Source organism: Corvus cornix, chromosome 2, assembly GCF_000738735.6.
Source record: "Corvus cornix cornix isolate S_Up_H32 chromosome 2, ASM73873v5, whole genome shotgun sequence".
NCBI lineage: Eukaryota > Metazoa > Chordata > Aves > Passeriformes > Corvidae > Corvus > Corvus cornix.
In genome coordinates, this window is record NC_046333.1 from 1811301 (window position 1) to 1950004 (window position 138704).

At 48.7% G+C, this 138704-nt stretch overlaps 1 protein-coding gene across 1 annotated transcript; it reads right to left on the reverse strand.

Annotated features, from left to right (window-relative positions):
• Window positions 1-51129: 51129 nt before the first annotated feature.
• Window positions 51130-105971, reverse strand: WNT9A (Wnt family member 9A). The gene is made up of 4 exons (XM_039550102.1): window positions 105790-105971; window positions 68889-69148; window positions 64315-64577; window positions 51130-54304 (listed from the first exon to the last, which is right to left on the reverse strand). The coding sequence occupies exons 1-4, from the start codon at window positions 105882-105884 to the stop codon at window positions 53831-53833; spliced, it is 1092 nt and encodes a 363-aa protein (XP_039406036.1). The 5' UTR covers window positions 105885-105971; the 3' UTR covers window positions 51130-53830.
• Between the last annotated feature and the right edge of the window lie 32733 nt (window positions 105972-138704).

Below are 138704 nucleotides of genomic sequence, written 5' to 3' on the forward strand. Positions count from 1 at the left end.
TGCACCAGAATATTTCATCTGAACCTTGGGATTTGATGGCAGCAGGGATTTGAGTGCAGGTAGCAGAGCTGATGGAACCTGGAGCATGATTTTGGAGCAGAAAAAGTCTTTTCTATTATTAAATTTATATTATTATTTTGTAATGATGACCTGTGGTGGCACCCACCCTTCGTTTCTCCATTGGGGGTCCTTCTTCCTCTATCCCAAACAGGATTTAAACTCCTCAGAAAAGCAAATTGATTTCTCCTTCTGGTTCACATGCACAAAAAAGATCCAAGTTAGCAGAGCTCAATTTTCTGCTGAAGGCAAGTCCCAGCCTCGGCAATTTTCTGTGTGTCCATCTGTGCAGAAAGGTTGAGACGTTGCTGTTGTGAAATATGAGTGTGGCAGAGAAGCCAGAAAGGAAAGGGGATCTTCTGTTCTCCAGCAGCTTTCAGAAAATTACCCAGCGGCGAAAGCCCAAAGCGTGTCAGTAATATATAATTTTAATTGCCACTTCCTAAGAGGAGCCCATTGAGCTGTGGACAGTGAATGGGCCAGGGGTGCTTCCAGCTCTACCTTACAGTGAGAGTTTCGACATCTGCTGTGTTTTAGGAAATAGGGAATGTTGTGGCAGGCCCAACAAAGAACAAAGTCCTCACTCAGCCAGAGGCTCCCAAAAGTGATGGAGCTGGAAATCTCCCTGGATCAAAGAGCTCAGGGACAAAGCAGGAATTCTCATGGTCATTACAGATCAAGGCACCAAGAGATGAAAGGCTGGATTCTTATAGATACAGAAATAGAAATGTATGCACTATTCTGCCTTCATAAAGGGACCCTTAAGTGACACTTAATTGCCCACAGTTATTATAAAACCTGTACGGATCAGTGCAGGATGGCCAGCGCAGAGCAATGAGACAAAGGCAGCGTTTTTCATATTTTCCACCAATTCATAAGTAAGGTAAAGAGGCAACATCACATTCCCAAGTTACAGAGGGAACTTGTGGCAAAGCTGTTAATGAAGCCCAAGGAACCAAATTTTGATTGAGGTCCTGCTGTTTTCGGGGGGTGTCTTTGTTATTTCTTTTTCTGTAGAAGTCATTTAAACAAATTTGTATTTTAGCAAAGCCTGGAGCTGTTTCAGCTGGAAGTGGCCTTTCCACAGAAAAATAATGTCCCAACTCTCAGCAGAAGTGGGGAAAAGAAAACAAATATCCTCAGGAAACTGTTCCAGCAAATTTGTCACCTTACTGATAAAGTAGTCAGGAGTTGAAATTAGACTCACCTCATTTGTAGATCTGAGTTGAATTCACCTGTGAGGGCAAAATACAAAAGAAATCACATGGAAATCTGAGTTTTCAGCAAACTTTGCAATATTTTACTTTGCCAAGCAAAACCCACCTCAGTTCTGTGTCAGCCTAAAAGCAAATTTAAACAGAGTGAACCAAGATAATGTTTTTATTTAACAAAGGAGCAACAGGTGGGGGGACAAAATGCAGGAGAACAGTTAAGAAGTAGAGTTAATTAATGTGAATTTGACTGGATCCATCCACATGTTGGTTTCAAGCCGCTGAGCTCCGGCTTTCTGCACCTGGATCTTTCGGGTTGCCTAAAACTCTAACAAAACAGCAAAACTGGTTCAACATGAACAATTATTCATAGCAAAGACAAATGACATCGATTTAGGGTTTATTTATACAAAACAAGGTGAGATTAGAAGGAGCAGATGAGAAAAGGGATGAGAAATGATGAGGGGGAAGCAGAAAAATAATTGATACCAAAGCTTTGGTTGGGCAAAGAATCTGAGGATGAGCTGCAGGTTAAGCCCACGCTTAAGGGCTCACATGGAAGTTAAGGGAGGTCCTCAATTACAGAAGAAAATGTCCCATTTATGCCAAAAGAACTGAAATATTTGTTGGTTTTGATTAACTAAATAATTAATTTAATTTTTTTGCAGCCATGTTGTTGAGACAATCATCGAATCATGGAATCTCCTGAGTTGGAAGGGACACACAAGGATCATAGAGGTTGGATTTTTACCCAGGTGAGTTATTAAACCCTGATAAATTCAACAATAAAATCAAATGGTTTTTTTAAAGCACTTCATCCCATGCATCCAACGAGCTCAGATTCCAAAAAAGCCAACAATCTCTCACAGGCTGAGCAGGACAACCTCCATGGTCTGAATTCCCTCCTTCCTCAGTGGGTGGAAAGGGATTTGATGGGATGGGAGTTCCAAATGGGTCATGACTGCAGAAATCCAGAACCAAATGCTGCCTTTAAAGACCACTTTTCACAGAATCCCAGAATGGTTTGGGTTGGAAGGGTCCTCAAAGATCATCTCATTCCACTTTCCACTATCCCAGCTTGCTCCAAGCCCCATCCAGCCTGGCCTTGGACACCTCCAGGGATGGGGATGCTGATGGCTGGGTGATGTTTCTTTTCTAAAGAAAACAATAAAATATTATTTTTTATTTTAGGTCAATGCAAAGATGATGGATAATGGTGGCCTTGCTTCTTGAAAAATTGGGTCAAACATAAAACTGTAATGCGAGGGATTTTTTATTTAATATTTTCTTTATTTCATAAAATATTTATTTTCTTATTTTTTGCCTAGTAACTTTTTTTATTTAATGAAATGTCCGTTTACTCTCTGTTTAAAGCCTGAGGTTCACACCAAACAATCTCCTGGGTCCATCTGGGACAGAATTTGCTGTTTCCTGTGATTTCTGTCTTCAGGAAACCATTGACTCCAGCACTGCTGGACGCTGGCTTCCCACACTGCTGTGCCATTCCATCCATGGGACAACCAGCTTGTGGTTCATCCACGATTCCAACTTCTCTCCTCCAAATTACTCCTCTATGTTTTGCCATCAGTCACACAGTTCTACTCAAACCAGACCATGCTGGACATCCCCAGGCAATACAGGGAGGGAATGGATGGATGATTACCCGGATAGGTGAGGGTTGGCTTGTCAGGTCATGTGGATCCAAGTACGTTCTGATTTCATCCCAAGTAAAGATGTGTCCTGTAATTCAATCCAGTGCCTTCAAGCAGCAGAATTCCCCTAAAGGAAAAAATTCCATTGCTGAATGCTGGATGTGGAGGCTGTGTCTTCCTCTGGTGCAGGCATCTGCTCTGGACCTATGGAATAGGTGACAGCAAGGGGGACAAGGATTTCTTCATCTTTTTGCCTTCATGACCCCATTGTGGAGACTGAAATTAAAAATGAAATTAGCTGACTGTTAGCAGGGTGCTCCCATTGCCAGATAAGTTGCCTCCCAAGTTCTCCACTCCTTCTGCAAGAAGAAATACCCTTGATGTGAAGATTGTTTTCACACGTGAAAACTGGTTAAGGGACAGTGGTTTTAATCTTGATTTTTTACTTGGGTGTGAAGGGGGAGAAGGGGTTGGTTGAGAGGGCAGAGCAGCAAAAGAGAGATGAGATGGAAAGGCAAAGAGAGCAAAGCAGAGGAATTTGTGGGATTTGCTCAAGTTCATCCACCTATTAATAAAGGGCAAATGAGAAGTGACAGGGAGGTAACACTGAGCAGGCCTCAAACCATCGCCCATAATTTCAGGGAGTAGGAACTGCAGCTGACAGATTTTTGGAGCCAGCCACGGCATTGTCATGGGACTGGGGAGAGGAAGAGGAGGGGGGAGCATGGCTGGGAGGGGGCAGAGCTCGTGGAGAGGAGCGGGAGCAAGGCTGAGGTCAAGGGTGAGGTGTTGGGGGCAGCTCACGTTCTGCGATCTCCCGTCCCAGGCAGAGTAAAATCCGCTGCTCGGTTGGGATGCACTGGGACAAGGAGCACGTCATAAACTCCAGGCTGGAGTGTGGCAGAGCTGGGAAAAGCTGAGTCCCCTCCAGGGTGGCTGCTGAGGCCGCATTACCTGACATTTCCCCCGCCCCAGCTCGACATGACTCAAGTGCCGGGGGTTGCATTAAGGAGGTGTGAACATCATGAGCCTGGAAAGCAGCCAAAGCTTGGGAAGGTCAAGAGAGGAATTTTTCCACCAAGTTCAACTGGACTTTCAATCAATTCCAGCTTCACCCTGCGACTTTCCCTACGTGTACCCAAAAAAATGAGGTGATGTGCCACGTAACGAGTGAGACCACACAGAGCTGACTCACTCGAGGTTCCTCTCTCATGGAAAGTTTGCTGAGGACATCTGGGAACATTCCTGTTTGGGCTGCATGAAAAAGGGGTGTCCAAAAAGGTTTTTTTGTTATTTTTTCAAAGGAAGAAGTGGCCAAACATGGGCAGAAAGTTGTTCAAAATATGAAAACGGCACGGAAAATTAGGGCTGGAAAGATAAAATGGTGAGTAGCAAATCCTGGGATGAGTTTCTTGCTTTGGGGACACCAAAGGGAGATTGTCCAGACAACCAAACCTCAGCTGCTGCTCCCTCACTCAGAAATAAAAATTTCTAATGGCACAAAAGATGCTGGCAGGGTGACAACACCGAGGTCAGGGAGGGAATTCCACGCTGTGATGGAGAAGGAGTTGCTCCATTACCTTGGTAGGTCCTCGTCTGGTTCAGCTGCCTTTGCAGATCTCACCCCAAGTGCTGAAATTCATCTTCAGCTTTGCCATCAGCCCTCCAATAAATTACCCTGGAGAGGTGTTTAGAGACCCCATAGTTCGCAACGTGTTTGGGGGAAAGCGCTAAAGAATGATGAAGAGCTGCTGAAATTTTATGTTACAAATATTTTTACAGCTTTAGCCCCTATTTTTAGTTAACAAATCATCTATGGACCAATTATAATTTCCTTCACACATATTAAGTACACAGAAGAATTCGCCAAACACACTGGTGCTAACCCCAAACATTCAAAAAACATGAGTCAGCCCCTCTCGCTGCCTTCCCCCCTCCCACCCCGGGCTTATTATGGACTTAAACTTCATCAGACTTCTGCAAAAATAAATGTAGGCTCTTTATTTGCCTTCTCATACTGGAATTTTCTGCCATTTTGCCTCTTTCAGGTTTCTTCTGCACCTCTGAGGATTGAGGCTTGATTTTCTTTTTAAAAGAAGCCTGATGTTTCCTCCTATTTACTTGTCTTCCACAGCAAGGGATGCCTAAAATTCCCTCCAGATAAAGACTGGGACAACAACTCCTGCAGTCCCTGGATTTCCCCATTCTGGCTGTATCCATGTGCTCTTACCTTGTTTTTCCTTCATTATGTGGAATATGCAAGTGAAAAAATCCTGTGATTCCTGCTCCATCTTCCCAGTGGGATTGAGGGCATGGTCAGGCCCTCAAAATGTTGGAACAGTTTTCAACCTTCCAGCTTTTTTAAAGGGAGGCTTATTTCCCCTTTCTCCAAGCTGATCATGGTGATTAAAGGCCTTTATTCCCTTGCCCAAACAAAGGTGTTCAACACCATCTGAGATGCTCCTGAAAACCAAAGCACCCATGAAGTTTTATTTTTGTGCAGAGCTATCTTTAAACTTCAGCATTTGCTGATTTACCCACATCATACTTATTTCTCAATATCAAATATCCAGAAATTAATTCTCCGTGAGTTTCCATTTTGCTGATGGGGTCATGATGGAAAAAATGCTCAAGGAATCCTTGTCCCCCTGGATTTCACCTATTCCAGAGGATCACAGTCAATGCCTGTATGAGAGGAAAAGTCCCAACCCCTTCATGCAGCACTCAGGGATGTGAAGCAAAATCCCACAAGGATCCCAACCCTCTTTATCAGTGCGCACCAAATTCTTTGGAGAAGCAGGAGCGGAGACCTGGATGAGTGCTCCTGGATAACCAGGCCCATGGACACCTGGAGAAGGTCCAGATGCTTCGCAGGAAGAGAAGAGCTTGAGAGAAAAGTGGAATGGGATGGGTTTCGCACCTCCCAAACCGATCCTTGTCTTTCCAAGGGATCTGGAGAGACTTGACTCTCATTTTAAGGTCATAACTTAAATATTTTTTTAACTGCCAGTATAGATAAAGACATCCACGGGCTGTGTCTGGCTTCCCACGTGGCTGGAACTTCTAAGAGGATTTTGGTGCTCTTTGCACTTGGGGACTTTCTTTTTATCTCTTCAACCAGGGCCACAGAAACGCTCAGCACACAGAGCATCATCTGCACAAAGCTTCTTTCTGGACCGGTGCGCTGCGGCAGACACTGCAGTCAATCCCTCCTGACCTGTGCGGTTTTGTGAGAATCCAGGAAAGAAAAAAAAATGAAAAAAAAGTAAAAAGCAAAATTCACCAGATCAGCTTTCTAAGCAGTGACTCTCCCTGAGCTTTCCTAGAAACCCTGCTCTGCTTTTCCCATCTCCTGCCAAGCTGTATAGAATTGGATGAGCATAATTTTTCTTTTGCTCCTTCTCCACGAGCTTGTGCCAGGGCGAGGAAGTTTATTTTTGTAACTTAACCCCCTCTTGCAAAGTGCACTTAAAGCACCTGGCTTTCCATTTTGAATTAAACCAGAACTGCCCCTACTTTGCTGGAAGTGTAGCTGCTCTTTATTTGACTTGCAGGGCTTGAAGTCAGCTGGAATGGGCTGGGGTTAAGAGAGTCTCTGGTGAGGAAAACTTAGGAGAGGAGAGAGCAGCTGGAAGTAAAATTGATTTTAAAAATCCCTGAGATGCCCAGAGACAGCCCTGTCTGACAGCCTTCAAAGTCTACCTGCTGCAAAGCAAAACCCATTTGGGGTGGTTTTGGTTGGTTTGCTTCTCTTTTATTTTTCTTTTAAACCAGTTTATAGAGGCCTTGAATGAAATCAAATCTGGAGGCTGGGGAGGGAAGGGGTGTCTGGAGGCTGTAAAGGCAGAACTGAGTGACTTGCACAGACCTCAATAATTTGCAGACATCTGATATTAAAATGAGAGAAATCCCACCCCCACGTCCATGGCCTGGGAACTGTGCCCTGCAGACACTTTTAATGGCTCGTGTGGCTCCATGCACCCCAACCTTCCAGGAATGCCTTTTGCTGGGATATTTACTGATTCTTCTGGATCTAAACAAAAGCCCAGGAAAGCAGGGGTGGGGGAATATTAATAATAAAAAAATTGAAATGAGATGAAAACCAGCTGATAACTCAGCCTCAGAGAAATCTTAGGGCTCTGCGCAAAGACAGACATCCAAGGAGACGTGGCAGCTTCGTGGATCTGGGAGAAGCAGGTCAGGACGTCAAGTGGAGTTAACAGAGCTGGAAAAATCACTGAGCAGGAGTCATTAAGAGCACCCATCACACTAAGCCTGGTAACCAGTTCTGAAGCCTCATCTGCTCCCAGCAAGAAGCCTGTGATCAAGAGCAGAGAATAAAAATTACAGGCTTCAAAGGGGAAAATGAGTTTATATCAGAACCTGGAGTGTCCAAGGCCTAATAATTAACTAATTTGGAGGTTTCTGCCACTGTTATCGCTGAGTAAATTATTGCTTTAATGTAGGAAAAAGAATTCTCAGCAAAACACGTTTGCAAATCAGAGGTAATATTCTGAAATGTTCAGCTCACTTTGATTCACCCCTCTTCCATTCCTAATCCTCAGAAGGATGCTCTGATAAAGATTAATTTATGACAAGTTCCTGTGGAATCAGCTAATTTGCCCTCTAAAGGGAAAAATGAAACAATAGAATAGACTAATTTATATAAGAGATCTCATTTAGATGGATATTATTGACTGAAATGAACATTACACCTCCTCTTTCCTTTATACCAGCCCCAGTTCCCACTTGGAGAATGAGGATGGTGCCATTGCACACTTCAGAGAGTGCAACAAGCCACAAAAACCCCATAATTTTGTAGCAGTGGAGACCTTGAAAACACTTCCTAGAGCACCCAGACTTACCCAGTGTTGTCTTCAGCACCAGCCCTGTCCTTTAACTCTAATTTAGGTCTGGATCTGTCATTCTGCTCCCAGAATTCTGCCTTTTGATTTCATCCCTGTCAATGATGAGCGATGCTGAATTCAGAATCCCTGGAACAAGAGAAACAAGGGCTCTTCTTCACAGCTTTGGGTCATTTTGAAACCAGTGGCTTTTCCAGTGGTTCCAAGGAATTCTGCCAGCCTGACATCATTGCTTGTCCCAGGGCTGGCGGTCACAAGTGGGATGCCACCCGACTTGACTCATGAAAGGCTCTCCTTCATGTCAGATGATAAGATGATAAGAAATCTTTGTCCCTTTTCATCGTCCTTTCACTGAGCATAAAGTTGGAGCTCATCCCACCCAACCTCTCACTGGCCATGAGTTCTCCTCATCTCTGACCCTGCTTTGAGCAAGAGGCTGGACGAGGTGAGCTGAAGCCTCCTCTGATGTGAATTTCCCTCCGCTATGTTCTGGCTTCCAGGGAAAGTGTTGTCTTGGCAGTGGGAAGAAAGGAAGACCACCAATACAGGTGACTGAGGATCCCACATGCAGGGATTTGGAGGGAGCCTGGCAAACCAAGCCAGCTCCCACCAGGAACCCAGGAAAACTCAGCTTGGAGGGGCTGAACCATGAGGGGACAACCACGAAATCATGAAGGGTGGACAGGACCTCTCAGATCCAACCATTGCCTCAGCACTGCCACGTCCACCAATAAACCATGTCTTGTCTACAGGTTTCTTGAACATTTCCAGAGACAGGAGTGATTCCACCACTTCCCTGGGCAGCCTGGTCCAATGCTTGACCACCCTTTCCATGGATACATTTTTCCTATATCCAATCTAAACCCAAACTCCATCCCGTGTCCTGCCGGGAAGAGTGCATGGATTAGTCACTCCAGACGTTGCGTTCGAGTCTTGCTCCTGAGGCTGTCTGATCCCTTTGCTACTTCCTAACCTTTGTCCTGCCTCCCAACGTTCCATTTGTGTCTGCGCCGCCGTTCCCGACCTTTGGCTGCTGTGCCAAATTTTTCTGCGACTGGATCACTCCATATCTGAGCTGCAAACCTCAACCACAGCGTGGTCCCCTGCTTCAAATCTATCACGAGAACATATGGAGAGCTGCTTTTTATATTTGGCCCCCAGCAATAACCTCAAAAGTTTCCCACATGCTGAGATGAGACAAGGTTCATTTTTAGAATCCGTCTTTTCTCTCCTTATTTAGAGATGTTTCACCATTGGCTCATTGGGTTTTTCGGTCAGCTCTGGAGTGGTTGGGTCACTTGGTGCCATCATGGGGCAAACAGAGCCATGAACATTTATTTCCACGTTATTAGTCAGATCTTTTTACAACCCCAAAGGTGCTGTGAACTGTGCTGCAAAGTTTGAATTGTTCACTGACCCTCAAAAACACAGCAGGGAAAGCTAAGATTGTCCTCTTTTTGTCTGTTTATTCATCAAGATTTAGGGTGAAGAAAAAGGAAGAAGGGGGAAGGAGTGAAAAGCATCTGTGACAATTTTGCTACGAATAGCACAGCGGAGGCAAAGGCCACGTTCAAAATTTGTAATTTATTTTCCTTTCTAAAAGATCAAAAGTGCAAGGCAGCTTCTCTCCAGAAGTTATCCATGGAGCAGGTTGAAGGGGACTCATGACAAAGATGATCCCAGTTTACTAAAATAAACGGGAAAATCAGGAAAACCAGGGCAGGTGCTCCTGAGTGAGGGGATGCACCTCTGGATGTGGATCCCTGAGAAGCAAAGGCAGATTTCCCACCCTGGGCACAGCTGAGCTTGTTTAAAATAGAGATAGAATTGACAGACAGACAGACAGACTGTTCCTAGAGGGATCAGAGCTCTCCAGCCTCCTGCCAGAAATCCACGAGGCCAACATGTTCCAAGTTCTGCTGAGCAAGGCCATATGAAATAAGGAGAAATGACCACAAATATGCCTGTGTTTGAAATTCCTGAGGAGCTGGCACTGCCTGGCAGGGCTGGTTGGAAAGGGAGCAGCCAAATCCATGAGGAGAATCCTCATCAAGGGGTGAATTTGCCCAGCATTGCCCGGCATCCAAACCAATCCTGCCCGGAGACATTTGGAAAAGGGATTTTCTTTTTTAAAAAACAGATTTCCAAAGCTGTGAATGGCCCTTCAAAGGAAGAACCCACTGCTGCGGGACTCGGGCACCTGAGGGGTCTCATGAACCTCTGCTCACTCTCAACGGATCCAAACTCAAAGTTGGAGCCTTAATTCAGGGAAATCACAACCCTGGGAGACAGAAAGTGAGGAAAGGCAGACAGTATTAACCAGAGTTTTCCAAGATCTAACAGCTTTCCTTTTCTTTAAAAATAAAGAATTTGGGGAAAAAGGGGCCACTTCTTTTGTGCTTTTTATTCTGAAGCTGACAACGAGGACACCAAGGAGGAAAATTCCACAGAGTACTGGGGGTTGAACAAACATATTCCAGAGAACAAACATATTCCAGAGAACAAACATTTTCCAGAGAATGAACATTTTCCAGAGAACAAACATTTTCCAGCCTCCAGCTGCAGCACGTAAGATAAACATAGGTGCCATAACCTCAGGGGAGCAATTTCCTGCTCCTTCAGTTGTCCTGGCCTTCCTCAGAACCTGGATTTAGAGTTGAGTCCCAAAAGGAGCCTCAAAGCCCTCGATAAGGTGTCTGTTCAAACACCAAACTGAACATAAAGTCTTCCTCCATCCTATTTTTACAAACACTCATGGATGCTTCCTGCTTCCACACCATAAAGCCCATAGTTAACATCTCCAGTGGGTTGGCCAAATTCAGGGAAATTCTCCTTGTTCCTGGGCCACCATGGAGAGATGACGTGGGAGAAGTCACCAGGCTGAACTTTGGGGTTTCATTTTCACCAGCACTGAAAGACTTGAAGAAACTGCAGGTCTTTGATGGACACCTTGAACATGGAACACCACTCCGTGCTCTTGTATTTCCATGAGGATTCAGGAAGAAATTCCAGTTTTCCACATGGGGGAAGGGTCGCATGGCCTTTCTCAATTTGGGAAATGGGCATTTTAGTCCTGACTAATATTTTTTCTTCTCTCTGCTTCCTGTCTCCTAAACTCCAGAGCATCAACCTTTTTCCTCGCTATGGAAAGATCCAAACCCCCACTTGTCCCAGATAACATATTTTGGATGGTTTGATACCACACTGCTGTGTTTCCAATTAGGTTTCCTTGCTTTTATCTTTTTCTGTGTAATCTATTCAGTCCCTCCCCCTAATTAGAACCTTATTTGCCTTTTTCCCCCTTTCAACAGTGTTTATCCTCCACATTGTTCCCTCCATCTCTGCTCAGCGAGACTGACTTCTGTTATCTTTGTTTTTTAAATGTATGTTTAGGTTTTATTGGCACAGACATTTGTTCGAGCGATCCAACTATTCATTACAGACCTCATGATTTTCCACAGTAAATTTTCAAGACAATCAACACAGATCAACATTATTTCGTGTCTCATTCCACATTCTTTCGGAGAGTTATGTGTTATGAACAGCCCAATGCTTCAGATTATTACCTTCCATACACAAGATACCCTCGGAATCAGAGGATATCTGATGATATTCCGATGGCTAGACATCCAGATGTTTTATTTTATTTATCCTGCTTGGCTTGTTTTCTAGGCCTGAGTCCAAACCAGCCTCGAATCTCAGGGGTTGCTCAACAAATTCTGTGAGGGGCTGTGAAAAATTATTGGGGGTGGGGGGGGAAGGGGAGGGGGGAAGTTTTGCACAACAAATAATTGTGCAAACTCCAGAACTGTCCTTCTGTATTTAAAGTAAATGTTGATTAATAACATTGTAAGAAGAGGAATGAGGAATTTTAACATGGACTTTTGGAAATTCCCAAAATAAACTGATTTCTTGCTGACACAAGTCAGCAAGAAACTTTCCAAGGGCAGCTTTCCTTAAGTGTTATTAGGAATTTTTTCCCTGTAGAAGATGGCACTTGTCTCTGGAAGTCAGGAGGGGTTCTGGATGTGTACTTGGGTATCAGGATATCAGGCCTCCATTCCCAGAAAATAAATGGACCAAAGATGAGAGGAACAAATGTGCCACGTGCTGTGGTGGCCTCCTGCCCACATGGAGCCTCATGGAGCTCGGAGCCAGGAGCACCTTCCTGGAAGGAATTACCACATGTGCCTGAGCAAAGAGGCACATCCAGAGGTACACAAAGAGGTAGAAGAGGCCCAAGGGAATCAAAATTCAGCAGAGTAAATGAGCATGCGAGTTCACAATTAAGAATTTCACCTCGGTGTGCAAAGACGTTGGCAGATTTCACTTATTGATAGGCAAGAGGGGTATTTCCATAAAATGATCTCTGGGAAGAAACCATTTCAGCTCACTCTACTTTCCCTGCAGTTCCTCCCTGGTTTTGGTTGCAAATGAGGAAATTCAGGGGCTTGGAATTAAGCATTTGCATTTAGGTGGGGAGCTCTCACTTCCAGAAAAGCCTAATTCCACCAGAAAAATCACCAAATTAATGATGGACACCACCATGGTTTGCTTATCCCAAGAAAACCCACATTGCTTGTCAGCTATGGAGGCACCATCCCATTCCCTGGAGCTCATGGGCTGGGAACGTCCCCAGGTAGGAGAATCCTCTGATTCTCTGATCCTGGATCTGGGTTGGGAGGGGAGTTTGTGGTGGTGCTGGGTTACCAGTTGTTCAGACCCAGTAAATCCTGGTTTCATCTCTCACCATGGTGAGATAAAAGCCATCCCTGGAAGTGTCCAAAGGTCTGTGCATGTGGCACTTGGGGACATGGGTTAGTGGTGGGTTTGGCACTGCTGGGTGACGACCTTAGAGGGCTTTGCCAACCTTAATGATTCCGTGATTCCACTCTTGTTTCCTCCAGTGGAAATCACAAGTTCAGTCACAGGTGAATCCCTGGTCACCTGCATTGTCTCTCCATGATTCCCATGGGTTTTCAGCTGCCAAGTCATGGATACAAGCTGAACTAACCACATAACCAAGCACACAGTCCAATATTGTCAAGTTTCTCTGGAATTCCTCTCATCGGGTTTTGTGGCCTTGGTTCCTTGCAGCAGGGCCCTCCAGCACCAGCAGGGCTCTTGGGAAAGGCAGCAAAATGAGACAAAAGCGACAAAAATAAACCAATTTTTGTGAGTGTTCAAGGAAATTTAGGAACCTTTTTGCAATTTTTAGCCTTCCCCCCAGTTTCATGTAAATCTCTTTCTTTTCTTTCAAAGCAAGTTCAAAACTCGCAGGCTGAAATTCACAATACCAAAAAAAAAAAAAAAAAAGAAGAAGAAAAGGTAGGAAATTTGAGGATTTTCCCACCCCACCCCACCTTCAAGAACTTCCAAAGCTTTTTACTACGATGGCCTGAGAGGGCTCTTTATTTTTACAGCTGCTGCATACCTACTTCTCCTCGCTGGAAGACGCACACGCAGCTCCAGCGATCCTAATCTTTTCATTCCAGGAAAGGAACCAGCTGTAAATCCACTGAAGCAAGATCAGGATACAGCACCAGGGCTGTTGTTCTGCCCTCCCGCTGGTTAAGACTTCCCCTGAACCACTCTCACACTCAGCCCCGTCGTGGCTCCAGGAGCCTGTTTCAAGAATTCCTTCCCATCTCCCAGCCCAGCCCTTAAGGACACTGGAATTAGGATTTTCCAGATTTGGTGAGACACCCCTGGAAAGCAACATTGGAGTCAGGTTTGGACGGGAGGGGGGTGTTGGTTTCTTCCACCCTGGGAGCACCCGAGAGAGAGGCTTGGTTTGCATCCACTCCCCATTTCCAAACAAATGGCAGGGATAAATTCACTCCATGCCCCCTCCCTGTCCCTGGGTGATGCAAATGAATTTAGTTAATGATGTGCAGCACTTGAAAGCACAGCTTCTTCCCACTTTTACTCCAGGCAGGATTTTCCCTATCCCTGCTGGCATCTTTTCATAGAGCAGGCTGTAGGAACAACAAAAATATTGGCATTATCTGAAAAAAAATCCTATCAACGTTTGCAAAGAGCGAGAATTTCCCTGCACCCCTGGAAAACTGCTCAGGGAGTCACCTTGTATCCATGAAAATGTCACCTCCAGGGTGACTCCCAAATTTTCGTGGTAACCTGGTGCTGAGTGTGTACAAACACTCACAATGAGCGCTTAGCAACCCCTCCTGCCAACCCAGGCAGGGGCAGAGGGAACAAAAATGTTCGTGGAGCTCTCCAGCTCTTTCTGCAAGGAAAATAAAGAGGCAAGGAACAGTAAAACCTGGGCTGGGCTGACGGGGGGGAGGTGGAGCAGAACCTTTTTCCCTCTTTCCCTCTTTCCCTCTTTCCCTCTTTCCCTCTTTCCCTCTTTCCCTCTTTCCCTCTTTCCCTCTTTCCCTCTTTCCCTCTTTCCCTCTTTCCCTCTTTCCCTCTTTCTTTCCCTCTTTCCCTCTTTCTCTCTTTCCCTCTTTCCACGCTGTCAACATAAGCCTGGCTTTGTCTTCTTGGATTTGGCAAGTCTGATTTGGGGTCCAGAGAACCTGGCGTCCTCAGTAAAAGTGGCACAAATGAAATATAAATATAAATATAAATACAAATACAAATACAGATATATATATAAACATAAATATAAATATATAAATATAAATATAGATATAAATATATAAATATAAAAATAGATATATAAATAGATAATAAAAATAAAAATAAAAAATAAAATAAATTAAAAATATAAATATAAATATAAATATAAATATAAATATAAATATAGGGGGTGGAGAGGTGCCTGTTGTGTGAAGGGATGGAGAAGGAGAAGGCAGCCCAAAGCTCAGGAGACCTGCAGGACTTTTCCACACGTCTGCTGTCCATTCTTATCCTGTCTGCATCCAGAGTGTCCCAGCAAGGGGGAATGCGGCCCTTTGGCATGGAGAGGGATCATCCCTCTCAGGGCCAGGGAATGAAGAGATCCTGAGCCCAAAGGCCACCGCACACCCCCCATGGAATCTGCTGGGTGTCCTCCAGTGCTGTCCGGCTGGGACAAGACCCCGCTGAAGGCTGGCCGTGCCATGGCCCAGGTTCCCCACCTTTGGGACACCCATTATAATGTCTGGTGGCAGGTTTGGAGATGGGGATTCCTATATTGACTCAGGAAGAATATCCTAACTTGGAGATGATCCAGTGCATCCACAGGATAAAATCCCATGTTACTTGAAGATATTCAAAGACACAGACTCCGGTCTAAGAGCTACTGGCCATCTGTGGGCAGCAGGGACACTCCTAACCCACCACACTGAAAGGAAATAGAGTCTTTTCCCAACCCCTGTTGGCAATGTCACCTCATTGCTGGCTTGGGGACAACAGTGCATTGCTGAATCCTTCACCCTCACATGGCAGAATAAAACCTGGTGGTTTGGTTTTCTGAGAGGCTGAGAAAATGGATTTCCTCACTGAGGGACAGTTATGGGAGATGGGCATGTGTGTCACTAGGATGATGTTCATTTGTCACCGGCTTCTCTTCTTTCCCGGAGTCTCCTCAGTACATTAAAACACCTTAAAATCCAGAGCCTGGAATGTGAGATGTTACGGAGTGGGTGTTAATGACTCCCAGTCAAAACTCAGGGACGAGGCACGGTGCAGTTCCTTAACGAGCGTTTAATAAGCACAGAAAACCTTGTGAGTTATGTTTGGAAAAATCCTTCAGATATTTGCGAGCTGGAATATATTTTAAATTACTACTCTTGGGTAGCTCCTCCTACAGACATCCTCCTTTCTATTGCTGGAATTCTGCTGGTTTTCCTTCCCAGGTAATTTATCCAAATGGAGGGTGGGACTGCAGGAAACCCTCAGAGCTGGAGAACAGCAGAATCTCAGATATTCACCTGTTGGAAGGTGGACACCCTTAGCAGAGCCTCTCCGGTGTCCCTTGAAGGCTGATTTAGCTGAAGACATTTAAATATACTCCCATCCCAGCATCATTTCAGCCTTGGGATTAATACCTGCTTTAACTTCATGCAGATAACATGACATAAACCCATAAAAAGGCAACCTGGACCACACAACACTGATTTCCTGCTCCTGCAGGAATTCCGTCCATGATCTGTCTTCCCAGCTCATGCCTGTGCTGTGTTCCAGCCGTACAAATGTCAGCTGAAAGGGACACCAGCTGCTCTGCAATCCTCAGAGGCAATTTCTAGGCACAGCTCATAAATACCAGTTCTTAAATTTGGCTACGTCTGAGCCTTTCTAGCCCTGCTCCGCTGCCCTGCTCTCCACGTCTGCAAGGATTAAAGCTCCCCCCAGCCCTGCCCCTCCCTGGCTTTGATCCTTTTGTCTGGCCTAAAGAAATCCAAGCTGAGATAGAAAGCATGTGGGATACATCAGCCTGGTAGAAAGCTCCTCCGTGTATTAGCCCTCTTCTGGAGGAGTGAGATTTTTGTGGTATGATGCACAGAGCCAAACCTGCCAGCATTCCCTGGAAAGCAAGGAGAAGGGGGGGGGAGAGAAAAATCTGAGCTCATTATTTGAGACCTGAACATGTCATTATACAAATATATCCTCATCATTAAACAAAACATCCACCCTGCTAATTTCCCCATTGCCACCCTGGTCAAGGGGCCCTGACGAACGGGGCTTGGAAGCAGGGAATATTGATCCGTTTGGAGGGTGAGGGCTGGGTTTGTCCGTGCCGGTGAGGAGGAACAGCTGGAGGGAGCATTCCCGAGCACAGCAACAGCTGGATGCCCCTGCATCCATCCCAGCCACATCTGGCAGAGGCACGGCAGCGCTGCCACAGCTCCTCAGCCTCTCCTTTCCAGCGCTGCTTCCATGGGCTCTCTCCCTCCCAAAAAATCCTCAGCCTCCCTTCTCCAGCGCTGCTTCCATGGGCTCTCTCCCTCCCAAAAAATCCTCAGCCTCCCCTCTCCAGCGCTGCTTCCATGGGTATTTCCCTCCCAAAAAATCCTCAGCCTCCCCTCTCCAGCCCTGCTTCCATGGATATTTCCCTCCCAAAAAATCCTCAGCCTCCCCTCTCCAGCGCTGCTTCCATAGTGTCTTTCCCTGCCATCAATCCTCAGCCTTTGGCTCCGTGTGCTGCTTGTCCCCAGATTGTCCCCCCACGGCAGTGACACAGCACAGCCCCGCCCTCTGTCCCTCTGCAGGGATGACCGGGATCCAGGGATTATATCCCTTGCATCCCGCGGGAATGAGCTGCAGTCAGGGGCAGCAGGGCCATTCCCAGGAGCAGCAGATGACTCGTGGATTCTGTCACAGGACATTCCTAAAGCCGCTGGGTTCCCTCCCAAGTGGAATAACCTCCCGGCTGGAATACCAGCCCGGCTGGCATTTAACCACACAAAGGATCCCTCTCAACTCTCCCTTGTCCCAAGGCTCTGACAAATCACTTTGCCCTCCCCATTCATGTCACAAAGGGCTTGTCAACCTCCCTTGGTGACACCATCCCACCTCCCTTCATGACACCATCCCAGAAATCCTTCTCCCCCTCCCAGTCAGCCTCTGGTGATCAGAGCCAGACCACAAACCCCAGCGCCCTCGGGATGTGTGCATGATTTCTCCCTGAAAGCATCCCCATCCCACCACAGTGCCACAGAAGAGGGGTCGGGTCTCCAACCCCTGAACCAAGAACCTCCTGTACTTGCTGCAAAGCCACAGGGCTCTTTGACCATGTGAAGATGTCCTTAATTAAAACTAGAAATCAAATTCTCAAAATAGATACGACTCTATTTTGGGCTGAGTCCTGGGTTTGATTTTGTCCTGGTCAAACTGTCTCCTTTCTTCCACTGGAAATCTCTGGCTGGGAGCCTTTGGCACCCAGTGGGATGGGATTATTACAAAAGTGCTAAACAGCAGAGCAATGACTCCTGAAATCTGAAATAATGGGACAGGACACAGGAGTCAGCTAAATTGCTGGAATTTCAGTGCTCTTGCCCACCATGTGTTTGTCACCATGAAGTGTGGAGTGCTGAGGGCCTGAAATGCTTCTGGCACACCAGGCGAGCTGCTACGGACGATAAAGCAAAGGTCCTTAAAATCATGGATGTTAGAAAACCAGGAATTACAGACTTTTTATTCATACGGGGGAAACTGAGGCAAGACACCTGACTTGTCAGAAGGATGTGGTGCCAGCTTGAGAAGCGTAAAGCCTCTCCAGTGCACTAAATCCTTTATCTTCCTTATAAATAAAATTTTAAGTGGAAGAATGGGAATATTACTAACACTGACTTCAATTGTTTGGAAAAGCTCCTGGGAAAATCTGGGCCAAAGGAAAGATGTTCCCAACCTCTGTCTTTACAAGGCTGCAGGCTGAGGGGTGCAAAGCCTTCCAAGATGAATGCAATGCAAACATCATCTGCACCCGGAACAGAGCTTGTGGATGCCCCATCCTTGGAAGTGCCCAAGGCCAGGTTGGACAGGGCGTGGAGTAAAGGAGTCAGGAGTTCTGGCAAAAAGCAACAAATCCCTCAACTCAGATCAGCGCTAAAGAAGAAATTCCTGCCTCCTTTCTACCTTTTTTTTTTCCCTCTTTCTACTCTCCAGATCCTCCACATCCCAATCCACCTTTTACTTCCAGCTCCGCCATCCTGACGATTGAAACGCTGCTGCCAGTGAGGTGTTGTCACTGACCATGGCAGGAAATGGAACAAGATGACCTCTAAGGTCCCTTCCAACCCAAACCATTGATTCTATCATCTAAATCCTATGGTTTCCCTAAAACCCAATCACAATCCATAAGTGGCCTGGGGATACCAGCCATTAACTACACCCATCCAAAGAACCAGGGGATAAAATCCAACCTCAGCTGTCCTGGGGGGTAAATCTAGGGCAAATCTGGATGAGGATAAAACACTTACCCCAGACTGGGGTGATACCCAAAATCAGGCTTGAACAGCTACGTTCCACCTCTTCCCAGCCATGGGGTGGGAGAAGGGGAAAAGGAAGTTATTTAGCATATTGAGGGGCTGGAGCATGTACCGGGAAGGGAACGGAGCTGGGAAGGCGCTGGAGCACCAGGAGGGGCTGAGGGAGCTGGGAAAGGGGCTCAGCCTGGAGCAAAGGAGGCTCAGGGGGGACCTTGTGGCTCTGCACAAGTCCCTGACAGGAGGGGGCAGCCGGGGCGGTCGGGCTCTGCTCGCAGGGAACAGGGACAGGAGCAGAGGGAACGGCCTCAGGCTGGGCCAGGGGAGGTGTAGATTGGATATCAGGGAAAATGCTTTCCCTGAAGGGGTTGTCAGGCACTGGAACAGGCTGCCCAGGCAAGTGGTTGAGCAGCCATTCCTGGAGGTATTTAAAATATGTGTGGATGCGGCACTTGGGGACTGGGTTTAGTCATGGCCTTGGCAGTGCTGGGGGAACGGTTGGACTTGATGATCTTGGAGCTCTTTTCCAGCTGAAAATGGTTCTGTGATTCTCTTTGCTTTCCTTTATTTGGTTTGCTTTGGTTTTCCTCGAGGCTCGGAAATGGGGATGGCCTTCTCCACAAATCCACACTTAATCAAGGTCAGAGCGCCGTGCCTCTTCCCACTTCCCAACCGCTGCGTCTGCCCGGCAGAACACCATTAATTAACCCCCTGCACTAGAGCAGGGTTTGGCTTCTCTGCTGAATCCCTGGACAATTAAGGATGTTAAGGATGACACAGCCCCTGAGTGCCCTGGGAAATGGGCTGAGACCACAAATTCGTTTCACATCAGTCACCACCAACACTCTGGAGCCTTTTGCTACTGCAGCCAAAACAGGCTGCTCCAAACTAGAACAAAACAGGAGAAGGGTATTTTCTATTTTCCACAATAAAAGTGGATCCAGCTTCTTAGGTGGCACTGCTTGGTTGTCAATAGTGGGACCCTTTCTCAGAATCTCCACAGATGGAATAACAACAAACACTGACGTTTCCTTTCTTTCTAGCCAGGTGTAATCCAGACAAGTAACCCCTGGAAGACTCCATGCATTGCCTCCACAGCCATCTGTCCAAGGCAATTGCAAGTTAGAGGGAATTCTCTTAGTGGCCAGCTCCAACCCTGGAATTCCCAGCTGGATCCCAGCTCAGTGACACTGGGTGTGATCAGAAACACAAAAGAAAAACCAAAGCAGCAAAACAAGGAACCCAAAAGAAAGGCTGGAACTAGACTTAGAGCTGGTTCTTGAGAGTAATTTCTTAAATTCCACGTTTTATGGGGAGTGTGGGATCAATTGGGATTAAAGCAAAGGTTACACCGCCCTCTTCCCATCATCCACGATGACACTGCTGAGCCTGTGCTGAGCTGCACGTAAAGTGATCAGAGAAGGATGCTAATTACTTCATTAAATTGCTTTGGGCTGTCTCTGGGTGATGATGCACCTGGGAATTGCTGTAGGATCAAAGACATGCAGAGTTTGGAGCCAACCTGGACGATGGAGAAGCAGAAGAGGCCCTTGATGGAAGCTGTGCCCCATGAGCCATTCCTGCTCATATTCTTGGACTTCTTCAAGGATCTTTCCCTTCAAACACAAACCTTCAAAAGTACAAATACAACACTGGATGATTTTTAAGATCCCTTCCAACTTGAACCATTCTACAATTCCATTCCTAAAATCACCCCAGCCAAAGCGCGTCCACCATCACCAGGATGTGCTGCACAAAGCCACCCTTTCTCAAGATCTCCTGGTGCTGGTAACACCATGACACACTCACTGTGCCCTCTGATCCTCTTTACACTCCCATAAAATTCCTGTATGCTGCAGTTTTAGGAGGATCAAGTCCAGATTCAAAAACGTCTCCTTAGAATCCATGAGCCATTCAGAAAAAAAACCACTGCAAAATTTGCTGTGAAGACCAAATATGGTGTATTCTGTTTCCTTCCTCTTCACCTTGGTCCATCACAGCTGGAATTATTTGTGCATCTTCAGTTGTCCCTTGGAAATTCCCAAGGAGAAAAACAGCGAATAACCCACATCAGGTCTTGCATAAAATCCAGGATTTGGAAGAGATGGAAGATCTGGGAGGAAGTTCTGCTGTCTGTAGATGAGCAGTAATTTTTTAGTTATTGCTCTCCCAATTAGTACCCCTGACAGGATTTGACTTATGCCCTTGCCAGGGGATCCAAGAAAATAGAGGCAATAGAGAATAAACTAAGAAAAACAACGTCGGGGTTTTTTTCTTCCGTTCAGCACTGGATCAACCCGAGCAGGGGAGGATGGAGGAGATTCCTTCTTGCTGTGGTCTATTAGTGCTGGACTTAATCAGAGGCTTTAAGGTCTCCAAGCCACCAGTGCAGGACTTTCATCTCACATTCCCAACAGCATCCAGCTCACAGACGTGCTCTGTACGCAACGCTCGTGGAAACGAGTCATTCTCCCAGACTAATCACCATTCCGCCATTCCTCCGGGTCCTGCCACGCCACGGCCTCAGGCTCAGGTTATTCCGTGTTCCTTTGGCTTCTCGGTGGCCCCGTGTGAGGTCTTGATGGAGTTGGAGCTGGAGGACAGCCAAAGTGTCAAAGGGACACCTTTCCTCGGAGCTGTTGAGTGGAATGTCCTCAGTTTATGAACACTGGAGCAATTCTGGCTCTACAGCCCTCGTGAGCACCATCAATCACGGATTTTCATTTCAAACTCTCCCTACTTTTTATGGCACTTCCCATGGCTGGGTAGGAGAAATGCTGTTACTCCCACCAGATCTCTGCAGTTCACTGGAGTTGCTGAGCTGGGTGCTAAACTTATTTTTAATAGAGTGGAGCCTCCAACAGATTGCTGAGGAGGATTTTGGAAATCTGAGCAAGAAAAAAGCCCTCTCGAATATTCCAACTCAATCCAAACTTAGTGTAAAGCAGGACTCCTGAAACTCAGTGTTACTGTGGACTGTTTCTCATGGATAAAGTTACACAGATAGTCCCAAAAAAGCCAGGACAGTGATAGATGGGAGTCTGTGGGACATGTTCTTAATATCTCAGGTATTTCTAATATATTCATTTATTGATTTATTCAATATAAATCAAGATATTGATTTATTTATCTACTGCTTTATCGATCACTTGCACAGCTCTAGAAATCAGTGCTGAGATTATTAATTACAACCTCAGGGCATATTCTGCATTGTAAAATACTATAACCAAGAAAAGAAGCAAGCAAAAAAACCTGAAATATCAGCATAATTCCTTACAATTGCTCATTCTCACACTTTATGGGACATCTTTGGATATTAGAACTTCGAATTTTATAGGAATTCAAATAACGAGCACAAGGCTACCTAGTCCAGAGCAGGAGTGTTCCGGTTTTATGAAATTATTCATGAAATAACCTGAACAGACCAAAGCATTATAATGCTCTGGAGATTTGGGGTTCTTTTAAATTTTCCCTTCAAAAAATTTCTGACCCAGCAGAATCAAAACTTCTTATTACAGCATGAAAATCCTGCTCGATTCACCTGTAAATGCCACTCAGATAAGACTGCTTGGGAATTTGCTTGGTTCCAAAGGGCTCCTGGATTATTGTTTTTGATGGAAAATATTTCCAATGGAAAAATGTCATTTCACCACAGAAAAACTCTTTGATTTTCAGGAAGATACTATCTTAGACCCTGTCAGGTTCAGGGTAAAAATTTCCCACCAGAGCTTAAAAAATATTCCCAAGCTGTAGGTTGGTGCTTGGGAAAACAGACTGGATGAGCAAACCAGAGTCAGTGACCAATTTCTGGGATTTATGATGAAGCAGAAATTTTATTCTGAAGCCACCCCTCCCTCCTATCTCTTTGCCTTTGGAGCTCCTTGGCTTCCTGAAAAGTTCAGCTGACTTTAGACAAAGAAATACCAAATTTCTCAATTATCCAGGTAGAAAACAAAAAGTACTGACAGCATCTATTTATAGCTACGGATTTTAAGGGAAAATCTGAACTTGGCCCTGTATTCCATTTCCTATTGTTCAGACCCTCATGGTAATTCCAAATTCAACCTGTTTTGTTTTCCCGTGTGGCTCAGGCACAGGTATGAAGGACCTTGTTTTCCAAAGGGCGGTGGAAGTCCTCCTTCCTAGAAGAGGGCTCCTTTAGCAGAGTGAGGAGGAATAAGCAGAGGATGGCTAAGGAGCCATTCCAACCTTGGATGCAATCAGGACAAGACCACACATCCTTCCTGGGTGCTCAGGAGCCTCAGTCTTCCCAAAACCCCCAGGGAGCAGGAGAATGGCCCTCAGCATGGACTCACCTCCCCATGCCAACACCTGTCCTTGCCAGAGCTTCCAGAGCCAAAGCCCTGAGTTACAGTGCAAGGTTCTTTCATGGCTGTGGCACCTCCGCCTTCCCCACCCTCCTCTTTCCCAACAGGACTCATTCTCAAGCCTGCCTTGAACCGTGGCCAGTGGCAGATGAAACTGCAGAGGATTCATTCCCCTGTCAGAGAGGGGGCCAAGGTGCACCCAGGAATTTCCCCCAAAAGCACCGTGACTCCGCCAGCCTTCCCAGCCATCCCAAGGCTCCGCGGCCTCCACCTCCCAAAGCTGCAGCCCAAAGAGCCCGAGGCTTTGTGCAGCCACTCCACTGCCCTGAGGGAAACAAGAAGGGTATTTTCTCTGCTCCTTCCCTAATTCAGTCGGCAAACATTCCCCACACAAAACAGCGGGGCCGGGAAGAATGGCTGGAGGCACCATCTTGCATTTGCCCAGTGGATTAGTTGGTAATTGCTGGGTGTCTCAAATGCAAAAGGGCTCCTCACTCCCGTGTGTGGCAGGACAAGGCTTGGTCTTTATTTAATTTATTGATCATTATTATTTTCCTCCCCCTTTCTCACCCTGACCTGTTTCCTAAATCCTTTTATTCAGGAGGGAGAGGGAAGCAGGGCAGGGAGGGTTATGGGGTTTTCATTAACAAAGCCTTGTGAGCCTAAGAGTGACTTTGGAAAGCAGGATATTGACCTTTATGGCTCCTAACACCACATTACAACACCTAATCCCACATTCCAGGCTGAAAAATGGGGAAAGGATGGGTAGAAGAGAAAATACCACTCATTGTGCAAAATGCCTTTGCTCCAAAGGAAACAGAGGTCACTGCAAGGGAGGTGCAGAGACGTGGCAAGAAAAAGGAACAAAATTAGATTTGGGTGGATTTTTTCTGGGGATGTACAGAAATTTCCAACAAACAGAGGAGAACTGGAGTGATTTATCATGATGAGAATTTCACCTCCTCTCCTTGGCTTCACATCACTCCCCACACCCTCCCAAAATTCATCTGCTTATGACTCTTATCGAGCATTTATCACCCAGGAGGTGGGGGCAGGGCAAAGGCTGCCCCAGCCAGAGCCAGGGAGGAGCTGGACATGAGGTGGGCAGTGATAAAAGACAGGCTGGGAAAGCTGGAGCTGCTCATCCTGGAGAAGGGAAGGCTCCCAGGACACCTTAGAGCCCCTTCCAGTGCCTAAAGGGAGCTTACAAGAGAGATGGAGAGGGACTTTGGACAAGAGCCTGGAGTGACAGGAAAAGGGGGAATGATTTGAAGCCGGAGGTGGATAGGTTTAGATTAAATATGAAGAAGTTCTTCACTATAAAGACAAAGAAACCTGGCACAGGTTCCCAGAGAAGCTGTGGCTGCCCCTGGATCCCTGGAATTGTTCAAGGCCAGGCTGGATGGGGCTTGGAGCACCCTGGGTTGGTGGGAGGTATCCCTGCCCCACAGCAGGGGGTGGAATGGGATGATGTTTAAGGTCCCTTCCAACCCAAACCACTCTAACGTTGAATGAACAGCCCTTCCCTCTGGATGAAGAGTGGGAAAACCAAATTTATCCTTCTCTGTGGCACAACCAGTAATGCTGGAAGACAAGCAAACCTCTCCCTGTGTCCAGGGAGCAAACAGGCTCATCCCACCAATCCATCCCAAAGGGTGACAGTGTTCAGGACAAGCCAGTTCTGTCCCCATTATCTCCCTAAAATATTTCCCTCTGTGTACATTACACGGACGTTAGATTCTGATGAGTCCATGCATGTCTGAGCATTGGAAATCTTGCTTCATGGTACTGTTGCACACATAAACAAGGAAATGGGAAAAAGAGGGATTTGGGCACAGCAAGGAGAAACAGGCAACCCTAAATAAGCAATAAAACCTCAGACAAAAAAAAAAAAACAACCCAAAAAAAAAAGAAGAAGAAAGGAGGGACTTTATCACATTTGGGAGTCAACACTGATACCTGTGACCTGAAGAACATCTCAAGGTTTTGGTGCGTATAAAAAAAACTTTTTATAAAGTTTATAAAAAAAGCTTTTATAAAATAAAATATGCATGTTATAAAATAAAAAATATATCTTATTTAAAAAAGTATTATAAAATAAATATATATTCTAAAATTAATATAATAATAATATAATAATATAATAATATAGAATAAAATACAAATAATTAATTATATTATTAATCATTATGATAATATAAAATATATATACTATAATTGTATAATAAAATTTATTATATATATATTATAAAATAAAATGAAACTAGTGATGTTTCCACCACAGCCTTTCCCAGTGGTGCAGACTGGGACATCACAACACTGACCATGGGTTGGTTGTTTTTTTACAGCTTTTATACCAGCAGCAGTGACAAAGCAAGGAACAGTGACACAATTTGTTAGAATCTTGGTGGCTGTTGAGCTCCTGAAAGGTTTTAATCTGGACGCTTGTTTTTCATGTAAAAAGATGGAAATATCATGTGGAAACAACTTGAGTTTGATAGCACTTTGTTCTAGGAAAAAAAAAAACCAGTAGAAAATTAATGCTTTAAGATGAAAATTTCCTCATCTGCCATGTGCAGGGTGAAATGATTCATGTTATTCAAGCAATGTGGGGGAGAGAGAGGGTAAGGAAGGGGATTAACTTCTTGGGAAAGTTTACGGTGTTTTTGAAGTTACAGAATTCTCTTCAAAGCCAGCGGCAGATCCCACACGTTTTGTGTGCCTTCCAGTCTGCCTCTCCGCAGATGACTGCACCGATACATCCCCATGCAGAAACCCAGACATCCAACTCATAATTAGAGTTCATTATTGCAGCCTCAAGAAGGCTCCTCGTGTCTTTCTTAGAGCCCTGACTCCCCATCATGTCTGGGGGCAAGTGAGAAAGCAGAGGTTGTGGCTGGAGATCCGAGAGCTGGGGATGAACACGCACCGAGAGATCGCCACCAGCTGCTGGAAAATCACTCCTTAGTCCCTTTCCTTGATCACATTCCGGCTCCTCTGCTCAGACACCCCACTTTTAAACCATTTTTGGTTTACGTTCATGCGAATGAAACAAAATAAACTGAAGCAAATCAGCCCTGACTAGATTTGGGTTTGCTCCCTTTCCGCAAGACGCACACCAGGGCTTTGCTCACAGCACAGCCAAAACCAAAGGACAATTAAACTCCAGATTCCCTTTTAAATTAAACATTCCCTTCCAGGTCGTGGATTCTGCTCCAAACCAGACAGTGAATCCACCAATGGGTCGGTAAAAGAGTTCAGTGTTGTGGCACAGCTCCCTGAAAATCCCCCTCACGCCACGGATTGCAGGGATGCCGACCTGATGAACTCCTGCTTCGGGATGGGAACATCCTGATTTTTCACCAGGTCTGCAGAGGGGGAAGGTTGTTTGTTATTCTTGAGGAATTTTATTATTTTTTCCTGGATTCACAACAGCACAGAGGCTTGGAGGAGCTCGCTGCTTTGCTAATGTGTGGTTTGCAACAAGAGCTGCGGAAAGGCTCCTTGAAGGAAAACCAAACTGGCTTCGGGAATGAGCCAAGCCCAAGTGTTTGGGAGGGATCCGGGGAAGAGGATGAAGAGTGGGGAGGGGGAGAGGTAACGGAGGGTAAGGAGAGCTGTGTGTGGTACTTCCACACAGAAAAAAACTCTTGAGGAACGGATTTGGGATGACTCCCTTTGGAAACAGTTGAAAAAAGGGAGCAGAAGGCTGCATTTATGAAGAGGTTAGAAATGTTTAAAGAGCAAATAGACCCAAAAAACCCCAAACCATGTCCTTGAGGGCTCCTCTCCCATCAGCATTCCCATTCCAGGAGAGCACACTGGGTAAGGCTACGTGACCAGTGAATGCGTCCTGACCCCAGCTGCACCACAAGAATAATAGAACTCATATTGTGCTTTCCTCTGGTAGAGTTCAGAACACTTTATGGGAAAAGTTGTGTTTTCCACAAAAAAATGTTCTCCAACAGGAACTGGAACCCGGAAAACAAAACAAAACAAGCCCCACCTTTTAGAAATTTTCCATCTGAAATATAAAAACGGGAGGGAGAAACATTTTAAAGAGGGGAAAACAGTTTTGCTTAAAACCAAAACATTTCATTTCTGAGAAAAAAAAAAAACAACCAACCAGCCAAGGCACAGGGAGGTTCAAGTGGCTTGTCCAGAATCCCACTTGGGACTTGCACCTACATCTCCTAAGCCACAAGTGAGTCTGTCTTCAGTTAAACTGTAACGTCAACAGTGATTTCGGGCAAATATTGAAAAAATGAGTCCAGTTTTACCGCTAAAGGCGCCGAGCTCTAAACCAGCCTCTGGAAGAGCTCTCCATGCCCACACACGTTATCCAGCACTGGGGTGGAACAGCAGAGAAGGCAAGAAGGGCCCAGAGAGAACATTTACCCCTCTGAACACCCTGAACACACCCGCGCCTTTCCCAAGGCTCCACTCAGGCAACTCCTGGGAATGAATTCCCCTGAATGACACCGAGTTTCGGCCTCTCCAAGACCTCCAGGTTTTCTCCTGAGCAAACATGGAGTTTTCTCCTGCGTGGAGCTTTCCCAGAGCACACGGATCATGTGGCACACGGAGACTCTCAAGATGTCCTCTGCCACTTCAGAGGGACTATGAGAGCCAAGAACAGCAGAAAGCCAGAGCAGCACATACCCCTGGGTGCTCCACAGCTGTGCTCCAGTCTCAGACCTGTAATTTTCACACCATTTCTCACCACCCTACATTCAGACAACTCCATTTTCCCAGCTCTGTGGTCTGAACACCCAGATCTCCACTTTTTACATTGCCTTCTCGTTCCAAAGAGTTGGCAGAGCCTGGAGGCAAAAAGCTTTCAGTGCACTGTGTTTCTTCTCGCGCTGATTTATAATGGCTTCTGGAACTAGTTCCTCTGATTAACAATTATTGGTCAAAAATAACCAAACAATGACATGGATGGGTTGATGGATGTTCCATGATGCTTTTACTGCACAACAGCTGGGAGTGAGGTGGGACACAGAACTGGAGATGAAACCACAGCAGGGTGAGGTAGAAAAAGTCCATTCTACCTCCTTCCCACCTCCTCCTTTTGGGGCATGAAGAAATCTTTGAAACATTCAGTCCTTACCCATCTTTTCAAGCTAAATATGCACACTCCTCCAGCTGACAGAGGTAGAGAGGTCCTTTGTGTAATAAAAAAAAAAAAAAAATTAAAAAAGGAGGACTTGTTTATTTGAAAGGTAAATTTGTAGCTTGGCTGCTGGACCATCTGTGCAGTGATCAACGTAACTCATCTCTCAGCTGGAACCAGTCACATTCCAGCAATACCCTCACCCCAAATGAAGCAAATCTGTTCCAGATGGAGAGATTTTGAAAGAATTTTACACCTCAAACCAGCATGAGGTGTAACCAATCTAATCTTTCATCCAGTGGGACAGCAGAGGATACAGAAAAACACCTTGTAAGGTGGATTTCTTTTCCTGACTTGGTGGGAATTGGAGCAGAAGTGTTGGATCTGCCATGAGACCTTGACACAAACCCAAAGCTTGGTCTCTGCAGGAGGATATTGTTGCTTTGGATTGAGGATGTATTGTTCAGACATAACAGGGTGTGATCTCACCAGTAAATCCAATCTCCAAGGTTTTCAAACCAAACTGGGCTTGGATATTTAGATATTACTTTTTTTCTTAGTATCTAAGTGAGTTTAGGTGCTGGAGGCTCAGTGAATGCTCCTTCTAAACCTCCTGTGGACCTCTGGAAGTCCTGCTGAAACACAGCCTGGAGACAGAAGGTTACCACAGCACCTAAGGCACGTCTCCAAAATGCAAACAGATTAAAAGTCAGACTTGTGTGTGATATACTGGCACATGCAGGCTCGGAGAAACATCATCCTTTACCAGTGCCAGTGGCCAATAACTCATTGCACTCAAATCCTCTCAGGTTCAGGAATTCCGTAGAGTAGATTCTTGGTGTGATAATCTGCAATTTTTTGCAGGATGGGTCTTTCATAGAAGCGTTTAAACAAGTTCCACATGAGGAAAAAAACCTGTCAGCAACTGAGAGCAAAGAGAAACTGCACATTGGTCAGGTCTGTCAGGGATGTCTTCAAACTCCAGGTGATCAGGGTCAAGGGAATCTGTCTCCCTGGATTACAATGAGGGGCCCATCCCAATCCTCCTCTGGGTGACAGCCTCCATGAGATGAGGGATGAAGGTCAACTCCAAGGATTCCTCTATCAGAGGAGGAAGATGTTGTTGGTGGCACTCTGGCCGACAAAGTTCTTCTTGTGCTGGAGCCCTCTGTGCAGATCCAGGGCAGGGATCTGCTGGGGATCATCTCCTGCCTTTTTTCTCCTCCTTTTGGAGTGGGAATGCTGGCTGAGAGGGACTGCACATCCAACACTCATCCATCTCAGCAAGGCTCTTCCCAAAGGGCTCTCTTATCACCCTGAAGATGCCCATGGATATCCGTGCAAGAGCATCTGTTGAGCCAATAGATTTTGGGTCAAGATCTCAGAAATTCACTCTTCCAGGTGCTGTATCTATCCCTAAAGCACCATGATGAGCGTCCCGGAATATTTGGGGTAGAAGTGAAGAAAAATGTTTTTTGAGAGAGGGTCCCAGTGATTGGAATAAAAAGAAAACTGCGCTAATTTAAATTAGGATCAGACGTGCTCAGAAAATCAAATAAACACCAAAATCTGTCTATCCACATATGAACTTTTCTCTGACTCTTAAAAAAAAAAAAATTAAAGGAAAAAAATCCCCGTTTGGCTTGGATTGAACCAAGTTGAGTACGAAGACCAAAACGAGTCACTAATTAATGGTGTCTCGTTTTCTGGTATTTATGTGCCATAAAAATTAATAAGGGACTTCTCTGGGAAAATAAATGGTTAGCTGGAAAGCCAGCTTTGGCCTTTGATTTTTTCCTGTTACTCATAACTTCTCAGTGAGATTCCTTGAAACTTCGAGCTGGTTCCTTCCCAGGAACTTTTAGCAACTTCCCAGAGCCAACGTTTCAAACGAGGAATTGATGCAGCCTTCCTGATATCAGTGGGAATAAAATTTAACTGTTCATGCTGATTTCCAGACTGCATATCCTCAAAAAAAATCAGGAAGAACATGCATAAAATTTTCAGAAGCTGTGGATTTGGGTACATCTATATCTATAATTTTCTGCATTTTAAGATTTAGGCACCAAAGCTTCTATTTTTAACAGCGGTAATCACCTGTAGTGGTCATATGGAAGGCAGCAGGTGTTTTCTTTCCTAAAAAAGAAGGTCCAAAACTTGGGAACATCTCCAGTGAGTACTGGAATCTTACACTGATACTTAGTTTTGTCCAATTTCCTCATATAATCCATTTTGGCACAATATAAAGATGTCAGCTTAGTCCTTTAAACAACACAGTTGGGATTAAATGTTGTATCTGAGCTGAAAACTTCTGCTTTCCAGGAGGTTTAGCTGTGGAAGCAAGAGGAGAAAGCCACTGACACAGCAAACAGAAGATTTAGAGCGCAAGCTAAGATCAAAAACTGGGATATCAGGGATTACCCGCCTTGCTGGTGGAGTTCCCACACTCCTTATCAGCCTCTCAGTCCGTCAAGAAGCAAATCCATTCCACCACCACTGTTCCCACCCACGGAAGTGACCAACAGCAGCCTGGGTGGGCTGGAGAGGGGAGAGAGCACAGCAGACCTTGGGGTGGATCAGCAGAGCTCAGGGGATGTGGAGAAAATGAACGCAGGAGCTCATTTTTAGGGCTTCATGGGGAAAACCACCACTGACTCCACATCCTTGCATTGCAAACGGGAGCCTCAGATGGAATATCCCAGGTGAAATCTCCATCTGGATCAAACAGAGATAGCTTTGGACATTGTTAGAGCTTTGCTGGTTGACATCAGCCCAGAGGTGGCCCAGAATCTTCTTTGATTTTTGTTATGGTGTTGTTGTCATTGTTTTTTTTCCCTCTGTACAATTCTCCTGGAATCTTTAATTCCAGCTTTTCCCCTTAACGAATCCTCTTCCTGCAGCAGCCCAGCACTGGAGAAGGAATCCTGCTTGGGCATTTCTAGGCAGCCAGGTCTTCTTTAAGGCCTGTGGAGAGCTGCGGGTGTTTGGCTGGGGATGAAAGCAGGAACGAACAATGCTGGTTTATTCCTGATATTTTGCTGCAATATTTCAGTGATGTCAGAGCCAAACCTTTGGAAAAAAATATATATGTAGTACACAGGGTTGGGTCCAGTGGCTGGATTAAAAGAACAGGATTATTTTGATTACCTTGATTTAGAGCACCAGCGGTGCTGAATCATGTTCAGCCAAAGAAATATCACGGAGGCAAAATTTACTCCTTTATACGGAGAAAAGCAGGAGAGGAGGAAGGCAGGGGGGAAAGAAAAATGACTCTGAATCAAAAGATGAAAATATACACCAGTTCAACGTTTTCTTCTTGTAATGATTTTCTTTCTTAAGCAGGCAACCACAAAAGACAGAGATGTTTAATCCATTAAAAGTGCAGATTTCTGGACAGAATAATCTGAGTTTTGTCAAGCCACCAGCCTGCTTCTCCCTGGGTGGGCCCAGGCTGGGGAGGGAATAGGCTTTCATTTGATTCCCTCGGAACAGGTCAGTGTGCACAGGCTTTAGGGATGGTATCTAATAACCTTTCCTGGCAGGTTGTCAACAGGAGCATGGGGGGAAAGTGGATTTTCATCAGGGAGTAGCACAAATCCAAATTTCACCCAGTACCACAGTGGCAAGAGGGAGGATGACTTTGGGGAGAGGGATGAAGTTCTGCTTCTCTTTCGTTGGTTTCCTTCACCAGTCATTCCCGTTCTCTTCAAAGGCTGGAAAGGCAGAAGATCCCCCACTTCTTGTAACACATGGATTCATGGAGAGAGGTTTTGACAGCCTGGCTTGATTCAGAGCGGTGTAACTCACCTCTGGTGAAAGAGGGGTTTTCCTTGAGTATTAGCACAGGCAAGGGCAATGAATGGATGGAAATCTCTCCTGTCCCTTGATCCTCTTCTCTGGAATAGGGAGGACAACACCAGGACCACTGCACGGCACAGTTTACGTACAGACACGGAGGGCCTGATTGGAAAACATCAGTTATTGGAAGATAAGAGTTATTGGAAGATAAGAAAAGAGTTATTGGGAGATAAGATAAGAGTTATTGGGAGGTAAGATAACCCAGGTTTTGTTGTCATGGCATGAGTACCACCAACCATCACTGTGCCTCCAGCACCTGCCCTGTGTGAGGCTGCATCTCATCTTGGACATGAGAGGTCTAAATTTCAATCTCAATTTCAATTTCAGCATATCCTTGGACACTCTTCTTGGTACCAGTTCTTGGGCTGCTCTCCCATGGGCCTCCACGTCTCTGCTATTTTTTAACAAGTGCTCAGGGAGCTCAGTTTTGTCTTGAGGTAAGAAAAATGCATGAAGGCTCTTAAGAAAGTAGCATATTTACGTCACTTGAAAAGAAAATGTGTTTTCCTACTTGTATTCTTTATACCTTCTGCTTTCATTTGCACACAGGCTCACACAAATGTAGAATCACAAGACCACAGGATCATTTGGCTTGCAAAAGACCTTTGAGATCATAAAGTCCAACTGTTAACCTTGACAAAAGCAAAGAGGTTTCGCCCCTCTCTCCTTTAGGAGAAAAAAAAACCCCAACAAAACAAAACCTCAAACAAACAAATAAAAAGAAAACCAAATTAAAAAAAAAAACCAAAACAAAACCCCAAGAAATACAAGTTTCATCTCTTCAGTTAAAACTTCAGTTAAAGAAGATTTCCATCGTAAAAATTAATTTTGTTCTCATCAAAATGATCATTTCTATTGCAACAAGCAGCAAAAGCAACACTGATATCCCCCAAACCCCCAGTACAGCAGAGGGCTGAGGAAATGTGGGCCAAAATAGAAATGTTCCATCTACAGAGCTGGACTCCAATGATCCTTGCAGATCCCTTCCAACTCAGGATATTCCATGATTCCCTGGTTCCCAAGAGGTCTCCACACTGAGTTCAGTGCTGCCATTTATCCCCATCTCTGGAGAGAGTAAACAGCAAAGCCCCTGTGCTGCTGCATCCCACTCTGGCAAGGGATAAGGGATCAGGGGGGAAAGTAGGAAGGATTGACTGACAAAGGTTGAAGGTTGGGATTCCCTGGAAGGAAACTCAAGGAAAATCCCTTCATGAAGCCCATCCTGGTTGCAGAAATCTGGCTGTGGGTCCTTCCTCACCAAAGTCATCCTACCCCTCTCCCCACATTTTCAGTCAATGTTGGGAGGAACCAGGTTTATCCTACCATGGAAATCACACAGAAAAACAACCAGCTCCCTATTTCCAAGGATTTGAGGATCAGCATTGCCCCTCACCTTGGCTGCACTGATGCTCTGAATGAATGGACACATTCCTGGGCATTCCTGAGGGATAAAATACCCAGAAGGTTACGATTGCCATGTACAGGGACCAACCTTGCGATGTGGTCCCAAACCCACACCTGAACATGGGGCTTTGAGGGATGGAGCAGATCTTGCAATGTCCGGCCAGTCCCATGGGAAAGGGATCTTCATCGCTGAGGATTTTCCCAGAAAGGCTCCAACTGCCCCCAAAACCTCGTGCACTACCCAGGCACTAAACCACACACAAACTGAGCCCCTGAGGGCATGGAATTAATTGCTCATTTCCCAGAAACCTCAGGCAGTTTGTCACAGGCTAATAAAGAGAATAATGGATCATGGGGGAAAATCATAATTAGGTTCACCAAACATAGCCTAGGCTTCTGTTTTTGTTTCAAATATCAGTTCCACCAAAGTAGGAGTATTTTGTGTTTCTATGATTTCCTGAGTCAAATTGGGAGGAAATCGTAAAATGCTAAAAAACGCCCACAAATTAAAAGTTCTTATCTTGACATGAAAAATATTATTCAGAATCTCTGTGGATTGTTTTACTAATTTCCAAAATGGATGATCAAATACTGAGTGATCCCTCCATGGCTGCCAATATTTTTAATAGGCATCTTAGTCAATGTTAGTACAGCTGTCCTTTCAAATCAACTCTTCTGGTGACTCACACTTGGATTCGGAGATTTCCCGAGGTTTTATCTGCTCTTGGTGGGCCCGTCCTTGGATCCCATCACACGAGAGAGCAGGAGGTTCCTTCTCATCCAAAACACACAACCCACGGCACACTGAAAAGGACACACACAATTAAAAGAGGCAGGAAAAGAAGGGAAAAAGGGAAAAAAAAAGACCGGCAGGGTCATTTCATGCTCCAGCAGATCGGCATTTTTATGTAAAACTCTTGGAATGTCATATTCCTGCAGCCACCCTCCAGCCTTACTCATGGCGAGTTCACATCACCTGTTTCCCCTTGGAGTTGACATTTCCAAGGACTTTGGCTCCCTGACGTGCAGTTGGAAAACTGAAAGGCAAGAAAGTCTCCACATTCTGGAGAAAACACGGCTCCTTGCAAAGCCTCACGGAAACGTCAACAGCCAACGGAAACGGAGACGAGGAGGACATGAGACACTCACCCTACTGCAGAAAACAACTATTAATGTTCATTTGAGGAATTAATATTCATTTCAGGAATTTTATTTCTCACAGATTGAACTTTTCCCAAGTCAATTTGACTGAAGGTTCCAGGAAATTTAATAGTGCAGTGACAGAAGGAGAAAATTTTGCCCTCTAAAACCTCATTCTTCAGGTAGAAAAGTGCTTTTTGACCCCAGCTGTGACACGAGAGAGGTTTTGTGTTGAGAGCTGGAGTTTTGTAACTGCCCAGATTGCTCTTAGTCCTGAAAAAAAAATAAAAACCTATGGAGAAGTCTCTGGGCTGAATAATTTTGAAGCCTCCAGTAGCTTGAAATATCTCCAAACCTATTAAACCCTGAAACCAAAATAAACATTTTGTCCTCCCTTCATGGAAGCATAAAGAATGTCTTAAGGCAACCCGTCCACTTGCCTGCCAATCCCAAATTGCCCTCAAGAACATATTCCCCAGGGCTTTGTCAAATCAGCTTTAACATTCCTCAAGCAACAGGGGGTTCTACCACGTTCCTGGAAAGGCTTTTCCACAATCTGGTCCCGTATCCTTTTTAAAAGGCACCGTAACGCGCCCGTTACCTGCGAGCGCCGGAGCTGGAGCGGAATCCAGCTTTCCATTCTGTGGTAAATCCCATGCTTTCAAATATCTTTCCAGTCTGGATGCAAAGGAAAGCACAATGTTTTCAAGATTTCCTACTAAACAGGGCTCTGAGGGAAAAGGACACTTGCAGTTGATATAAATGTCCATAAAGACAAAATCTGGGACTGAGTTGGGGTTCATTGTTTTTATATAAACAATACGCTGCAGCATCTAAAGAAAAAATAGGAATAAAACCACTTCCTGAAACTGAAAACCCAAACTTTTCTTTTTCAAGAAAGCTTGTCAGAATTGCTGTTTACAAACCATATCAGCTTTATCAAATTGGCTTTTTCCAACAGGAAAACATTCCTGCAGAAAATTTCCCATTGGCTCGCAGGCAGGGCTTTCAAATATCAAGGTCGCAAAGAGTGGGTTTTGTTTCTGCTCTCCACGAATTTCAACTGCATAAATATTTCTTTCCCAGAAGATGCATTTCACAGAAAATTCTTATACTGGAATTGAATCCTTTTAAATGACAGAATTTAAATATTTTCATCAGTGTATTCATAAGCAGTGCAGGACATATGACTAAATTCAAGCAGTGTTTACGTAGAGCCAATTCTTTATTTTCTCAGAATTTAAATTCTTATACTCTTTGTTTTCAAAATATATTGATTCAGTTAAGAACCTAAATATTGCTTAAATTAAAGAAATGTCAATATACAGCTTGAGCTACTCCGGAATTTCAAATTAAGTCTGGGCTTGAGGTGGATTCTTGAATCAGAGAATGGTTTGGATTGGAAGGGACCTTTAAAGGTCATTTACTCCAACCTCCCTGACATGAGCAGGGACATCTTTAACTAAATTGAGCTCTGTTCAACTTGTCCTTAAATGTTTCCAGCGATAGGGCATCCACCACCTCTCTGTGCCAGTGTTTTACCACCCTCATTGTAAAAAATGTCCTTTTTCCTACCTAATCTAAACACCAATACCTGACATAACCACCCATCCCCTTGGCCAAAACCCAATTCAGGCACCCTCCCATCCTAAAGGCTTCTTGAACTCCCTTCCCCACCAAAGCCCCACACCATTGATTAATAATTATTTGCAGAGGGAAGCTGCCTGCACTGTCAGCCCTTTAATATTGATTAAGAAGCACTCGGCAAGGAAAGGCTGGGTGGCTCCAGCTCCGGGAAGTGCCAAGGAAAATAAAGTTGGTATTAGTGATCCTCAGCGTCTTTGCTGAGAAAAAGGCAGCATTGTGGGCTGGGAGACTGCTCACCAAAGGCAGATCTTTTCCAGTTATCCAACAACAATAACAGCATTGGATAAATAGGTGGGATACTCACAAGGGGAACCGACGGAGGGAATTGAAAATGAGCAAAAGAAGCAAAAAAAAGAGAGGAAAAAAAGGAAGGTGTTAAGACTTTCCAGCATTCTGAGAGAACACGGTTTTATCCTCAGTCAGGGGAAAAACAGATTTACTAAACAGGGTGACCTCACTTGTTTGCACAGCATTCAGTAACATGAATTTTATGACCTAGGGTACCTCCATGGGAGCTTGCAAAGCCTTTCCAGCAGCCCTGTGAAAGATGCCGAGTGTATGGAAAAGACATAAACCAGCTTGAGGAAGGAATGGCACAGCTGGGGGAAGCAAAAAAAAGAGAGGCTAGGAACACCCTGGTTGGGTGTAAGTAAAATTGAGAGAGAGAAATCATTTACTGTGAGGGTTGTGGCTGCTCAGGGAAGTTGTGGATGCCCCTGGAAGTGTTCAAGGCCAGGCTGGACAGGCTTGGAGCAAGGGAAGGTGTCCCTGCCCATGGCAGGGGTGGAATGAGATGAGCTTTAAGGTCCCTTCAACCCAAACCATTCTGGGTTTCTATGGTCTTGTGAACACTCTGGGAAAATATTTCTCTTCTCTGCCCAGTGAGGGACATTTGAGCTGGTGGTGGGGAGGTTTCTCCTTGCTACCTGGGAGAAAAGATCAACCCCACCTGTCTACAGAAGTGGCTCCTATGAGCTGTTGGGTGGGAGAAGCTGCCTCAGTGTCTCCTGGGGTTGAGAGCCTCTCGTGGATGGGAGAAGAGCAAGGGCAGAGCATTTCCACACCCACTGGCCCAGGGCTGAACCAGGAGGATGCTCAGGAGCGCTGCTGCCACTCTGTGAGCAGTCACCAAAGGGTGGGGACAGAAGTTCCACGGGAACAGCTTGTAGCCAGCCTTGCTCCCAGCCAGCCTGGAGAGTCCTGAGCTGTGAGGTGACCACAGGCAGGAGTGAACACCGACCGAGCAGTCACACACGAGGTAAACGATGACAGCGTTACATCCGCCGTTCCTCCTGGCCAACAGTCAGCCAGAGAACCCCAGAATCCCACAGTGCTTTGGGTTTAGAGATCCTAAAGGTCATCGAGTTCCAGCCAGCCATACAGGAGTTCATTCACTGGAAATTAAACAATCCGCGATTTTCCCTTCTTTGCTTTTCGTGAGGAAATTTCTCTGTAAGAAAGACAAGAATTTTCTGGGAGAAGCAGTGGAAGCAACCAGATGAACAAACAAAAATTCCTCTTTTCGGTTGAGCATTCATCCCGGGGTGCTGTCAGCTGGCCCCTTCCAAGGAATTCTCTCCCAGCTCCACCTGGTGGCAAAAAGGACATTTGGGCCGTTGCTGTGGTCATCGGGTTGGGCTCCAAGGGGACAGGGATTGTTTCTGCTGTTGCTGCTTTGCTGCTGAGTGTCCCTCGTTCTGGGTGGCACTGATGTGTAAGTAATCCACCTGTGGAGTGGGAGCAACCCTTCACTGCCCAAGGAAGTAAATTCAGTCCCCGTCCCCTGCCCGTGGTGAGAACCATGGGGAAGTCAAAGCTGGGAGGAAGGAACTTGGGAAGAAGGCATTGGGAGCCTGAGGCTGGAGCTGTTCCCAAAACTTCCCTTGGGACAGAATTGTTCTTGACCTGAAAGACCATCAAGAAGAGTTTGGACAACACTCTTGGGCACAGGGTGTGACTCTTGGGGATGGTCTGTGCAGGGCCAGGAGCTGGACGATGGTCCTGATGGGTCCCTTCCAATTCAGGATAATCTGTGATTCCGGGAAGTCTTCTCCAAGTGGGATCAGACCAATGAAATCTCCTAGATTGGCCTTTAGGAGGTCCAAGACTGAAGTCAGTTGCCCACAGCTGGGCATCTCGTGTCCTCTGAGACAATCTGAAGAGTCTCACCTGTCCTGCTTTGCTTCCCAGACGAAGGAGTGGAGGTTGCACCTCTGCCTCATGCTGGTGCAGATAACTCCAGCTTTATCAGTGTATTTGACATGACCATAATGATAAGGGGTTGTAAAAAGATAAGATACAGATATAGACACCATGAGATAACACTGTTATCAGTGCAGGACCCTTCAAAGCCCTTTGAACGACTTAAAAAACCAAATCCTGATTAAAATAGCTGCAGGATCGGGTCAGTTTCTTGTCCAAAATATGGCTCAGACCAGGCCTAAACAGAAATATCTTCAGACACAACAATTAGAACAGCAGCAGCAACATCATTGTCTGGTTTTTGCTGTTACCAACTGAGAGAAGGAAAGAGAAAGAACATGAAAAAGAGAAAGGTAGAGAAAGAAACCAAGAAGAAAGAAAATTGCAGAGAAGATCCAGGTAGTTGCGGAAATGCAAAACATTCCCTAAAAGCAGGAATAAATTGCAGCTTCTTTTTTGTGTGCTAGAAATTTGCTATTTTAAAATGTTTAACAGAATATATTCCTGAGAAAATAACACGAGGGGGGAAAAAAAAGGAATCACGAAAAAGTCCCAACTTTTTCCTAAATATTAAATATCTAATTTCTAAACATCAGGGTTAATCAAAAATCATGATCTGGCAAAAATTCCTGGGCCTGGCTCATGGCTAATTAAGATGCCACAGCCCCAAACATGCAATGCTTTGACTTCTATCATCAAGCTGATTCCAAACACTGTTATTTATGGTTGCTGCAAATGGCTTGGGAATGCTGGGTGCATCCATTTGGGATCTTCCCCTGGCTTCCACATGCCAGGAGCTGAGGTCACTGGTGTGAAAACATCAGGGTGTGGGAGGTGAAGGCTTTGTAGGGAGTTATAGGAGCTATAGGGGCTAATTCCGGGTTTGGAGGCACTGATGAAGCTGTAGAGACAATATGGAATCAGGAAGTGTGGGAAAGGGAGGAAAAGCCATGGCAACGCTTCCAAAAACCCTGCATCCCACGGAATCCCATTCATTCCATAAATCACCCCAGAATGTCCTAAGCTAAGGCCCTATGGAGATCAGCAGAGCAGATGTCCCAACACAATCCCCACCCACTGGGATCTCCAGGGATGTTTCCTGCTGCTCTGTGTCCTCCACCCTCTCGGGCACATCCCTGTGGGAAGGGAGAGGTGCCGTTGTGAGGAGCAGCACTGAGGATGGAACATGGAATGCGCAGTTGGCGCTTCCCTGGGGCAGGGGAGAGCATGGAGAGAATTCCCAGTCTAAAGGAGGAAGTGTCAGAGCCACACTTTCTCCCCCAACTCCAGAATAAAACAAAATGCTTGGAAATAACCAAGGAAGGGAAGTCAGGAATCGCTCGGTAATTCCCAAGGATATTTGGCAGTAATCATAGTAATTCCCATTCCAGTTGAGCTACAGCTCAGGTGGGAGCCAGGTTGGACAGAGAATTGGGGAGAAACAATTGGAATTTAGTAAAAAGGTTTCATTTTGATCCTACTCCCATTTTATGCTTTTCTTTCCTCAAAATAATCAGGAATAACCGTATTGCATTCCCTCCATTAGTGATTCCTACATCAAATGTTCCACACAGATACTTAAAATAGTGAATTAAAAGCCCTGTGTAAAGCAAGACTGTTCCAGAATGATCATTTGTATAGAAAATAAAAAGAATTTTTTAAAAATGATGATAACTAATTTAAAATGAATAATAATTAAATTATGGAAATATCTTTCCAGTTCTATAACTCCCGAATACTTAAATTAACAAGCCTCCCACACAGCTGCTTGTTTTGCATTTTGAGTGCGTTTAACCTGCTAGAACTGGTTCTGGATTTCTCGGAAATCCACAATACAGAATCCAAAAATAAAAATGAAATACGGATATACGCAAACAACCTTCCCCTTCTGAGAGTGCTGCAGCACATCTCAGATGTGAAGTGACTTTCAGGTAAAATTGAGGCGGTTTGGGTGAGGTGGCCTTGGGATTTCAGCAACAGGAGCCAAGAAATTGGATCAGGAAGCTCCAGTATTATCCTGACGATCTCTGAGGATCTTCTTATCTGCAGAAAACCCAAAACTTCCCATAAATTCTTGCAGTGAAGTTACCTTTTGTTATAAAATATGTTCTGATTTTCAAGAAATATATTGCTATCTTCCTCAGATTTCCTCCCTGATATCCTTTCCTCTGAACTTCCATGCACTGAAAGTATTCTTTTTATTTTTTTAATGAGAATTACAGCTCCAATATCTCCTGTCACTGCTCTGAGACACAGCCCAAACTTCCTGACCAGTTCATCTCCCATGGAGGGGACATTTCATGCATCAGGATAATCTGGTGTGCCCAGGAGGCCAAACCACTGCAGAAAGTGGGAATAGAAATAATTGAACTCTGATTTTTGAGGCATCAGAGCTGCATTTTCTAATTTTTTTTCAGTTTTTCAACAACAAAAAAAATCACTTTTTGCACAGATAAAAAGGAATCAACCCAAAACATTATCCAACCCTCTGTAGTCACTCTCACCAAGGTTCTATTTACGCTGTTGAAATAACCCGTTCCAGCTCATCTTCTGTCACCAAACCATACTGAAGCTTCAGAAAAAATCACCTGTGCCTCTTCTCCCACCTTTGCAGCCTCAAACCATGACTGAAAGTGGAAACCTTCAGCTCAGCTTCTCCCCAGCAAAGCCCTCCCACTGCATATCCCACTTTCAACTCAAAATCCAGTTTACTGCCACAACAAACCAAGGAAGACTCAACCAACCATGGTTTGGGCAAGGCCACCATTAGCCCAGAGCATCCAAAAAAAGCTAGGAATGGCTTCTTTGTGGTTTTTTTTTCAAAATGGCAGCCGATAGAAGTAGGATTTTTAAGAGGGAAAATTCAAAGTTAACGGCAAATGCAATCCAGAAATAAAACTCAGTCACGAACAAAGCCCCTCCTCACTGTGGCCTTGTGGTTTCTGAACTGGGTTAGTGTCCCAGCGACTGTCACAAGGAATTAAAAAGGAAAACAGGTGCAGGTGAGGTCATTCCCACCTGAGGAAGGGAAAACTTTAGTTCTGTTGAAGTTTCCTTGCCTCAGGAGACAACAAATAGAGGAACAAGAGAGAGGTAGAAATGGAAAACACGATACCAGACCAGCCTTGATGTTTGGGACATTTGGCCAGTCTTAACCAAGACACCAAATCAGGCAAAGTGTCTCAGATGTCTTCTTTACACCTTTTTTTAAGCTCTGTCCATGACAATTTTAGTGCTACCTCGTTAGAAGTAATCAAACCCACTTTTTCCTCCTTAATTCTTACAAAAATAAGTGACATTTCAGACATGCTGTCAGAATCACCCAGCAGGGTTAACTGGAAGAATTTCCCAGCAGATTTTGGGGGGATTTCTTAAGGCTGGAGATCCCTTTAGTCAACACCTTAATGCCCAACTACTTTATTTTCATTTTATTCCCTCAGCCCTCCTGAAAGGCCTGGAAAGCTTTTAAAAGTAGAATCCTAGATTGGTTTGGAAAGGACCTTAAAGATCATCCCTGTCCCATGGGCAGGGACACTTCCCACCAGACCAGGTTGCTCCAAGCCCCATCCAACCTATCCTAATCCTTTAAGAGATTCTTCCATGCAAGTGAGAGGGAGTAATAAGTGTTAATTTATGCTGAGTGCCCTCGTAATTAGCACCTTGCAAATTAACACCACCCTAGGAAGCTGAGAAGGCCGGGAATGAAAGAGAAGCCAGGACAGAAATGCCATTCTGGGGAGATCATCATTGAAGGAGAGGAGGGAAATGGATTGAAAAGCAGGCTCTGGACTTGAATTCTTATATTTATAACTGATATTCTAACATTAGTTGTGTGGATGAGGGATTTCACACTCTGATCAGAGCCCATCAGGGTCTGTCTATTGAGTCAAGAAGATTTTGTATCAGTGCTTGAGTTTGGAATTCTGCAGGGAATGCTACCAGCTTTTATAGGATACGGGAGCGTAAATCATGGAATCATTAAGGTTGGGAAAGGCCTTTAAGATCATCAAGTCCAGCTTAACCCAGCACCACCGCATTCACCATTTAACCACACCCCAAGTGCCACAGCCGCACATTTTTCGACCAATTTCCAAACAAAGAAAGAAATAAATGAGTGTGAGACCAGACACATCAACGACCCGAGGCACAAGGAGTGGAGAAGGAAGAGGAGGAGGAGGAGGAGGAGGAGGAGGAGGAGGAGGAGGAGGAGGAGGAGGAGGAGGAGGATGAAAGACACCACTTCCCTCTGATTCCCACGAATCTCTCCCCATTAACCCCAGGTGTAGGTTGCACCTCCTGCATTCCTTATATAGGAACCTCATTTAAATAATTAAAGGAAGCTGTGGCTGTTCAGTCCTTGGGAATGTGAAATGAAGATGAACTTTCATCTCATCTCTTGGGGATTAATTATATTTTTATCCAAATAACAGTCAGACTTTAGTCTTTCACGCCTATTTAAGAGGAAGTGCTGTATAAAATTTGTCCCCTCTGATAACCCCCAAATGGATCACCCCCACTTTAGCATTTGATATTTTTATTTTATATTTGAGGTTTTTTTCAAGGTCTGGCCATGTTTTATACAAAAAATTATGAGTTTTGTAAGGTCTAATTATATTTACTCACCGTTACTTCAGGGGTAGCTGGAGGCTGACATGCTGGAGCAGCTCCATGGACTTGTTTCTTGCTTTAATTCCTTCAATTAATTCTTAAAATTCCTGAAGTCCAACCAGGAAGGTCAACCTTCCAGAAATGTGTTTTTTCCACCAGCAGAATCAAAGAACCAACCCAAACCACTTCAGGCTTGGATGTGGGCTTGTGAGGGTTATCTGCGGAGCACTTGAATTTCTGCACCGATTTTAGCCCATTTAAAGAGTGGCAAGGAGCATTCCTGGGCACTGGAACTTGCTCAAATATATTGCTAAGGTATTAGAAAACCCCTGGTGTGCTCTTGGCTCTGGTAAAAGCACGCTCCCAAGTAATTCCGTGGCATGGCTCAGGAGCTGGCATGGGCGAAGGGCCATTCCCAGGAGACATTTTGGATGGAGCCACCTTGTTCTGGAAGGCCAGGATTATCACTATCCCGGGCTCTCTGTGGCTTCTGTGCCGTGGCGCAGGGTGCAGCGATCTTCCAAGAGCGTCTCCAAAGCGAAGCCGCTCAGCAGGATCAGCCACACACAGTCACACACGTGTGCTCGCACAAGCGCACGGATGGCTTCAGTAATTGGGGTCGACGGCAAAGAGGCAGGAAGGGTCCCCGCGTGGAGTTCCACGGGAGCTCTTTAATGCAGCTACACCATGAAGGAGACTGGGGTGAAGACCAAGAACAATGGAGAGCTCAGGTTTAAGCACGGGAGCAGAAGGAGCGTCAGAGACCAACGATCTGAGGGCACGGGGGCGGTGCACAGGCGGGACCAGGGGATGGGAGCCAACGGGAAGCTCTGGGGGAGCAGCGAGGGGCAAAGGCCAATGGGGGCAACCTGGAGTGGAGAACTTTCTAGGAAATGGGACATATAAGGTAGCAAGAGGGTGGAGGGGCCACGCGCCAACCAGGGGAGCAGGACTGGGGTAGATTAACACAACAGAACAGAGCATCCTGGGAAAAGCCTTTCGGGTCACCCTAACCTGAGCAGGTCCTTTTGGTACTGGGGACTTGTCCCACCAGTGGACTCTCTTTGTCCCTTGTAACGTAGGCTCAGCGGCCACTGCACAGGATATTTCACAGGTTGGATGTGGGCTGGTTTAAGCCAGGCGGCACCAGCATGAGGGTTACGTTTAATTAATTCATGGAGCTGTAGCCAAAATGTCCAATCCACTCCCTGTACTGACAATAACTTTTGGGAACAGAAGCAGAGATGGCCTAGGAGAGGATGTAGAAGGCTTAATGGCTTCTCACCTTTTCCAAGTAGCAACTCCTCCCACTGCCTGGATATCCCAGATCCTGAGGGAGACGTCCCATTTTGCGTTCGGCAGCAGTTACAACCTGGAGCCACCAGCACACGAGGGAGTCACACATCTCCAGCTTTGGTTCCCACTGCAGGGCTGGCCATTGGCAAAAGTGGAGAGACAGCTTGAAGAAAATCCCTTGGGAAACAGGAAAATCCTGCTGCTCTCCCATCCACATCCCACAGCACAGAGGCAGGATGTGAACTCTGAAATGTGGCACGATTTGGGGCTCTGTCCTGCTCACCTGAGGTTCCCCCCACATCTCAAACAGCATTGAGGGCACTTCCTATGACCTGGCCCCAGGCCCAGCTCTCAGAGGAAGTAAAGGATGAGTTTGGCCAAGTCATGTCTCATTTCTGACCCTCTTTCATGTCTCTGGCCCTGTGTCGGTCATTCTACTTAGACTGACAAAGTTCAGGCATCGCTTCTGTCTCTTAAGCACCTCAGTTAGAACCTCTAAAAGGAGATGTTCAAAAGCACTACACGGCTTGTGCTATGTTAATGATGTTAATGATGATGATGTTAATGATGATGATGATGAAGAATCAATATCAAGTGTTTAAGGCCAGGCTGGAGCAACTTGGTCTAAAGGAAGGTGTCCCTGCCCATGGCAGGGGGTTGGAAGAGCTGATCCCTTCCAACTTCCCATTCTGCGATTCTGGGACATGACTCTTCCATCTCATCTCTTGGCGATTGATTTTATTTTTATCCAAATAACAGTCAGATTTTAGTCTTTCGTGCTTATTTAAGAGGCAGCTCTGTATAAAATTTGTCCCCTCATTGTTTTTTCTCTCTCTTTCCCCTCATTCTATGTTTTTGGTCACATGCTTTTCAACACTCACCTGTGCTCAGTCATTGGTTTCCTAGCAAACAATTCCACACAAAACACTTTCCTCAGTGTAGCTGGAAGCTTGTAAGAGATTCAGGCAAGTCATTGTTTCTTTCTAAGCTAAAGGCACCTCTGTTTATACTGGATTTTACTTCTCATGCTCCCCTTTTGCTCAGCACATCCACAGCTGCAGGCTGAAACCACCTTCAAGACATCACAGTGACACTGAGGAAAACAACGGGAGAGAAGGAGGGGGCAAGAAACCTATTTTATTTTTCTGGAGGTGAAATGTCTCATCTGATACTTGTTTTAATCCCAAATTCTTACAATGCATTCTCGCTTCACCCACTTCCTCTGCGGGAACAGCTGTCAAAACGCTGCCACATCCTCGGCTCCTGCGGCTTTACGACTCCCATTAGCAGCTCTTTAAGGGGCTGCCCAGGCTGCCTGTGAGGTTCCAAACCTGCGAGTTCCCATTACCCAACTGCCAGGAAGTGTAAATGGGAGGTCAGTTGGGAAGCTGAAGAAGGCAGGGTGTCCCTGCAGGGTTTGGTGGGAAGCAAACCAGAGGCAGATCCATCTCCCATCCCATCATCTCAAATCATCCGCTCTTCTGGTTTAAAAACTGAGCAGCCTGGTTTAGTGGAAGGTGCCCATGGCAGGGGCATGGGAATTAGATAATCCTTGAGCTCCCTTCCAATCCAAACCATTCCATGATTGTATGAAAAATACCTGGACCAAAGTGTTGTAACCACTGGACTCTGCCTAGCAGGCTGCTGCTCCCTGAGAGCTCAGCGAGGGTTTCCCAGGGCCATGCGATTAATCACACCCCAGAGTCCATTTCGGATCTGGCTCCGGCAGCCAGCAGCATTGCAATGCAGTGGATGGCAAGGAAGGCAGAGAAGGGGCTCTCAGGAGGGTTTCAGATGGCTTTAACCACATCTTGTCCCCGCACTGTTCAGAGGTAGAGAGACAGCATGAGCTGGGTGAGGGGTGCTTTTGTTGGGGGCCCAGGGGCGGTCCCTGGGTGGGGTTGGGGGACAGGAGCAAATAGGGAGAAACCGAGGGAGGGGCCAAGGCCAGGGAGGGAACAGGGGAACATACAGAATCACGGGGTTAAGAGGCCACCGCACCAAAGTGCTGGCCTGGTTCCACAGAGCTTCGAGCTGATATTTCTCATCACAAGGAGGGACAAAGCAAAGCAAAAGCAGGAGGAGCATTGGTTGTGCAGAGTTTCCCCTGATTTAGTAAACATTTCCTTGGGTGGATAATAATCTGTGAGGAGAACAAGAGGGGGATGCCATCCCAACAGCAGCACAGTCCTGGATAAAGATCAGCATTTCTGTTTGAGGATGAGCAGCGCTGATTCTGTGGAAAGGAACCAGCTCTGAAAGGGTGGACTAAAAGCCAGGGTGCTTTTCCCACCGCGGGAAATGAGTCTGGAAGGTAAAATAAATGAATGAATGCAAGAATTTTGTGTACATGGGAAGGAGAGAATCGGAAAACCAAAGGGACTTTGGGAAAACCTTTGGAAATGCAAGTCAGAGTTTTCAAAGTAATGGAATCATACAATGGTCTGGGTTGGAGGGGACCTTAAAGATCATCTTGGTCCAAGGTTTAGGCTGGATATCAGGGAAAGGTTCTCCCCCCAGAGGGTGCTGGGCACTGCAGGGAATGGTCCCGGCCCCGAGGCTGCCAGAGCTCCAGGAGCGTTTGGACAGCGCTGCCAGGGATGCCCAGGGTGGGGCTGTTGGGGTGTCAGGAGTTGGACTGGATGATCCTTGTGGGTCCCTCCCAAGTCAGTAATTTAAAGCTGAGCTGCAATGACTCTGAGGAACTAAACAGTTCCAGGGATCCATTGTGAAGAAAAGGACATTTGATCAAGCAAGTCGATGTGCAGCCTGGGATAACAACAATTTTTTTAATTGTTGTCATTCACCCAGACTAAATTTGGCCACATCCAACCTATTCTGAGCTCCAGCCAGTTATTTTGGAATCACATCCTGACAGTGACACTGTGCCAAGGTATCCTGACTTCTCCAGTAAAGTATGACGGCCATGGAATCCCATGGGAAGCTGATGGAGTCCCTCAGCCTCCTGAGCTTGTCTAACACACGTAAAATGGATGGAGAGGCATTTCTGCAGCTCAGGGCACCACTTTTGGGGCTTAAATTAGCCCCAAGGCCAGGCTTATGTTTAGGAAGAAGGCTGAAGGAAGGGTCTCCCACAACCACTGGACACAGGCTTTCCCAACAGATGTGAAGAAAGAGGCGCACGCTTCAAGTATAATTTAAAATACATTTATTGTTTCATTTGTTCTGGCTTTTTTTTTTCTTTTTTTTTGTTATACAAAGATGTTAAATAACTTAAATACATTCTCAACAGTCACTCAGAATCAGATTTATACCTACAAGCTGTACATATGAGGTAGAGAAAAATAACTTAGGCTCCCATAAGACATTGGAAAATAAACAAAACAAAACAAAAAAGAAAAACAAGAAAAATACTAATCCTTCATGTTAGTATTCCCACCTCCCTTTAAAAGGAAATGCCATCCCAGGTGTGCAAAACAAATCCTAGACTTTACATTCCTGCTTCAAATTGTTAAAGATGGGGTGGTCCAAGGGAAATTCCTGGGCTGGTTTGGTGGTGGCTGTTCTAGATGGGTTCGTGCCCAAGGGGAGCTGGAAGGATTATCCGCACATATCTCGATTTTCCTGAATTCAGTCCCACCTCTCTTAACCTGGGTGTCTTTATCCCCTTCTACTGTCAGCAGGGAAAACTGGCACCTCCACATGGGCCAAGCACCTCCCAGAGGTGCCTCCACTGATTGTCGACCACGGGCTCCTTGTCTAAGGGGGGATGATTCCAGACCCATTGCACATCAATGCCAACACCTTTCCCAACATTCCTGAGGGGAGGGATCTCCTGTCCTTTTGGCTCACCTTGCCCAGTGCTAAGAAGGATTTTCCCCATTTCTGAACACACTCAGCAACAACTGAGAAAAAGGCAGAATTCCGGCGTTTCCCCTGACAGGTGAACTCGATGTGTCCGAGTCACTTCTGGTCTCACACCCCACTCACTCCCTGCACCTGAGGAATTGCAGTTACAGGAAGCCAGAGGTACACTGTGCTGCCAAATCCATTTTCTTTTCCTCCCCACCCACAAAACCTCGAGATTCCCTTTTTTTAAAATTTTTTTTGGTGGTTGGTCTGTTCAGAAATATTCTGTTTGTGGAACTTGTAAATAATTTGGTCAAATCCAATGTTAGTCAGTGAAAAAGAAATCTGAAAGCTATTCAATGGTAATATTCATGGCCAGAGATTGACCAGATTCAACCAGGAGGCTGGAGTGAGATGATCTTTAAGGTCCCTTCCAACCCCAAACATTCCATGATTTCTCTGGACCTGATCCTGTGCCATACTGAGCAATGTGGTCCAGAAAGGCCGTATCTTGGATTTCTTGTGGGAAAACGTCACTTTCTAAAAGTCATCACCTAATTAGCATCCTAAAAACTGAAATCCAGGATGAGCTGGCCACAGAAGCCAGACTCAACCCAGCAGATGTGCCCGCAGAGCTGGATAAACTGGGAATGAGGAGCTTTACTGCACCTGTTCCATCGGGTATGGAACAGACCGGATTTTACTGCAGCATCAACTGAGGAATTTTTCACAGGCACCATAATCCACCAGAAAATCACCTTAAGCAGCATCTACTCCATGGAAGTACCCTTGAGAAATCTGTCCCTTCATCTGGGGTCTCATCCAACCCTACCCCAGCCAAAGCACCCGACTGTATGTTCCCTAAAACAGGGCAGCTAAAAAACGATGGACAAAGGAATTCCAGACCTGGGCTGAAGGAAGGCAGATGTCAACGGGCTGGTTGACAACAAAAACTCCTCAGAAATTATTTTAGCCCCTGCTCAGGTCTCCAAACCAGCAATCCCAGAAGTTCCTTTAAAAAACAGGGGGCCCATAAATCATTCCCTGCTTCCCAAGGTGAAGGACAAACTTCCTGAACCACGGCAGATCAAATCCCCAGCTCCCCAGGTTCACACTGCCCCATTCAAAGAGATAAAAGTTGCTTGTGTTGGGTCAAGCCTGGAATTTGGTCCTTTTCATTTAACCATCCCATGTACTCTGATTATGGTTTTATTTTCCCCAACCACCTTTTAAGAGTTGTTTCTTCCCAGGCCAACTGAGCTCAGTGGCAAATCCCCAGTTACTGCAAATACATTTGGGATTTCCTCCATCCAGACCCATCTCCAAATCAGGATATTCAGTTAAAAAAGGATAAACTTGATATTTTGGGGTAGATTTTTTTATATTTCCATTACAAGCTACTCATTTTTCATAACTCATTTTTAGTGTTAATAATGATAATAATTAAAAATCCCCCGTTGATTAAACACTGCTTGTTTCACCAACTGGAGGTTTCGATAGCTGGAAGATAAGGAGAACGTAATGTTTAGGACTTGTTTTGCATTTCTCCACATCCGGCATAAATGAGTCAGTCACACAGAATAGAAGCTCGTTAAAAAACAGATGACGGGTGCAACAATTATTTCTGTGGGTTTTTATTTCTTTTAATAGAAAATTCTAATATAAAACAGCAAACGTTTTCAGTTTGCCTTGTTTACAAAAATATTATATATATATTTTTTTTATATTTCTGACATAACTAAAATGCACTATTCAATAAAAATATTCTTCCATCAGCTAGCTTCTCTTTTTAAAAAAATTAATAAAAAAGTTATATAAATAATGGTTGCACCCCCTCCCCCCCCCCACCCCAAAACTGATCTGGCTGGATCAGCTTAGGAGAACCAACACTTTGACATTTGTGGGGGGACAGGGGGTGAAAGGGGGTCAGGAACCAGAGATCTCCCCTCCACCCATCCATCCTTCTCCAGTTACATCTGAGCAAAATCCTGTTTCTCTGGGGACAACAAAAGGGGGAAAGTTGTTTTGCACTTTTCTTTTTATAGATATGAAATGACGCCATGAAAAAGTTCAGGGACCCAAATGCACTGCTGAAGTAGTTTTACAAAACTGAGCAACTTCATTGAATTGCACTGGAGATCCAATGGTGTGGCAGAATCAGCCCCTCTGGAAAAATCCAGTTTAATCCAGCTGGGACAAAAAGGTTTTACAGGACCTGTTTTATACAGGAGTTCCCAGTCTCTTATTTAGGGTTTTCCAGACTTGTGGATGGAGTAGCACAAGGACAAGGTTCCTACTCCACAAGTTAATTCAACTCCAACAAACCTCTCACCATCAGAAAACCCAGGCCTAGCACTTCAAAGGGTTTTGAGACAGTTTGACATCTTCTCTCCCATCTCCTACTAAAGCTCCACTGGATTTTTCCAAAAGGAGGCTTTTCCCCCCATTCCTTCTTTGACGATAAGGCAAACATTGGAAAACACTGGAACTAAAGACCCCCCACCCAAAACACACCCACAGCGTGGTGCAGGGGGGAGAAGAAAAATAACCCACATTTGTTTTACCACCCTAGGTCAAAAGGCCAAGAAGACAAGTTCTCCTGATTTCAGAGTGTTAGTATATTTTATACACTGCCTATACATTTAACACATGTGCCTCGCTACTATTTAGTTATTTATAATTTTTTTTTTTAACCACAGGAGAATAAACCTTGCTATTTACAATATATAACAGGCAAGTAATATATCCACATGAACATAAATACAATTTGTGGTGGTTTTTTTTGTTATTAATTTTTTTTGTCTTTTTTTTTGTCTTTTTTTTTTTTTTTTTTTTTAAATACTTACAGAAAGCATCCAGGCTTCAGTGCGTGAGTTATAATACACAGAAGAGCTCTTTCACTCAGTAGTTCATTCACTCTTTGCTGCTTTCTTCTAGTCAAGCTTGGACAATCTGCCTTATTTCCCACCCATCTCTCTCTCCCCAACACTGCCAAACACACCAAGCTTCCCTATCCCATCCCATCCCATCCCATCCCATCCCATCCCATCCCATCCCATCCCATCCCGGCATTTTCTCTGCCAGGATATCCATGCCAACACTCCCCTCCTCTTCTGCTTCTAGGGACTCACTCTCCTCTCACACCAGTGCAATGTGGAGTTACTCCAGCGAGGTCAACGGAGACAGAGACACCAGCGAAGAGGAGGAAAATGAGGCCCATGGTTTAAATATAACAATAATAATAATAATAATTAATAATAATAATAATAATGCACGTAAATTGCGGCCCATCCTTTAATTAGGAACAGATGTTTTTTAAAAAAAAAAGAAAAAAAAGAAGAAGAAAAAAAAAAGAAAAAAGAATGGAACCAGAAATAGTAATTCAGACCTCAAAATTCCTGTTTTGAGCAGGTTTGGATCTGGCTTTACTTGGGAGGGGAAGAGCTATTCTAGCACACACAAAAATGTAACAGTGAGTTTGCACATATGTGTGAGAGAGAGAGGCAGAGGGAGAAAGAGAATTAACACAATACCACATTGAAACCATACGAAGGTCCTTCTGAAGGGCTTTACAATAAATAAATGTTCAATATTTATATATATATATATATTTATGTGTCAGGGTGTGTATATATATCTATATATACACACTGAATAATAGGTTTCTAGGCAATTTATTTTTTAAACCATTAGATAAACTGCTCGGGGGTGACTTTCCCAAAAGCTGCGAGACCTTCCCGGTGCTTTGCCGGGGTGGAAGGTGGGAATTCCATGTGTGGATTCCACCTCCTCCTCCTCCAGCATTATCCCAACCTCCAGAATTGTACAGCAAATAAAGAAACACCAAAAAAGAGACATTTTGCTTCACTTTGCAGGACCATGGTGCTATTAAACAGTAACACCCTGTCCCTCCCCATGCCCCCACCTCAAGATTTGATGCCAACAAGGCAGGCTGGACTGCAGGTACTTGTTACCAAGAAAACCCAAAATCTAGCTTTTCTCTTCCCAGTAGATGCACATGAACAGCTTAAATATTAGTGGCTACAGTTGGGGAGGGGAAAATTAAAAATTAAATAAAAATAATGAAAAAAAGACTTTGAAAAAGAATGGTCCATCTTGGGAAATTGCTCTCATTTTGTTTTGCTAATTTTTACTGCTGGCTGAAAATGTCCTCTTTTGAACACCAGATCAATGGCTTATAGAAACTCGGTGGAAATTGCTACTACTGGACAAGCAAAAAATTGCTACCAAAAATCAAACAAAACACCCTCTGCTCCCCATTTTTTCCTCAGAAAGTTTTGTTCAGGCATTCGCTGGCTGCCTCCAATCCACTTTTATATGAAGAATATTGGCACATCAAGTCCTGGATTGTAAATCTCCTCTTCCCAGGGAAAAAGAAATGCTGGAGGTTGCCACGTGTTTCACAGCGTTGGAGTGATCAAGCCCTGCAGTCAAATTTCTGGCTTCTCTCAGGTTGTCTCTGTGTTGATTGGTTATTCCAAATCCACGAGTTTGGTAGGATTTAGCAGACGTGTTTTTAAAATACAGTTTTCGATCTAGTGGTTAAAAAAAAAAAAAAAATCATCTTAAGGTCATAGGGTTTACATACAGCTTGTGTCATGTACCACTGCCATGGTTTAGAGTAAATGGAATGATGACCTAGGAAAGAAAAGTCAGCTCCTCCAGAGGTCTGATCCAGGCCACAACGGCTGCTCCACAACGCAAGACAGCCCCGGGTTCCAAGATGCACTCAGATTTCTCTTGTTCTGCTCAAGAGAAACACGTCCAAATTCAGCTGGCGTAAGACTCAACAAGTTCCAGTTGAGATTTCTGAAGCAGTTACCACAGGGTGAATTCCATCAGCAAGAGGTGGGAAGAGGAGAGAAGAATAAATCATGCGCGAAGTGAAAATGAAACAAAAGTATCTAGTGGTTTAAAAAAAAAAGAAAACCAATTAAATTTAAGACAGCGATAGTGCTAAAGAACCTGCATTTGGGGGAATTGTTTTAAATAAAGAACATGGGATTGGACTGAACGGGACAGGCACGTCTGGTGTTCTGCTGTCTTCCCAACCTCTTTTCTTGGCTCTATTTCCATCTGCAGCGTGGTGGACCCAACGTTTTCGAGCTGCACTTGGTGACAACGCACGCGGATACGGAGCTGTCATTAAAGAGCTGATGCTCCCAGCGGGTCTCTTTGTCAGAGCCTGGTTTGCTCCATGTGCAGAAACTCCACTGGAAGAACCCATCATTCCCTATAAATCCCTCTCCAGTTTTAGGAGAAATAAGTGGCCGCTTCCCACGCTCAAAGCAGAAAGATCTTTTGTATCTGCTCAGCTCTCTAAGCAGTTGGGTGAGCTCCAGGAATAAAGAAGTACAGGATATTTATGCCAAAGGGAATATCTTAGCCCAGGAGTTCATGGAGGATGGCTGAAACAATGTTCCAAGGAGAAATGATCCATCAAACTGCGTAGACGACGAAGGTGAAGGTCAACTGGTGTCTAACCCCAGTGTGACAGGCACTTATTTCCACACGGTTGGACCTCATGAAAATTCAGTCTACAGGAAAAACAAAACAAAAAAACAAAACAGAAAAAACCAAAACAGCAACACAGCTGGGTCACCTGTACCCTACAAAGTGCTTATGTCTCAACACAGCTTCCAGATCCCAGAAGGTCAATCAAACCCTGTTTGTCTCCATAGGCAGTTCTCCAAGCTGGCCCGTCCCCGGGGGTGGCCGTGCAGCAGAGGCCGCAGGTCATGTCAGTCCTTGCAGGTGTAAACCTCCTCTCTCTGGGTGCACTGCTTGCACTCCACGTAGCAGCACCAACGCACCTGGCACTGGCACGGGCGCGTCACCACCCGGCTCTGCGTGTTGTGCCCCCGGCCGCAGCAGATGCTGTCGCAGTTCTTGTCCTTGTAACACTTCCGTCCCGAGGTCCCGGGGGAATAGCGACTCATCAGGCAGAAGCTCGGGGAGTCGTCAATGTAGACGAGATCCGTAGTCCTTGGGATTTGATCGCTGTGGCCGGGGATGGATTTTTTAGGCGGGGAGATGTCGCCTTCCCCCGTGGCCTCGTTGGTGGTGCTGCCCACCTTGAGCGAGGTCTCGTACTTCTGCTTCAGCTGCTTCCCGATCTCGTGGAAGGGGGAGAGCTGCCTCCAGCACGTCCGGACGGTGCAGGACCCGGACACGCCGTGGCATTTGCAGGTGGTCTCCACACCGGCTTTGATGACCTGCAGACACACACACGGCCCCAAAGAGAATCAGTCATGGCAGAAGAAATCAAGACACCAAGTAAAACACAACATTTTCTAGAAGGCGCTTCAGGGACACAAAGTTGATGACAATACAAAAAGTATCTGTTGGAAGCAGACGGAAAACACATCCTACAGGAAATACTTATTTCAAAAGGCTCTTAGTTCACCGATCATGACATTTACCTGCAAGAACTTTGCTTAATTGGCTAATTAATGATACTACAAAGGTGTACAAAGATTGTCCAGTGCTGCCACTCACTGTGTACGTGGAGATCTGAAACTGTGATGCAACTAAGAGATGAATACATATTTTAACACCTGTTTATCCTTGTCAAGAGTAAGTATAAGATATAACAAAAGTGGAGGAAGTTGGTTTGGTGGAAAGGGGTGGGGTGGCACATGCTCCAGAACAGGAGCGTGGACAGTAGGAACCTTCTCCTTACCACAGTACCCCAAACCCAGGTACAAGCAGAAGCAATCTTTGTTTAGCATCATCAACTGACTGATGCTAAACAAAGGATCCCATCCTTTTCACATCAATGAAGTACAGTTCAGAAGCTGCAATGAAGAAGCTTCACGGCACAAAGCCACATCCATCTCCTTAGAAACAGCATTGGAATGTTCCAGCTCCCCTTCTCCAGAGAGAGATTTACACCTGGGATACCTCCATGGGCAACACGAGAGCAGAGATGTTATTTGGACCGCCACAGATACCCCACATTTTGTCCAGATTATAAACACAAATTTATATTTCTAATTCTCCCTCCCTGCCCTCTCCCCAAAATTAGGTTTTATTTTGACTTTAAATGGGTAAGGTACAACCACCCCTTAAAACAGCCAGGTGAAAACAGAGTTTGTTTTACAGAGCTGGGTCCTGACAAGGTCCTGTTGGAAGTGCCCTTCCTTTGGGCATCTACGGTACGTAAAAAAGAAGAAAACAACCTCTCCCCATGCCCATGATGGCATCTGCCTACGTTGTGGCCTCCTGACAGCAGAGGACTGGCTCCAGTCCATTTCCTGACCAGCCAGTCCTTAATTATTTGGCTGCACAAATCCTGCCGAGCCCCATGTGTGACCATGCAATAGGTCATGGACTCTGAATTGGGGCCTGGCCCAATTGTGATATTCCAGAAACGTTTTTAGAAAGACAATATGCATAATACAGCCTTCAGCAGAGCCCGTCCAATGGTCACACTTCATTCCTGGGACAGCCAAGACCTTTGCAAGTGCAATCCAATAATACACAGTAGCATTCAAAGCGGTGACGGGTTACAGGGGGAGATGTGTTGCTGGTTATAGTGCTCAGCTGGGATGGCTCGGGTAAGGGCTGTCACGCTTTGTGTGCCAAAGTGTCTCGCCAAGTCCACAAGAAATCCCACAATGTCAGACAAAAGCGTGCAGAACACATTTCAACACCGAGGGGGGGGGAAAACCCCAACCCTCACCCGCGCCCTCCCTTGTGTAAAGTCCCGTTTCACTGCTTGTCCAGAAGTGAGAGCTGAGTTCGTGTGAAACAAAGTTCCTCCACCTGATTTCATGCCCACACCATCAGCAAAACGGGCAGAAATTGCTGGGATACTTGGGAAAGAGCTGCACACTGCAGTCATTCATCAGTTCAGGCTTTCCTCAACCCTTCCTCCTCCCCCAGCGCATTTGCATCTGCTCCACCTGGAAAAGGCGACAACCCGTATTGTACAGGAGTTGGGAAAGCAAGAAACCAACGGCAACTGGCTCAGCTTGTAGTCATGCTCCTGGACTTGGAGCTGACTGAACAAGACAGGGTCATGGAACTCAGGAAGGGAACCTGGAGCTGGTGCTGTTCTTGTCAGGAGCCACCTCTCCTGAGCTCCACGGGAGAGCTGACGTTGCGGGAGCACTGTGGCCAAGGATCCATGTGGGGCTGGGGGATACAGCCCAACACGTGTTGGAAAACCTGATCCCGATGGCTTGGCAGCTGGCTGATGGCAGAAGACCTTCAGTCAGGTATATGCATGTAGGTTTAGGCACTTGAAGCACACCAGCCAGCCAGGGTTGACCTCACCCAGGCAAACACTTGAGTTTAAACACCTCAGTTTGAGAAACACCTCGGAACTGCTGTCGGAGTCAGGGGAGCCAAAGCAGGAGAGGACCCTGCAGTCAGGCAAACACCTGCTCCACTGAACAGGTCTCCAGGCTCCACTGACTGTGCTGAGCACATCTCCATCACCAACAGGAGCCTGGGGACCTAGCTCACATAGAAGCACCTCAGTTCCAGGGGATTCTGTGAGCGGAACCCCACCCTCTGGGCGAAACTCAGGTGTCTAAATCTCACCACCTTGCACTAATTGAGGTGCTTCAAAACATTCTCCTCACAACAGCTGTCCCTCCAGCAGCATAAAGGTCTCCCAATGGTTACTAATAAGTATATTTAGGTAGATTAATTCTTTCTCCTCATCTGGACTCAAAGTCCCTCACGAATCCCAGTCTGGATTTCCCTGACTCGTTTCTATCTCGTTTCTGACTTGTTAGGCAGTGGCTGGGACAGCTCTGGTGTCACGAACCGGTGGACCAAAGCATCAAAGGTTTCCCTTGTCCCCATCCCCATGAATGCACCAGTTCATGAAACCCAGCGTGTGGGTTTTCATATGGCTGCTGTGCAAGCGCGGGGCATCCCAACCGCCCCGTAAACTTTCTCCTGGAAGGACCGGGAAGGGCTCAAGAATGTTACGAGGCAGCAAGAGTGAAAATCCTAGAAAAATTCCCTGCCCAGGCAGCCTCCCCTGCTGCTGTCAGTCACGCTGCAGCTCCTCGAGGCGCTGCGTGATGGGGAACTGCTGCCTCCGGGCCCCAACCACCCACGAGCCAAAATGAATCTTGGCAAAACCCTTCTGGTTCTCGTCCCGCTCCCTGGCTTCCACAACGACCTCTCCTCCTCTTGTTGGGAGCTCCTGTCAGAGACACTTAAATCCAGCTCATTTCTTCAGGAAGCAGAGCAAGACTGATCCAAGTCAGCAGGTTGCTTGGAGCAGTGTTGGAGAAAGCTTTGCTGGCCGCATCCTGGGACAAACGTCTGGATCATGCTTTCAAACCTGGAGGGGCTTCCAGGATAGAATAATGTGGGGTTTATTCCCAAGAAACTCTTGGGTACATGAGGAAGAATAAGGTTTTACCATGTAAAATCATGATTTCAAGAGCTGTAGTAGCTCCTGCTTTCTTTTCATCACAGTTCAGAACTTGATTTACCTCCATCCTACACAGAGCTGCACCTGTTCTGAACACAGCACTGAATAATCATTTCATCTACACCAAGGACGTGGCCACCTGCAGAATGGCTCAGCTTCAATCCAAGCCACAAAATATTTCATGCTCCCCATGGCCCCAGTTCCACAGCTACCACACAGCAGCAGGGTTGTAGTAAGTCAGGAGTAACAGCAACAAGGAGCATCCTTTTTGTGTCGTGTGCTGTGGAGAGCTCCTGCCGTGAAAACAAAGCCAAAGACAAGTGGTGGGTCAGGGACGGCATCACACATGGAAATTCTGTCCTCCCACTCTCCTCTGAGCAACCACCTGGTTTGGCAGCCTCAAACAGAGCAGTCTGGGAGGAAAATAAGGATTTTTGAGCTATTTAGCTTGACTTAGGGACACAAATTCCCATTGACCTTGCTGTGAGAGCACCCAATACTGACAAACGCAGAATGAGGAAAACACAAAGCAAGACAGAACCATTTTTTTCCTGGGCTTTGCGGCTCGGAGGAAATCAGATAGCGCTGCTGGACTGCCTTCCCAACTGGCTTTACAAGGAGCCACGGGGAAAGGGGATCACAGCAGAGCATTGCTATGCAACATGTAATCCTTCCTCCCAACAATGGTGCGCTGCGAAGCTCAGACTAAGTGCCCCCGTCATGATCAGTCTCAGACATGCTGCAACACACAATTTCTCAGTGTTTTAGCTGAAACGCCGAGGACAGGATTCCCATTCATTCCCAGCTGGGTCACGGGGCTCTGGCGGTGGTTTTCAGACAACTCTTGTCTGGGCAGCAGCAGGCCAGGGCGGACACCCAGCCGTGGGAATTCCTCGCTTATTGCTCCGCTGTCGTCATGGCTGGGCTGCGGCTCCAAGGCTTCAAACCATTCGCTATGGTTTGGGACAGAGGAGGCAGCAAACCCTCCTCGGAGGCAGCTCATCCAGGGAAAAGCCTGCCCTGGCCTTGCCTGGCTTTGGAAAGGGCTTTGGGATGCTTCCCCACAAATCCAATCCCTTCCATCCCCCGTACGCAGAGCCCTCTTCAATTTAAATAGGCTTAGTCATTCTCTCAGCTCAAGTATTAATGTTTATTTGGACAGCAGCCACGGTCCCCACACACAACCAGAAGATCAGACTTGTCCCTTCACACTGGCCAGTGCCATTGGCTGGATTATAAAAGTTTCACAGATTGTTACAAGTTTTCCTTTTACCTTGTTAAAAAAAAACTTCTTTTCAGCCTGTTCTCAACCTGCTTTTTCAGAACAGTTTTCCCCTCCCACCACCCCTCCTTCTTTAAAAAATAGGAACACTCATATTTTAGTGACATAGGTATTAAAATACAAACATTTAAGCATAGAACAACATAACCCTACTTAAAATTGAGAACTTCAGAAGTATTTTCCCCATGCTCAGTATTCCTAGCATGCTTCCCATGCTAAAAAAGCTCCACATAAACAACCAACTGCAATCACTTACGGGACACAGCAAGCAACTTTTTTCCAGAGTATTGATTTCCAGACCTAAGAAAGGCTTTGGCTGAGCCAATCTCAGCCTGAAAGGAGAGGAAAATCCAGAGAGCATGCCTGGGCATTCCTACCTGTCATAACCTGCAGCAATTAATACCAGTGGTGGCCCTGAAAACTGATCTGTACATTAAGAGCTCTTCTCAGGCTGTTATTTGCTGGGTTTGATTTGTACCTTGGTAAACATGCGATGCCCCATTTCTCACTGCAAACACATCCCTAAAAAGCTGCCCCAAAGGATGCTTTGTGTCTCTTTTTTTTTTTTTTCATGAACCAAGTGGATTAAGCTCCAAAACAGCAATGATTACACACCATGAGGGCACAGCAAAACCTGGAGCTCGGCTGGAATCACGCTAACGAGTAGGAACTGTGTGAGACTGGATGGTCAGTGCTTGTAAACACTGTCTCTGCAACGGGAGAGTTGTGCCTCCCTCCGCCTGTGTGTGACCTTTAGGGAGTCACTTAATCTTTCTGGGTCTCAATTTCCCCCCTCTGCCGAACGGAGCTCCAGAAATGAAGAGGGTGGCATGCTCTGATAACGTGTTATGTGATAGCCCATGAAGCTCCTCAGACAGATGATAGCTGGGCAAACATCTCCCTGATATGGAGAGCGCATCTCCAGCCCTCCAGAGAGATCCCTGCCAGCACCGCCTGGGGGGGGGAAAGCCATTCCTCACATGGAATTCCAAAATAAGCAAGTCAACAGCAAGGGAAAGTGCAGGCACCTCCCACTATCCTCTCCAGAGCATCCCAGATGGTTTCAGGTGTAGCTGTCTCAGGATGGGTCTGGACTTGAAGCCTACAAGAGTGACAAGGACCATGGCAGGGGGTTGGCGACCTTTAAGGTCCCTTCCAACCCAAGCCGTTCCAGGATTCCATGATCCTTCAGAAACACATGGTCTGCACAAACCAAAACATCTTGTGCAAAAACACAGTGAAGCCTCATGAAAGGAACCAGCTTCAAAGCACGAAACTGCTTAGAGGGAGACCTTGTTCTCCATTTCTGCCTTCCCATAATTTTGCCTTAAACATGCTCGACTCTGGAGACAGCTGTGGTTATAGCCAGACTTCAGGCAAAGGCTCGCGTCCCTCCTTCTGGAAGGATGAAGGAAAAAGGCACTGAGAACATGATAATTCTTTTTTTCTAGGGTAACAGCAGCCCCCTTTAATTGTGCCCCTTGGATCTGTAAGACATGCTTGACCAGACATACCTCTGGAAGAGGTCAGCACTCCTGGGATTAAGAAACTTAGCAACGCTCCAGAGAGGGAGTTGGAAAGTCATGTTTAATGATACTTCGCTGAGAAACTGGGCAAATTTAATTAAAACATCACTTACTCAAGCCCAGTGGAACTAATTGAGTGCTCTAATATTCCGCCTTTTCATTAATGGGTTACAAAAGAGGGCTGCACTTGTGTGTACAAGGGGGAAAAGGGGGGAGGATGGAGAGAAGATGAGAGCTTTAGCGAGGCTGCCTGGGCTTCATTTAATATAACTCAGAAACTTCATTGCTGGCAACGGGCCTTTAATACAGTTGACTTCTCCCCCATCCCCTCCACACACACATCTCCCCCCAAAACACCCTCTCCACCCAAGACCCCTCGGAAAGAATGGCTGAATGAGGGAGAGTAGATCTGGCACAGGAAGGGAAATTGCTTTTTTAATAAGTGGTCTATTCAGAGCTCCTGCTTTTCAATAAAGAGAAGGCTGGAGAAGTCCTGGTCTAATTACCTCATCCTCACACTAGACAAGCTCGCCCTTTCATTAACCACTGAGGTCATATCATATAACGTGGTGAGCCACCACGGGCACAACATGTTCAGTGGTTATTTCACTGGTGGCAGCAAAATTACAGGCAGCCCATCAAGGTTGTAAAAAGCAGAAGTAAAATCATAATTGAGAACGTCTACCAAAAGATACTAAAACTAGGCGGGATAGGATAATGTCACCCTCGTAGAAATACAGGGATTGTTTGCTGGTGTGACACCATGGAGAAACTGCTGTGGTGATCAGGAGGGGAGAGGGGTGCTTGCCAAATTAGTCAGTCCAGCACAGGTCCTTTTTCTACTGGGTCTCAAGGGACTATTTGTGTGTTTTGCCATGGTTGGGAGTAATTAGACGGGAAAAATGACATGTAAAGGATCAGTGAGGGACCACCAAGCTTGTGCTGTATCTTTAGTAGAGACTTCTCCGCTCCCGCAGCGAACACACACATCCACACACTGCAGCAGCTCCAGTTCCAAACTGTTCAGCTCCAAAATGGCACAAATCAAGGCTGTCTGCACTCCTGTACTGCCTTTGATCCACCCCAAATCAAATCCAGATGAGTTATTGTTTTCCAATAACCACTCTAGGTTAGTCCAAAGTGGTTTCAGACTGCTGCAGTCACTGGGTGAGCAAACCCTACTCAATGGTTGCAAAGTCTTTACGGCACGAGTTGGTTGGTGAGCAGCTTCTCTGAAGACAAACAAAACATGATGAAAATCGTATTTAACTCACTACCTTCCTCGAGGAAAATATCCATAAACTCAGCAGGAACGCAGTAATGTCTGCTGAGCAACTCTCATCCTCTGATCCCCAGACTCCCAGTAGGACCAGGAGGAAGGACAGAGATCAAACCTGGTATTAATCTACACCTGAGAGCAAGCAGTGCCAAAGACAATCCATCCACCACACCAAGAAGGCCAGCGCTCAGGCTTCAAACTGGTTCCAGCATTTTGGAATCTGAAGCAAGCACTGCAAGCTTTGACCTGGTAGTCACAAAGTCAGCCTGGATCCTCATCTCTGATCATCATCTTAGCGACACAGCGAATTGTGCCAGTGCTTTAGGGCCACGTATCCCGACCATACAGATGCGTGTTCTCCTGATCTTCAACCACCACCCTCCTGAAAGCTTCCTTCTCCGCATTCCCTTGTTCCCTGCCTGGCTCCCCGCTGGTGCTGTGAACCTGGTGGGCTGCTTGGCTTGGCTTTCAACCACGCCATGGCACAATGAATCATTCCAGCAGCACAAGCAGAGAAATCATTTCAACTGCTGCTGCAAACAGGCAAAGGAAAGCTGTCAGACAGCAATCCCAACTCGGCAGACACGTTGTGGGTGGACGAAAATAGGAACGCTGGATCACTGACCTGCAGCAAAGGTCTGTGACTTGGATTGCCAGGAGGGCTCTCAGTGTCTGGACAACCGTCACAACTGTTACTCAGCTGTTTAGCTGCAGATATTACACTGTGAAACCACTGCCAGTGCCCAGAGCCCGCCTGTGCCAAGGGAAGTGGAGGCAGAGGATGCTGGAGAGTCCTGCATCTCCCCCTGGGAGCTAACTCGCAAGGATCAGGACACAGAAGGGAAGGTTCAATCCCTCCTGCTGATCCTTGGGGTTTGTTTAGCTCAAAGTCACGCAGTGTAGAGCACAGATGATAATTAAGGACACAAATCCTAACTGCAGGAGTGGCTACAGCCATATGGCCATCCTGACTGCAGCTCCTGGGATTGGGAACACTGGGAGTTGGGCCAAACCCATCAGTGAGGTATTTTAGCCCCGCCACTGTTGGTGGATATTCATGGAGCTACAAGAACTTGCCAGTGGCAGCTAAAGCCACAGCCCTGAAGGTTTTGATGAGACTGCAGTGTGTGACTCTGGAAGGAGAGGAGAGCCAGGACATCTCACAGAAACATCCAGCATGGAATCACAGCCTCCCTGGGCCACCTTCTCCATTGCCAGTCCCATCTGCCACACAGTCAACCCCAAAAGGAAGGGTTGAGACAGAGAAACCAACGCAAGGATTGAAACAAATTCCATCACATCCTGCAAAGCCCGTTCCACACGTCAAAGAGCTGCCACAGGAGTTCAGAGACACTGAGCCCTTTAATCCAGAGCAGGAAAGCTGTCAGCCAGAACCAGACACCAGCTAAATCCAGGATATTTCTAATCCTGATCTCAGCGCTGTCTAGGAGCATCTGGTAGTGGGGAGAGGGGGAGACATTTTGCTGGCCAGCCCTGGCTGGTGGCATTCCCCAATGCCCCAATTCCGTCGCGAGGAATGCCATTTTATACATAGACACAGCAACAACTGAGCTGGGGTGGCCATTCCTAGAATGCACAACTGGCTGGGCTGCATTTGCCTGGGAAACTGGAGACCCAGGTCCCCCATCCCAGCCCCAAGCCTGCATCCAATCACACAGACAATAACAAGGCTCGAGGGCTATTTCTGGCCTTACAGTATGTCCCCCTCGGAGGTTGGTGCAATGAAACACTGATCCTAAGCACCTGTGCTGGCCAATCTGAGGGATTTTCGTGTAGGAGCAACTCTAGGCTAGGTACGGCCAAGCAGATTATGGGAGAAGGTGGAAAGCCCCTTCCTTTCCCCCCTTGCTGGGATGACCCAGCACTTGCAGACACTTTGTCCTTTACATCAGCCACAGAAAATGCTGAGCTGGAAGGGACCCACAGGGATCATCGAGTCCAAAGCCTGGCCCTGCACAGGACAAACCCAAAAAATCACACCGTGTGCCCCAGAGCATTGTCCAAATGCTTCCTGAACTCTGGCAGTCCTGCAGGGAAGGCCCCAGGCAGCCTCATGGAAGGTGTAAAGAGCAGGAAGAGAGGATAAAGATGGGAAAAGAAAAAAAGGGATTCTACAACCAAGCAGTGTCTTCTGCTCTAGGTGACATGGAAGGTTTCTGCCAGAAGACAAAACTGAAGGGACTTTTCAGTCTGAGGTCAACCAGAAATTATTCTCTCCACCCTGGTTCCCTGCCAGGTGTTTCTCCAGCCAGTTTTAAAGAAACCTGGCCAAGGAGATGCTACGCTGTCCACACTCTACTGAACTGCTGAAAGAGAAGCATCCCTCAAGGACGTGCTGCGGCAGCATAAATCCCTTCCTCTGTGTCCTACCTCATGTGAGCCTGAGGAACCTGTCTTTCCATCCCTTTGTGGCGTAAAACACTCTCGTCCCTGTGGGAAACCAGCATCTTTGTCCCCACCTCACATTTCCTAGACCGGGACAGTCCCACTTCTTTCCCTCTGCTCCCTCTCGAACGGTTTCGCACAACTCTTGAAGCCGCAGTGAAAAACAGGGCATAATCCCTTAACTCAGACTTCTCCCCTCCAGAAGGAGGATCACTCCATTCATTTCACATCCAACACTCCTATTCCACACCCAAGAACAGCATTATTACCCCCAAAACCCCACAACGGTGTGACCCCCCCCCCCCCCCCACCCTGCGCCGCCCTCAACGCACCTTCATGCCCACCAGGTTGTTGTGGAAGTCCACCCTGGCTCGCAGGTCCTTGTTGGGCTTCCTCCCCAGGAACTCCTTGACGAACTTGTTGCTGTATTTGAGGTTGTCCCCACAGCCTCCCCACTGCCAGGCCTCCCTGTTCTCCAGGTCGGGGGCCTCGTCGCAGGTGCAGCGCTCCATGCGCCCCGCGCTGCACGCCTTGGCCATGGCGTGGGTCAGCCCCGCTGAGGAGATGGCGTACAGGAAGGCTGTCTCCTTAAAACCTGCAGGGACAGGAGGGAGAGGCTCTAATTGCAGCTTGAAGAAAGGAAAAAGCCCAGGAAATGGAGGCAAAACCCGTTGTGGGAAGAGCATGAGTTGTGTCACAGAACAGTAGAGTGGAAGGGACCACATTGGGGCATCCGGTGCCACCTCCCTGCTCCAGCAGGGCCATCCCAGATCACAGGGCACAGGATTACATCCTGACAGCTCTGGAATATCCCCAGTGAGGGAGACTCCACAGCCTCTCCGGACAATCTGTTCCAGTGCTCAGTCACTGCACAGGAAAGAAGCTCTTCCTCAAGTTCAGGTGGAATTTCCTGGGCATCAATTCCTGCCCGTTCCTCTTGTCCTGTTGCTGGGCACCACGGGGAAAAGCCTGGTCCGTGCTCCTGACACCCTCAAAGCACAGCAAACTCTGTGTGCATCACTGATGGCGAAGAGGACACGGGGAGGGCAAGGAATGATGGACAGAGGTGGCACAAGCCAGGAATCAGGAATGCCCATGGAATCTGGCCAGCTCGGGGGCTGTCACTCTTTGTCACTCACGGACAGTCTCTGCCTGAAAATGGAAAGAGCTGAGCAAGAGTTGGCCCATCCCCAGAAGCGTCCAAGGCCAGGCTGGATGGGACTTGGAGCCTGGGACAGTGGAAGGTGTCCCTGCCCATGGCAGGGGGTGGCACTGGATGAGCTTTAAGGTTCCCTCAAAGCCAAAGCATTGTTTGACTCCATGAAGAGCTGGACGGGACATGGAGGTCCCAGTGCTGCTACCAAGGGGATGCCAAACAGCAGGAACCCAGCACAGACTTCCAGTCCTCCTCATTCTTCCCTCTCCTCCTGAAACAAGTCACTAGGTCCTACTCCAGACCAGCAGAATTGTTGACAGAAGGCACTTGAGGGCTGGGAAGCAGGAGATGTGTCACCCGACACAGCACCTCACTCCAAAAAAACAGTTTGCACCTCAAACCTTCTATGCACAGCCCTTCTTTACACCTCCACGCTCACCTGCAGGGATGTGACAGCATCCACTCCCCCGCCAGGCAAACTGACACCCAGAGGGAGCCACGGTTCCAATCCAAATTACAAAAGCCAGAAATAAAAAGCAAACATGGCAGTATTTATAGCTGCCCATTCTCCAGCTATGGAAGCCATAAACGACTGCATATTTGAGATGCAATTCCAGAACGGCTTTGGATGGGACTCAAGAAATCCCCCACTCAAAAATAACACAAGTGGATGGTGACAGTAGGGGATATATCTGTGAGCTGGTGTGTCAACCAAGGACATGCAGAGACACTGCCAGGTCATTTTTGGAACTGTTCCTTGGGAGGTTCATGATAGACCAAGCAAACTCATGTGGCCATTCCCAGAGTCTGCCTTCCCAAAACACTCCCAGGAGCAGGAAAGGCTGGTGAAAATCCAGCCCAGGAGACTGAGCTTTGGTCCTCCCAAGGGTTCTGAGGTTCTAATTCCTCCCAGCTTGTGGTAGGAATTATCCAATCATTCTACTGCTCACCTGGAAAAGGAGAACAGGAATCTTTTCCTCACTAGAAACAACGTTAAAATACAAAAAGGTTCAACTCCACACTCACTGAGGACACTGCAGAAGGTGGTGAGAGTTAAAATAACAAATTTTGTCTTCTCCCTGAAGTCAGACTACATCCTCTGACACCCCAGAAACATCTTCAACATTGCAAACACTTCACTGGAAGTGGTGAGAGAAGTCTTCACTTAATTCACCCACCAAAAACTCATGGGTATCCAGCTGACTCCACTGGGTAGAAAATGCCTTCTAAGCATCTCTCATCCTTTGCAAACTGTTTTTTCCAGGTTATACCTTAGGTCAGAGTGCCCACATGCCTGTCAGAGGGATGCCACTACCAAACACAGATATTCCCAAGCCTCTGTGCTCCTGGATCGGAGGATTCATGCCACAGCTACACAGAATGAAGAGGTGCCAGAGTCCTCAGTGGGGTGGGCTGTGCAAACCCTGCCCTGAAGGTCTGAGACACTGCAACCATGGCATGGCTTGGCTTGGAAGGGACCTTGAGATCCATCTTGTTCCACCCCCTGCCATGGGCAGGGACCCTTTCCACTATCCCAAGTTGCTCCAAGCCCCATCCAAGCTGGCCTTACACACTTAACTCACAGCCACCAGCCTTAACTGATTAATTAGGCAGCCCAGATCTCCACCCTGCTTGAAGCCCTCCTGATTTCAAGCTCTGAATTTGGAGTGGTTGTGGAATCCCAGCAGAAAGTCAGCGCCGTGTGGCCACAACGCATTCCAGGCCTGACGGAAAGCCAGGAGGAGCAGCTCATCTGCCAGCTTCTCCCTTTCCATCAGCTCTGTCTCTGCTCCTCCCGCTCTCCATCACTGAAAGCTTCCCAAATTCCCTGTGCCCATCAGCACAGGGATCATCTCACCCCCAGGCAGCTCCCAACCGGCTCCATGTGACATTTGGCTCTGGCCAGGTTTTAAAGCCATCTCCACCACGCACTATTTGATTGCACCAAGATATTTTGTAACAAGATAATGAGCTTTAAATCAATGCAGGCATTCTAAGCCCCAGTGCATTGACAGTCTGCCGGGCCTGGCTATCCAGTTTCAGCCATTTCCAAAATTGTGCACGGGTATCCAAAGAGGATAACGAGTCCCTCAAACAATCCCCTGTTATTTTAAGAAACGAGGCTGCATCAGCCCAAGTTGCAAACCAGCAGCCAGGGCTGGTCTGGTGACCGAAGTGTAAAAGCAGAGGGAGAAACTTCTAAGTTAAAAAAAAGTGGTTTGGGCTTTTTTTTCCCCCCGCCTTTTTCCTTTCTCCCTGCAGTGGTCCTGGAGGGGAGGAAACAAGCCCTCAACGATGAATTTGGGAAGCCGTGTCCTAGTGGGGTGATACATGGGAGCCTTTGCCCTGAGGTGTCACTTGCAGCAGTGCTGAACCAGGAACCAGCAGCTCCTGGAGAGGAGGAGGAAGATTTACAGGGCACTGTGTTACAGCACGGCAACAGTACCTGAAGGATTTATGGCACCAGGGGAGGGCAGAGATGCTGCAGGGATATAAAACACGGGGGAATGAGACAGCAGCAGAGCCCTGCAGCCCTCAGAGCTCTCATTTATTACACAGGCCCCTGACAAGGGCTGGGATGGGGGGGATCTCCGTGGGGTTTTAACTCCAGCTTGCTCCGAAGTGCCCCTCGGCCGGGGCTGCCCAGGGGACAGGCACGTCTGAAGGAACGAGCTGTGGCCTCCAGGTGTCAGCATGAGAAAGTGCTTGGCTTCCCCAAGGCACCACTAATCCAGGGACTCCTCTGGCATGCAGGGATATTTTTAAATGTCTTGCAGCTCTGGCTGGACCTCTTGGGTTTCATAAGGACTTTCCTTGTTTCCACCAGTCAGTGACAGTGCATTAGTTAAGCCCTGGTGCTTCTGAATTACTCCTCCTCACTTATTAGCCCTGCAAACCTCTGCTCTTATCTTTAAAGACTTCACACCCTGGCTTTTCCAGGTCCAGGCCCATTGCTGAGTGTGGGACTTCCTGGAAGTCACTAAAGCCCTGGAGACTCTCGCATGCTGTCTGTAAAATGCTGCTGCAGCCTGGAAATAAGAACTGGATTTCAGAGGGAGGGTGGAGGAAACTGGACTAGACATGGTAGCACAAAGAAAGGAAAAAATACCACCTGAACCCCCAATACTCCTCATTTCTGGCCATCTCCACCTGCACTGCTGGGAAAAGGTGTGGGAATCACCCACTGCTCACATCCAGGGCAGTAACAGGACACAAACATTTGCAGGTTTTGCCTGGTACTATGACAGGGCTCCCTTGCCCTCTCTAACAGGACAGCACAGAACAGTCTGGTTTGTCTTGTTTCCCTTAAAATGGCCTTTTCTCAACTTCTTTCCTGAAAGACCGGCATAATAAATAGGGACAATAAATAGGAAATAAATAAATAAAACAATAAAGAAAGAGGGGACTGCTTTGAGAGCTTCCAAACCCTCTCCTCCAGCAGCAGCTCAACTTCCAGCAGAAATGGGGAGAAAATGTAGCTCCTGGCTGCAGAGACCTGCACAAACACCTCCAGCCTCCAAGGAGAGCAGCCAGGGCCAGCAGTGGGAAGCAGGCAGGGCAAGCCCATAAATTACCCCCATTAGCACATTCTTTGCCTGCTGCGCCCTTCCAGGGATGAGCTCCAGCCTCGCACAGAGCTCTTTGTGGACCTCGGGGGAAGCACCACCAGCAGAGGACACCCCAGATGGACCACCAGGGAAGGAGATGAGCGCAGGGGGTGCAGAGACCCCCCGAGACCCCCAGACTCACCTCTCTTGAGGAGGCTGGCCCGGTAGCGGCCCTCGAGGGTGCAGTTCCAGCGCTCGAAGCGGAACTGGTACTGGCACTCCAGGGCGCTCATGCTGATGGCCTCCATCAGGGTCTCGGCCACGCCGGGGTCGCGCCGGCACATCCGGCGCTGCTTCTTCTCCAGCTTCAGGCGGTCACACACCTTGTAGTGGGCCTTGACGGCCGCCTCCTCCATTTCTGAGGTCAGAGGGAGGATGGTCAGGGGTTCGTTCCCCGTCAGCCTGCCAAGAAACAGAGGGGCACTGCGGTGAGCGAAGGGAAAACAAAAATTTCTAGCAAGAAATTCTCCCCCGTGAGGATGGTGAGGCCCTGGCACAGGTTGCTCGGAGTGGCTGTGGTTGCACCATCCCTGGAAGTGTCCAAGGGCAGGCTGGACACTGATCTAGCGAGTGGCATCCCCACCCAGGGCAGGGGCTTGGATCTAGACGGTCTTTAAGGTCCTTCCAACCCAAACCATTCTGGGATTCTAGGAAATCCAGCCCATGGTAGAAATAGGGTCAATGATGGGATCAGGATGCCCTGGTTGAGCACTGTGGACTTCATGTCTGGGCCAGCAGTGATTTTACAGTGAGGCTCCTCACGGTGCGTGTGCAAGGTGGCAGCAGGGAAAAGGTAAGAGGAAATACTTGGATTTATGCTCCCTACCAGCTCGCACAGAGCTTGTTTGGACATAAACCCCTGGCCACCTCCACCATAGGACTGTGTTTAAAACTGAAAGTGGAAAGAAATCATTTCAGGTGCCTCACTGCATGAACTCGGGGAACGGGCAAAAATACACGAGCACCACTGTCACTGTCCTAGGCATAAACATAAAAAAGCATTTTAGCACACCAAGCAGAGCCAGAACTCAGCTTGGGAAGGGACAGAGGATGATTTGTCCCATCAAAGCTCAAGAGACGCCCCGAGAAAGCACAGAAAGCCACCCTGCCCTCAGCAGAAGAGATCCTGACATAAAACCCAGCGAGCCGCAGCCTGAGCTTGGAGAGCAGGATACACTTTCCAGGAGATGCTGCCAAAAGCTTTTACAAGACAGAACAAGCTCAAAACCTAAAAAAAAAACCAAAAAAACAAAACCCGAAGAAAATTCGTGTCCCTTTGCCTCGTCCCCTCCCGCCCCTGCCTTCTCCCAGCACAAGGTCCTTGACTCCACAATGTGCAACAAAAGATGCCAGCGGACTGTTCCCGGTGTCAAGTGACGAGCTGCTGGAAAAGGACCAGGCTGGCATCGGCCCCGGGGCGCAGAGAGGCTGCAGGAACATCTGCTGGGCTCCGGAGAGCTGTGCTGGCCAGGCTGCTGCACCCCACTCTCCTGGCTCTGCCCTGCTCCGGCCAGGTGCCAGTCCACAGAGTCAATGGGAATCGCTATCCGGGCTTGCAGAGCACCTGGAGACACATTCCCCGGCCAAAAAGGAAGAATGGCTGAAATCCAGACCTGGAAACACGCTGGAACGTTGCACTCCTGCGCTGGGGAGCGCGGGATGGGTTGGGGGGCTCAGGCATCTCCACTGCTGCAGGAGCACGGGGGAAAATGGGGTGATGGGAATGGGAGGGCAGCACTCGCTCACCCCCTTTGCTGAGATCCCGGGAACCCTTTAAAGCCCCGCCTGTCCTTCAGGAGCAGTGATTGGCTGTTTTTAATGAGTATTTCTCTCTAATCAGTGGGATGCATCCTGCCAGGAGCACAGCTCCTGAGGGCTGGCACTCAGGATGCTTTAACTCCCAAACCTCGGGGCACAATGGGCATAAAATCCTGACCTGAGTCCCAGCCAGGGACATCCAGTACAGATCCAGTCATCACTGAGGCATTGATGAGGGGATTTAATATCAGCTCCCTATTGGAGGGAGCAAAAAAATGGCTGAGGTGGGAGTTTTAGATCAAAGACAGGCAGGAAAATGTTCTCCTTCAGTTACATTCAAAGGTATTGACACCTCCAGAAAAAAACCTGCAGTGATAAAAGCACTGAGTGATTTGTGGGAAACATGGAAAAATATTTTCCCTCAAGTTTTGCTCCCCCAAAAATAATTGAAAAAAAAATTCCAAAAGGCTAAACAGCAAGGTCTGTTTGAAGCATATTTTAACCCTCTCATTTTTGGTCTGTCGCAGCTGCACCCCAAGGAAAGGGGACATCACCCCACCCTGGTGCCTCCTTAGCCAAAGCTCCCAGGAGGCTCATTCATGAGAGAGGTGCCTCAGTCTGAGCTTCACTGGAGCAAAGATCTGGAACAAAATCTCCAGGACGTTCATTCCTGGCCTTCACGGTACTCGAAAGATTCATTCCTGCCAACTTTGGTTGGCACAAGAGACCCTCAGCTGGCAAAGGAGAGAGAGGGAGGCATCGCAGCATTTTCTAAGCTCCCTCTCCCCATTTTTTCTTTCCAGCTGAGCAGGGACTGTTCATCTAAACGGTCTGGAAAAAAGCTCCAAGGATCCTGTAGCAGATGGCTCTTGGAGTGAGGACGGATGCAGGAATTGCTCCTACAGCCAAGATTTCTGCAGAGCAATGGGTGATTTTCACCCTCTTCCCACCTTTCCCCCTCAGGTGCTTGGCTTTGGGATACTTCAAATTACAGATTCCCCCAGATCCAAAACTTGCTGACAGCACAGCCCAATCATGTGCATCTCCACTAAAAGTCACCTAAACACACACAAAACAAAGATCCAGGGACAGGGAGATGGTAGGAAATAGGATTCCTGCTGCTGCACAGTGCCACAACTCTCCCCCAGCGGGTGGAAGAACGGACCACGGAACACACATGACGAACAGCGACCCGCCATCACTGCCTGCATTACTGCTCAGAAGCATCCCTGGAACAAGACAAGGAGGAAATTTAGGGGGAAGGGGTTTTTCCCTGGCCAGCAAGCAATGAAACTCCCCCAGGTGAAGAGCAGAAGCCACACACACGGACCCACACACGCGTTTTCCCTCCGGGGGCCCTCAGCTCCGCGCGCACATTCCAGAGGCCCCGGGAGCGGGTTGGGGGGGGGGGTGAGGTGGCACTTCCAGAGCGTGGCATCAATAACAAAGCGCAGGCAGAGCCAGGGAGAGCTGCCCCACCTGACACGCTGCCTCCGAGCTCCCGCTGCATGGAACCTTTCTAATCCCATAAAGCCCTTTTATGCAACCTCGGCTGAGTGAGGTCCTGTAAGGCAACGGTGTCAGTCGAACGCTTTCTCAGCTCCTCACAAAGGCCAAGCTGTTCTTTCCAAGGAAACGTTTCAGGGGAGGGGTGTGTGTGCGTGTTTTTGTTTTTTACACGCCCAAGCCACAACTGTTACGATTAAACTGCTGGCCAGAACCCCATGGTTGTGTTCTTTCGCTCCAAGAAGGGGCTGAGTGGGAGATAAGTGGGCACCTCTAAGTGGAAAAAGGTTGGAACTGGATGATCTTTAAGGTTCCTTCCAACCCAAACCATTTTAAGCTAGATCCCAAGATTGCAAAGGACTGTGTGTGTGTGTGTGTCCACCAAGAACCTGGAGAGCGAGCAAACAGCTCATGGCACACGACCCAGGAAGCTTTAACCCCTCTGGAAGTTAACTCCAGCCTCTCTGAGAGCAACATGAACCTACAGAGTCAAGAGACTGTTTACAGAATTCAGAATTTTGAATTCCTGCTTCAGAATTTTGCACTTTGATGAACCTCATGGGTCCCTTCCAACTCAGGATATTCTATGGGGGTTTTTGACCTAATCTTGCCCAACTTCTGCTCTGAGTGCAACATCCAAACCTCAGGAAGGACCTGGTTGTCCTGTGCCACACCCACCATGCTGAGAGGAACCTTTGCAGCATCATTTGTGCTATTCCCATTCCAGTTCCACCAGTCTGAAGCCAGGAAATCAGAAAGTTTATCATTAATTGATGCAAGAAGCTCAACCCATCTGGTTTGCATACACGCTGCTGGTGTCACTCAGCTTCCTCAGCTGTGAACTTCATCTCAAACACTGCTAATTCCTTCATTTTCCCAGAGTTCAGTCGCCGGGATTTGGGAGAGATCCCAAGCACAGCCGCTGCCACTGCACAGCTCCCACCGATAACCCCAAGTTTTATCTGTGGCCAAGTTTTATCTGTGACACCATGGAATTATTGGCCTTCCAAGAGGCAATTCCAGACAGATCCTGCTTCCCGCTCGTCGCGAAGTCAAGAGTTTTTATGGCCTCATCAGCTCACACTTCCATCAGTGCCCCTGGATTTTCCCTCGTTGAAGTGGGGACTTTCCTGATGAGGATTTGAGGGGGAGGAGGCAGAGATGAGGCGCATACACAGACCTGTGAGTGCACCCTCGTTTTCGAGGCGCTCCAGAGTTTCCTTGGCAGGTGCCAGCAGAGACGGGATCCAAGGTGAGCTGTTTTCCTGCAGGGAAAGGCCTCTGCTATTCCCACCTGGAATGACAGGCCTGCTGAAATACTGCATCCCATCCCTGTCCCAGCGCTTCCTCCTGCATTAGGAAATGTCTCTTTGGCCCATCTGTACGATGACTGAATTAATTCTGGTTTTATTTTCCACGTGATTTTTTTTTCCTGTGGTATTGCCACACTTTCAGCCCTTTTTTGTGGGAACCCAGAGTGCAGAGAATATTTCTCTGCCTGCTTTGAGGGGTTTCACCCCCTGAACAACACAGCTTTTGACCTCAAACCTTGGAAAAAACTGCCTACTATTAGAAAAGAACTAGAAACTAAACTAGTGTAAATTAGGTGATAGACTACTATGTAAGATTGGGTGAAAAATTTAGAGGTTTTGGGTTTGGTAATGTAGTAAATAGATAAAAGCAAAAAACATCAAAATGGAGGATTGTTGTTGTTCTCCAAACCTTCCTCTTCTTCTTCTACTACTCCATATTCTGCAGTAAAAGTAGTTTGGGATGATTGGACAAAGGATTCCGCAGTTCCTGGCTGTGTTACTGAATAATTGGTAGAGAAGTAAAAATAATGTACGTTTTTAGTAACCATTGGTTGATTTACCTTTAAAAAGGCCGTGTAATCTTGATAATTCGACTTTCTCCTGTATTCCCTGCTCTGTGCTATGTCTGGATCACACTAGTGGCTCCTTTTCTCTGATAATACTTAATAAACAACTATCAAGAAGCAGCGAAGGCTGAGAGTCCTGTTTGTCTCTGGAACTCCTAGCAAGGACTTTAAAAACTCTCTCCCATCAGGAGAGGTTTGATTATGGCATGATCAGTGTCACTTTTTCTTCTCTTTCCACTGTTTTGCCTTTAATAATTAAAAATGCTTCTGGAAAATTGACAACTTGACCATGAATCTTCACTACGACACCTAAGTTAATTAACTAAATTAACCTACTCAAGGAGTCTGAGTTATGCTGGACACCAGGCCTGTATTATTTTATTTTGCACCCAATAACCTCCAGTTGATCTCTCTCTCTCCCACCATTGCACTCCCACACCATGAATCTTTCCTAAACTGATTTATCCCACTCCCCCTCCCACAAAGGCTATTGAATATTTGAAGTAGAAAAATCCCAAAGTCCAAGAAAAAAAAAATCTGAATTTCAGGGTGAGTGGTGAAGATTTAGTATTTGGAAGAAGAGCTGGCCATTGAAGACTCAACCACCTCATTCTGCCCTGTCTGGTTGGGGTTTTTAATTGTTTACAGCTCTAAGTGCCCACAGGAACTCTAAACTCTAACATATCCCATTTCTCCTTAGATTACATAAAAATAAGGCTATGGATTCTCCAAACCTCAGGCTTCCAAAATGACATCTCGGCAAGTGTTCACAAAGATTGTTCTGTCACAATTCTCCACTCCGACCTCAAGCCTTTCCCGGTGTAATTTTCCCAATGATCTCCTGACAGGATGCTGTGACATCGTGAGGGTCAATGAAGGTGACAGGAGGAAAAGTGTTTTTCCCAACCTGAGGAAATCCAAACCATCCAGGGCTTTACAAGACACAGCTGAACCCCACCTAAGAAATCAAACCCAGCTTTGCTAAAACTCATCTTTGCAAGTTCCACCGTGCCAGTTCTCTTCCCTCAGGACCATTCCCAACCAGCTCTGCCTTGGGCTCACGTCTCCCTGTGATTGTCCCTGAGCAACGGGGCCTGGCTGTGGGAGACCATTAAACAAAGCAATTGGAAACTCCAGGAAGGAGCACAGCAATTCCCATCACAATTATGCCCCAATGGCTGTTTCGATCCTTATCTTCCTCTCAATAGCGTGGCAAACACTGGCCAGAGCTTTCTTCAGGTGACAACCTCTCAAATGTCACTTCCTCCTTAAGTCTGCAGCACCCAAATCTCAGCTGCAGCTTTTACACGAGTCACAGCCTCCAACACAGCGGCTACTACAACTCGATGCGCTCCCAAAAACACAAAGTAGGGGTGATAGGGCCTTCCAACCCCACAGTATCCAGGTGGGAAGCAGCCAAACCCCACAGTCCTGCTCCAAAGGAGAGCATGTGCTTGATGGGTTCATCAAGGGGAAGGCTCCGGGATTTTAGGGATAGAGGGAAATGCCTGTAGGTTCTTGGATCAGCTTCTGAGTGATGGGACGGAGGAGGAGAGAGAGGGTGAAAGCTACAGCACAGGGAAACTTCCAACCCAGTAGATCCCACTTACCAGGGAAAGAAGCACCAGCCTCCATCAGATTCCTGATGGAATCTGCTCAAACAGAATTTTGGGACTGTTTTTTTTAGGGAAAAAGGGTGCAGATTCTTGTAGGTTTCAATCATTCAAGCCTTTCTTCAACCATGCCTGGATAGATCCATACCGTGGTTTCCTGGAGCCTCCTCCCTGAGCATCTTAGGATGGACACGTGGACAGGGAAGGGCCCTGCTCCACACAAAGCTGCCACAATCTTGGGTCCTATCAGGAGTTATTTCCAGCACCCAGCAAAAGGGGAAACAACAGCTGCTTCTGGACAAAATAATCCAACGGTGCAAACCTCCAGCTTTTCCCCTCCCAACACAGCTTTCCTGAATGCTTCCAGCACTCACAGCACCCACTCTGATCCCAAAGCTCATTTTGGGTGTCACCACAGAATTTACCATTTTTGCCTTAGATGAAGCTTATATGGAAGCTGGAAGAGTCTCCCAGGCTGCTGAGCACAGAGGAATTTCCCCAGGCCTGCACTGAGGAGAGCACTGGACTCCAACAACCAGCAGGTTTTTCAATCAGTCCAGGCGGGATTTCTCTGGGAATGGGACAAGGCACGGATGGTTTTCTCCCAGATACAGGATGGTTGCTGCACGTGTAAATAAACTCCCATCCAATTTCCTGCCAAAGCAGGACCTCACCTTCCCCTGGACAAATTACCAAAAAAATTTGGCATGTAATATAGAAAGGAAAAAAATCTCTCAGTGGATGAGCAGGGAAGACATGACTCAGTTCAGCTGGGGAGGGCTGGAGATGTTCCCATTCCTGCAGAGGACTTTGTGGGATCAAGGTGCTGTGAGGAACAGCTCTTTTGGCACCGTGGCAATCAGGAGTATCACAAGAAATTCCTTGAAGCAGCTGCAGCATTCCCCACTCCTGCAAAGCAGGAGACCTGCACAGGTTATTAATTACAACTCAAGGAAGGAAAGATTTGCCTTCCCTTCTCCAGTGATGGGGGAATAACCTCCCAGAGAAAGAATCAATTTTGGGTCTTTGGTGGTGCATCTGAACCACAGGGCTGAAGTCATTTTCTCCCTTTCCCCACTCCTCTCCCTACACCAAACTGCATTCAGGAAGTTTCCAGCCCATCGGAGCAAAAGACCTTTTTATTTTGGGAAAACATCTCAGCCCGAAGACCTAATTCCCCTGGAACAATGCACTCTGTCCACAAACAAGCAGAAGCAGAGAAAGAAGGTGGTGAGGGAAAGGTTGTTTCCTCTCCCCTTCATCCTCTCAAGAATGAAACAGAAATCAGGGAGATTTACAAAGGATTTTCAACCGAACGGTGCCAGTGGAATGCACAGGCCAAAGCAGCAACAGGGGCTTTCACTCCGATTTAAGAGGCATTAGCTCTGCCCCTGGCAGCTTGTGCCAGGAATTATCCCCCCACACTGTCCCCTCCCTGGCTGGACAGCTCCTGGACCCCCAGTCCAAGCCCCTGCTCCTTGCCCAGCCACTGCTTATTTTTATTTAATTCATTTTTTTAGCCTAGCATCATTTCTTTTGGCCTGGAGCCCACTCAAGCGTAGGCAACACGGAGCTGGGAGTTTTGGTGCAGGGAAGCAGGAAAATGGGGAGCAGTGGGATGGAAGATGAAGAATTAACCCAGAGAAGAAAACAAAAAGTTTGTTTTAACCCATTAACTCCACATGGTCTAGAGGGGAGGAAAAAAAAAACCCAAAAAACCAGAAAGAGACAGATTTTCAGAATATTGGGGCTTTTGCTTGGGTTGTTTTTGGGGAGGGGGGAAGAGTTTGTGGGTTTTAGGGTTTGTTTTTTACACTACTGAATATCCTTTCATCCCAGGATCTCAGCTCCATCCCTGACATAGGGTTAGAGAAATCCATGCTCTCAGGCACAAGGTGAGATTGTTGAGGTGTCCTGTGCAGAGCCAGGAGCTGGACTCAAGCCTTGCAGGTCCCTTCCAACTCAAGATAGTCAATGATTTTTAACCTAAAATGACACAGAAAATGAAGGACATTTCTAGATGCCACTTACAGAAAACATCCATGATCATCCCTGCCTTGGTTTTGAGCAGTTTTTGGTGGGATTGAGGACCAGGAAAGGAGCACAAAGGTCATGGATCACATGGCAGAACACAGCAGAGGTATTTATACCAGATTTTAAAGACAGGAGACCAAAGGAAGTGGCCCAGGTGCTCAGTGGCCTGATTTTCTTGCAACAAAGTTGAGCCAGATAGAAACTGTTCCATCTGCTCCTACCACAAATCCCAAATTCCTAGAAGCCAAAATGCCATCTATAAACCTGCAGAAGTAGTGATTTTTTTTGTTGTTGTTGTTATTCCAAGCAAAGAAAATCCAAGTTGTTCATGGTCTTTCTCACCCAGCTTCCCTTATCTGGGAAGAGTTGCACAGAACAAATGATATTTGGCATTTGAAACCTAAACAAAGGCACCCCAAACCCCCATAAATGCTCGTTCCTTATGCTTCTTGCACTGATGCTGCTTTTTATTTCTTCCAGCAGGTTTACCAAGAAGGAATGGGAAAACATCACCCAGGGGGCAAGGACATTCCTTCAAAAAGGGCAATGCCAGTTCCTGAAGCACCTCCGGCCCATCCTTCTGGCTCTCCACAGCTCAAGCTCCTGCCACAAGGGCCTGACCAAATCCTGCAGATCCAGCCAAGGCTGGAAGCTCCACAGGGAGAACTCTGCTCAGGGCACTGCAGGGATCAGACCTTCTGACTCAAGACCAGGCACAGCATTCAAAAAATAGTAATAATAATAATAAATGGCAGACATTGAGAACAGAGCCTTTTTTTTTTTCCACACTGCACATCATTAAACGTCAAGGCTCGCTGCCTCCGGATGTTGTGAAGCCCAAAATGATGAACAGACTCCAAAAGGGATTAAACAAATTCAGGAAAGGGAGGTTCATCCAGATGGGTGATGAAACACAAGGGCTCAGGAAGCCTTTGAACCACAGACTGCCAGGGGCGAGCAGGACACGTCAGGAGCCACAGCACTGGTCCCAATTCTCCTTGGATCCCCCAGAGGTCCAAGTCTGGCTGGAGAAACCTTTGTTTTGACCCCATCTGGCAGCTGTTGTGTTCCCAGCCACCTGCAAGATGCTTCTTGCTCCAGCCACAGCATTTGGACGTTTAACATTTAACTTGCCTGCACTCTGGAACCCTTCGGATGGCGGCAAGAACAACCCCAGAGGTGGCAAGCACACACCACATGGATGTTTTTGCAATTGGGGCCTTAAAGAGGGCTTATAAAAGAGAGAGAGAGAGTGACTTTTGACAGATAATAAGATAGGAATAGGACAAGGGGGAATGGTTTTAAATAAAGAGGAGAGATTTAGATGAGGTGTTACAAAAAAGTTCTTGGCTGGTGAAAAAACAGGTTGTCCAGAGAAGCTGCGGCTGCCCCTGGATCCCTGGAAGTGTCCACGGCCAGGTTGGACACTGGGACTTGGAGCAATCCCAGTACCACCCTCCCAGGCCCCAGCACGGCTCCCACCCACGGCAGCCCCGGGCACGCCGGGCTGTGGGCACGGCTCGCACGGCTCCCGCGGCCATGTGTCAGTGTCACTCTCCCACTGCCAGGGAATGCATCTGACTTCCCACTGAATTCCCGTTTGTCTCCCTAACACCTCAGCCAGCCCTTTTGTCCACTCTGGACGGTGAAGGCTGACCAGCTCTGCAGCAGCAGGACCTGGTGTGGGCCTGTCCCTGCCTTATCCCATCTGTGGGATAAATTGTGCCGTCCATCCCGAACACTGCCCCATCTGTTCCCGGCAGATGCTGCGGCCACAGAGCTGCCCTTGCCCAGACCACAGAGCCTGGCAGCCAGGGAAGAAACTCCTTGGAGCCAAGGCAGCAGCTTCCCTGGCTGCCTGGAGATATCCCTGTGCGCACACACACGCTCCAGCAGTGCAGCAGCTAAAGAGAAAGTCAACTTTACTCTCCAGACAACACAAATGAAATTAAACCTTTGAGGGAAGCACAGCGAGTGCAAAGAGCTCATCGAGTTCATTGGGACAGAAAAACAGCTGGAGAATGAGCTTCTTCCTCCTTCCCCAGCCCTTGTTTTATATCCAGGACCTGGAGGTCCCAGCTGGAAGCAGAGACTGGCTCTTGGTCAACTTCTGGATAAATCACAACTTCTAGAAACAAGCATGTGGATTCAGGGAGGAGGGGGGTCAGCCCCCCTCCCCTCACAATGTTACCAGCCCCTATTGGATATCCCTGGGAGGTCAGCTCGTGGAGGATTGGGATGGTTGGGCGGTTTGACACATCATCTCAGCTATTTTAGGAGCAGTTTACGGGTCTGCAATTCCTCCCCTGCACGGCCCCGATAGCTTTTCCACTCTAATGTCACATTATCCTCGTGGCAGGTTCCAAAACTAAACAGGTGAAAAAACAAACTTTCAGGGCACTGGACAGAGCAGGATGCACAAGAGGCATTGGGGTGATGGGGTGGTGGAAGTTCATCCTCGCCCGGAGCCCCAACACGGGTTGTGGGAATCAGTTGTGAGCACAGAGGTTGATTCCTCAGAAAACTCAACAGGAAGACACCCAAAGGCTCTTGCAGAAAACTCATCCCATGACAAAAGGTGTCTCGTGAATGACTTCCTGAAGGAGCCTTGCAGTCCTGAGGCTTCACAAGCCTCAGATGAGACTTTAATGGTCAAATCTCCAGCTAAACAAAGCAGCCCTGGCCAAGGCTTCAAACTGAGATAAGGACAACCCACCAGTTCTGGCTGCTGTACCCTGGAGCAGCTTCTCAGGGAGTCATCAACACCACAAACCATTTTCGGCTCCAGATTCAGGGGCACCACATGGTCCTTCCTTCCCTGCCCTCCCCCCCAGAGCTGCTCTTGCCCTGGGACTCCCCCAGCCCCCAAAGCCCTGCTCCTCCACACCTCAGCTTGTCCCAGCAGAGGCAAAGGGAAAGAACAAACAGTGTGAACATCTGCCCTCAACCTCCTGATGGTCCTTCACCACCACATCACAGGCCCGTGTCCCACAGGAGCGGCGTCACCCTCCTCCAAGGGCTGAATCCACACCCAGTTTGGTGGAAGGGAAGCAGATGCTGTGACAGGGGTGAATCAGAGGGGACAAACAGACCAATACTGATGTTTTTAACAGACTTCAGCTACCTTTTGAATGTGACTTGACTACAGAACATTGGCAAGGACCTCAGCCAGACCTACCCTGGCCAACACTTCAGGTGAACACCCTCAGGATACTTGCTGAGTTCAGCACATGCCTGGGTTTTTTTTATACTACATAAAGTCTGTCTGAACAAAGAGCCACATTAACCAAAATACTCCAGGCCAGGGAAAGCTACAGTTTTATTCTGTGAGTGCTGCTGAGCAGACAGGACTGCATAGCACCCATAAAAAATGGGAAAAAAGAGGGAGAGCCTTTTTTTATACAGTGCTAGGATAAGCAGGAGTTTTAGACTAAAAGAGGAGATATTTTGATTAGATACAAGGAAGAAATTCTTCCCTATAAGGCACCACCACAGGTTTCCCAGAGAAGCTCTGGCTGCCCCATCCCTCAAGTGTCCAAGGCCTGTTGGATGAGCAACCTGGGATAGTGGGAGGTGCCCCTGCCCGTGGCAGGGGCTGGAATTTTAAAGTCCCTTGCAACCCAACCCAACCTCTGATTCTCTGATCCACTTCAAAGCAATGCATCTGTGCTCAGTAATGAAAAGGAAAATCCTTTGTGCCTTGCATTAAAGCAGCACGTGGGGCACACTCCACCAACCAGTATTAAGGAAAGCATTTCCTTCCTGTATTGATCACCCACCCACCCCACAAAGTGGCATTAAAAAGCCAGGGGGGAGCACAACAAGCCAGGTGTTATACCTAGCAGATTCTGATTAGACTATGAAACTTTAAGAAGATCTTAACAAGTGGACAGTGTGCATTTTACATAATTAGCTTGTTACTTATAAATGCCTCCCATAGTGCCAATGGCAGATTTTCACCACCTAAAATAGCCTAAAGCTGTTGGATTCAAGAGCTCCTGCCATCCCAATTTAGATCAACTCAAATACACAAACCACGAGGTGGTTTCCTTACACCAAGATTAAGAATTGAATCGGCTCTTGTGTGCCTGGATGGTGGAAGGGGTAAAAGATTACAGAGGGCAAAGACATATTATGTCACTGTGTGCTGTGCCAGCCCAATCCTCCCTGAATGTGGCAGCTGTTCCTCACGGTGTTTTGGGAGATTTCGGGTTACTTTGGGGCGGGGGGGGGACAGAGCCTGGCTTTAGGGCTGGATGTGGAGTTGTGGGATGCCACAGCTGCATCCATATTCATCGAGCTGAGAGCTGCTCCCCAGCTCCATGAGACTCATCCTTCATCAGACTGGGACTGTTTCACTTCAATTCCAAGAACCAGCTCAGAGCGAGCCTCGAGTTACAACCGCTGCCTAAAAAAAGGTGACCTCAGGAGCAGCAGAGCAGGTAAAGAAACCATTTGATTTGCAAGCTGGTCATGTTTGAGAAGGAAGTCCCAACAAAAGCAGAGCTACACTCTTATTCCTCTGCCAATCCCTGCATCCCTCTTCCCTGGTGCCTCAAAGGGAGAAACATTTTCAATTCTCATTAAAAAGTGCAAGAAAACCTGCTAGGAAGTACCTTGAGGAAAAACTCTCATGGAAAGAGGGTCCACAGGTTTAGAGTTACCCCAAAAGACCTTTGAACAATCTGTGCAAGTTCCCATTTCCTAAAATATGCAGCAAAAGCTCAGAAAAACAGTGGAGCAGAAAGGCAGTTCCTAAATCATGGGTTACCCAGAAAAACGATGATGTGTCTTCACCTGCTGAACAGTGCTGAGGGATCAGTAAAGCTGCCATGCTCTAACACTGTGTCCTTTCAATATCCCACACTGGGCACCTCCAAGTCCCAAAGAACTTGAGGAAAAAGGAAAATGCTTCTAATACCTAAAGGGAGCCCTCCAGGAGAGCTGGAGAGGGACTTTGGACATGGGATGGAGGGACAGGACAAGGGGAAATGGCTTCAAACTACCAGAGGGCACGGTTAGATGGGGTATTGGGAAGGAATTCCTGGCTGGGAGGGAGGTGAGGCCCTGGCACAGGGTGCCCAGAGCAGCTGTGGCTGCCCCTGGATCCCTGGCAGTGCCCAAGGCCAGGTTGGACGGGGCTTGGAGCAACCTGGGATGGTGGGAGGTGTCCCTGCCCATGGCAGGGGAGGTGGAAAGAGATGATTTTATGGTCCCTTCCAATCCAAACCATTGTGTGATTCTATGATTTCCCTTTGCCTTAACAGTTTGACTCTTTAGACCTCAGAAATGGGGGTTGGGGAGAGGATCTATTCTCCAAAACATCTCCAGTATGGGGTTTGAATCTTTTCCTTTAAAAAGACTGTTGAGTTGCAGCTGAATGGAGGGCGTTAGGTTTCGTCTGTGAGAAACTACAGTGAGGCCAGAAGTCCCAGCTGAGAGATATCCCAATAATCAACACATTTGGGAAAAGCCAACTGGAAAGAGCCAAAGCCAACTGGTGCAATTTCTGCACTCAGCACAGAGCGTTGACCCAAGAAGACGTTCCGCCTCACAACATAAATTGCTTGTGTTGAAAACACAGCATCCATTCCCAATCCAGGCCGGGAGAATCAGTTTTTTTAAGATTCAAAGGCATTTAGCTGACATCTCATTTGAAATAATTATCTACATCCCTAAATTTCTCTGCAATCCAGAGTGCTACAGAATCCATCTGTGAAAGAGATGAAGAGATTTGAAGGTTTGGTGTCTAAATTATTCCTTGTGAATTCCTTTGGGAAGTAGGAGTGGAAGAAGCAAAAGGAACAAAACCATTACATAAAAATTACCTGTATTTGAGTAACTCCAGAGCCAGGAAACATCAGCATAACTCCATGTATGAAATTCAATTCCAGTTAAAAGAATAGAAAAATGGCCATATTCTGCAAGGGAGCAGAATCCTTTTCCACATTCCCATCTTGTCCTCATTCCCTCAGGATAACTAAAGGGAAAGGAGGCAGTGGGGCAACAGGAGGAACGAACTCATTCTTGGGAATTAAAATTCATGCTCGTAGTGCCATAATAAAAGGCAAATTCAGGGAAAGAACATTCACAGTTGTTCCCAAGTCATCAGCATTCCTCATTTTCCAGGCTTTAGGTTTCCCTGGTGTGACAGCTAAATATGGGATGACCTATAATAATCCCAAGTACTCCAAAGTAATTAAAGGAAAGCTGACTTTCAGCATCAGGAGGGATGCTGGAGGCAAAGTGGACTCTGGACAGCTTTCTCTGAGCTCTGTGTCTCAGACAGCACCTTAAAAACACCCACGAGGACCCAAATGTGTTTTCCATGGAATACAGAACATGGATAATGTGCTCTAAATCAGCCCTGGGGCCAGGCAGTTAATGAGAACAGTAAAGAAATATTCAGTAATTGCCTGTTCAGTGGAAGAGGTGAGGAATTGCAGAACAAGCCTTGCATGGAAGCACGGGACAGAATTCCATGGCAGGGCACAGGCACGGAGAGGATGATTGAGGTAACGCCTACAGTTCTCCTCTGGAGCTTCCCAAATTAAACTGGGAACTCTTAATTAGCAGTAATTGTGCAGTAAAAGGTGTCTCCAGATACCTGAGGTGCTGGCACGGAATCACGAATTACAGCTGGATTCACCTGCAGGTGCACTTTGGTGGCTACGCTCAGCTTTTCATGGATTTGCCAGGAATTGTGTCCAGCACTACAAGGGACAAGCAAATTCCAGGGAAGTCCAGCCTATACCTGGGGGTACAGACACACCAGGGAAATCCTGGGGCATGAATAAATAAAAAGTGAGTATTTTTGACAATGCAGGTGGAATTTGTCCGATAGGGAAGCACGACAACAAGGGAAATAAAAATTAAAGCCCCCCATCGGGCATATCCCATGAGCAAGAAGACATCATTGCTGGAAGTCTTCACAAACAACCTGAATCCTCCCTTTTCAGTTTAGCTCTTGATATCCCAACACGAGCAGGGACAAAGAACACTGAGAACCCCTCTTGAACTACTCCATCAACAGATGCTCATTAGAGCTAATCACAACCAGAGCAGCCCCAGCCTGAAATGGAGTTTCCATCTGTCTCCGAAATGCACGTGGGCTTAGCTGTACAAATCCCACATCCCACCTATTTCTGCGGATCTGGAGACTGAGTCATTATTCCCAGGAGGATACAGGGCACAGCTACATGGAGCCTATCAGAATTAGAGTTAATAAGCCAAAAAAAAAAAAACATATTAAAAAAATAAACCCAGAAGGATCTAAATGGATTTCCAAGTGTCACAAAGGTGATCAGCTATAGAGTAAAATCTCAAAGAAATATGAATAATGATACTGAAGCAAGAGTAGACTTGTATTTCCAATTTAAAAATTTAAAGAAAAACTTGCCTGTGGATAAATCTTCCCAGCAGGGAGCATAAGCAGGACCAGAGCTGCCCACTCAAATACACAAAGACAATTCAGGGCAAAAGAAGTTAAAATCTGGCTGAGCCCTGCTTGCACTCCAAATTAGCCTGAGTCTTTTTTTTTTTTCCTTGAATCCTGTGGCAAAACACATTTAAAAGGAAGGGTATAGATGTAAACTGAAGGGAAATTCAGGAGATTCAAGGAAGTTTGGAGTTTAAGCACCCCAGGGTGAGCTCTCCCTTTGATTTCTTGGACAAACTGAAGCTTTTCAAGCAAATCCTGCACGACCACGTTGCTGAAGCAGCAGCTGAAACCCAAAAGCTCTGTGACAAAACTTGGCCACGTCCTTCCCTGGGAGCCAGGCTCACATTCCCCAGCCCCTCTCTCTGAGCCCGAGACTTTCCCGTTGGCCCCATGTCAAGAGCCCTGTCCCACCCCCAGCCTTGGTGGCTCATCCCTGCGAGAGCCTCTTGCCAAACCTCCCCCGAGCCCTCCCCGGGGTTGGGGAGGATCCAGCACCCCCTGCCCTGCATCCCCAGGGACACCAACCCGCAGGTCTCACACCTCACTGCCCTGAAGCCCTGCGAGCGATGCCGTGGACTGAACCGCAGGAACAAGAGCGGCAGGAGCTCTCCGGCTTCGCCAGCTCCCGCTCCACCACAATCCCCAGGGTGCCGTTTGTTTTCCTGGTGGTGGAGAAAGGAATCCCTCCAGTTTACCCCTCTCCAGCCCCAAAATAGCAGTGGTTGAGAGCGCCCCAACAACGTATGGCTCACAGGCGGCTGGAGCAATGAAAAACACTGAAACCAGAATCACGGAGAGACATTTCAGAGGGAGGGAACGATGGGAGATGTTCACTTCGTTGTTACAGGTCTCAGGATGAAGGGAACAAGAATAACCCATGCTAGCACAAAAATATTGCTGTTTATCACCAAAAACACTCTTTGTATTAATTTCTTCCATCCTGTGTCACTTCAAGCAAGAACTCAAGACTATTTTCCTTGGATCGTGACTTTCCACCCAACTTTCTGCTGAAGGATATCCATGTTGAGGGCTTTGACATTCTGGTAACAAACCCTGATCCATTCTAGAGCTGTCAAGAAGCAAAGTGGACTTCAGCAAAGCAAATGGCAACTTCGAGGAGGAAAGTAATGCCCAAAGAACACAAAGATAAGAGGAAAACCTTTCTAGGCTAATTTCTTTGTGAATCAAAAGCATTCTTCACCCTGGAATTTTCCTCCAAGGTAAAGAGGGCCTTGCTGCTAATTAAAAAAAAAAAAAAAAGCCCTCCAAGTTTCCAAAGCATTTCAAGTGATAAAACCCAAGTTGGAGCCTGAAAATAAATCACAGCAGTAATGTGCACACACTTGAGCAAGAAGGGGGGGGGGGGGAATAAAAACAAGCCAGATATAAACCTACACTGGAAAAATCTTACACTTAAGTGTAGCCAAAATGCCAGTTGCTACATGTCACATTTGGGCGCTCCAGGCAACGCTATCACAATGGCTAACAGGGGCAGGCAGAGCTCCAAGACCAAAGCCCAAAGCCCAAGAGGACACACAGATGCTCCCCAGAGCCTCGGAGAACAGTGATGGCATCTCAGGCCTTTTGCTGAGGCTTTCACACACGTTCAGCATCTTGAGCGGCGGCGCGAGTCAGAGCAAGGCTACGACCTTTGGGAGGCCGTTTCCCGGCTAATCCTGCCTGAAGGAGGGCCCCAGAAAACATTTAGATTGAGGGATCCGTGAGATTAAGATGTTTATCCATCCTGTGTTCTGCACAGTCGGGATTTCAGTGTCTCCTGGCTGCATGAGCTCAGGAAGACCAAGGGCCAAGAACAAGAGCGGGAAAGGATAGCAACGCTAACAACTGCTCCGTGTGTTTGCTGGAAACCTGTCCCCAGGCTGCAGACAAAGGAGTCAAACAGGATCAGGGGAGATTTTCCCCGCATGGAAACACCTTGGGAGGCCGAGCTGACACAGCTGGTGGGGGCAGCAAGAACTAAGAGCACAACGTGAGGTTCTACAGAGTGAAAAGATGAGGTTTTACAGGTGTTTCCTTCGGGCTTTGGCCAGGAAAGGTGCCATGAACCCCTAAAGGTCACCCCAGGCTATCAACAGCTCAAAGACCCCTCAGAACAAATGCCAAGAAGGTCAATTAGTTTCATGCTCTGGCTGGAGAAAACAACTTCATGCAGAGGTGAGGATCTTCCTTCCTCCCATTCCAACCTGGGAGGGCATTGGTACCACAGTCCCAACAGGGAAACCTCATGGAGATGCTCAAATCATGGAATACCCTGAGTTGGAAAGGACTCACAGGGATCATCCAGTCCAGCTCTGACCCTGCACTGACACCCCAACAATCCCACCCTGTTCTGAGAGAGGTGTCCAAACGCTCCTGGAGCTCTGGCAGCCTCAGGGCCGTGCCCATTCCCTGGGGAGCCTGGGCAGTGCCCAGCACCCTCTGGGGGAAGAGCCTTTCCCTGATCTCCAACCTAAACCCTTCAACAGCTTCCTGCTGTTCTTCTGGATCCTGTCACTGGTCACCAGAGAGGAGATCAGTGCCTGGACCCCTACTTCCATCAGGAGGAAGCTGTTTACTGCTTTCCTGGAGGAAAATGCTGAGCTCTTCCAAGGGAATGAAGGTCTCCAAAGCAACTTTGGCCACGTGCCACAGGAAAACACACCTTGGACAAAGTGGAGGAGAGTTTAGGTGAGACAATGGGAGGGAGGATGAAGACATCTGCAAGAAAAGGGAATTTCCCAATGCACATGGAATGAGAAGACAGGGATTTATGGAAAAGTGACCAGTAAAACCTTTCTATCCCACCTTCATCCTGGAATAATTATCATTTGTAGAGTGCCCATTGCAGTTTGATAGCTCCAGGTTTAGGAAGCTCCCACCAGACAGTCTGGGTCACAGATGATGAGACACCACAACTCTGTTCCAGCACAGAAAATCCACACCAAGCTACAACTGCACTGCAGTTCCCAGAGGCATTGTGGATTCCATCCCTGGAAACGTCCAAGGCCAGGTTGGACAGGGCCTGGAGCAACCTGGGAGGGTGGAAGGTTCCCTGTCCATGGCAGGGGGTTGGAATGAGATGGCCTTTGAGGGCCCTTCCAACCCAAACCATACTGGAATTCTACAGTCATGCCTCTGGATGCTGCATGGCAGGAGATCCACGAAGGAACAGGACAAGTCAAGCAGTGCTCCCATAAAATTTCTGTGCCAATACCTATGGTGGCTCATTTAGGATGATGGGAAGTGGGTCCTGGGCAAGGATGGTCCCAGATAATTCTATGTTCCTCCACATTTGGTCATAATAAGTGGACGGGTGGATCAGAGAGAAAGTCAGGACACCACTGGACATTCCCCAGCCAGGTTTTACAGCTTCCAAAAAAAACCCAAAAAAACCAAAAGAACCAAAACCCCAACCAAAAAACACCACAAAACCCCCAGCACTGGTTCCACACTAAAGGTCCCAAAGCTTGTGAGGCAGGTTTAATTTTAGAGCACACTCATCGGATTTGCTTACATAATTTTCTTGATTTGGAAAGCTTTTTATTTTCCTTAGTGAGAAAAGCTGTCCAAATTTATCACGTTAAGTAGGGGGCTGCTTGCCCAAAAGGATCTTAAAGTACATTGGCTGCGATTTTCCTTTTAAAGTTTGCATATCACAATTAGGGCAACATGGAATTAGAGCAGCTTTAAAGAGTGAGGTGGGAAAGAAACCATTAAAAAGGACAAATCCTTACCAAATTATCCTGGCATCTAAATGCAACAGCCCTCAGGTTGCCCAGAGGCTGCTGAAAACAGGGCAGCAAGAGATCAAGAAGTGTTCCAGTGTGAACCCATTAAGCAGGATGTATATAAATCCCACAGCAGAGATTTTCAGTGATTTTAAGAGGTTGCAGACCAAGCTCTTGTCCAGTTAGATGAGGCCAACATCTTCCCCAGTAATTCCAAACAGAAGGATGATGTTCTCCAAATCACTGAAAAGAAATTTCTCCTTTGGGTCCTCAAAGTCACAGGGACAGGACTTGGCAGCAGCTGTGATTCTACCCCAGATTTAATTCTGTTCAGCTCCTCCACCCAACCACCACTTGATCCAAGAGCTCAAGAAGTTCTTAGGTTCTTCAAACCTTCCTAGGTTTGTCCCTCCCAACCTGAAACCACAAAAAGCCATAAAATCCATACACCAGCATCTCACTCGATCCACTACTCCCAATTTTGACACTGACCAGTTCCTTTTTGTAGATGGAAGTTGAGGCTCTCCTGCAGCAGGGAGTTTCCATCCCTGTGGAAAAGCTGCAGGAGTAGAAAGAAGGGGGCAACTTGCACAGAAAATAAGGAAAACCTCACCAATCCCATGAATGGCACGGGTCAAGATCTCTCAGACTGAAGGTTTGTGGGAGGAAAAAATCAGTTTAGGTGTTGCCAGGTATCTTCTGCTGACTGAAAAGGCATTTTAGGGCCACTCCAGCAGATCCTTTACCCCCCCCCACCCAATGGTCACAGCAACACACGATGGAAGAAGGGGCACTGCAAGCGAAATCCTTTAACGTGGGTCTAAAATGCAGCTCCCAGGTCTTGCATTTAGGTTCCCAGTGCTCCTGACTCCTTACAAGAGCAGCTCTGGAGCTCTACAATTCCCCCAGGAAGCCACGAGGGATGGACAACTCCACTGGGCTGCTCTTGGATGTGAGCGATTCCTGCCTCAAAGGCAGCTTGTTGGACTCCCTCTTTAGGGGATGGTCACAAACTCAAACTTCATCAGCCTGACCTCAAAAAGGCCTCCAAAAAGCTATCCTGGAACAGGCAGAGAATCATGGAATGGGTTGGAAGAGACTTTCAAGATCATCCAGTTCCACCCCCTGCCATGGGCAGGGACACCTCCCACTATCTCAGGCTGCCCCATCCAACCTGTTAAACACTTCCAAGGATGGGGGTCCCCCCCAGGTATCCCTAAGAGAGGGGAAGGTTTTGCAGGATGTATTAATGCACCTCTTTATAGATCCTGAGATTGGAAGACAGCATAATTCCCAAATAAAAACCTGTCCTGAGGTGAAAGAGTTCTCAGCAACACCTTAGTGTCTTCTCAGAAGTGAAATTACAGGTTGGACACTGACACAAAATCGATGTGTTCTCAACAGTCTTTGTTTTCAGTACTTCCCAGAGCAACTGTCCCCAAAAAAGTCTTAAAGAGACGCTAAAGATGAAGTTAATAGCCTTGTGCCTTAAAGAACAAAACAGCAGCACCTCACGGTGCTAAACTCACCAGGCATTGCCACCAAAACCTCAGGAGGCAGAGCTCTTGGCTCAGGTAATTAAAAATTAAAATTAAAGAAGGTATTTCTTTCTGAGGGTACTCTTTGAGCAAGAATAGAGATTTGGATCAGATGTTAGAAAGAATTCCTTCCCTGTGAGGGTGAGGAGGCCCTGGCACAGGGTGGAGAAGCTGTGGCTGCCCCTGGATCCCTGGAAATGTCCAAGGCCAGGTTGGATGGGGCTTGGAACCATCTGGGCTAGTGGAAGCTGTCCCTGCCCATGGCAGAGGGTGGAACTGGATGATCTTTAAGGTTCCTGCCAACCCAACCCATTCCATGATAAGCACAAGAAAAAACCTCCCCAAATCTGGCCACTGATTTCCATCACCGCCCCAGAAAACTCCACCAGAGAAACCAGATTTAGTGCACAACAACAGCAGCCACATTGTCACTGCTTGTGCCAAGCTCCCAGCCAAGCCTGAAGGCCACCAGGGACTGAGGAGCAGCTTGGTGATGTCCTTGGGCTGTTGTGGAAAGGGAAGGAGGAGTTCCTTGGTGGCAAGAAGAGGAGATTAAATCATCTTAGGGTTCAGGCAGAGCCGTAAGCGAGATACAGCCTTTGCAGGGCAGCACAGAGGGGCCTTTGAGGGATTTCTGAGCTGCAGCACAGAGAGGTCTCACAGCCCCAGCACATCAGGGCAGCAGCAGCATCCATGTCCTGCCTGTGTGCAGTGTCTGTTCCCTTCTCCACAGCCTTGTGGGGACTCTTCAGGAGAGCCGTGAAAAACCCAATCTAAAGAAACTCAGGGTTTGTTCCAACCCCCCCCCCCAAAAAAAATCCTTCCACGGCTGCCAGCTGCTGCTGTGGCCACCCAAACTGCTCCCCCAGGTCTGAAGTGATGCTGAACTAAGGAGAGGAGCTGAAATATCCTAAGCAGGAGGGGAGGGTGAAGTTACACAGGGCTGTTAGTAAAATAAACCTTGCTCTGGCACGCCGGAGAAGCCTTACCCAGAGCAATGCTGGCACTCGCTTCGGTCACTGCGTTTAACCCTTCCTCTCCTCGGCCAACATCCCCAGGAAAGGTGGCAAAAGCTGTGCCAAGCAACCTTTCCCTCCACAATCTGCTGGAAGTTGCTCTTCGTGGGAAGGGCAAGGGGTCAGGCTGGTATTGGATCAGGTAATGGGGTGTAGGCATGAGGACAAGAGTGAAGAGCCCATCTGCAGAGGGGGTCAGTGCTACCTCTTCTCCCCTTCAGAGTGAAAATGTTTAGCATCAGCATGAAGGGAAAAAAATAATGTCATGATCATTTTTCCCCTCAGGGATCTTCCCTGGCACTGGCAGGATTCCCCTCTCTTCCTCCACACCCACATCATCCAACACTTCAAGCGCAGAGGAAAAGCCCTGTCCCACCCAGCTCCTTCCGAAGCAAGAATTATCCAGGGCACCACATGGAACGACTGTTTTTCACTCAAACTTCAGGAAAACAGAGGCCAAAAACTCTTTCACAACCACAGCTCACCCTCATCTGGAGAGAAACTCCTCAGCTGAAGGAGGAGTGTGCTGTTGGTCAAGTATTCCCAGTTCATCCAGAGACTTCAGGACAGCGGGGAAAAGCTGACGTGTGGCTCCCTGCCCTGCATTTTTAAGTGAAAAAGCAAAGAGCTTGGTTTGAAGAGTTAAAGGGGAGGAAAAAAAAAAAAAAGGCAGCATCAGGAAAAGAAAATAAAAGTTTAAAAAAAAATTAAAGGAAAGTAAACACCTCTAAAGCACCGATTTTAAGCAGTGGCTCAGCAGATGCAGGAGGTGTTCAGAGGAGCGGGTTCACACATCAGCTGAGGTAAAACGTCTCTATCTGAGACGCTGCCTGTATTAGTCACCGGTAAGGGGACACTCCAGCAACTCTCAACTGGAATGAATCGAGCCCAGGAATGCAAAGTGGGGTGGTTAAACCACATCAGTTTTGGAGTGTCTCCTGTTTAGCCTGCTTTGCATTGAAATCAAGTCTGTTAAAGTGAATTAACGATCTTTAATCCCCAAGGAGAGTGTTTCCACCAGGGCTAGTTAAGAGTAATTGAACTAATCCACTTTAAAAGTCAGTTCAGATTAGTTGTGCTAAGTGGCTGTGCAGATGAGGCCTGGGAGCACTGGGACTGTCTCTAGCATGCAATAATCCCATCAATCTGCCTCGGGGAGGACAGCTCTGGCCTGGGAGGGATCCAAAACACTCCAATAAGAGCACTAATAGAAATGTCTCCTTGTGCTTGACAGGTGCCATCTGGTTGCAACCAAAGGCATTTTCCACACGGATTTGCTGGGCGGACCATATTTGCTGGGCATGGCCAAGGGGAAGTTGGGTTTTATGGGCAGCTCACCGCTCCAAGAAGTGCTGGCAGCATCTCCCACTCAAGCCACGCTCGAGGCTCACGTCCCCTCACTGAAGCATGGAATACAGGTCTCCCTCCATTCCCCCTGTCCCGAAGGGGTCAGAGGATGCATCTGGGGTCTGTGCAGGTGGGAAGGGGCCAGCTCCACCCCACACTGATGGCTGGGGGTGGTTGGATCCTCCACTTAGCGCTACCACACCCACCCCGCTCTTCTGCGAGCTCCCAGGGTGTTTCCCACTTTCCACTGGTTAGAGCAAAAGCAGGTCAGCCTCACACCATTCCCACAGAAACAGGAATCAGAAAGCCAAGAAGGGGCAACGAAAAAAATCAAACGGAGGGCTACCAACCACCCCAAACCACATCCTGCCTTGATTTTCACTCCAGCCCCCCGCCCCTGACCAGGCAGCAACGCAGGGCAGGCTCAGCCCAGGTTTGAGCCTTTCTAGGAAAGCACCGAGCCCCTGTTTCACGCAAGGCAGTTCTTCCCCAGCTAAGAATAATCCCCCCAGCTGCTGTTTGATGTCCCCATCGCCATGGATGCAGTGTTTTTTACCGGGGAGATCCACAGGGAGAGGCAGCGAGGCTGCGTGTGTTCGCTCCCGTTAATGTTTCCTGTGCGGTTCGGGTTGTTTTACCTACAGGTATGTTTATTCCACTACTTTAGCAAACCAGCAGACTTTTTAATGGAACTGTTGATATTTTTCCTGGCTGCTGCTCCTCCTGGAGAGGCGAGGCAGTGTACAAACGGAGTTCATTCCTAGCTCCAGCCTGGAGCTGCTCTTCTCCTCCTGGGACCGTGGGGAATTGAAGGTTTCCATTGCACTGGTCAGGTTTCTTCCTTCTCCCAGCCTTCAAGTTTTAGACACACAAACAGAGGAGCTCGGGCAGCTGACAGGAGCAAGAGCAACGTGTGGCTGGTGCTTGAAGCAAGGGCAGCAGCTGCCCTGCAAATCCAGCCACGCATCTCCCAGCCAGGCTCTGGAAAAGGAGAGCAGGTGCAACGCTGCACCCCGAAAGTGAAGCCTGCACCACTCATCTTGTTTTGCAGCCAGACCTCATGAGCTGAAGCTTGGTGTTTCCTGCTTTTAAACACTTCAGAGCTCACCAAGTCAGCAGGAGGACTCCCATAAATTTGTCTTTGGATCCCCTTTACTGCTGCAACAGGAGGAGAAACTCCAACCCAGCGGGCTCTGCTTTGTCAGGCACGAACTGAGGGCATTTCCAGATATAATCCATAGTCCAACAGCCCTTTGGGGCTCTAAGAAGAGCCAAAGGATGTGCACCAAATCCCTGACTCGGCTCAGAGCCTGCTCACTGTGAGAGCAGTCCTGTGTCCCAGCTGAAGCACCCAAAGCCACGCAGATCCTGAGCAAACTCTGCTCCCTTCACCCACAGCTGGGTAAAACTGAACACATCCAGATGGGTCAGACACCAGCTTTAGAGCCACTGCAATCACAAGCACTTGAAAGGAGCCTCCAGAGAGCTCTGGGAGCAGAGCGAGCAGCCCCAGGCAGGCAGGCAGGGAGGGAGGAGCAGCTGTCTGGACAAGGCCACTGACCCATCCCTGCCTCTGCCCCTGATGTGTCCAGCAGCAGCAGAGCATCCCTCGGAGCAACTCACCTCATTCCAGCTCTCTGGAGCCTCTGGGAGCAGAGGGAGTCACCCCCCACTCCTCTGCCCCAGTCTGTAAGGGGGAACATCCAGCCCCTGGCAAAGAACACCCAGAGCCATCGTGCAATGGGGTCACCGAGCCCATGCAGTCCCAAACTGAGGCGTTTTTGTCCCCGTGAGTCAGCCAAGGCCCGGCTGTCAGCTCAGCTCCCCCCTCCCAGCGCCAGCCTCAGATTTTCCATGAGCCTCAAGCAGCCCAGGGGTGCAGTGCTGAGGGAGGATGCCCTTCTCCTACCCTGGTGCCTCCCACCCTGCATGCCTGGGACAGCCCTGCTGAACCCAGTCCGTGCACGGGGAACACAAAATCCCCACAGACACTGCAGTCACTTTTACAGCATCTCCATGACATCAGTTCAGGGCTGCTGATCCCTCTGCAAGCTCAGGAGAGCTGTTGATCCTGCAAGCGCGGAATTATGGCTGGCCCCACTCCCCTCCAAGCAGCATCCCAACATCCATCCTACACCTTGCAGAGAGGCAGGACTCTGCCTGGAAACCCATTTTCCTCAGCTCCACAAACCAGTATGGACATTACAGCTCGTAACACTGACCACAGGGGCTGCTCAAAGCCTTCCTCAGTGCTGCTCACACCCTCCCAAGGGCAGCTCTTCAGCTCCAGCCCTCTCTCCAAACTCATGCTAAGCCTCCGGATTTCCAGAGTCAACATGGGACAAGCCAGAAGATAGAAATAGTCCCCAGGGATGCAACACAGCTGTGCTAATGAGCCAGAGGAAGTGTTGGATCTTTGGTCAGAGCCTGTAATTCAGCTCAAGTGGCTGCTTCACCTCTGGCCTGTCAGATCAACTTGTTAACCACAGACTGGGAAAGAGCTCCCTGCTTGCTCCCAGCAGGAGATTTATCTTAGGCAGGGGCTGGAAACACCCCTACCCCCCTCACCTTTGGATTGCAGAGAGGCCCAGAGATGCAGAGAGAGAGAGCTGAGCTCCAGGTTTGCCAGGTATTTCACAATCTCACCTTACGCTGAGAGAGGATTAGGGCTAGAAAAGAATTTTGTCAAGATTAAGCCAAACAGGCCAGTTCTTTTAAATCAAGTATCAGTTCTGGTGAACTGTCCCCAGAGGGGTTTTTGGGCTGCAGGATTGGGTTTCCTGTCAGAGGAGATGGGCAGCACTGGAGAGTAGCTGAACTCCATGTTCCTGAGCTGGGAAAGGTCCCTGAAGTTATGGATTGCCCTGGGAGAGGCCCCGCAGCCAACACCAGTGGATCCAGTCCAAGGTGGACACTCATCCCAAGTGCAATCACTGAGCTGGCTCCCAGTCCCACCAGGATGGGCTGGGATACCTCATACCATTGAGCAGGATGTAGAGAAGCTGAGAAACACCAAAATACAGTGGGGCCTTCCTGTTAAACCCGAGTGGAAACATTTTCTTTGATTATCTGAGTAATTTTCAAGGCTTTGTCTGATGAGCTCTCACCCCCCTCCGCTGTAGGAGAGGTTCTGTGCCCATGGGAGACACGACTGCCTGGTTTTCCATGGGAATCAGCAGACACTGAGCCCAGAGCAAGATCTGGGGAGAAACAAAATTGTTCCCCCTCTGGGAATCTGGCAGAGCTCCTGCAAACAACACAGCGACCCTTCCTGCAGCCAGCAAGGAGCTCCAGCACCAAGGCCCCGCACGGTAAAACCACTCCAAAAATCTCACCCTGAGAGCAGGCAGCTGCCAGGGATCTCCCACAGATCCCAAGTGTGGCATTGCATGGTCACCAGGGCAAAACGAAGCCACCCCAAGCTCAGCTTCAGCCACAGCCAAGGAGAACCATACAACGCCCAGAAAATTAAACTTCACACCTCAGACACTTCAGGGAGAGAGGTGTTTGCTGACAGTGGTCCTAAAACAGAGCTGAAAAGCCCCACAGGGTCCTCTGGAGAGAGCCACCTTCACCTAAAATCTTCAGCTGCAATCTCTAAAGAAAAAAAAGTGCAGTCGCACCCCCAGGGCTGCCTGGCTTTGTTTTGTTGCAACACCGAACATCAGATCATCGATCTTTAAAAAAAAAAAAATAATCAACCTGCAAAAGGAGGTGACAGTGAGGATATTGAAACAGTCAAAAAAAATGCCCCCAACTCAGCAGGGGTTGACAGTGGGTTCCCACTGAGTTCTACACCAGGAATTAGCTGCAGGAAAACCATGAGGAGCAGGGCACAGCGATGCCTCTGTGCTGTTCCTTTTAGGATCAGGTGAGGGAAGGCTGCAAAAATCCCAGCAAGTCATGAGAAGAACCTGCCACGGGCAGGGACACCTTCCACTAGCCCAGGCTGCTCCAAGTCCCACCCAGCCTGGCCTTGGACACTTCCAGGGATCCAGGGGCATCCACAGCTGCTCTGGGCACCCTGTGCCAGGGCCTCCCCACCCTCACAGGGAAAGATTTCTTCCCAGTATCCCATTTTATCCTGCTCTTTGGCAGTGGAAGCCATTCCCCCTTGTCCTGTCCCTCCAGGCCCTTGTCAAAGTCCCTCTCCAGCTCTCCTGGAGCCCCTTGAAGTACTGGAAGGAGCTCTAAGGTGTCTCCATGGCCAGAGCAAAGAGGTGCTGAAGATCCAGAAGCAGAAATCCCAGTGTCAAGCTGTGGGCTCTGTGCTCCAGAACAATTCATCTTTGTCACCTGTGTCACCTCCTGTGCATCACCCAGGGCTCAGACTCAACACAGGCCCATGTACTTCAAAATAAACTCATTTTTGACTATTCTCTCTTTTGCTCATCAATTGACCCCTTCCAAAAGGATTTGAGCCTTGAAAACAACCGTGCCTTGACCCCCTTGTGCTGGGAGGCTGCTCCACAGAAATTCCAAGAATTTCAACAGCAGACCAAGGTTCTGGTTAAACTTCTGCCCATTGCTCCCAGGATTGCCTCAGCCAGGACCATCAGGAAGAGTTTTAAGCTAAGCTCAGATATCCCTGCGGGCTTCTTTCAGTGCTTCATTCATGTCTAGGGGAGATCATGTGTTTCCCCACATCACAAAAAGCCACCTCCTGCTACACTCCATGGCCGATTTTGCTGCTTCACTCTCTGGAAGACTCCAAGAAGCTTTTCCAAGAAAGGAAAGTTTTGCTCCAATTGGGAAACTCCTCCATCTAGTGTGTGGCAAATGCAGAAATCAGAGCAAGTTTCACCCCAAACGACCACATGGCTTCCCAATTAACACTATTTTAATCACCTAGGCCAAATGAATCTGCCCATAAAATTCCTGCCAACTCCCATCCAGCTCATTGGGAATCAACAGGAATTGGGTATTCCATGCTGCATCCCAAGCCAGCACAGACTCAGCATTACTGTCAAGACACTGCTGAGTTTGCATGTTCTGTGGTGGATGGAGAGAAAAGATGTTTTTCTCTGTTCTTCCCAAAAAAAAAAAAAAAAAACCTCAATATTTTTTAACCTGTCATTTTCTCTTCCCCTAAAATCCTTCAGCAACTGAATAAATAAAATATTCCCCACACCTTAGAGAATAATTATTTATGATCACACCGGACTGGGAGGCTACAGAGGACATGCAGGAGCTGCCTGATCCATCTGAAACAAGAGTTCCCGGCAAGAGCTGAGGGGGAAAAAAGAAGGAAAAAAACAAAAAAAAAGCCCAAACAAAAAAAACAAAAAAAACAAAACAAAAACAAAACAAAACAAAAAAAAAAAAAAACAAAAAAAAACAAAAAACAAACAAAAAAAAACCAAAAAAAACCAAAAAAAAACCAAAAAAAACAAAAAAAACAAAAAAAAAAAAAAAAAAAAAACAAAAAAAAAAAAAAAAAAAAACAAAAAAAAAAAAACAAAAAACAAAAAAAAAAACAAAAAAAAAAAAAAAAACAAAAAAAAAACAAAAAAAACCAAAAAAAAAAACCAAAAAAAAATCAGGATAGATTTTTCTATCAGCTCCAGCAAACCCTGTAACTGCTGTATTTATCCATGGAGTCAAAATACTCTCTGTTCCACTTAGGGAAGTGCAAACACACGTTACAATAAAACGTAAAGCTTGCTGAGCTGATAAACTTCGTAAGTGTGTTTTATGACAGTATCTGGAGAGATAAGGCTCATTAGCACTTACAGCCACCATCTGAAGGAACCTTAAAAAGCAGAGTTAGAAACAGGAGAGGAGGGAAAAAAAAAAAAATTTGCATCTTGACATCAAAAAAACTTCCTAAAGGGTTAACCCTTTCCATAAGAATAATCCTAATAATTTCTGGGTCCTCTCAACTTGACCTGAGCTGGCTCCTGAGCTCTGGAAAAAGTCAGGAAAACAGATCCTACCTAGCTCATGTTGGCCCAGAACCTGCAGCCACGTTCTGCAGCAGGAGGAGCTGTGGCCCCCCCAGACCATTTAAGAGTGCAAACAACAGGTCCTGTGCTCAGATCGAGGAACCAGTTGTATGAACACAGCACAGGCCACGAGAGAGCTTTTTTGGCTGCAGAGAGAAGGGGCTGCGGCAGTGTGGAGGGGAGCCAGAGGCTCAGCAGGTTTGAGGCTGGAAAACCAGGTCCAGGAGACTTCTTGGATTGCTCCAACACCCCCCAGAAGCTGGGAACTTGGGAAGTTTGTGTCTAACAAAAGGTTTCACCATGAACTCAGAGCCATCCCACCCCAGAGGGGTCTCTCAGGAGGCAGCTGGAACCACAGGGGCAGAAACAGAGCAGATCAAGACACTTCTAATGCACCAAGTCCTCTCCTCAAACATCAGGGAAGAGCTGACCCCTTTCTCTTCTACAGAACTCAGGTGGCCACAGGATCCAAGCCCTGAAGGGGCCACGTTTTTCCACATAACTGGAGCAGGGAGCATCTACATGGAGCTTCTGGCAGCAGAAGTCCTTCCACCTCTGGTGACCCCAGAGTTCTGAGGTTCAAAACTCTCCCCCCAGTGAGGATAGTCCGATTTAACATCTTCGCAATCCCCTTCCAACCTAACTCCCTCTTAGAAGGCATCAGGGCACAGGGATGCAACAGGAGACAGGTAAGGCAAACCCCACCTTTGATTCCATGTCCCACCACCCCTGTGCAGCTCTGGACCACAAATGCCTCACTCCATGGAAACCCCAGTGATGTCCACTGGTCCTGTACCCCCACTGGCTGCCCAGCCACCTCCATGATATCTCAAGTTCAGCAGTTTCCTCTGACCCAGATCTTCCACTTGAAAAAAAAAAAAAAAATCTTAAAGAATGTTTAAATATCAACATTTATTAGGAATAACGACACTGTCAGCATGTCCTTAAATGAAGGGAATGGAATGGAGCACCCTTGGACCAGGAATATCTACAAGAGAGATGGGGAGGATTTTTTACACAGGTAGATAGCGATAGGATAAGTGGGAGTGTTTTAAAGTGAAAGAGAACAGGTTTAGAGGAGGTATTAGGAAGAAATCCTCCCCTGTGAGAGTGAGGAGGGGCTGGGATGGAATTCCCAGAGAAGCTATGGATGCCCCTGGATCCCTGGAAGTGTCCAAGGCCAGGCTGGACAGGGCTTGGAGCAGCCTGGGATAGTGGAAGCCATGGCAGGGGCTGGAACTACAAAGTTTTTCCCAACCCAAACTATTCCACGATTCTCCAAGAGGCAACTACACCAAGTCTGCCAGCACAGTGAATTGACCAGACAGAAGCACGAAGAAAGCAGCAAAAAACTGACAAAACTTGCTCTGGTCAGAAAGACTCAGACTGAGCAGCATCATGGAGGCTTCTCCGTGCAGTATTCCAGACTTTCCACTTAACTCCCTCCCCCTTCCCGATCCCACAGCCTAATTCAATTACCTGCCACTGAATAAGCCCTAAGGCGATTCTCATTACCCCGATAAAGCACAAGGCCTTTAATTATTAAACACTCAGGGGCTTTTTGTGTTGGGGTTGTGGGGCTGGACTCCCTTTTATTGTTGTCAGCAGCTTCCAGAAATCAAGTTAATCATTGACCAGGCCTTTCAGCAGGAGACCAGAGTCCTGTGGATTCCTGGTCTCTGGTTCTGCATCGCCAGTCAGGCTAAAGGAAGTCACTGGCCTCCTGCTTTGCCAGGTATCCACTCAATATTCTCCTAACAAGCCATCTTCCCCCTCCAAGGTGTCATTTACAGTTCTGGGAAAAAGAAAAATGCAGTATTTGGACATGGAGGCTGCAACAATGCTCATCATTAACCTGAGTTCAGAGAGAAACTGCCCCAGGTGAGGGAAACTGAGGCACAAGGCAGTGGTTCCAAAATGTCAAGCAACGTAGTCAATCCGCTACTTAAGCCAAAAAAATACTAATTCCTGCCTGAGTTAATGCTCCTCCATCCTCTGCAGGCAGGAGGAGCTTCCAGGTACTTCCCAGCCTGATTTGGGACTAATCCTGCTCCCCAGGGATGAAGATGCAGGTCTGGCACAGTTGTTTTTCCAAATGTTCCTGGCTTTGTCACCACCCTTGTGGCACCTCATCATCAAATCCAGGGCCACTTCCAAGCGCCTACAAAGCAAATGCTGCTTCTGGGCACGGGGTTCTCTTTCCAAAGAAATGGAGGTTAAACACTGCTTTGAGTTGACCCAGAGAGGCCAACTTCGGGCGAGAAGCCAGGCAGGACTCGCAGCAGTGACAATTCACCCAGCTCCAAAAAAGCAAGGGAGAGGAAAAAAAAAAAACCCACACAAACCAGGCAAACCCTTCCAGTTTTCCAAGGAAAACCCCAAATCCAGCACCTTAACCCCAGCAGAGCCGTGTGGAAGAGGCAGAACAAGAGGCAGAACCGCTCAGGGCGGGATGGCCAAGCCGCCTTCTCCAGGCGCTGCCTCCGGCCGCTCCAGCTGTGTTTGCCCTGCGTGCCGCATTCCTGCCCCGCCAGCCGAGGCCAGGTTTTGTTTTTTTGGGTTGTGCTGGGAAGCTGGGAAGCAGCTGCTCCATCTCACACACGCCAGAGCACGGCGGGTGCGTCTGCAAAGCCACCGCGGCCTGGCCACGCCGTGGAGGAGCGCGCAGGCCGCGGCCGCCGGCGCATGGCCCCACACCACCCTCCAGTGACAGGGACACACACCCAGGACCTGCCACGGCTGGGTTAGTCCCACGTGCTGGAAAAACAGGCGGCAGAGCCCGTGGGATTGCTTTTATTGGAGGAGACATTCCAGCTGACGCCACACGGAGCTCGGGAACTCGCGCGGTGACTTCTCGGCCCGCTCAGGAACCCGCTCCTGAGCGCCCCTTCCAGTCTAACATGCCGCGCTTTTCCAAGGCTCTCTTAACAAAACTACAGCCTGAACGCCGAGGTTTCTATCCTACAGCAGGGCAGGGCACCTATTCTGCACCTGCCAAAGGGAATAAAAATACATCGCGCTTCCCACACTCCAAACGCCACAGCGCAGCTCCCAGGAGCGGTGTGCTGGTAAATTAGGGCAAGCTATGCTTCCCCTGCCTCCCTCCCTCTCCCCCCGTGAGCATTTGAGGGTTCCTGTTGCCTGCGTGCAGGGGACAGATCAGTTACATTTATGCAGAACATTGCAATCTGTCAATATAAACACTATGTAAGCATGAGCCACTTGTAACATTACTACTGTCTTGACAAGTGTTTGCAGAGGGGGGCAGAGCTGCTGGGATCCTTCTGCTCCCGTAGGGGAAGCACAGCAAATCCCAACCTGCAGGAAAAACACTTCTTCCAGCAAGAATTAAAAAAAAATTTTTTTTTTTTTAAGAGGTGCATCAAAACTGAATCAGAGTCTAAATCAGACCCCCAGAATTAGAGGGGGGGGTTGATTTATGGCCCGGGTCACTTCAGATCCACTGATCGGGCCGCTCAGGAAAGCAGCGGCTCCTACGGGCTGGTTTCCCTTCCCACCAGCACAGGACACAGCAGGATTGAAGTTCCTCAGCCTGCCTGTCACCCCAGCATGGCTAATCCCGTCATCTGCCGCTTCCAAAGCCCAAGGGCGCAATTCCCAACACAATTCCCAGATGCCGCTCTGGCATTTCCACCACCCCCGGCCACATTTGAGAGAGGAAAAGGAGGGAGGGGCGGTGCCCACGCCCAGAGCGTGTCAGGCACCGGGAAAGCAGAGCAGGGAGGAAAACTGAAATGCAATGCTTTCTCAGGGATCCCGGCAGTCTGGGGCTGCTCCAAACTCCCCCCAGCAGCCAGTTGGAATATGGTGCAAATTAGTGCTCAGACAGCCCAGCTGCAGAGGCCGTGGCTGGACATAAAAGCAGCCTCACTTCTGGAGCAGCCAGTGCATCCCAGCAGGCTGACACCGATCCCGGGGCAATGCCTCCCCCTCTGGTGCAGGCTCAGCCTGGGACAGCCTCCCACAGCCATCCTAGCCCAAAATTCACCCCCAGTCACCTGATGTGCAGCTCTAAGCGTACAACAAGCCAGCAGGGCTGTGCTCAGTTTTGCAGACACGCTTTCTCCTTTCTATCAAGGAGTTTCTTATCGGACAAGGCTTTGGAGCTGTAGCATCACCACATCCCTGCAGCCAGGCTCCTCCAGCTATTTCCCAGGAGTTAGGGCTGAGCCAAACCCCTAAAAACCCCTCCTGAGCAGGTGTCTGCAGGGTCTCAGCTCTGCTCAGTGCTGCACACCAGCATCACCTCGGGTCCTGTGGAGCAGCTCCAGGTCAGGCTGGCACCTACTCCTCTCCTGCTCCACAGAGATCAGCAACACCCAGGCTGCCAGAATTCCCCTCAGGAAAAGGGAAAACCTGCCCATCCCTCCCTGGACCATCGCCTTCAGCACATCTCCGAGTCAGGCAGCTTGGGGATGGAGCAAAACAGCAGCAAGAGCTCCACCTGTGCCCAGGCTTTAACTTACACACAGCCCCCAAACTCTGCTTCCAGAGGGCACTTATCCTACTTGGCTGCTTGTGCATCCCTCCAAGAACACCAGAGCCAGACTTCCAGGGAAGCAGCAGCCTCCAGCCGTGGTCTTCCCAGCCCAGCATCCTTCCCACCGCCCCCCAGGACAGGCACAGACATAACTCCATGCTGACACAATCTCGTTATCGTGTAACCATGCCCCATTTCTGTCCCCGGGCACTAATTCCCCAGCAGCCCGCACATTTGGAGACACGGAATTCTTTCCCTGAAATAAGACATTGGGGCTGGCGGGGGGAAGGGATCACCCACAGCTGTCCCTATCCCCCTCCAGACTGCGGAAGGGAGCAGCCAAGCTGCAGCCCCAGCGTGACATCTGCTTAGCACAGCCTCGCTCTGTGCCCCACCACCTCTTCCAGACAGGGATGTCAGCACCCAGAGGGGCCAGCAGGCCACCAAAAGGTGGTTTTGGTGATGCCTTGGACTCAAAAGGAGCATCCCTTCTCCTGCCTGGAGGGCGTGTTGTAGCTCAGGTGATGCAGCCAGGTTTTTAGCAAGGGTTTATCAGAATGAACAGATGTGCTGCCTCACCTGGAGCAGCTCCTGCACGCACCTGGCATAAGAAAAAAGATCAATACCAGCCTTCCCAGGGCACTTGCAGAGCCACCGAGTTCTGCAGGAACATCCAGCTTCTACCAGGTGGGATTTCTTGCCTTATCAAGGGACAGAAAGGCTCGGTTCTTCCACACACATTTGTTGGATCTCGCTGTGGATTATCAGGACCTGGGACCTCAGCCCTGACTATTCCCCGTGTCCCCAGCAGCACAGCAAATGCAACCTCTGCTCGATGCCTCTTGCAAGAACAAAGAGGGGATCAGCAGCAGATGCTGCTCCTTCGCTGGGGCTTTAACCACAGACAAGGATGCTTTGCGTAAGCAAACTCCACTGCACACCACGGCAGCCCTGCAGCACTTGGAGCACACATCTGGCTGGGTGCACATCTGGCAGCATCTCCTCTCCCCTCCTTATTGCCAGGGAGGGAGCCTCAAATCAGAAACAGCAGCGGCACAGAGACAGAATAACCGAGAGCGGTCAGGACAGACAGACACTGCCCTTGGCTCAGGGTGTCCCTTCTTATGTTAAAACCTCCATGAGCCAGGAGAGAAATCCCAGAAGGAACTGGAATGAGTTACCTGCTGCTCCAGAGCAGATACCAGCACAGCAGGGATTAATAGGGGAGTTAGAGCCAAGCTCCTTCCAAAGCCTGTCAGTCCCCAAGGCACAATTCGGCTGCACAGTGCCGGTGGTCCTCGGCAGACACATGAGCCAACGGGCTGGGAACAGCCCTCTGTGCACTGCCGAGGGAGAAGAGGGCTTTTCCTAAAAACCTGCATACACAGGACAGGCTGTTTCCTTAGAAAACCAGCCCCAGCAGCAGGAAGTGAAACGGTTCTGGAGCTGGAAACAGAAGATGTAAGTAGCACTGTTTGGAAAAGTTTGCCAGACCACAAGCAATGGACAAGCCTCAACACCAGGATTTGTTTTACTGGAAAGAAGGGGGGAAAACCTCAAGTCTGCTAAAACATTCTCCAGGGCTGGTCCAGTGGCTCCTACCAGTGGTCACAACACAACATCCCAAATAAAAGGGGGGGCAAAAAAAAAAAAAAAAAAAAAAAAGCAAGAATCACCACTCTTGTGTAAACTTACACCAAAACCTCTTACACAGGTGCTCGCGTCCCACTCCCCTCTCAAACCGACAACATTTTGGGACAAATGGTTTAAAATTAAGGATAAGAGGCAGCGACACCCCATAAAGCACAGAGGGAAAGCCCCGCACGGAGCTGAGGCCCCGCGACGCGGCTGCGGGGGGCGTTGAAGAGGAGCGGGGCGCGGGTTGATTTGGCTCCTCCAGCTCGCCCCACAGAGACGGGCCAGTGGGATAAAGGGGATAAAACCACGGGGATCGGGGGTCGGGATGGGAGGGAGCGGGATCAGGATCGGGATCGGGATCCACCTGCGCGGCGCGCGCCGGGCCGGGAGCGCCCCCTGCCGGCCGCGCCCCGCCCCGCGCACAGGTGAGCGCCGGGGATGCGGCGGCCGCGCAGCGCCCGCACCCGCGGAGCCCCCGGCCCCGGCCCCGCAGCGCCCCGCGCACCCCTCCGCCCAGACAACCAACAGCGCCGCCCGCGGGATGGCAGCACCCGCTTGCCAGCGCCCGGTGTTGAAGCACGCGCTTAAATTGCGGGGGAAAAGGAGTTTTTTGGGGCTGTCCCGTGCTGGGGGAGGGCGGGGGTTACAGGGTTACAGCCCGCGGCTGGTGCGCTACAGGTCCGCTCCGTGCGGGTCACCCCCGCGGGGAGCGGGGGAACGGAGCGCTCGCTCGCCCGCGGCAGCTCCTGCCCGCGGCCCCGGGGCACAGACCGGCAGCTCCCGAGGGGCTGCGACCCACGGCTCCCGGAGAGCCCGGCCCCGACTGGCAAATCCAAGGGGATTCCGGGCGCCCGGCTCCAAGCGCTGGGACGCGGGACAGCCGCGGACACGGCGCTGTCGCTGCCCCTGTCCCGGGCCGGCTGTCAGCGCCCGCGGGAGGGGATGCCCGCGCCCACGGAGGCACGGAGGGTGCCCGCAGGCGCACGGCAGCATCCCCACCTCGGGCGGGACGGGCAAGGCGCAAAACCTCTTCAGCACCAAAAAAAAAAAAAAAATAAACTCGGGCAAAAGTTGACGAGCAGGAGCGGGGGGCACCTACCCGAAGTAGGCGGCGGAGGGCCGCGGGGCGCAGGCGAGCAGCCCTAGGAGCGCGCAGGAGGAGAGCCATCCCAGCAGGACGTGTCCATCCAGCATCTTGCAGCGGCGCCGGCGCTGCTCATCTCGTTCCCCCGCCGCGCCCGCTGCGGCCCCGCTGCCCGCCCCGCTTCTTATAGCGCGGCCGGCGGCGAGAGCCCGACCGGCGGCGGGGCGGGCCGGGGAGGGGCCGCCGGGGGGGCGGGACACGGCGGAGGGGCGGGGTGGGAGCAGGGGACACGCCCCGGGAGGAGGGACGGAGCGGCGGGGCGGGGAGAGCGCGAAGGGCCGGGAGCGGAGTGGGGAAACGGGGATCCCGGGATGGTGGGACACGGCTGGGGGCGAAAGGGATGGGGGGACGAGGGTTGAGTGAGATGGGCAGTCGTGAGAGGGATGTGTGTCCCAGGGGTGGGCGGCTGGGCGAGGGATGGGCAGTAGTGCAAGGGCCAGGTGTGCAAGGCGCGGATGTTCCGGGCGTGGGCAGCTGGGCAAGAATGGGGTGTGCAAGGGCTGGGTGCCAGGGATGGGTGGTCGTGCAAGGATCAGGGCAGTTGTGCGAGGAGTGGATGTGCCTGGGGTGGGGGCCGGGCAAGGGCCACGTGTGCGAGGGGTGGATGTGCCACGTGTGGGCAGCTGTGCAAGGGTCAGGCAGTCGTGAAAGGGCTGGATGTGCCAGGGGCAGGCAGCTGTGCAAGGGGTAGATTTGCCACATCTGGACAGCCGTGCCGAGGTTGGATGTGGGAAGGCACTCGTGTGCACACCCACACTGCTGTGAGCAGCGCAGGGACAGGACAGCGAGCGCCCCGGGTGGGAAGTGGTTAATGCCCTAAATGTCACCCTTCTGGCCGGGCTCGCTGGCAGCGTTTTTCCAGGTCTGTCGACGTCACTGCCATCGTCATCCTGGAGGTAATTCCAGCACCCAAGAACAGGAAGGTTCCCCTCCTGAGCGTGTGCGTGTGTCACGCTGCTGAGCCACCCCGTGTCCCTGTGGGGACAGAGGCAGGAGGACCACTGGGCTCTCAAAAGCCGCCATCCCCGGGGCTTTAAGCTCAGCCCCACAGAGCTGTGCCCAGCAGGTGACATTTGGGTGTGTGATGAGCAGCAAGAGGCTTGAGTGCTCAGAGTGGGGTCATCGGTGTTTCTGACCCCCAGAATCTGTGGACAAACCAATTCACGAGCCACACAAGGAATGGCTTAATGGCGATGAACCTTTTGTCCTGGAATAGCTCCTGGAGTGACACTGGGAGCTCGGTGAATTTATTCTCACCACTGACCTTGCCCTCGGGCATTTCCAGTTTTCCCAGCACTGTGCAAACTGTGTGGATTCTGTTTATTTTTGGGGTGGGAGGGGAAAGATTTTTTTTTTGTTTTTTAATGTATAAAACATCTCAGCCCAGTTCCTGACCAAATTTTTGCCAATTAAAAAAAAAAAAAAAAAAAAAAAAAGCGGCCTCGTGGAAAAGCACCATTCAAAGCTTCCCACATCCACTCGTACCTGGGATGTGGGGCTCCCACTGTGGCTCTGCATCAGCATCCCTTGGGATGGGGGCTGAAACTTGCTTGGGGGGGGTGTCACATCCAATCCAGCTTCCTCAAATCCCCGTGATTCACCAGTATCTGGGAAATCTGGGAATATCTCCATTTCCTTATCCCGGCAGTTGGGATGAAGTGGCACCGAGTCAGCCCCCCGTGGGTGCTGGGGGTGAGAAGCCATCACAGCCTGGCAGAGGCCAGAGCAATATTGCATTAAAGCCCCATCTAGAGGCCTTTCCTCGAGGAGAATTTGGGAGATAGGAGCAGTGCTGGGGTCATGTTGGGTGTCCTTATCCTGCCACCCGAGCTCTTCCAGCTTGGGAAAAGGCAATGAAGGGCTGTACGTGGAGGGCAGGACGAGCAATGTTATCACTGGCAGGCTTTGCCTGAGCGTTTCTGTGGTGGAAAAAAGCAGTTTAAGAGTCATTTTTCACATCCCCAAGAAGCTGGTGATCCCAGCACGTGGAAGGAAACTCCGGTTCCTCCAGGCAGCCCCGAGGCAGAGCTGTGGGTCATGGAAAGGCAGTGAGACCCTCGCTGTTACTCATTTTCTCTGCCCACAGCGAGGTGCCGGATCCGGGGTGATGCCCTGGGCGTGTGTGACTCTTTCCAAAGTAAGGCAGCACCAAAAATAGTCCCCACTTCTGCTTCCAGCCAGGGAAAAAGGGAAGCCCAAGCAGGCATTGGGGCTTTGGTGCTTGTCATGCCTGGGGACCATGGATGCAGCATCCTCCTGGAACAGCCTTGCGGCTTCCAGGTCCTTCAGGAATCCCTCGGGTGACATAAATCTCGGTGTTTCTCCTCAGAGCAGTGGCCGTGGGCGGTGTCCCCACAGCCACCGACAGCAGAGGGCAGTGCCACACAGGCGCAGTGCCGCGGCTCTGGCTGTGGGAATTTCTCTGTCCGGGATGGGGGGCACACAGCAGAGCCGGGGGGACACAGCAGAGCCAGCGGGAAGCAGCCGAGGAGTTGGATGGTTTAAGTCGCAATTCCAAAGGGTCAAAACTGTCTCCTTTGGGATCAAAAGGTGCCGGGTGCAGGGATAATGCTGGACACGGAGACCCAGAGCGGTTGTCACCTCTGGTCTGGCACCGGCACAAGCCCTGTGTCCTCCCCTTAACCCCACCCCACGGAATGAGCTCCTGCCCGCAAAGCGGTTGTGGGAGTGACCTGTAAGGATCCAAGTCTGGAACCCTGCGGAGGGTCCCGACATCCCGCTCCGGGAGCCGGGGTGAGCGCCGTGTCCCAGCCCTGCGGGTGACACTGTCTCACGGCAGCTCAGGTGACAGGATCTCAGCCAGCACTGCTGTGTCCACACCATCAGCCTCTTCCCAGGGGAGTCTGGAGGGTGACTTCATGTTTTCCTGCTCCATGACTCAGCTCCCTGAGGCTTCCCCATGCCGGAGGAGCCCTCACTCCCATCCACGTGTTTTTTGCAGGAATCCCAGCACATCGTTTGGTCAGGACTCCCCTAAGGCTTTGCTCCCGGTGTTTTTTCTCTGCAGTGCGACACCAGGTTCCACCTCCCCTCCCCAGTCCCTTCGGAGAGCTCGGGATTTTGCCCGTGGAGGTCTCTCCGCATGAACCCAACCTCTCCGGGGCAGCGACTCCAGCTCAGCGGGGCGATTGACTCACAGCAGGGTGAGAGGGAAGGAAAATACCCGTGAGCTCATCCCGCTCATCCCTCACTGCCAGTCCTGCATGGATTCCCCACCAGATATTTGGCAGCGACTCCCAGGTTGGAGTGACCCAAGCGCGGCAGCGAGAGGTGGGGACCTCACCAGGCTTGGGCTGGGCTGGGCTGGGTGTCCGAGGCCGTTCCCGGGATAGCTGAGAAGCCTCCGGCGGCGTTTCCTCCCGGCAGATCGCCTCCGAGAGCAGCCACTCACATTTCCCTTCCTCGGTTTCCTGAATTAGAAGTGGGCCTGGCATTTCTCTGCCCTCCGGACAGAGGCTGAAATAACAGACAAGGGCCGGGAACGCCGCCTGCCCACGGGACAGCGTCTGTTCCACTGGCATCACGCTGCAACCCTTCCCTGCCACCGCCTCCTGCATTTCCAGGCACTCTCTTTTCACCACCATGTGGACTTCCAAGGTGTTTCCTCCCTTCGAGTGACCACACATGGCCTGGCAGCCACATTCCTGCTTCTTTTCCATCAAGAGTCACCCTGGGGACAGCTCTGAGCTCCAGCTACTGGTGCTGTTACGGCTCCATCCCTTCCCTGGGTCAATAATTCTGAGGGGGAAAACTGTGCTCAAGACACGCCTGTTCCTTTCAGCTGGAATGCTGAGAGCATCCGGGCTTCCCCAGGGCTCTGGATGGTGCAAACCACTGGAATAAGGAGCAGCGTGGCCCTGGCCCCCAGTCCTGCCCCTTCCCACTTTCCCAAGTGAACAAAAGACTCCGGAGCCAGTTGCAGTTTTATGGAAAACAAAAAGCAAATGAGAGCAGTTTTCCATCCTGGAGCCCACTCTTCCCATGCAAAGCAGAGCTGGCTGAGGGATATGGGGGTGTTGTAAGGCTGAGTGTGTCCCCTGCTGCAGAAGGTGTGGAGCCACCAGCTTTGCCCTCTGAGATCCATCTGGGATCCATCTGGAATCTGTGGACCCGAAGCTGTGGCTCATTGGGCTGCACATGTTCAATTTTCCCTTGCTCCTCTGTAAATCCACCCCAAAATGGGGCAATCTGGTGGAAACAGAATCAGCCAGGGCACCAAGCTGGTCAAAATGACCCCCAGCAGGGCCCCTCTAACCTCAGCAAGGTGGAGGTTTCCCTAAGCCCTCCCTCCCCCCAGAGATCCCCTCCCTCAGTGGATTACAGGAGACAGAATAAAATAATTTGGAAGTACCTCGTGCAAGAAGAGGAAGGGGTGATTTGCAGGATTTTTTCCCCTTTCCCTCTAATTTAGGAAGCTGCTGCTTCCAAGTTAAACAGAAGGAAGCACCAATTCTTTGCCTTTTTGTATGAAGTGAGCTCGAGGTGGCTGCACAGAGAACCATGGAAGCATGAAAAGGTTGGAAGGGACCTTAAAGCTCATCCATTCCACTCCCTTCCATGGGCAGGGACACCTTCCACCATCCCAGGCTGCTCCAAGCCCCAATGTCCAGCCTGGCCTGGGACACTTCCAGGGATCCAGGGGCAGCCACAGCTGCTCTGGGAATTCCAGCCCAGCCCCTCCCCACCCTCCCAGCCAGCAATTCCCAATTCCCAATCTCCCATCCAGCCCTGCCCTCTGGCACTGGGAAGCCATTCCCTGGCTCCTGTCCCTCCAGGCCTTGTCCCCAGTCCCTCTGCAGCTCTCCTGGAGCCCCTTTAGGCCCTGCAAGGGGCTCGGAGCTCTCCCTGGAGCCTTCTCCTTGCCAGGTGAACAGAGGGGCTCCAGCCCTTGGAGCATCTTCATGACCCTCTTTTTCTCTCTTCTTGCCTCTCTTAAGCTCCAATCCTTTTGTTCTGGCACCAAGCACATCTCTTTTCACTGATGTTTCCAAGAGCTGGCAAATTAGTTTTTAAAGTACCTAAAAAGGGACTTTTTTCGCCTCCTGCTTCCATGCACACCCTTCCAGAGTCGTGCTCTGCCCTTGCAAAGCTTTTTCTTCATTGCATCCACACCATCGAAACAGCCCCTCTGAGGAATTCTTCACCTGGAAATCACCTTTCTGCTGGTAATTTCATGGAGAATCATGGACTTTATAGTCTGCACCAGAATGATTTTAAATACAATTAATCCCAGCACAACGTCAGGTCTTTGTCTTTATGACAATGGGGCGCGTCAGGAATGAAGGAGTTTGGTGAGGCAGAGCTGCAGGAGGGATTTTTTAGGTCTGAAGGAGCAGCGCCAAGGAAGCTGGGACTCTTCCCACTTCTGAAAACACGTGGATTAACCAGCCATTATTTGAAGGATTGTGAGGACAGTTGGAAAATTGTCATTTCCTGATGAAAATCAGGTGGAAGAGACAGACCTGGATTTGTGCACAGGGAGGGAGAAGCCCCTGTGTGAGCTCAGCACCTCCTCCCAGCTGATTAATTCCATTATAGTGCCAGCCCTGAAACATTCCCCAGCTGTGACACTCCTGGGCTTACTGGGGACATACTGGAGGTGGCAGGAGAGCGACTGGAAGGGAGAAATTAAGAAACGGAGGTTGTGGGGGCAGGAATTGGGGGAGCAGAGGGACGCTCAAGGGTTACGGGGAGGGTAAATATCCCAATGCCCTCTGCAGATCTGTAGGGGACAATGACAACTCTGCTCCTCCAGGACCTCTTGTTTACTCACCCCGAGGGTGACAGGTGACCTGTCCCTCTGTCCTTCAGGTCACCCACCTCTGCCTCTCAGGGACTGATGGCAGTGGCCAGGGAGATGCCCAAGTCAAGGCTCTTTGACCTTGAACATCCATTAAACCACTTGACAGCAGCTCCCTGAGAGGGGAGAGGAGAGATGAGATAATGTGAGAAAAAAGGGAAAGGAAACAAAAGGGAAAAAAGAGTAGAAAGTGGGGAGTAGATGCTGGTTTTTTGGAGTTCAGCTGTCCCTGGCTGTGGTCACTGCTGTCACCTTGGAGAGAGGTAACATAAAACTCTTTAAATATCTACAGATTCATTTCTGGTTGAATTTTTGTAACAGTTTCCAACCATCCCCGTTGTCTGTGGGGGCTGCATTCCACCATGGTTTGGTGGGGTTTTTTTGGAAGTTCCTCTAATTGATTACTGCTCTGATAAAATGATTCCAATTAAAAAATCCTCCCTCCATTGGCTCCGCTGGGAAGGGACATGGGATGTTTGATCAGTTTTTAGCACAGCAAGAATAAAAAAATCCTAAAAAGCAGCGGATGAGGAGCAGCACTGGGCAGTGCTTTTCCTCTTTTCTTTTTGCTTGGTTGATTGGTTTTGGTCTTTTGTTGGGATTTTGGTTTTTGTTTTGTCTTTTAATAGTGAATGTTTTGAGAATGGAGATTGGCAGGGAAGAGAAGATATCAAAAAAATCCACGCTGAAATTCCGTGGGTGGCACAAAAGGTGGGAGAAATCTTCTATGGGGGAAAAAAATGAAAGTATTCCCAAGGGCAGGTCCAAAACATCAACAGATTTCCTTGGATATTTCAAAATGGGACCTTTTTGTCTGCAAATTACACTAAAATCCCTGTGTGCAAAGGAAAAGCTGGAAAGGGTGGAGTGAAATGCCCTCAGATGGGAACAAAACTGAGCTCCCATGGATGTCACAGGCTGAGCCAAAATGACGTTTTCTGTTCTCCAGTTTCACTTTTTGCTGGAAAGCCTCAGGAAAAAAAAGACCAAACTCCTTTGGGTATTTCCAACCTACCCAAACTTCCTTCTGTCACCCTTCCCCTGCCTGTTTTTGGGTTCAGCCTGTCCCTTGGGAGACCCACATTGTCCAAAGCCACTCCCCAGCAGCTCCTGGATGGCAGGAGAGTCCCCAGGGACGTGTCCTCCTCGTGCTCCTCCATCCTGTGGGCAGCCACACTTATTTCAACAAAAATGGGAAAAGTGCTGCTCCTCGCTCCTGCTATTCCCTGTCCAAAATGCTGGAGAAAAATGAAATTTTGGGGGTTTGTTTTTTAAGCAATTTCTCTGAAATTGTTGACAGTTGCTGTGGCTCAAAATGTTGGGATATTTCTAGGACATTTAGGGGAGTTATTCCCCGAGTCCACTGTCTCTCCAAGCCTTTTGGGATGAGCAATCCCATCTCACGGAATGCCAAAGGAAAAGGGATCCAGCCAAGAGATCTGGCAACCCTTCAGCTGCAAAACAGCCAGAAACAAACGGAGCAGAAATATTTTTGTAGCCACAACATCAAACCCACCCATCAAAAGCGTGTCGGGGATTTTCCAGCCCTGCTGAGAACTCTCTCTCTTTGCTTTTATTTTTAGAGGACGGGTGATGCCGGTGGTGTTATTTCACTTTTTTTGGACGTTTCGTGCTAATAAAAGTGTTTTATTTCACTGTGTTTTGCTTTCTTTGAAACTGGGCTTATGATTTCCTGCTGGAACTGAAATGTCATTGTCCTGAAGGTTGTCATCTGTCTGGTCCCCAGCCAGAGTGTCTGGGAGCTGGGTGTTGTCACCTGGCTTGGTTTGTGAGCACGGCCAGGTTTTGGCCAAGTTAGAAGAAGGCTCCTATGAGTGATTCCCCGCTCCTGTGAGTAAAATGAGCCTTTTGAAAGAAAACTCACATTCAAAAGCCCTTTTAACAAGGGCCTGGAGTGACAGGACAAAGAGGAATGGATCCAAACTGACAGAGAGGAGGTTTAGATGGGATATGGGGAAGAAATTCCTCCCTGTGAGGGAGGTGAGGCCCTGGCACAGGGCGTCCAGAGAAGCTGTGGCTGCTCCTGGATCCCTGGAAGTGTTCCAGGCCATGTTGGACGGGGCTCAGAGCACCTTGGGATAGTGGGAGGTGTCCCTGGGTGGAACTGGATGATCTTTAAGGTCCCTTTCAACCCAAACCGTTCTGCGATTCTGGAGTGTATTTTTCTTGCTGCTCTACCTGTCTGCTGCCAGTGGTTTTGCCTCCCTGCCCAGCCAAAATACTGAAATAATCATTTTACAAGTTCCAGTTGCTGCTCGAGTTCTGGCAAAGCCCATCCCAGCCTGCTACATCCCTGAAATCCTTCCCTGCTTGTTTCCAGATAAGCAGCAAAACAAAACCTACAGCTCTCAGCAGGTAACTCACAGCTGGGGAAAATCTGAGTGTCACCAGGGCCTTCTGCGTTCTCCGTCACCCTTCGTCATCTGCCTCAGCTCAACACCAAATCCACTTCAGGAGACAACGTGAAGCCCTGGAATCTTGGAGCATCCCGGTTTCTGTGCCCTCAGGGCTGGATGTGCCCACCTGTGTTGCCTGGTGGGTGTTTGGGATGTGACATCACCATGTGGGGGGTGTGGATGGTTGGGAAGCAGAGCAGTGGGAAGCAGGGCCCATCCCAGGGGAAAGCTGGGATGGATGTGCACACTCCAGGGCAGGATACTCATCCCAGAGGTACCGACTCGGTCGCTCCAGATCTGGCCCAAACTCCGACTGCTGTCATATATTTGCTTAACCTGACAAGGAATTTTTCAAGGGATTTGTGGGGGGAAGCAGAGATGAAGCTCAGTATGTAGGGGAGTTCATCCTTATTTGTTTCAAATAAATGTTTTTCTCAAAGTTTCAATTCAATTCACAGAGTCATCAAGGTTGGAAGAGACCTTCAAGATCATCCTTCTCCAACCATGTACCCAGCACCAACATAATCACCCCAAAACTGGATCTCCAAATGCAGGATTTTCACCCTTTTTTTCACTCTTCTTCCCAGCCCCAAAAGAAATCTTTTGTGTTCTGCTTTCATGTCCACTGTACTAAAGAACTTTGGAAATCCGAGTCAAATGCAACTCCAGGGATCTCTGCCTTTGGGGGTCTTCCTGTTTCAGCATTCCTGGGAAGCCTGAGGTGACCAAAGGAATATTCCATGTACCAAATGTACCCATTGCAGAACATCCCCCCAGTCTGTATCCATGTACCCGCCTTGGAAGGGGAAAAAAAAAGAGGGAATCTTCCCATCACAGTATCCAGTTTCTGTGTCACATCCTGATTTTGATGACATCCAGACAGAAGAATTCCCTCCTTTGTATTATCACATCACTCCCTGATTTTCCAGTGCCACCCACCAAGGAGAACGACAGGGGATAATTATGGGACAGCTGAGCGTGAATGAGCCCAAAATAAAAGTCATGGAACGGGATGGTCTTTAAAACACGAGAATGATGGAATTAGATGGTCTTTAAAACACAAAAAGATGGACTCTAAAACACACATCCAGGTGGAAGTGGGTGGATTTTAAAACACAGGAGCGATGGAATTGGATGGTGTTTAAGGTCCCTTCCAACCCAAGCCTTTCAGTGATTCTGTGGTGGTTTGGTTGGGGATGAATCTGACAGATGCAGCCAGGATGGGATGGAACACCATTATCCCCAAAAAAGGCTTTAATTAGTAATTATTAGATAGAGAGAAATGATTAATTCCGTCCCATGTGTTTGGCCAATGCCTCCAGATGAGTAAATCTGGCTGGTCTAGGAGCTCCTGAATTCCCCCACAGCATTCCTGCAGCGTGCAAAAGAGTGGCAGCTCCTAAGCCTCCCGAGATTTGATCCAAAGCATGGATTTGGGCAAGATCAACTTCCAGGGGCAGATGGAAAGCTGGGGAGCAGCACGGGCTTGGCTGCATGAGAGCCCAAACCGAGTCATTCTGTGGCAAAATCCAGCCGGCTCTGTCCGAGAGGCACTTCCAGGATGAACGGGCAGGGCTGGTTTCTGTGTGGAACCCATTGTTCAGCGGAGCAGAGGCCTTCCTCTCGGGTTAATGGCTCAGCAAAGTGTGTTGCTTTAATGGTTAATCATCTACTCACATTGTTCAGCGAGGAAAGGCAGGCAGATAATGCTCCTGGCCTGCGGTTCATGTGACAGGCTGACTTCCCGGCGGGAGCAGGGAAAGGATTTCACACTGGGACAAGGAGGGAGAGGGAAAGTGCCAGGCTGGGAGGCTGTGGTGGTTACAACGTGAGCAAAACCACGCATAAATCCGTATGTGTCTGTACAAACACACATTGCACGCACAAGCAACAACGTGTGTAGAGCAGAAACACGCAGAGATCCACGTAAAATCAATATTGCCACCCCACATGATTGTGGAAGAGTTAAATGAGCTGATTATCAGATATCACAGAATGAGAGAATGGCTTGGGTTGGAAGGGACCCTACAAATCACCCAGTTCCAGCCCCCTGCCATGAGCTGGGCACCTTCCCCTAGAGCAGGTGGGATGATTTCACACAAATGGCTGGGAGCTGACAGGCAAAACTCACTCCAAACTCTTTTAGCAGCAGGTCAGACTGAGGGCCATCACCACTCAGGATTTCAGGGTCTCAGCGTTACCTCCTCTTACTCTGATTGCAAGTCCTTGCACGTCACACCCCACACCTGAATAGGTCCATCAGAGATGTTGTGGGGCAGTCAGGGGGTCCAGTTCTACTCACTGGTGTGATTTTGGAGGTGTCTCTCGCTTGGGCATGTCTAACACATGGAATACTCCACTGTGCCTGTTTGGACAAATTTGGAGGAAAATATCCTCTGATAGAAGGCAGGTTACAACCAGCCCTGCCCCACCAGGTTCGGGAAAAAAGAAATTTTTCTTGGAGGAAAGTGAAAGAGATAAAAAACTATTTATTTAACAAACACACAGGAAAAGGATAATGATGCTAAATAATAAAACCTCTCACCGTGGAGAGAAACCTGGGAGGATTTCAGAGTCCTTCCATAGGTGTGGTCTCTCTCCTCCTCCTGGCAGCTGGGTCGGTGTGGGCCCACCTCTGGGGCCTTGGTGGAAAATTCTCCCGGTGTGTTCTGATGTTGAAACAGTCCAGAAGAGAAGAAGGGAAAAGCCAAAGTCCCAGGAAAACAAAGTTCAACTCTCGGTTTCCCTCCAGAGAAGAGGAGCCGAAAGCTTGGCTGGAAAGCAAGCAGGGTGCTTCCTCTGCTCTTGCTGCTGCAGCAGGAGAATGCAGAGGAGAGTGTGTGTCCGTGTCCTTGAACAACTGCTTTCAGAAATTTGCTCAGGTTTTTTTCCTCTCCCCCCTCTCAGGGTCAGTTTACAGGTGCAGAAAAGCACAAAATTAATTTCTGGACATAGAGCAGCGCTAGGGGATACACATCATAAAGTCACCCCAAGACATTCACTATTTCAATGTGAATTCCAGGAATTATTAAGGTTGGAAAACCCTCTGAGATCATCAAGCCCAACCACTCGCCCAGCTCTGCCACAGGTGCACTGGCACCGTGTCCCCAAGCACCACATCTGCTGTGTCCCTGGGGACACCTACCTGGCCACCTGGACTCATCCATATGAGAAATCAGAGTTTGTCAGTGTCAAGGAAGGAGCCTCTGGGTCAAATATTCTCCCTTAGTGTATTCAGTAAATATCAAACTTCATTATTTCATCCTGACCTGAACATCTCTGTGTGGCAGTGACAAATGTGCACTTTCAGCCCAAGTGGAGGGGCAGGCACTGAGCTTTTCTCTCTCTGACAGTGACAGGACCCAGGGAATGGCTGGAGCTGTTCCAGGGGAGGTTTAGGTTGGGTTTAGGAAAAGGTTCTTCCCCCAGAGGGTGCTGGGCACTGCCCAGGCTGCCCAGGGAATGGGCACGGCCCTGGGGCTGCCAGAGCTCCAAGAGCGTTTGGACAATGCCCTCAGGAATGCCCAGGGTGGGGTTGTTGGGGTGTCCTGTGTGAGGCCAGGAGCTGGGCTGGATGATCCTTGTGGGTCCCTTCAAATTCAGGATATTCTGTGATTCTATGATTCACCCTAATTTGACAGGAGTTTGATTCCACACGTAATCAAAACTAAGCATCCCACTTCACTCCCCTGAGATGGTCACTTCCAGAGCATCTGTGCCTTCCCACAGGGAATTGATAGGAGCAAACACCACCCCAATACACTGGGAACATGTCCTTTACAACTCCCCTTGATCCATTCCCATCACCCTGAGCAGGATATAGCAATTCTCCTATCTCCTAAAACACACAGCCCGGCCGCCCAACACCGGGAAACCACACCCGAGAGGGAAAAAGTCACATCTCAGCCACTCAGGGCTGAGAGAGCAGACACAGGACTGCCCTCAGCAGCCTTGAGATCCGTGTGACTCAGCAGGGTCAACACTCCTCAAGTCCACTCCAGGAACGACGGCCTTGACTTTTTGTCATCATCCCAGAAGGAGAGAGGCAAGAGGAGAATGGTCTGCAAACACTTGGAGTGTTTGTTCCTCCCCGGAGGAAGTTGGGAAGTACTTCCAGCCTTCCAGGGCAGGGATGAGTAAGCTTTGAAGTGCAGGTTCCCTCCCCACCTGGAGAGGCTCCACCAGCACCGGATTCTTTTGTCATTGAGCTGGTTTTGTTGTTGTTAAGCAGCAAACGTTGCACAGGATGATTGGGGAGAGGTCGTGGCCACCAGGCTGGAGAAGAGGATCGGCAGCAGGAATTAGTCCCTGTCTCCAGGGGGGGAAATGTGCTGAAGGTTCTAAAATCAGGGGGAATGGGACATGTTTCTCCTCGAGGAACTAGACTGAGATAAACACAGCCAGCCTGAGCTGGCAGGGATCTTTCTGCCATGGGTCCAGGCAGGAACTTCTCCATGTGCCCTTGTGCCAGAGGTTTCTGCATTCCTGGCGTAGCCTGTGGGACAATGCCCACAGCACAGTACTGCAGATGATGATAATAACCTGGTATCATCATCATCATCATCAATAATCATCAATCATAACCATACCAAAGATGACAATAGTATATAATAAAATACATAACCATAATAATCATACTAATAATGACAACTATAGATAATAATAAAACATAAAATCATCATAATCATAATCACCATATCATAACCATCAGTCATAAAGGTAATCTCACTGCCCTGACCGAAATATCCAACCTTGCAAGTGGAAGATAACGCAGCAAATCCGCCATCAAAGGATAACAGAGATGGCTTTTCTTCTGCTCAGGGACAGGAAGTCAGAGCCCTCTCACCCCACAGCCCTGAATCTGACCTGTTTCAGGACCCCATCCTCATCCCAGCACAGGAATCCACCTGTTCTTCCTAACAAAACTCCTTTCTTCTGCTCCAAGGAAGGATGTGGCCCCCCTGGAGAGGGTCAGAGCCCAGGAGCTGAGATGAAAAGAGCTCTCAGAAGATGCCCTGTGAAGGGCAGTGGAGGGACAGCCTTGTTTGGTGTAGGGGACACCGAGAGGTGATGGGGTCACTGTATCCACTGGCACTGCTGGGAGCAGAGGGAATAAACTTGTCCAGAGGGGAGGGAAAACAGGCTCTGAATGCAGTGACACAGGCTGGAGTTAAACATTAGTGTGACCTGTCTGCAGGCCTGGCTGGCAGCAGCAGGGACAGGGCTCGGGCGTGGAGGGGTCACTCAGAAATCACCAGCCTGGCTTCCAACCCCAGGAACCTCAGGACACCCAGAAAACTCACTCAGGAGCTAAAATTCACCACGGCAAGTGGCAGAATAACAAAGAGTATTTTACTCAAGGGAGCAAAGACAAAGCTGACATGAGAGAAATGCAAAGTAACACAAAAAACCATCGCCAGCACAAAAAATTAACCTATTTAAAATAAACACAGTCCACACCTGCCTGTTTGTCCCCTCTGTTTGTGCCCAGCTCCTCTCCATCCAATCCCAACAAACCCTCCAGCCTTTGGGATCTCATCCCCTGGAAGACACCTGTGCTTTAATTCCTTTGATTTCAAGCCTTTGCTGCCAGGCTGATGTTTTCCACTGGGAATCCAGGAAAAACCTGTTCGAGGAGGACCTTAAAGGCACATTAATGCCTGGTACAAAATCACAGAGTGGCTTGGGTTTGAAGGGCCTTAAGGATCATCCAACTCCCTGCTGTGGGCCGGGACACCTTTCACGATTCCAGGTTGCTCCAGCCTGGCCTTGGACACTTCCAGGGACGGAGCAGCAGATGAGAGGCACAGGAGCTTTCTCCAGTCTGACCAGCTACATTTTGTGAGGCCACTTGTCCTTTTTCCGAGGGTCCAGCCCATGAACTTCAGTTTCAATTCAAATCCCAACTCCTTTTCTGCTGATGAAATCTGCAAGGTACAGAAAATTTGTGATCTGGCCATCCATCAGTCGTTTCTATATCAGTCCTCCCTGCAGATCACTCTGCTGCTTCTTGTAGCCAGTCTCCAGTTTCCTCATTTCACTCTTTCAAAGCTTTTTTGTCTCCTTTTCACCATCCTAACAAAAAAATTCCTGGCTGTTCCAGGGAAGGGAGAGGCTGATGATCCCCAAAAATGCCCAGCACAGATCATTGCAAACCAATAAAAGCAACCAGTAGGTCTGTCCCAAGCCAGGTTTCTCTCTCCAGCAGCTCTAAATTGTTTGCCACACTAATTTTCAGCTAAAAGCTGAAAAGCTTCAGGGTTTAAACTCCCAGTCCTTTACAAAGCCATCGCTTTTGACCAGGTGATCCCTGCAAAACCAGCTTGGGTAAAACTCCTGACATTGATCCTTGGGGATTCCCCTTCTGAATGTTCCTGCAGCAAATGGTTTTATTTTATCACTTCCCAATAAAACCTGAGCTCTGGGGCTCTCAGGTCTGTGGCCAAAGGAGAATCTGGCAGCAGCCCAGGGCAGCTCATGACTGTTTAGGAGACTCCTGGTGCCAGAGCTCATGCCCAAGAAAAGAATGCGGAGGGTGGAAAAGCACCCCCAGGTCCCAGGTGCCAGAAATTCACCCATTTGGCTGTTTTCTCCTCATTCACCACTGCCCCTAAAGCTCTGCTGGCCACAGGAAGCCTTTGGATGAACCTCCAAACCTCGAAAAAGTGGGATTTGGATGCACATTGAAACATCTAAATCTTGGTGTCTGCACCTCGAGGCACAGTGGGGTTTATCCACAGCGACTTCCTGCCATCTAAAATCCTCCGTGGGATGCCCCACCGGCCTCCAGCTGCCTTCCCACCTGGATGCAGACATCCAAGAGGTTTGATGTCCTGCAGGTCAGGCTCACGTGGATGTCCTCGATGCCCCACAGTGTCTCGGACAACATTAAACACTAAGGCAGCTGATTTGAGATTTGGGGTCTCCATGTGAGAGGAAATCTAAGGTTTCATTATGGTCTGGGGGGGGTCTGACCCCCTCACCAAACACGTGGGCAATCCCTCCAGTGATCTTGGACTGCCTTTCTCCTGCTCATGTCTGGACCCCCTCGAGCCGCATGGAATGGCCCAAATGTGAGGAAAACTTCCCTGAATTTGCTGGATTCAGCAAAGCCTTGTTCTGGGAGGTTCCTGGCTCCCAGAGGTCCACAAGGGGCTGGATAACTTGCACATCTTTGTCTGATGCCCTCAGCTTGGACCTGGAACGAGAAGTGGAATTTGACCTTGGAAGGAGCCGCAAACCAAGTGTGGCTCTGCATTTGCATCTTTCCTTCCCCAGCTGCCAGAGAGGCACCCTGATCACTGATTTCCAGTTTATCTCCACGTTACTTTTACTCTCCTTCATCTTCTGGCTTTTTTGAATCCATTTCCGAGGCCAGGGTAGCAGAAAAATGTTCTGGTGTGTGTGCTGGAGCTGCCGGGCACTCAGGTTTGTTTACGTGCCTCCAAAATAGTCATATCAGGACACTGGGCTGTGGGCACGAGTCACACGTCGGGTGGTTTTTGCTTGGGAATACTTTCCCAAGGTTTTTGTGGTTGCCTGAACCTTGTGCACATCTGGAGCAAGGTGTAGAGTTTGTCTATTTGTATATGGATATGAATACTTTGGGGTTTTGGATGGGATCTCTTATTTTCCAGAGTATTTTAAGGTAAAATTAATTTCCCAGGAGCCGGTTTGGGGCAGCCCCCCTGTTTGGAGCGGGGACACCGTGGGGGTGTCTGGGTGGGCTTTGTCCATGCTCCAGCTTGGTTTATTTAGTGGCACAGGATCCTGGCTCAGACCTCGGGTTTTTGGGCAAGCACAGGCGGTGCTGTGAGCAGCCTGGCACACCTGAGCTCCAGATGCAGTGAGATACTCTAAAACTGATGCAGGTTCGATGCCCTGTTTGGTGGGCAGGGTTCATCCCAGGTTCCTCCTGCAGCTGAGTGCCCACCACCCTCCTCTGCCCTGTTTTGGTTGTTCCTAGACCTCCACGAGGAGCACGAGGGAAGCAATCTGCTCTCCTCTCACATGGTGGCACTGGATGGAGAGGCAGAACCCATCCCCTGCCCCGCTCCCAGGGCGTGTAGCTGCAGTTTGCAAGGGCATTTTGGCCCCTGGCAGTGTGTGTGGGCATGCAGAGCTCTCCTAGCCTGTAAATCATTGTCAGCACTCACACAGAGCAGGCCACAGTTCAGGGGCTGAGCAGTGAAGCATCCCCTGCCACCATCCCCTCCTGAGATGGTTCCTCACCCAAGCTCAGTGGGGTCCCAGGTCCTGGGACCATTTTCAGGTGGTTCTGTGGGTGCAGGAGGTGCAGCTTTGTCACACTGAGATGCTTCAAACTGGCAAGTGCTGGGTTCAGCAGGAAAGAAGTGACGGAAAGGACACAAATTGCCTGCAGAGAGGCCCCTTGACCACTCGGCCGCTCTCAGCATGGCCCCGCTCTCAAACTTGTGATTGGTGTGGGTAAGACTTGGGCAAGGCACAGGACACCCAGAACAGGTGCTGGGGTCTCCTTGGGGTGATCTGCTGAGAGACTTTGTGCTTCCTCAGCACAGTGGTGGTTGTTGATGTGAGCCTGAGCCCGGCAAAGAGCAGTGAGGGAGAAAAACACAAAGATCATCAGGATCACCTCGCACAAGCCCCTCTTAATCCCCTTTTATGAGCCCAGGTCTTCTCTTCCCTCCACGCCCACATTCTTTCTGCATCCCACCTCCAGGCCAAACAAGGGTCTCACATCCACAACCAGACACTTTTTGAGATCCCCACCAGCCTGGATCGTTCAGCTACAGCTTCTTCCTGAGGGGAAGGGGAGGAGCAGCTATGGATCTCTTCTCTCTGTCACAGTGACAGGACCCAGGGAATGGCTGGAGCTGTGTCAGGGGAGGTTTAGGTTGGAGATCAGGGAAAGGTTCTTCCCCCAGAGGGTGCTGGGCACTGCCCAGGCTCCCCAGGGAATGGGCACAGCCCCGAGGCTGCCAGAGCTCCAGGAGCGTTTGGGACAGCGCTGCCAGGGATGCCCAGGGTGGGGTTGTTGGGGTGTCTGTGCAGGGCCAGGGGCTGGACTGATGATCCCTGTGGGTCCCTTCCCACTCAGGATATTCCATGATTCCATCTTTCTGCAATTATCACTAACTGCAGTCCCAACCCGTCCTAGTTAGGCCGGGGCTAGGCAGGGTCTCCAGAGCACCACGGTGGCGGCAGGAGGGGCTGCCGTGGGCGTCCCCAGCTCTGTGTGGTCCCACGTGGAGGAGAGGCTGCAGCACTCGGGGTTCCTGCAGGGAGGATCCCGCGTGCCCTGCGTTCCTCCACTGGGGCACGCTCAGAAGCCAAAAAGGTGTGTGCAGCTCCCAGGAGCGTGTTCCTGCTGGCCTGGGCTGCTGGGCAGATAAAAGTAATTCCCATCTCATTTAAGCACTCGTTTTAAATCCTCCAAAGTATGTGCGAGGCAGCCAAGGCTCGCTGGCACTTCCAGCACAGGCTGGACCCCGTCCATCCTTCCTTCAGGTCCTGTCTTGAAGCAAAGCCACGCTGAAAGTTTAAGTGCTCCTGCAAGTTGCAGCAAAGCCTGGGACTGGCAGGCCAAGCTGGAAAATGCTGGGATAAGTCTCCAGCAGCAGCTTTTGTGGTGAATGAAGGTTTAGGTGCTGAAGGTGGCCTTGCTACTCAAAACCGGTGCTTGGGCCTGAAGCAATAGGAGGAGCCTAAAATTTGGGAAGAGGGTTTTGGGTGAACCAGTTGGCCTTGGGAGAAGGTGAAGGACATGGGGACTGATGGGAGAGAAGAACTGGGGTAACACAGCCTTTCCTACGGTGCAGAGTTGGGGTATTTTCTCCCTAGAGGTCCCTTATTAAACCACAGTGTGATTTTTGGGGTTGTCCTGTGCAGGACCAGGATCTGGACTCCATGATCCTCGTGGATCCCTGCTGGCTCAGGATGTTCTGTGATTCCAAGCGTGACTGGCAGTAGCCTTGTAAAACTCCAGGACTAGATCTTACCTGTGCTGCTGGCTTATGGCTGCGTGACTCAGCCTTGTCCTGGGCTAAAACTGCTGCTTGCTGGGCTTTCCTTTGATGTTCGGGGTTTTTCACTCTGGTTTGGGGGCTTTCTCTCCTTCCCACAGGACGTGAGTAAGAGCTCAGCAGCCCAGGCCATGAAATCCACACACAGGATGGTCCCAGGCAGGCCAAAGCAAGTGCCAGCACTGCTCCCTTCCACTTGGCAACTGGATAATATTTAAGGATTATTAATCAGCAGGAAAATTCCTGCTGTAAAAGGTTGAATACCTTTATTTTGCTTTTTACAAGTTGAGGTCTTAAGGCGCAAGGGATTAAAAGTGATGAAGACGGAGTAAAAGAAGGGCTCTTACTTGCCTCTGCAACAAGTGTTTCTCCATTTTTTCTGCTTTTCCAAATGTGAGGAAAAAATTGGGTTTTTTCTGTCTTTCTGATGGATTCTTCGCTGGTCCCAGATCCCCAGTCTGGGAAACCTGTGATTCCTCAAAGTGCCATGGCTCACTAAATTATTAATAACTGGCTTTTCTCAAGGCACAGAGAAGTCCTGTATCCCCACAAGCGGAAAGTTCAGGAACAGAGAGGATGGTCCTGATGGGTGTGGAAAAGGTTGGGAAAAACCTGTGCTGTTCTCCAGGCTGGGAAAGCCTTGCTGCTCCTCTGAGGAACCAACACTGCCCTTGGGGAGTTTTTCCAGGTTTTTTTGGCAGAACTGGCAGGTTTCATCATGGGAGGAACGGGATTTGTTGGAGATTTGCTCCTGCCTGCCTGCTGGTATTTTCCAAGACCTTTTCCACTGACCTTTCTCCTGACACCTTTTCCTCAGCACAGCCCATAGAAATTTCATCCCGGAGACTCCGGAGCCACCTTGCTGTGGGCACTGGGAGAAGCTGCTGGAGGGATCTCCAGGTGGAGGGTTTGGAAATGGCCCCATCTATTGGCCTAGAAGCCGACCCGGAGCACAGGGAGCTCCAAAGCACGTTAAAATCAAAGTTGGTCATTGATGTCAAGATAAAAACCCTCAGTTTTCCACTTCTCCCATGATTTCCGTGGGCTTCTAGAAGCTGGAAAGGCAGATGAACATCTCCAGTGCAGAGATAAACAGCAATTAAATAAAATAATCTGATTACAAGCTGATTACACTTACTCCAGGTGCTTTTTCTCCTTGGGAAACAAGGCTTTGAGTCGAGGGAGCGAAACGCTGCAGGAAGGAAAAAAAAGGGGCTTTTCCATACATTTACAAGTGAGGAATCCACCCTGCATGGTCTGCACTCGCTCTGTGGGAAAAGCTGCGAATTCCAGGACCTGGGTGGGAATAAAGCTGCCCTTGGGGCTCCTGAGAAACCCCAAACCTGCGGGATCCCTGGGAAGGAGCGAGTTGGGGATGATTTTTAAGGCAAGCTGAGGAGCTGGAGCAGCTGGGATGGATTGGGATGCACCTGCTGCTCCACAGGCGGCTCCATGGAGAGCCAGTGCCATCTTCTGGCAAACGAGACCTCTCCCAGCACAGCCCCAGCCCCAGCCCGGGGATCTCTGGCTGGGCACTGCAGAACAGCAGATCTTAGGGTCTTTTTGGGCAGGGAGCGTGTCCAGGGAAGGGAATGGAGCTGGGAAGGGGCTGGAGAATTCCTGAGGGAGCTGGAAAGGGGCTCAGGCTGGAGCAAAGGAGGCTCAGGGGGGACCTTGTGGCTCTGCACAAGTCCCTGACAGGAGGGGGCAGCCGGGGGGGGTCGGGCTCTGCTGCCAGGGAACAGGGACAGGAGGAGAGGAAACGGCCTCAGGCTGGGCCAGGGGAGGTGTAGATTGGATATTAGGGGGAAAATTCTTCCCAGAAAGGGTGGTCAGGCACTGGAACAGCTGCCCAGGGCAGTGGAGGAGTCACCATCCCTGGAAGTGTTCAAAAGCCGTGTGGGGACGTGGGTTAGTGGTGAACACAGCAGTGCTGGGTTACTGCTTGGGTTTTATGATCTTAGAAGGCTTCTCCAACTCTAAAAATCCCAGGGACGCTTTGGTGAAGTTCAGATTCCTTTCCCACCTCCTCCGGAAATGCCAAACGAAGGGACAACAAAATGCCTTCGCCCGTGACTCCGTTTAAGCTGAAGTTCTTCACCTGAGGCCAGGCGCTCATCTCATTTCTCATTTCCATCGTGATTACCTCTCAGCAAGCCAGAAAAGGAATTTTCGAGAGCTGGGAGCTGTTCCACGGTCACTAGATGGCGGTGGCCGTTTACATTTGGCAGCTCTTGACAGGTGAGGAGCAGCCAAGGGTGAGAAGGACAAGTTTGTGGTTGCCCGTTTGGGAGCCAGTGGCTAAAAGGTTTCAGTGCTGCTCCCATCCCTACCTGAGAGATGTTCCTACGCTTCGGTGTTCCACACATTGTTCATCGGTGGAACTCGCTGCTGCAAGACAGTGAGGGGAAAAACACCCTGCCCATAATTACTTTACAATTAAAAAATGATTTCCACTTTTATCCTCCTTGCAAAAGGAGAGGAGACACAAAGCAATGATGGGACAAAGGGGACTGGCTTCAAGATGAGAGTGGAGATTTAGATGGGATTTTGGGAAGGAATTCTTCCCTGTGAGGGGCTGGAATGGATTTCCCAGAGAAGCTGTGGCTGCCCCTGGATTTCTGGGAGGGTCCAAGGCGAGGCTGGACGGGGTTTGGAGCAACCTGGGATAGTGGAAGGTGTTCCTGGCCATGGCAGGGAGTGGAATGGGATGGTCTTTAGGGCCCAACCCATTCCAACCCAAACCATTCTGGGATTCCATGATAACAAAAGCCAGCAAAATAAAAAATTAACATTGTGACAAGGTGAGGAAAAAATTCTCATTCCAGGACAGAAAGGGACCCGTTGCTGCTCTGAGTGATGTCCCACAAGATCATTTCCAAGGAGAGCCCTTAACTGGGCTTAATTTGCAATTAAAGGAGGTAATCAACTACTCTGGTCAATTATGGTTGACCCAATGTTTGCACTCTCACCACGTGTATTTATCTCCTGAGGGGAAAAAAGCCTCAGGTGCTGTAGGGATGCCTGTGAGAATGTGGGCCTCAGGACATGGAGGAACCCATGGAACGTCATTCCTTGGGTGTCCACGCCTGGACATCTTTGGAGAGCTGGCCTGAGGTGCTGGAGGCACATCCAGCACGAGGCTGTGCCCCTCCGGACACAGAACATCCACAGACCCCGACAGGTCCTCTCCTGGATTGGTCCTTGGTGTCTGGCACTGGTTTCCCCAGCTCTACAACCAATGGGATTTCTCTGGGATCCCCAGTGGGCATCCCAGGGCCTGGGAAGCAGAGAGGATGTTGTCCACGGTGTTGGCTAAAGCATCCTGAGGGATGGAGAGGAGGAGGGGGAAGGAAGGGACCCACTCCCCATCTCCTCTGCAAGGGCAGCACTGTAAGCAATGGTGGTGGTCACTGCCCTGCAGACAGCCCTGGAAAAGGGAGGAAAACATCTTAAAAATAAGCTTTTTCTGTAGTCATAGGACATTCCTCCCATTCTGCAAGTTTTTCTTGAAAAACCTGAGACAAAGTTTTCAAAATTCATCAGGCTCCAAAGAGGAGTTGGAAAAAACATTCCCAACCTGTCCCACAGAGCAAGGCTGCCATGGTGCTTGGGACTGTAAGGGCCTACCCTAATAACAGTGTGAAAAATCAGGCTTTTTCCAAAATTATATGGCTCAATGTGATTTTCAATTATTGCATTTTCCTGCCCAAATATCACCAAGTAACACAATCCTTGGGGAAAACAAATTATTCACTAATTTGGTCTTGTCAGTTTTCTAATTTTTGATTTTTGAGGTGTGGAGGAATTTTATTGCAATTTTTGGGGGATGGTCTGATCCCCAAGATTTTAACAGAAGCTGAGACTGGACCTCTCTGAGGGTGCCCATGAGATGGGCACAGGACAGCAGGTGCTCATCTGGGATGTGGGGTTTTAATTTTGAGTGTAATACCCATTAATATTCTATAATTACCCCTGGTGACCAATGAATGCTCATGCACTGAGCGTGGGGGGAAGAAAATCATATTTATTTGCAAGATCTCCTGCATTTTAGCTGTGATTTTGGCACTTGGGATCGAGTGCCATCACTTTGGGATCACAGAGCAGCCCCACACCCAGCAGGGACCAGACCTGAGGCTGGACATCCTTGAGGATGAAAGGCCCAACCCGGAGACTCCAAGCCATGCTGGAGGTGTTATTAAACTTCTGCAAAACAAAATCTGGAATGATTTGATTTATCAAAGCATCAAACTGCTTTTTCACTGCTTCTGGGGTTTGTTCTTTTATTATTAGAACCCCGAGCTGTCTTGTGGCAGTGAGTTGCTCGGCTTAATCATCAGCCATCTGTAGAGAAGTGGCTGCTTTGACCGGTTTTCATTTCATTGCTTTTAATTCCGTTGGGCTGGATCATGAGTCAGAACAAATTACAGCTTCTTGACTGATTTCTCTGCTGTTCATTTTGTCTGCAGCTCTTACTCACCACCCCTCAGCAAAGAGCCCCTGATATTTTTAACCTGCTCCTCTTTTCTGCCTCTCTTTCTCTTCCTTTTCTGTTTTGACAGAGGGTGAGTGGAGCTGAACAGTTTCACATTTAGCCAATCTCACGAGGTACCCCCAGCCTTATTCCCATCTTCTTCCTAGATCTATTCTGACTCCATTTCTCTATTTTTGGGGGATCATCCCTGCACAGGGAGCTGTCCATCAAGGACACAGCTTTTTTTGGAGCAGAAACCCTGCGTGGTGCCCACCAACCCGGGTTCTTCAAAGGCAACATCACCTGCCACCTGTGCTTGGTGACATCAGCCAGTCTCATTTGCACAGTGATAATTAAACCCCAATTTAATTTAGCCTAAACCATCACGAGGTTTTTTGACCACTTTGCTTCCACATCCATCACCTATTTTTTAACCAAATAGGACTTGGGTGATTCCTTCTTCCTCGACTTTAACCGAAAGTGGCATTTTCCCTCTGGTCCTCCTTTCCCTTTTCCTGCTCTTCCCATCTCTTCATCTTTCTATTTCTCTCAGCAGAATTCAGGGATTTCTTGCTGGTTTTGCCAATTTTTTTAATTCTGGCCAGCTGCTGGTTTCTCCATGAGCCATGATCACCCTGAACCCTGGAGAATCCCTCCCATATTCATAGTCCATGACAACCCTTCAGTCTAAAGGAGGTGAGAAGCCAAGTCTACGTCCAAGATGACACAGAAAGCTTGAAAATGCTTGAAAAGCCTTTTTTTTTTTTTTTTTTTTCACTTTGCTGGATGTTTTCATGCTTCCAGGGAGTTGTGGTGGTGTAGTTTTTTTGGGATGTCATTGGTGTTAAGGCTGAGAGAATTGGGATTGTTCAGCCTGGAGAAGAAAAGCTTTGGGGTGACCTCATTGTGGCTTTCCAGGACCTGAAGGGAGGTGACAGGAAAGAGGGAGAGGGGCTATTTACAAGGGCCTGGAGTGATAGGACAAAGGGTATAGCTTCAAAATGGAAGAGAGTAGATTTAGGTGGGATATTAGGGAGAAATTCTTCATTCTGAGGGTGGTGAGATCCTGGCACAGGGTGCCCAGAGAAGCTGTGGCTGCCCCTGGATCCCTAGGAGTGTCCAAGGCCAGGCTGGACATTGGGGTTTGGAGCACCCTGGGATAGTGGAAGGTGTCCCACGATGGACAACATCCCTGAGAAGGATTTTCAGGTAAACCCTAAAAACCTGAGGTCAAGGCCAGCTCAGGAGTTGTGCTGTGGTGGTTGAGGGTGCAAAGCTCTCGAGAGTTCATTTCCTCCCCCCATCCTAAAAACTCCCTGTCCCTCACGGCCAAGGGCGTTCCAGGGTTTGCCGCGTCCAAAACCGCAGGAAGCGGCACCTGGGAATTCGTGGTGAACACGGCAGTGCAGGGTTAAGCTTTGGGCTCGATGATCTCAGAGGTTTTCCCCAACTCCTGTGATTTTGGGAAGTGTCCAGGTTCTGCTGGAAGGCAGCCCCTGGGTGGGGACATGTGACAAAAAGGAATTGGACAAGGTGGCTTCTTGTCCTCTCGCAGCAGCAGCTCCCCCACACCTTCCCTTAACTGGACACACTGAGCTGGTGGGGACCTGTCCCAATGGCCTCATTCTCCTGCTCTTCAGAAGAGCTTCAAGGAGTCATTAAAACTGTGATTTTTCTTCCAAAAATAAAAATATTTCAGAAAATTTGCATTCTTTAGGACCAAGCTTGCCAACCCCACCTGAACATACCTGGCAGTCTCTCCATTTCAGGCACTGCGGCCCCAAATGTCTGCATCTCCCAATTAAATTACCAAATACCTCAATATTTGATGGTATTTTGGGGTTTATTCACAACACAACAGCTTCTGGTGCAAATATACATCAAATTTCATGGTGGGCCAAACATTTCAGAAACCCCCTTCCCCACCTATTTTTAAAAGCTCAGAGACTGGAAAGTAACTCGTGACTCCACATGTATTTGATTCCTTAGAATCTTACGAGCTCTGGGAGAAGAAAGCAGAGGCAGAAGGAGCTGATTCCTGATGTCTGGAGCTCAAATTTCTTGATGTCTTCCAAATTTACAGAGTCAGATTCGTGCAACTTCAGCTCCCAGGAGTCCACTGAGGGGGACAGAAGGTGAGGAGAGGATGGGGAAACATCTCACAGAGATGAACTCCATCCATGAACCGCCTGCAGGGCTTCCCTACCCGCTGGCTGGAGATCTAGCTCCAGTTCAGGCAGTGGTGCCACCAAACTCAGGGACGGGAGCACAGCTCTCCCTTTTCTGGGAAAAGCAGGGTTGGGAAAAGATGGGCCAAATCCTCCCAGGAGAGCCAGGACTTCTGAACTCACCCAAATATCCCTGACACTGTGCAGTCCCTTCCTGCCACGGAAGTTCCTTTCTCCTCCTGTCCACTGATTCCTGGGAAGTTCTGCAGGAGCTCAACCAGTGCCTAAAAGGAGAAATAACCTTTTTTTGTCCCACTGCAGCTCCAGGATTTAACACTTGCCTTGGTGAGCAAAGGCATTTTCCAGACTCTGGACCAGCTCATCCCTGGTGTGAGACCAGCAGGGCAATGGCACGTGTGTGACCCAGTGCCCTGTGAAGACCCAAGCACTTTTTCTACCTGCAGAGGAAGAGTATAATCTTTTTTTTTTCTTTAAAAAAAAAAAATATATATATATCTATTAAAATTTTTTTTTGAATTACATAGCTGCCAATGGGGCCAAGCCCTGCAGATTTTACTCCCTCCTTACTCCATGGAGCCAACAGGATTTCTGGGCAGGACCGAAGCCAAGTAGGGCTGTTAAGAGGCAAAGTTCATCAAGCCCTGTGATTTCCTTGCCATTCCCATGAAAAAAACCAACTCCAGCAGAGCCCAGCTCTGCTCCCTTGCAGACTGCAGCCAAATCCAACCCACATTAAGGGAGCTGCTCCACATTCATATTGAAAAGCGGGCGCTTGCCAACCTCGACGTGCCTTAAACTCCTCGTTTTAAACTCCTCAGCACTGGCCTGGGGAAAGGATTGTGTGCAGGAATATGTTCGTGCAGTGCCTGGCACCGGGGGTTCTGGCTCATGACTGGGATTTGTAAGCAGCTCCTAAGACTTGTGAAGCATTTGAAGTCTGGTTTCCTTGGGAAACTTGGTTTAGCTGATTATGTCGAGCGTCTCCATCCGCTCGTTTCCTCCCCTCCAACTTCTGAACCCCTCGGCCAATCCCAGCCCACGCTGGCAGGAAGATAAAAGTTTCGGGGAGATTAAGTTGTATGAAAATAATGGCACAGGTAGGGGAGGGGAAAAAAAAAAACCTTATTAGTGCATTTGCCTCCTTTCCCCCAGGAGAAAAGGGAGCTCAGCCCTTATCAGGGAGCCCACAGAGGAAGGGGGAAGGTGCACCGAGCACCAGTAGCAGCGTTTCCCACTGAACTTCGTGCTGCTAAAGCCACGCTGCTTCGTGCCCAGGGCTTGGAAACAGCTTCCTAAAGCAGCGGGATGAACGGGAGGATGTGGGCTTGGTTTTGGTGCTGTAAACACGAGGCTGGGAGCAAAGCAGAGAGATGCAGCCCCAGCTTTTGCTTCCAAATGCTCCAAATTCCATGGCAAAATTCCCTCAGTAGAAACAGAGGACCATAGGAGGGTTTGGGCTGGAAAAGGCCTGAAAGGTGATCTGGTTTCAACCCTCCTGACACAGGCAAGGACGCCTTCCACTATCCCAGGCTGCTCCAAGCCCTGTCCAGCCCGGCCTTGGACACTTCCAGGGATCCCAGGGGCAGCCACGGCTGCTCTGGGCAACCTGTGCCAGGGCCTCCTCACCCTCACAGCCAAAAATTTCTCCCTAATATCGAATCTAAACCTTCTTTCAACTTAAATTCATTCCGCCCTAGGAATGAACAGCACCAAATCCATCAAGTCCCTGCCTGGGAGCTCAGCCCTTCCCCAAATCATCTGGTGGACATTGCAGACCCAGGCGCTGGCCTCCCCCACTCCTTACACCGCAGCAAGGAACCCGACTCGTGGCGTTTTGCCCCATTTTAATCCTTGGATTTGGATGCTGGGCCAGAAACCATCTGCAGGTGTCACTCCTGCACACGAAGTAAAGGCACCAGAAGGGAGCTGGGGACAGGTGGCCACCCGGCAAGTGCATTAAGACATCATAACTTTGACTAATTTGTAAACAGGCTGAAAGAACATCCACCCTCCCTGGAAGGGGGAGAAGTGGCTCTTTAAACCCCGGGGATATGACCTCTTGTCCTCTCTGTTTATAAGAGGGAGGGGCAGGGGGGGAAAAAAAAGGAAAAGGAAAAAAAAAAAAGGAGGGAGAAAGGGAGAGAAAGTCAGACTTGTTGCCGTGTTAAAACCTGCCCCCCACCATCAGCTTTTGTGATGAAAATGGTGCGGGACACTCTCCAGCTCCTGGATCTCGCTCTTTGTCATTCAGGCTTTGCAAGGGAGAGCTCCTTTCTGTTTATTTATCAACTGGGATCCTTTGTCAACACCTCACTTGACTGAGGTTTTAGCACCTTGGTGGGGTTTTGTGGGTTTTTTTAACTGTCTCAGCCAAATCCTTCTGGTCTCTTCCTCCCCTGGGTGCAGGCAGATCTTTTCTTCCCACTAATTTTGCAAGAAGTCTTTTTCTCTTGGCAGGAGAGTCTCCTGCAGCAAAGCACCCGGCAACCCTCAGCCAGCCCCTGACAGTGAATTTTGGGGTGCATGGGAGATATTCCATTGCTCATTATTTATTTCATTGTTCATTATTTCTTATCTCACCATTTCCCACCTCGTGGCAGAGCTCTGGCCCCCTCCAAGCTCCCCTTCCCCGTCCTGTGGGTGCACCATGCCACCACAACTTTGCCGTTGTGATATTTCTCATGAGGCCGTTTTTAAAAAAAAACTAATGCAAAAAAAAAATTAACCTTAAAAAAAATTAACACTCTGCAGTTTTAAAACCCATTTAAAAGGTTTGAAGACCTTGACCAAGGCACTGCTGCAATATCAGGCAGTAACTGCAGATGCTCCTGTGCTCTCAAATTGTACCCCACGTTCCTATTAGTGATTTTAATGTATCTTAATTAACTTGCTCTGTGGCTGAAGAGAAGACACTCCAGTCTGGGCAGTTTTTCAGTCCAGTGCTTGTCAGCAGCCCAGAGTAATCCCTGTTTAAAATGCATATTGATTTGCAAACACGAGGCTGAATCCCAACATTCATCTCAAGCGATGCTATCACTTGAGTTTCAAAGAGGGGGGTTAGGAGCGAGTTCACAAAGGGATCAAATTCTGGTTTAAATTTTAAATTTGTTTTTTCCTTTGTTTGCACCTGCAGCAGGAGTGTGGCCAGCCCTTTGAAAGGGAGTGATTTGAATTGGGTGTTAGAAAGGGATTAGAAAATTTCAACATCAGTGCATCCATGATTTAATAAATAACTGTTCCTCTTATTGTTCTTTCTGTCTCACAAACACTTGGCTTTCCTCTCTTTTTTCTCCCCCTAATCCAATGTATATCTCCACCCTCAAAATAAATAAAGAGAAATCAGACGGAGCAGAGTAAAGAAACTGCAACTTTAAAGCCAATCTTTATTCTAAGAGGTTGGAGGAAATCTTCATAAAATCATAGAACATTTTTGGTTGGAAGGGACATTAAAAATCATCTCATTCCAATTAATGCTGGACTTGAGCTTTCTGGATTTTGGGCATTTAGGCAAAGGTAGTTAATGAAATAGTTAATTAAAGGGGGACAGAAAACGAGGACCCTCAAAGGATGTTTCACTCCACTCACCAAAGTCTCTTCACTTCCAAGGAATTGAGCCCCTTTGCACGTGCACCTTTAACGAGCTGCCATCCCTTTAGAGGCTCAGACTTGGCAAGAGGGATGTGTCCAGAAAGGGATGCAGGATTTGCCCCGCCAGGAGCCCAAACACCTGACCCTAAAATGCTTCTCTCAAAGCAAGCAGGTGACATTTATTAGTAGCAGTATTATTAATGTTATTATTCTCTTGGAAAGATTTCATTTCCTCCGTCAGTGGCACCCACCCTCCTATGAATGGTTGTTTGTACACTTCACAGCAGGTTTGGGGCCCTCGAGATTATCAGCTTCCATCGCTGATTAATGGGTTTTTAATCTGAATCTGGCCTGGAGAAATTCCACACGAGCAAACACACACTACACACGCAGGGCTCGGGTCATGTATACGTTTATTGGATTTCCTGAGGGGAAAACTGCCGCTGATCAGGATCCTCAGGTCGTATTTTGGGTGATTTCCTCTATGATTCTGCAGTTCCCAATGTGCCAGAAAAGCAGGACTGCTCCTTATGGACTCTGATTTGCCTTCAAAATAAATTGGTTTTCCCCAAATTTCATCCTGTAAGGAAGATCCCAAATTATCCTCCACAGCACTCATTTTCAGAGGATGATCTCCACAGAGTGACTTTGCTGGTGGAGACCACCTTGAGAAGTGTCCCTCACCATCAGCCAAGCACTGGTTCCCCTTGCCATGACCCCAAGACATTGTGGAAAGTTCTGGAGAAGATCACAGAACCACAGAATCATAGAAGGAATGGAAGGAACCTTAAAAATCACCTTGTTTTCCCCCGCCCCACCATGGGCTGGGACACCTCCCACCAGACCAGGCTGCTCCAAGCCCTGTCCAACCTGGCCTTGGACACTTGTGAAGGATGGCAGTGACCAACTCAGTGGGTTTGGGAGGAAGGGATGAGGACAGGGGGTGTTTATCTGGACAAAGACGTGGCACTGACTTCTTGGACTTCCGGACTCTCCTGCAGTCGGACAGAACTGGAGTCCCATGATCAGTTCCCTTCTGCTGTCACTTACCAGGGGACACTTGGGTGACGTCCCCGCCATTCCCAATGGCCAACAGAAGATGTTTTGCCTGCCTGGGAAGCTGCTCTGCCCCAGGGCAGGTCAGGACCGGGCTGATGTTGTCGCCACTGTCGATGGGCAGGGGACAGGAAAGAGCTGCCTGGTGACACCAGCCCAGAGCACTGGCCATGCACGGAGGAGGCCAGAGAAGAGGCAGCACCCACTGTCCATCCCCCCACCTTCCAGGGCAAGTCCCTCCAACCCTTCCACCCACCAGTTCTCCGAAAACCCTGTGTCTCCACCAGGGGCACGGACATATTCCCTGTTTTGGTGCCTGCCAGCTCCTCTGGGGTGGGGAAAGGGAAGCAGAGCCCCGGTGCTGCAGATCCCCGTGCTCTGGGTGCGTTTTTCACCCCTCCTTTTCCCTCTCCAGGTTTGTTCTCCCGCTGTACCACTAGGTGGGCCAAAGCTACACGGGTGAGAGTCCCACCTCTCCCGCGGGACACGGGCAGGGCAGGTGGCTCTGCCTCATCCCGGTGGCCGGGGGACAGGAGATGGAGGAAAGGAGCGGGAAGAGGTGGCAGAGAGCCCCAAATCCCTCCTCGAGTCTCGCTGTCTTTCAGGCCCTATCAGGAGAGGTGTCCTGTCCTAAAGAAGTGACCATCCCAGGGAGAGGAATGCAGCTGGCACAAAGGCACGTCACAAAGGCAGGAGCAGAGCCACCACCACCCGTTCAAGCCCTGCCTTCGTCACCTACTGCCCTCCTAAAGCAGCTCCGTGGTGGCCAGGACGTGTTTGTCAGAGCCTGGAATGGAAGGAAGGGTCAGCAGAGGCGCCTGTGGAAAAAACTGGGGGCACACAAAACATGAGAGGGAATAACAACATCCTCCTCAAAATAACATTTTTCCCACCCAGGGTGAGGTGGCAGAAAAGTAGAAGCCTGTACATCAAATTCCGAAGGAAAGGGTCACGACCCGCGGCGGATCCGCTCCGCTCTGCCAAAGGTCTGGGGCACCCCAGTGCAGCTCTTTGGGTGCTCTGCCTCCATCCAGCTGAAAGATGCGATCCCTCCTGCCCTCCTGGGGACATTCCAGCACTGGATTTTGTGCTTTTATCCTTCCTCCACTTCCCTTAGGAGCCCTGGGATCACAGGACAACACACTCACACAGAAATTTTTAAATGGGAATCCAGGAGCAGCCAAAATTCCAGTCACACATGGAAAAACCTGGACACATGGCGGCCACAGCCAGAGGTGTTTCAGGCAATGTCAAATGTCTGCTGTTCCCTTTCATGTCTGCTGCCCCCTCCCAGCTGAGGGCGTCTCTTTGAAGAGCTGAGAAACGCGCCCGAATTTGCCCCTGATTTGCTCAGTGCTATCAGTGCCTCTTCGGGGCCCAGGGAAGGGGCGACGGCCTGTGGGCATCTCAGCCAGCTCCAGCTCTCTGGAGATGAGCCCAGAGCAGATCCCAAACACAGGAATGCAGCTCCAGGAGGACCTCACGCCACCTCCACAGGCCGGTGTCTGCACTGGGATGAGTTTCTAGGGTCTCCGTGACTCCGGGGGCAGCCAAGGAGGGTTGGACAGGGGGAGGTGGCAAAGTGGAATCCTTTTAGTGAAAAACCCCATCTCCAGCGTGGGGCCAAGCTCCACGTCTGGGCAGCAGCTACAGCCAAACCGGCTGGGCCTGTCTTGACGAGGGGACATGAATTTGTCACCACAAGCCACCTTGTCACCAGTTCTGCCCCTGAGTCACACCACGAGCCAGGTGCTGCCTATCTCCTGCCTCGTTCCCCACACTGACGAGGTGGATATCGACCCAAATCGTCACTCTTTGTGCTGCTGTGACTCCTGGATGTGGGGATGGCATGGCTGAGATGGATCTCAGTCTTCAGGGACATTAGAAGTGTAAAAAGGGAAGCAGAATGATGTGGCACAAGTGAACAGGCCCATGACAAAGCCTGGCCTCCAGCACCCCAGCTCCCAGGAATCCAGAATCCCAGCATTTGGATAATTTCCCCTCAATAAGACAGAAGAGGTTGAGTTGTGTTTTGGTATCTGGGTCTCTCACGTGCTCTGGGTGTTCCGCACCAGGGCTGGCTTTGGGGAGGGTTGCAGAGCTGCCTGGTGGGGGTTTACTGGTGCTCCCAGTGCTCCCAGTGAGCCTCCCAGTGGCCTTCTGGGCACAGCAGGAAAAGCAGGCTGTGCCTTTCTCCCACTGTACCATCCCTGGAGAGCAGAGGGCGATGAGTGGGGCAGAGAGTGAGTAAATTGTGAGTGGGGAAGATCAACCATAGCCCCACCAGAGCTGATTCCAGCTGAAATTTGCAGAAGCAGAAAAATAATCAGAGTTTACCAGTGGGAGTTCAGAGAGGAAAGAGGGAAGGGGCGAAACGCACTGGTGTCCTCCACTAAAATTACGCAAAACCTTCTTCCCCACAAGGAGCCTTGCCTGGTTCTGGTTTGCTCTCCATGAGGGTGATGTTCCCATCCTGCAGCCATGACAAACCTCTTCCATGGAGGCCACAGCAGGAAGGAGAGCAGGAGAAGTGACACGCGGGGTATTTGAGAAGTGTGACCAGTCTGGATCCCTCCAAAGCTCCCTCCTGGCCCCTCATGCCTTTCCACAGACTTCTCTGGGATGGGAGCATCGTGGATGTGCCCTTTCTGCGTGTGGGTGAGTGCAGCTGTTCCCTGTGGTGGCTGCCTGCTCTGGGAGTCGCTCATGTTTCTAAATCCAGCCCTCCTGACACGCTCAAGTGGCCCCTGAAGATGCCAGCTGGGCCATCGCGGTGAGTAAGCAGGCCAGAACCAGCAATGCCTTCACAAGACATTCCAGCCCCGTGACGATGAGTCCATGTCCTCCCATCCCCTTTTCCCTGTGCCAGGGGGATAACTGAGGTTGTCCAGCTCCTCCTTTTGCAGCGGGATTATCGTGGAATTAGAGAATCCTGGTATGGTTTGGGTTGGAAGGAACCTTCAAGATCATCCAGTTCCACCCCCTGCCACGGGCAGGGACACCTTCCACTATCCCAGGCTGCTCCAAGCCCTGTCCAGCCCGGCCTTGGACACTTCCAGGAGCAGTCACAGCTTCTCTGGGCAACTTTTTCCCTCAGAAATTCCCTCCAAACTCCCCGGATACTGATGAGCAAATCCAGGAGAGAAGAAGCCAAAACCACGCTGCTGTCGCTGCACTGAGGGCCAGGTCCTGCCCATCACAACGTCAGAGTGATGCACAAATATTTGGGACAACGATGGATCAGCCTGGCCCTAAATCAGCCCTCGGGAGAAAACCCTGCCGATTTGGGTGGCCAAACGGCAGCAGTGCCACCTCCCTCAG

Coding starts and splice junctions, on each gene's coding strand:
- WNT9A (XM_039550102.1), bottom strand. CDS start 105,884: ATGCTGGATGGACACGTCCTGCTGGGATGGCTCTCCTCCTGCGCGCTC. Junction 69,149..105,789: donor CCCTCCGCCGCCTACTTCGG/GTAGGTGCCCCC, acceptor GTTTCTTGGCAG/GCTGACGGGGAACGAACCCC. Junction 54,305..64,314: donor ACAACCTGGTGGGCATGAAG/GTGCGTTGAGGG, acceptor GTGTGTCTGCAG/GTCATCAAAGCCGGTGTGGA.